Source organism: Bombyx mandarina, chromosome 06, assembly GCF_030267445.1.
Source record: "Bombyx mandarina strain Sakado chromosome 06, ASM3026744v2".
In the NCBI taxonomy this organism is placed as follows: Eukaryota; Metazoa; Arthropoda; class Insecta; order Lepidoptera; family Bombycidae; genus Bombyx; species Bombyx mandarina.
In genome coordinates this window covers 14,168,073-14,312,251 of record NC_143213.1, presented here as the reverse complement: position 1 = coordinate 14,312,251, position 144,179 = coordinate 14,168,073, and the positions used below count along the sequence as shown (strand labels likewise).

Sequence of the window (144,179 nt, the reverse complement as noted above, 5' to 3'; positions counted from 1 at the left end):
TATTTATAAACATTAACAAAAGCAAAACATTGTCCCATTCACACTCATAAGCTAGACCGCGCGAGAGAGAGATGGGCAGACTTTTCATGATGCGCATGCGGCGATGACGTCACGCCGCGCGCTTATTCACAAACACTACACAAGCATAACGAGTGAATGTGTTGAACGCGAGCTACATGGTAGGCGGGGTGGGTGTGTTAGGTTGCGTATTTTCGTTACGGAATTTCTTGATTCGGTCGCCGCGCTCAAAGCCCGCGATAAAAGCTATGCAATCTCTTCAAGTTTTCATCGAACAAATTAAAGTTTTTAAAATCGCCGAGAATATTAATCAAGTTATCGTAAAAGAAAGTCAAAGTTCCCGGCGGACCACTTCGAATGTAAACAGTTACGGAATTCAAATAAAGGAGTTGCACGGGGTCTTTTAGTGCAGAGCGACCTTTTTCAGCGAACCGCTAGCATAAATATCCTTTCATTACACCGTTTTGTATCGCTTATACATTCCAAAGAGTGGTTAGATTCAAAACGAATAAAGGTAAACATAAATGTGTATTTATGAGGCATCTAATTGAACTAGAGGTCCCGCAGTAGTCGAAATTCGACTATAATTAATTGGAATTGTAAGTTTGTACTCTATTATGATTGTATTTATACTTCTATAATCACAAATTTCGCCAAGGCTACACTATAAAAAAATATTAATAAAGACAAACAATATTTAATCTATTCTCAATTTGAGCACAGACGTCAAGAACAACAGTTTGACAGTAAATAGTATGCATGCGTGTGTGCGTCAAATACATGGTATGTAGTGTGTGTAATGTTTTCTTTATTGATTTAATGAATCTTTTATGCATTATTTAAAAAAAAATATTAGCATTGTGCAATTCTTCTCTATATTCTCTATAAGTGTGGAAAATTTCATATTCCTCCGTTCGCGCAATTTTCGTAAAAAGGGATACAAAGTTTTTGATTCACGTATTAATATATAGATCAATGAAAATATTATTGAAACATACACTATTATATTAAAACGAAGCTTAAAATAGGTACTGAAATGTTTAATTTATTATTGAAATAGATGTTATTTTCAGTCTGGAGAGTATTCAAAACGGCAGATTAATTACGAAACTTTAATTCAATTAGACCCTCCTTTATTTTGGAAAATAACGTTCAATTGTAAATTTACAGTGTTTTTTAAGTTAAAGAGCCGCTTACTTACTTTATGGTATTGATGCTCGAAGTCTAGGAGCTTAACATATCTCCTACTCTCAGTGTGGAAGATAGGAATTAGAGATATGAGTTAAGTAATTAAAATGGAAGAATAAAGTGAGTGTATCCACATGCGACTAAAAATGGACAGTTTTTCTAGTCATAGTTAGCAAACCAAAGTATGTATATTAAGGGAATGGATATCTTCTCATGATCACATTTCTTTTATTCTGCACTGGATTGATTAATTGAGAAAACGTATGGAGAGTAACCGTTTATTGCAAAGTACAATGATATAACCAATTTTATTAGACGACTCTATAGAACGAGTAGATAATGTGTACATGCGACATTTCTTATTTAATACAGAATACATCAAGGCAAAGATTAAATATTTGAGAGTTAAGTCATCGTGGCCTAAAGGATAACACGTCCGGTACATTCGTGTTGAGCGATGCACCGGTGTTCGAATCCCAGGTGGGTACCAATTTTTCTAATGAAATACGTACTCAAAAAATGTTCACGATTGACTTCCACGGTGAAGGAATAACATCGTGTAATAAAAATTAAACCCACAAATTTTAATTTGTGTATTTACTGGTGGTAGGTCTTCTTGTGATTTTGCATGGGTAGTTACCACTAGCATGCCTTTTTCTACCGTGAAGCAGTAATGCGTTTCGGTTTGAAGGGTGGGCAGCCGTTGTAACTATACTTGAGACCCTAGAACTTATATCTCAAGGTGGGTGGCGCATTTACGTCGTAGGTGTCTAAGGGGTCCATTAACCACTCAACACCAGGTGGGCTGTGAGCTCGTCCACCCATCTAAGCAATAAAAAAAGTGCGCTACACTTATAGCACCACTATTCTTTTCGGTGTGAGGTGCATTGGATTTTTCGTTCGGCAGTTCCGGGCCGTCTTGATCACGTAAGTTCCCAACTCGGCAACTCGCTGAGAACTATTCCAGCCTCTGTTCACTCGACGGTGTTCATATAAAAACTAAGTCATAATATTCTCTCTATTAAATTTAACATTTCAGTAGCCGCGTTTTTCTATGAAAATGAGTTTTCTTTTGAGAGTGCTTAATGCTGACTTTTGTGTTGGTTGTATGTTTGTCTAGCCCACTGAGTTACGCGCCGGGTCTTCTCGGGGGGTCGGGATTCCGATCCGGTGGTAGATTCTGCGATACACTTGTCTTGCAAGGGCTATTAGCAAATTCTCTCAAGTTAATATTATGAGCTCACCTCTACCAGTAAATAGGTAGGGGAAAAATAGTTTGGGTGAAATTATTTGCGACTCTGTCAGCTGAATTTTTGAATTATTTTTGCTGTTAGTGTACAGATAACACCTCGGATGCCATGGGAACTTATACAGATCGCAACGTTGATGCTTCTATCTTCCTTAAATCATCAGTCTGAAGGGTTACTGTTACATTTACAATTATCCCAATTGGACTGTATCTGGTGGTGGCAGAAGGATACGCGAGCACGGACTATGCTGAGAACAAAACGTTGTTAGCACGAACTATTTCTGATAAAACGAATCCACTGTTTAATTTTACAATAACGTAGAGACGAGTTTGAAGACCTTTGTGGCGTTTAAAATAAATTATAACGCCTCTGTTAAGTATCCCATAAATTGTTATGCCTGTCGTGGGTGTTAACAATGCGGTAATGTCTGGCAACAGGAGACACTCACAAAGATAATAGATTTTACTGTTCGTTTTTTGGTTGTGACATCTGGTTTATATATTTTTAGGGCATTATTTATTGCCAGACGAACGGCTTGAAGGTAGATGAGTCCATATACATCACCAAGCGATTCTCGGTGCTTGCTTCGATTTGCTAACGTAGAATACGATAGTCAACTTTGACAAAACGGCTACACAGCTCAATGGTCAGTCCGACAGAAGCACCCGCCGCCTGCGGACGTGCTCATCGACCACTCAATCGCCCGGCCATTGTTCGCCTGGTTTTATTGTTAGCCCGGCCTTTGTTCACCCGGCTTTTGTTCGTGGCACATCTACCGACAAAGTGTGTTCCTGGAAGTGTTTGTTTTGTTTTGGTTTATTTTTGTTGTTTCCTTTTTTTTTGTTGTTCTTTCTTTTTCCTGCAGTAATTGTGCCGCATCGCCACCTGTGTTCAATCGAACCGCTAAGTACCGAGAAGTTGGGGCCTCGCCGCTAGGCGAGTGTGTTTAAGACCCGGGACAGCCCCACCTGGGTCAGACATCATGGAAGCTTTATTTACAGAATTCCTCCGACTTCGCCACCCAAAGCTCACTTCTGAGTTTCTGGCTTTCAAGGCCGATCACGCCGTGAGCCCTCTCGCGGATTCCGCCGTGCTCGTCGCTCCCGCGTCGTACACCGCAGCGTCCGCCATGCCTGCCGCTCCCGCGTCGCCTATACTAGTGGGTAAAACTGCTGCGTCGTCCGCCGTGGCCGCCGCTCCCCTGGCGCGATCATCCGCGGGTTCCGTAGGGTCCGACGGACGTCCTGCATCTGCCCGTAGGTCGCCTGCTCCCGAGCCTGCTGCCTCCTCGTCCTCCGACTCTGACTCGGACATGGAGGTCGACCTCGCCGCCGCCTCATCGACGGATGGATTCACCCTGGTACAAAAGGGTAAGAAGCGCGCTGCGGAGTCCCGAGCTCCCGCGGCCGCTAAAATTAGTAAAGCCGCGAACGCGTCGCGCCCTCGCCCTCCGACTCCCGTCGCTCCCCCTGCCCGTGCCACACCGTCGCCGCGTCCAGTGGCACAAAATAAAACTCAGACCCCTCCCCCGGTAATCCTTCAAGAGAAGGCAGCTTGGGACCGAGTTTCCCTGGCCCTTCAGGCCAAAAAAATTAATTTTATCAGCGCCCGTAACCTCGCGAACGGGATTCAAATTAAGTTAACGACACCCGACGACCATAGGGCCCTCTCAAGCTACCTCCGAAAGGAGCGTATAAGTTTCCACACTTATACGCTTCAGGAGGAGCGTGAACTTCGCGCAGTCATACGCGGCATCCCAAAGGAATTAGATGCCGATCTCGTCAAGGCCGACCTTCTAGAACAAGGTCTGCCGGTCAATTCCGTGCACCGCATGCACACAGGACGCGGGAGGGAGCCATACAATATGGTTCTCGTCGCTCTCCAGCCTACCCCCGAGGGCAAGCAAATTTTCAACGTACGAACAGTCTGTAGGCTTTCCGGAATAACCGTCGAAACCCCCCATAAAAAAGGCACTCCGAGCCAGTGCCATAACTGTCAGTTGTACGGGCACTCTTCCCGTAATTGTCACGCGCGCTCCCGATGCGTCAAGTGTTTGGGCGATCACGCCACGAGCCTTTGCACTCGCGATCAAAAAACCGCTACGGAACCGCCTAGCTGCGTCCTGTGCCAAACACAGGGTCACCCCGCGAACTACCGTGGTTGCCCCCGAGCCCCTAAAATAAATCGCCGCGTCGCCCGCCAAAACCGCCTCCGAGCTTTCGGCCCAGACATCAAAGCCACGGCACCCTCTGTGCCGAAGGCTAAGCCTGCTTTTGTGCCGGCGTCGGTGCCCAGCGTCTCGGCCTGGGCTAAACCGTTGCCGTACACGAACACGGCTACAACTCTCTCCCTTGCGACTCGTCCCACCCCCGCGATACGTCCCTCCCCCGCGACTCGTCCCTCCCCCGCGACCTGCCCTCCGACCGCGTCCGACAATCTCGCTCTAGCGATTGACTTTTTTCAGTCGATCAACTTTGATCGCGTTAATGCTTTGGGCGACGCCATTCGCACCGCCTCCACTGCACAACACTTCATCGCCGTTGTGCAAGAATACGCTGACGTATACGCGTCGTTAAATACGTATGTCCTCCCCTCACTCCGCCGGTAATCAATGGCGTACATAAGTAGAATCAAGCCCCTATCCGTAACGATAGGATTTTTTAACGCTTACGGTCTCGCAAATCAACGTGATCAGGTTTGTGATTTTTTGCGTGACCATCAAATTGACATCTTTTTGGTGCAGGAGACCCTGCTTAAGCCCGCGCGCCGCGACCCTAAAATCGCGAACTACAACATGGTTAGGAACGACAGGCTCACTGCTCGTGGTGGTGGTACCGTCATTTACTATAGAAGAGCCCTGCATTGCGTCCCACTCGACCCCCCCGCGCTTTCTAACATCGAAGCATCAGTATGCCGAATCTCACTGACTGGACACGCGCCGATCGTTATCGCGTCCGTTTATCTTCCACCGGATAAAATTGTTCTAAGTAGTGATATTGAGGCGCTGCTCGGCATGGGAAGCTCTGTCATTCTGGCGGGTGACCTAAACTGTAAACACGTCAGGTGGAACTCTCACACCTCAACCCCTAATGGCAGGCGCCTCGACGCGTTAGTCGATGATCTCGCCTTCGATATCGTCGCTCCGCTGACCCCGACTCACTACCCGCTAAATATCGCGCATCGCCCGGATATACTCGACATAGCGTTATTAAAAAACGTAACTCTGCGCTTACATTCGATTGAAGTAGTTTCAGAGTTAGATTCAGACCATCGTCCCGTCATTATGAAGCTCGGTCGCGCTCCCGATTCCGTTCCCGTCACGAGGACTGTGGTGGATTGGCACACGCTGGGCATCAGCCTGGCTGAATCTGATCCACCATCGCTTCCGTTTAGTCCGGACTCTATCCCGTCTCCTCAGGATACCACTGAAGCTATAGACATCGTAACGTCACACATCACCTCGACATTAGATAGGTCATCGAAGCAAGTTGTAGCGGAGGACTTCCTTCACCGCTTCAAATTGTCCGACGATATTAGGGAACTCCTTAGAGCTAAGAACGCCTCGATCCGTGCGTACGATAGGTATCCTACCGCGGAAAATCGTATTCGAATGCGTGCCCTACAACGCGACGTAAAGTCTCGCATCACCGAAGTCCGAGATGCCAGATGGTCTGATTTCTTAGAAGGACTCGCGCCCTCTCAAAGGTCTTACTACCGCTTAGCTCGTACTCTCAAATCGGATACGGTAGTAACTATGCCCCCCCTCGTAGGCCCCTCAGGCCGACTCGCGGCGTTCGATGATGACGAAAAAGCAGAGCTGCTGGCCGATACATTGCAAGCCCAGTGCATGCCCAGCATTCAATCCGCGGACCCCGTTCATGTAGAATTAGTAGACAGTGAGGTAGAACGCAGAGCCTCCTTGCCACCCTTGGACGCGTTACCGCCCGTCACCTCAATGGAAGTTAAAGACCTGATCAAAGACCTACGTCCTCGCAAGGCTCCCGGTTCCGACGGTATATCTAACCGCGTTATTAAACTTTTACCCGTCCAACTCATCGTGATGTTGGCATCTATTTTCAATGCCGCTATGGCTAACTGTATCTTTCCCACGGTGTGGAAAGAAGCGGACGTTATCGGCATACACAAACCCGGTAAACCAAAAAATAATCCGACGAGTTACCGCCCGATTAGCCTCCTCATGTCTCTAGGCAAACTGTATGAGCGTCTGCTCTACAAACGCCTCAGAGACTTCGTCTCATCCAAGGGCATTCTCATCGATGAACAATTCGGATTCCGTGCAAATCACTCATGCGTACAACAGGTGCACCGCCTCACGGAGCACATTCTTGTGGGACTTAATCGACCAAAACCGTTATACACGGGAGCTCTCTTCTTCGACGTCGCAAAAGCGTTCGACAAAGTCTGGCACAACGGTTTGATTTTCAAACTATTTAACATGGGCGTGCCGGATAGTCTCGTGCTCATCATACGGGACTTCTTGTCGAACCGCTCTTTTCGATATCGAGTAGAGGGAACCCGCTCCTCCCCGCGACCACTCACGGCTGGAGTGCCGCAAGGCTCCGTTCTCTCACCGCTCCTATTTAGTTTATTTATTAATGATATTCCCCGGTCGCCGCTGACCCAGCTAGCCTTATTCGCTGACGACACAACCGTTTACTACTCAAGTAGAAACAAGTCCCTAATCGCGAGTAAACTCCAGAGCGCAGCGTTAGCCCTCGGACAGTGGTTCCGAAAATGGCGCATAGACATCAACCCGGCGAAAAGCACAGCAGTGTTATTTCAAAGGGGAAACTCACCGCTTATTTCCTCCCGCATTAGGAGGAGAAATATCACTCCCCCGATCACCCTCTTCGGCCAACCTATACCCTGGGTCAGGAAGGTTAAGTACCTGGGAGTCACCCTGGATGCATCCATGACATTCCGCCCACACATAAAAACAGTCCGCGACCGTGCCGCATTCATTCTCGGCAGACTCTATCCCATGATCTGTAAGCGGAGTAAAATGTCCCTTCGGAACAAGGTGACACTTTACAAAACTTGCATAAGGCCCGTCATGACTTACGCGAGTGTGGTATTCGCTCACGCGGCCCGCACACACATAGACACCCTCCAATCCCTACAATCCCGCTTTTGCAGATTAGCCGTCGGGGCTCCGTGGTTCGTGAGGAACATTGACCTACACGACGACCTGGGCCTTGAATCAATCCAGAAATACATGAAGTCAGCGTCGGAACGGTACTTCGATAAGGCTATGCGTCATGATAATCGCCTTATCGTTGCCGCCGCTGACTACTCACCGAATCCTGATCATGCAGGAGCCAGTCACCGTCGACGCCCTAGACACGTCCTTACGGATCCATCAGATCCAATAACCTTTGCATTAGATGCCTTCAGCTCTAATACTAGGAGCAGGCTTAGGGACCCCCGTAACCGTACTCGTCGAACTCGACAAAGAGGTCGACGTGCAACCTAGCCCATGCATCAGCCCGCTGAGTTTCTCGCCGGATCTTCTCAGCGGGTCGCGATTCCGATCCGGTAGTAGATTCATTCGCGAAGCAATTGCTCTTGAGTTGTTAGGTCTCCTTCGGAGGCGCTCGGGCAGCTGTTAGCAAATCCCACCCCTCCTGGCTGAGCCTTTGCTCGCCCACCTGTCCTGGTGAAACTGGAAAGGCCTTCGGGCCACCAGTAATCTCTCAACCATAAAAAAAAAAAAAAAAAAAAGCTCAATGGTGGTCATTCCTGATAATATTATATTACTCGCCCACCTGTTCTGGTCGCCCACCTGTCCTGGTGAAACTAGAAAGGCCTTCAATCTTTAAAAAAAATACTATTTTATTTATTAAGTCTGTTCAACATATCAATGTGGCTATAATATCATTAAAACACCAACACGGAAATAAACGTGTTACATACGCCCACGGGGTCCAGGAAAATTGTCAAGTTTTTTTAATTTATTTATTGCTTAGATGGGTGGACGAGCTCACAGCCCACCTGGTGTTAAGTGGTTACTGGAGCCCATACATATCTACGACGTAAATGCGCCACCCACCTTGAGACATAAGTTCTAAGGTTCTCTAGTTTTAAAGTTCTCAGTATAGCTACGACGGCTGCCCCACCCTTCAAACCGAAACGCATTACTGCTTCACGGCAGAAGTAGGTAGGGTGGTGGTACCTACCCGTGCGGACTCATAAGAGGTCCTCCAAGAGAGAGATCGATAGGCAACGGTTTGATGGTGCCTCTAGTATTGCTGACATCCATGAGTGACGGTAGCTTAGCACTTATCATAAGGTAAGTATACCCTATATAAACAATAATAATAATTGGGAACAAATCACACACGGTCATCCGGTCCCAATTTAGGATTCTATGTATTATAGGTACCAGAGACTGATAAACATACTTATATACATCTAAATTTATACATATATAGATAGTAAACACCCAGATAAACAGTAAACAAACCTTTTTATCGTACAAATGTATGCCCGATGTGGGAATCGAGACCACGACCCTCAGCGCAAAAGTCAGGGGCGCTACATACTGCACCACTGACTCAGTCTAATAAAGATGTGTGGTGTAGTGGGACACCGGATAGGAACGAAGTTCCTTATTATAAAAATATTAGGAGGCTTCGCAAGAACCCACGGTCATTCGATAACGTGCGAACTTATTGTGGTACACTTCATTCACGGTTGTTTGCATAAGAGTTAGTGTACTGCGCAAACGAACGCTCTGAGATCGTGGTCAATGCATGAAAAAAAAAAAAATTTTTTTTTACGTCATTACAAAGTTAAGTCGTACACTGTGTTCATTACTAATAAAAATCTTACGTTACGGACGTTTTTTCCCGGTTAGGGTACCCCTCTGCATCGTCCCATAAGGAAGTTCGTTCCATTATACCACAACTCGTCTTGTAGATAAGACGAGTTGTGGTATAATTGAACGAAGAAGAAGCGTAAGAATGATGCGTTTATGCAACATGTGAAATCATGAGTATATGCTTCAAAAATTATATATTAATACGTGAAGCAAAAACTTTGTATCCCTTTTTACAAAAATTGCGCGGACGGAGGAGTATGAAATTTTCCACACTTATAGAGAATATAGAGAAGAAGTGCTCAATGCTAATATTTTTTTAAATAATGCATAACAGATACACATTAAATCAATAAAGAAAACATTACACACACTACATACCATGTATTTGACGCACACACGCATGCTTACTATTTATTGTCAAACTTTTGTTCTTACGTCTGTTGTCAAATTGAGAATAGATTAAATATTGTTTGTCTTTGTTAATATTTTTTATAGTGTAGTCTTGGCGAAATTTGTGATTATAGAGGTATAAAATACAATCATAATAGTGTACAAACTTACAATTCCAATTAATTATAGTCGAATTTCGACTACTGCGGGACCACTAGTCCTAGTAATTACTTGATTGATTACATTTTGAGGGATACCGTCCATAGCAAATTTCAACGAATGCCATTGGAAGAGGATTAAAAAGATTACGCGGGGACGAAGCGAATGCAATTCACTGCAGTTGCGCCGTAAATTACATTGTCGTGGTAAAACCGGGCCAGTTCGTAATGTTGCCTACAAAAAGTGAGTTCACGAATCAGAAAGTTTCATTATTTAACGAATTTCATTGTTTAGTTTGTTGTATTGAAAAATTGTTTTTGGTGATAGGTAAGCTTCAATGATGATTTTAGAGAATAATAATAATTCATTTATTTGTATAGAATGCAGGTACAAGTATGGTCTTAGTATAAAATATATTGAATTCCACTACATTCTGCCTGTTGGCACACAAATTTGAAGGAGAAACTTACAGCTAATTTAAACTAGTTATTAAGATAATTTTAAGAATGAGATCACAAAAAGTTTATTATAAAAATTTTGATCTTAATAGGGAGAGTGTTACAATTTATTATTTAGGAAATCAATAACAGAGTAATAACACTTATTTAATAACAGCGAAGACAGGAGTTGTTTAAGTTTCCATAAGGGCTAATCCTTTCGGCAATTTGTTGAATATAATAGGAGCCATACCAATAACGTTTTTTTTCAGCAATGCAGTGTTAAATTGACCTGTACACAATAAATTCTTATATTTTGATCTCATTGCAGTGAAACGTGTCCTTGTGTCATTCAATGTAAGAAATTAATGTATATTAGTTTTAACAAAAATTGCTATTTCTAAAATATAAATGCTAGGAAAAGTAAGTATATTGTATGTCTTGAAGATATGGATACAACTGTCTGTGACCTTAAGACTAAAGATGGCCCTTAAGCACTGTTTTTGGGCTTTAAATACTTATATAGTCCCTCTTTCGGAGCAATTGCCCCAGAATATTACACCAAACCTAAGAATGAAAACCACCAAGCCAGAAAGATTAAAACGTAAAAATAAAATTGAATTTTGTGTATTCGTTAGTCCAACAGTAATCGAAAGTCGTGCCTAATATTATTTGACATGCTCTGACATGTCCTTGACACCACTATTGTCCACGTGCGTCAGTGATCGCACAACATCACGAGTAGTGAAATATAAGACAGCATAGAATAATTGTAAATATATTTTGATACCCGCACTCACAAACATTAGTATTACCTATACAATCTATATCTATACTAATATATAAATCTACAGTGGTTTTTACGGATGTTCCGTTATAACTACTGAACCGTGCATCCGATTGACTTGAAACTTGGTATCCATGTAGAAAATGCATGTACTTAATATATAGGCTAATACTTATATGAGTGTTGGACTCCCTACAATAGTTGCGGGGGCGTTAATGATGAGAATCTTTGTGGGGGTGAGAAATAATAATGTAATTTTAAATGCCCAGCGAAGCGGACGGGTACAGGTAGTTTTGTATATTACTGGTTAGTCTAATATTTCAAAAAATTGAGTCAATATCATATTTGCAGGAGGCGTAACTGATTTTATATGCCCATGTAATCTGAGTCTAGACTCTACTGTAATAGCAGCTTTTCATTTTACACAATTCGTCCTAAAATCAATAATAATGAAGTCTGCGTTCAATCATATAACCAGTAATCTATATATTAATACGCGAAGCAAAAACTTTGTATCCCTTTTTACGAAAATTGCGCAGAAGGAGGAGTATGAAATTTTCCACACTTATAGAGAATATAGAGAAGAAGTGCACAATGCTAATATTTTTTTAAAATAATGCATAAAAGATACATTAAATCAATAAAGAAAACATTACACACACTACATACCACGTATTGGACGCACACACGCATGCGTTCTATTTACTGTCAAACTTTTGTTCTTGACGTCTGCTGTCAAATTGAGAATAGATTAAATATTGTTTGTCTTTATTAATATTTTTTTATTGTGTAGCCTTGGCGAAATTTGTGATTATAGAAGTATAAAATACAATCATAGTACTGTAAAAACTTACAATTCCAATTAATTATAGTCGAATTTCGACTACTGCGGGACCTCTAGTATATATTATTATATAAGTATTTAAGTCTTACGTGATACTTCAGTGCGTCAAGCGTTCAATATTCCTGGCCTGTCGCGCCATCCTTCAAAGAAACAAAGTGGTCCGGATGAAGTGAGAATTGGATATGGTTCGCTGTGATATTGGTTTCGCGACAATGGAACTTTTCCCGCAATAAGTTCTGAGGGGCCCAATTATTGTTGGGACGTTACGGAACGAACGAATTTAACGTACGTATTTATTTTGTTCGAGAACAATGTTCGAGAGTAATTTCAATGACCGTGGTATTTGGATAATGAAATCAAAAAGATTTTCCAGTTTTTAATTGGGTATCGAATTTAATTTAAAAAAGGTTGAGAGTTTATTTAAAAATGAATGAAAGGAAATAACGTTTTATTACTATGTGATAGGCGAACGAGCTATTTTTTTTTTTTTTTTTTTTCCCTACCTATGCTGATAGCCTTGAGAGGCTATATCAGTTTCGCCCTAACGCATAGGTGAGCTCACGGGGCTCAAACCGAAGTGGTGCTAATACTGGCCCTAGCAAGAGCAGTGCTTCGCAGAATCTGCCACCGGATTGGAAACGCGACCCACTGAAAAGATCCGGCGAGAAACTCAGTGGGCTGTGTCTGTGGGTTAAGCGAACGAGCTAACGGCCCGCCTGATGTAAAGTAGTTGCAGAAATCCTTAGCCAATTCTTGTTAGATCGAAAATTCTCAATATAATACTTATTATTATTATTTTTTTTTATTGCTTAGATAGGTGTACGAGCTCACAGCATACCTGGTGTTATGTGGTTACTGCAGCCCATAGACATCTACAAAGTAATTGCGCCACCCACCTTGAGATATAAGTTCTAAGCTCTCAAGTATAGTTACACAACGGCTGCCCCACCTTTCAAACCGAAACGCATTACTGCTTCGCGGCAGAAATAGCCAGGGGGATGGTACCTAACCGCGCGGACTCTCAAGAGGTCCTACCACCAGTAATATCTAAAAGCTATCACCTGTATTATCTAGTAGCACTGACTTAGAATAGCAGTGACTCGCTTTTTTTAAGTATGATGAAGCGTAATTACTTGATCTAGTGGATTGCTAAATCGAACCATGGGTACACATAATACCTAACATATCATTGATATCAAAGGATGAAATTAGCTATTAAAACTGAATTTACGACCAGGTGATCTGCGTATTCATAATTGAAAAGCCAATCAAATTGTTAATTTAAGCCTTCCAAGAACCGCCAATTTATGCAGTGTTCACTTAAAATCAGAAAGTCAGAAAATTCATCACTCGTCTCAATTATTTGAAATATTACTTTTGCAGCAAAAAAGCAAAATATTATTTGGCTTATTTGTAGACTTGTCATGGTTGTGTAGTTTTCATTGCCATATTTACCTCTGTCTGGTTTTTTTTTAAAGAAGAAATCGGTATGGACCATTAACGGTACTTTATTCTTTTACAGCGCTAAATTATCAATATTACAATAATAACACTATTTTGGGATCATCAATGACTTGTTTATAACCTCGTGATTGCGAAGGGTGTACATATTCTCAGTGGTATAGAAAATCATCTATGTATTAATTCCTTGTTTTTTATACATAAACAAAATTTGTGTAGTCGCCTTTGAAAATCGAACCGATTTAATAACTATACTTGAGTCATACCAAATTAATAAACGATACCCTAAAGCCATAGCACCCCAGTTACAGCTCGACGAATCCAAGAAAATATCCTTCCGTCTCCAACGAATTGGAATTCGAATCAACTTTCACAAAGGATCACAGTATTAAGTACCAATAAAGCCATAATAATAAAACTTTTATTCAAACCTAATATTTACGAAAGTACCGTCTCCGCAGGGGCTTAGAACTTACCAACCGACAGGTTTAATTAGGGAAGGAAGCTAATTCCCAAGTTTTGATGAATGCGATTTCACGGATACCCCTCCGCCGTATCATTCGTAAACCGTACAATTTGAAATTTTGATTTAAAGCCATGTTTGGTTAATTGATGTTAATACTCGGGTTGATTGGGTTAGGTGCAGTTAACGCGGCTATACGGTGCGATTTGTTTGTGTTGTTCCCATAGTTTAATTGAGGAGATTTGGTATAGTTAATTACGCTGGTACTATCGTTTCCTGTGTTCCAACACGTATTTGAAGTCGCCGTGGCCTAAAGGATAACACGTCCGGTGCATACCTGTTGAGCGATGTACCGACGTTCGAATCTCAGGCGGGTACCAATTTTTCTGATGAAATATGTACTCAACAAACGTCCATGTTACTTCCACAGTGAAGGAATAACATTGTGTAATAAAAATCAAACCCGCAAAATTATAACTTGCTTCATTACTAGTGGTAGGACCTTTTGTGAGTCCGCGCGGGTAGATACCACCACCCTGTCTATTTCTGTCGTGAAGCAGTAATGCGTTTCGGTTTGGGTGGGGCAGCCGTTGTAACTATACTTGAGAGTTTAGAACTTATATCTCAAGGTGGGTGGCGCATTTACGTTGTAGATGTCTATGGGCTCCAGTAACCACTTAACACCAGGTGGGCTGTGAGCTCGTCCACCCATCTAAGCAATAATATATATATATATATTGGCTACCATCATGCCTTTTTCAGTCGTGAAGCAGTCATGCGTTCTGGTTTAAAGCTTAAGGAGATGTTACATAATAGAACTGAGATTATGTAATATACTGGTGGTAGGGCTTATTATGACACCTGCACGGAACCATTGCCCTGCCTACTTTTGCAGTGAAGCACTAATACGCTTTAATTTGAAAGTTGGGGCAGCCGTTGTATTATAAAACTGAGGCTTAGCAGTTAGCACTCATGTCTGAAGATGTGTGGCGGGGTACTGACGTCGTCTACGGGCTCTGGAATATATTTAGGCCCAGGCAGGCCGTGAACTCGTCCACCCACCTAAAGAATAAAAATAAATTATATTAATGAAACTGAGATTTAAAGAACATGCCAAATATATGTACAAAGACGAGTTTAATCCATTTATGATTTTTCTTTTAGCAAATTGTCTCTATAAATAGAATGTGTATTAGAGAAATGTGTACAACATAAAAATGATTTGAGTACATAATTTTAACTTTTAACAAATCAACTTAGAAGATATTATTATTTGTCTGTTATAAAGACTACAACCCCAAGTTATGCCAAGGTGGGTCGTGCCATTCATTTTGTGACCCCCATGGGATTTGATAACTTTGCATAAAGTAGGTCGTGGATTCACTTCCCATTAAGACTTTTTTTTTCCTAGATCCATTACTTGAATCGGAGATCACAGATTACATTCAAAATGAAGAAACTACAAGGTACTAATTACATGACACCGATATGACGTTACCTCTTCTTTCTATTTTTATGTCCATTGCAAAGTTAATAAATACATTGTCTGAGCCATTTTTCCCCTATCTAAGGTTTACAATGAAACCGATGGGTGCTATTTTTAATTTCGTTTGATAGGTTAAACGGGCCGACACTTCGCCGAATTTGATGCAAATTATATTTTCGCGCCGAACAATATTTTCTTGATCCAATTTACTGGGTAACTGGTTGTTGCGCGAAAGGGAAAATGTTCAACCTTGTTCTTAAAATTTAATCATGTTTTGGAAATATCTGACTTTATAGACTTCTAAACATTGGCATCGACATACAACATTATCTGTTACTTTGCGTGAATCAACATTTTGTAAATCATACAGTATATAAATAGATATTGTAGATACATAAATAATATTATTTAAAATGAATAGTCTTCTGCTTTCTTAATTGGTGATAATTTTCTTTAATATAATAAAATAACAATAAAATAAAAATATTTTATTTCGAGACATCACAGGCTCATATTGTGCTTTTTTTATTGCTTAGATGGGTGGATGAGCTCACAGCCCACCTGGTGTTAAGTGGTTACTAGAACCCATAGACATCCACAACGTAAATGCACCACCCACCTTGAAATATAAGTTCTAAGGTCTCAAGTATAGCCACAACGGCTGCCCCACCCTTCAAACCGAAACGCATTGCTGTTTACGGCAGAAATAGGCAGGGCGATGGTACCGCGCCAGTAAAGTGTGTAGTGTTAGTATTACAAATAACTGAAGGACTAATGACAGTGATGAGTTGGTAGTGTTTACAAAAACAAAAGCTTTAAGCATAAAAGTGGTACATTAGGTATTATTTCAAAAAGTCAGGTATCATGAAAATGCGATTCTTTGACTCCTTGGCAACAGCTCTTCCGTGAAATTAAGTTAAGGCTAGGATCATATGGCCGCGCGTTGGAAATATTCACATGACAGAATATGTACGCGCGACAGTCCGACATCAACATTGGAGAATGGTCGTGGAAGAAGCAATTTGCTTATGGATTTTATACCGAAAGCTGAGACATCGGAGAAGAAGACAAAAGATACTGGGTGATGGGTGCATCCTATTCTAAATGAAAGACTTTCTTTTTTTGTAACTTTATATCCCGATCTGAGACTACACGAAGAAATTTTTTTTTAACTTCTTTAGGATATCAGTTGCATCTTTTGACTTTTTATATGATAACATTGAAAACTAAAAAGGTAGATACAGTTTTGTAGAAATTGTAGCCCACAGTGGCACGCGTTTATGTGAACTTAGCCTAAGGCAGGAATATTACATATTATCTTGCCTTATAGGAGATAAGTAAACATTTTTGAAACACAAGTCTATAGAAATATATTATGTTAAAATAATGACTCATGAATAAATTTCTATTGTATGTTTATCTATATTTGGCTCTATCGGTTAACAAGTAGCCGACCGCTGTTATTGCCCATGTTATGGGTGATAATTTAATCATTGACGATGTTAATAACTTCAAAACTTAACGGGTTCTTCCAACTATTTTCACATTTAAGGACTTCCCAATGTGTCGGCGCCGTTGGAAGTCCATGATCACGGGTAGACTCAAAGCTGCGGGTGAAATGTTAGGAGTAAACAAATTTGTCTACACTTTTTCTATTCCGTTTTATTGCTGTCACCCTTGGAACTAACTAGATGACTCGCCCCGGCAATATGAATTTTCTAGAGAGTTCTGAGAACGCTTAGCTATTTACCAAGTCTAACATTATATTCAGTAAGGATTCGTTAACTAATAATTCGCACAGAAAACGTATCCACGTTTCTTAGTCTTACGGATATGGCTTAGATCAATATAATCAAAACCAAAATATGTATTTTCAAATAGACTTACAACAACAAGCAAAAACACTTTTAGCAAATCAAACTCACGAACAATTAGATTAGATAGTCGTTTGGAACTAGATTAGAGATATTAAAAAACGTTCATGAGAAACTTTGTCGATTAGCTGCAAACGAAATACTAATGGTATAAACTGAAAAGTATTCACTGGCGGTGCAAGTATGAGAAGTCAGCAGTAATAAATCGACAGCGTGTCTTGTCGCTGACACAATTTCTGAATCAGCTGCTTCCACCGCATTCGCACCGACGAACTGTGTTACACGTAAGACATCGGCAGTTTTTGCATCACTATTAAATTTGTAAAATTTTATTCAAAATCCAGATGACATGCTGATATTTGAGACGGAATTTTCCGAAATGATTAAAAAATCTAATAAAGATCCAAAATCCAAAAAAGATAGATGCACTAACCGTGTTGTAGTTATCAAAAAGATTCAAGATCAGCAAGAGAACTCTCTTCAACTAAATTGGATACAGGAACTGCTTAGCAACGAACGCAGAGTGTAGATTAGTTATGGATAAAGGACAGTGGATTATTCTTGCGGACTTAAAAGTACTACCGCCATGGCTTAAGATAGGAATTAGAGGGTGTTGAATTAGAGAGTTGGGTTTGAAAACTGCTACAAAAAATGATAGTGGACAAGTAACAATCTGTGTTCAGAATGAAATATTTTAAAACCATAGCGTCTCCACGCCTCCACGATCAAGTCGTTGAAACCCTTCATAAGACAGGGGCCTTAGTAGTGAAGATATAGCGTAATCTCTTCTATTTTAAACTGTTTATTTAAGAGAGGTAATCAAAAGATAGTGTTATTTTCTATACCGAGATAACGAGAATACTCTTAAGGTATCTTACTAGCTGATGGTATAAAATGTATCTGGAAATAAATGTATGAGAATATCTGCACATTTCCAGTTGTTTTCCCCACGAAAATTTTAAAGCATGCGAAGCTTCAGAAATACAAAATAATAATTATACTGTAAAAGTATTTTCGAACGGTAACAGTATTTATAATATACTATCTGACCCGGCAGACTTCGTAGTGCCTCAATCGATAAATAAAAGACACATCAAGGTGACACATTAAAGGAAAAACAAAATTGTTTGTTTTTACATCATTCACAGTTTTTTTTAAATATTTTCTCACCTTTTAAGCCTTCCCTGGACTTTCACGAATAATTCAAGACCAAAATTAGCCAAATCGGTCCAGCCGTTCTCGAGTTTTAGCGAGACTAACGAACGGCAATTCATTTTTATATAAAGAGATATATAAAGTATACAGATTTATGTTAGTTTAATTTCCATTACATAATACTGTAAAAAATATGAGATCAAATTATTTATTGGAATATTATAAAATTTGCAGAATTCTCCCTTTTTCTGTCGTTTGTCGCGATTCCTCAGCACAATAGTCAAATTCTTTCCGCTTACTGTCGATGGAGGTTTTATCTTATCTTTTATGTACCAAAGGATCGTTAGAGAGAACTATTAAAGCAAAATGTCACCGTTTAAAATAGGGAAATAAAGAACGGAAAAGTGGAATGTTCATAAATGTTTTGGCTTTCAAGACCTTAATCCTATGCAAAGTGCAAGAGAAATTCCGTGGAAGGCTTAGTAAGCGTATGGCAATGACGGCCCATTGATCTTCCTGAAAGAATTTACGATAGTAATCTTTTTATCGATTGAGCAAAATTTGCTTTTAAATTTTAATCTCATGCGAAATTTGCATTATTTTAAAGTGGTATCTCATTTTAATAAAATTGGTGGAATATATTAGACTTTTGTTGGGTTGGTCTGAGTTTTTTTTCATGTATAGTGCACAACAATTACGAGCATAAATCCAGTACTACCCACATTTTACGGTAGGTCCTACCACCAGTAAAAAATATACACATTATCTACTCGTTCTATAGAGTCGTCTAATAAAATTGGTTATATCATTGTACTTTGCAATGAACGGTTAAATCTCCATGGGTTTTCTCAATTAATTAAGCCAGTGTAGAGCATAAGAAATGTGATAATGAGAAGATATCCATTCGCTTAATATGCATGCTTTGGTTTGCTAACTATGACTAGAAAAACTGTCCATTTTTAGTCGCATGTGGATACACTTGCGATGCCGGTAGGCAGCGGCTTGGCTCTGCCCCTGGCATTGCTGAAGTCCATAGGCGACGGTAACCACTCACTATCAGGTGGGCTGTATACTCGACTGCCTACAAGGGAAATAAAAAATATATGTTGGAAATTCAAAATCTCTGTGACAAACACAATGACTTTAATATCGGAACAGATGACTTGTGACAAAGATAGATACAATAGTTCTAGGTACCGGGTTAAAGTGTAAACAAAATGTCAAATACCATTTTTAATCCTGCGATTGGCGACTGGCATAAAAGGGACCGTGCGCGCTAACAAGACGCAAATTAGAAAATTTATAAGTACCCTCAAAGGCTATCACGACTATAACTACATCCTGGGATTAGCCGTTCACCCGTGCAACTGCAAAACCATTGCGTGTTCAGTGTAGCGTGATGAACCCTCGTTTGTGGGATCCAGCGTAATTAGAACCCTTCATTCATTTGGATTTATATTCTGAAGCTCTCGTGAACTTGCACGATATAATGTGATTTGATTTGAATTACAAACTAAACGGTCCACTGTAATCTTCTTTGGGCTTCGATAGTATATTTGTAGGATGAAATTGAATTGGGAGTACCTGATAACATAGTATTTACTTATTATTATGAAAATGGTTTTGTTACATTTTACATTTTTAGGCAATTACTTTTAATTTCGCCTAAAATGATAGACTTTACTGAACATCGAATTTTTAAGCAAAGTTGTGAATTTCTCAAACGAAATCGTAAGAATGGAACTATGCGATTTTTGATTGTAAAATATTAATGCTACTAAAAAGCCATTCTTAACAACCCATAAGTATTAGTTACTGTTGACAGATACTATGATGATAACTTGAAACAACCAAAAATACACTGCACAATATATCATTTTTAATCGCAATTTTAATTCCGTAAAAAGACTAGGTTTGCGAGCTTCTCCATCATTGTGTCCAGTTCCTCACAGTACACATCCGTAGTAATACTGGAGCCATTTGATAAGAAACTGTGGTGAATACCGGTACTTGACCACCAAACAGTAAACATCACTTTTCAGGGGTGAATTTTCATTTGGTGTATTACCTAGGGGTCGGGGTCTAACTAACATGATGACTGCTTATCGCAAGAATCCGTTTTTCATCGCAAGTAATAATGCGGTTCAAAATCCCTTTGTTTCTGTGTGTTTTTAGCAACGCAAGGCATATCTTAACGCGTTCGTCGCGCCTACGACCGTTCAGGTTGTACGGTACCAATTTTGTAAATTCTTTTACCATAATGTTAATTTTACCATTGTCCTGTCTAACGATGTGTGTGAGTCCAATACTTTAAATAGCTTCATTAATAGAATATTTCTTTTACTTATTCTTAATCGGCCACTTTGAAGAATCAATTATCTCCGAGACATCCCCGGCTTTAGGTCTACTTAAGCGTCGGTCTTATTAGTGATTAGTTTTTGTTTTGTGTTTTCATTCTTGCATTGGGAGATTTCTCTGAAACCCTTTGGAATTCTGATTTCAATAAATAACATTATATTTATAGTACTTGTGCCATACATTTTCTTTACCTTTACGTTACATCTATTTAAAGTTAACATGTGAGGGACACAAATTAAAATTATAAATATAATATCTGAAATCATAGCGAATGATCTTCCTTAATATCTATAAAAGAAAAGCTACGAGTTATTACACAAAAAAAAAATCGAACAAAAATAAAAATTCCTTAATAATTATATTCCGTGAATATTAAGAATATCTAAAAGTTTTTGGAGAGCTGCGGGAAACAAAAAACAATAAAAAAGTTTTTGTTACGTTTCAAAACTGTTTAAATATTCACGAATAAAAACTCGAGCTTAACACTAGTGTAAGCTGTTTGCAGTATTCTTACACAGTATAATCCATACTAATATTATAAAGCTGAAGAGTTTGTTTGTTTGAACGCGCTAATCTCAGGAACTACTAGTCCGATATTTTTTTTATTGCTTAGATGGGTGGACGAGCTCACAGCCCACCTGGTGTTAAGTGGTTACTGGAGCCCATGGACATCTACAACGTAAATACGCCACCCACCTTGAGATATAAGTTCTAAAATCTCAGTATAGTTACAACGGCTGCCCCACCCTTCAAACCGAAACGCATTACTGCTTCACGGCAGAAATAGGCACGGCGGTGGTACCTACCCGCGCGGACTCACAAGAGGTCCTACCACCAGTACATTGATTTGAAATTTGATTTGAAAAATTCTTTCAGTGTTAGATAGCCCATTTATTGAGAAAGACTATAAGCTATATCACGCTAAGACCAATAAAAGCGGAGCACCAATAAATAATGTTTCAAAATCGGGCTTTTTCCGAGAAATTCCGCTGCGTGCACTGCAGAAACGGTTAAAGTTTCGCTAAATAATGTATGACAGAATTGTTCTCCTTAAAAAAAACCTAAAAAACAGTCCGCGACAGCATATGTCTATATGTTAAGGTTGGCTCTATAACATTTTTTATAACATTTTTTATGCTAACCAAATGTGTTCTAAAATAAAGCATTATTTGTGAACTATTATTCCACGCGGACAAAGTCGCGGGCAAAAGCTAGTTCAACCATATGCCGATTTTATAGACGCTTTGGAGGTCCCAATTTTCATAAAGCAATATGATCAAACTTAATAAAACACGACCATAGCTTGCGGCTCTAGTCATTTAGCTTGGCTTTTAAAAAGTCGATATGTCTAAGAGTGAAGTGAGCGAAGAAATTGTATATGATAGAGGAATATGGAAGGAGAAAACATGTTGCGCCGACCCCAGGCTACTGAGAGAAGGGCAGGAGAATGATGATGTTGGTTTAAAAAGCAAAATACATTTATGATATATACTGAATACATTTACATTTACTGGTCTATTTCAGCTGCTTCATACATTATTTCTTAATTCTCATAATGTGATTTTGTGTTTGCCTTACTAATGCAAAAAGGCTTTATATATAAATTTTAAAATCGAGAAAAAATTTCTATAAATACATTTTTCTCTTGACTGACTGTATTAAGTATGTACTATAACAAAAAGTCCGGGATTACAAATGCAGTACGTGTACAGAGTGCGTGTTTCAATTAAATTGTTGCTGAAATAAAACGTAGCACTTAGCACGATGCGACGAGGTTATTTGACATGAGAAGCCGTGGAAAGGTGTTTTCCAAACACGATTTGTGTGGAAAAATTACGATGAGATCTATGTGATCAATGTTTGTATACACCATAATTAATAGAGGAAGATTTTTGATGTCTATAGATACCGTATATTCTTATGGAATTTAGTTACCCAAAGCCAAATCCTCGCTTTGATTTCCACACACACATTCACGCTCGACAAATTTGCATAATACTTCGGTTTAGCCCCAACGGTTGCATGTAGTATTTATTGTTGATCGAAAGATTTATCTGTAGTTTCCACTGTGATATTTTTAGTGTCCTTCCTTTTCATTTATTTCTTTTTTTAGATTTTGGATTTAATTACTGGGAGCAATCACAATTTTTTGGGCCGTTAATAATATAGTTCTTCACTAATATAGTTTTCATCTGTCAATTTTTCAAGCATATATTGTAATTAGTCTCAATTATAAATTATTTCTGCTTTAGTAATCTTATTTAGATATTGTGTTATTCCCTCCCATAGTGTATTTTACTAGGCATTTAAAATTGAAGAAAGGTGCAATTTTATTTTTAATCTAAAAGCCACATTCATTAGATAAGTGAAAATATTCGATAAAATACATGTCGATAGTCATTCACATAATCAACATGAGTACTTAAATTAGCTAGTTCGAGAATCTAACCGGGATGGAGACTGAAGTTGCCTCTCAATATCGCATTTTATAGGACTTGGGTGTTGGAGACATTTTACCACTTGTGTTTATGACTCTGGTAGCTATTGATATTGTTACCTAAGACGTGTAGGATGCTACTTCAAGTTCCGCGAATTGTGTTGTAAGAAGACATCTTCTGATGCAATCTCATCGCATATCATCACCATCATCGATGCGTACTTTACGACGCTTATTTCTGTATACTTTGTTTGATTCTGTCGAGAAGCCATTAAAGGTTCAGACTAAAAGATAATGACAATAGTTGTATCAAACGAATTAACTGATTTAAATTTTAAAATTTTCTCTGGTCGTTGACATATATGTTTATACATAGGGTAAATTAAGAGAAACGTATCGGTCAGAGTTAAAGAGCACATTGCAGACGTCAGAGAAAACCAGGCGAACAAGCCTGCAGTTTGTCAACGTGTTCTGGATAGTGGTGCCAGCATTTTATAAGATTTGAAAAAATTCAAGTACTCACTAAAGAAAAGAAATGAAATCCACGTGCGCGAAGTCATAGAAATAAAATATATAATAACACCTTACTTTAATCGAAAAGATGATTGCCGCTTATCAAACACCTGGTATCCTCTTATCGTGAAAATGAAAACCCAAGTTAAACAAAATGTCAGACCTAAAGATACTATATTAGTTCGTTCTGTTTGAAATGAAACCTAAAGTCTATATTTTTTTAGATTATAGAATAATATACGGTAGTTAGCTCAATATTCAAATGTCGCCTTAGTCGTCCATAATCACGAAATTATAGTATTCGGAACATCAGAATTAATATAATGACGGTAAAAAATCTTGGGAAAGTTTCGAAGCTGTTAGAATTTAAACTGTCTTGTCTTTTTGGTTGCTGCTTATCGACGTGTTTATTTTTTGTGTAGTCGAAACGCTTAGTTGAGTTGAGTTTCAAGAAGCCTTTAGAAGCCACAAAATATATGCAGTGGTTTATGTAACACCGTGACTGCTACACTAGATTTTAAAAGCCCTCATTCATTTAGCTGTTATTTTTGCACTACTAGATCAGTTTTCATACTAATGAGTGTGACCAGGTTTAAGGTACCTGCTACATACTATTGAGGATTATCTCAATGGGCCTAAGCCATCTGGCTACGCACAGTTTGAAAGTACGTGAAAACGGACCTTGCAGCTAACGTGGTAATTTGATACACGACTGGTTTGCAGCTAAGCTAGGCACATTATGTATACGTACAAATTTAAAATTGCATAAAATCTGCTAGGCCACAGGAGTGATAACAAAATACGTCTTTCAAAACAGGTCACAATATCAGGCGAGAAATGGAGTTGTTTCGAATATCTGAGACTAGAAACTCATTAATATTCCTCAAATGTCAAGTCCAAAAGTATAGTGATTGATGTTAAATTTAGCTTCGAAACTAGGCAAGACGCTTTCTCAGTCTTATTATTGTGTATGCACAGAGTGTAATAATGAGTTTTTACAGTTGGCACGTTTTTGACGATCCATTAATCTGATTCGTATGGACCTAATTTTTATGTGAAATGGTTGCTGATGCTAGAATTCGCTGCTGGTAATTTAAGCTGCAATATCGAAGTGCCTAGCGCCAGTCATGTTGAAGTGTTTATTTATGTCAGCTTAATAGCAGATGGACCAAGCGTTATCCAAATTAATTAGAAATCAAATACCTTGCATGTTCACGTTATGTTTTTTGTAAAGTGATTGTTAATATTATATTATGTCGATCGTTGGTGATTTGATTCATAGATGCTCATATAGTTACGAATCAAAAAATGTTTCAGAATATCAAAATAATTGTATTGAAACTTGGTTTTAAGACATACTAGTTCTATCGTAACGCGTATCCATCACTATTTTAACATCACGAAACTGTCCTGTGCCATATAAACAAAACCACACAATAGAAGAGCTAGGATTAAGCCCAGTATAAAGCAACCCATCCAACAAAGCCTTACATCCCGAAAGCCCTCATTAATTATGTTAATAGAATGCACATACGCAAGCTCATTGCGGGATTCCCTTTGTGAGTCAATGTGCTCACGCTCAAATTCTATACAGCACTATGTGAGGACGAAAAAAATCAAAGATAGGGCATTCCGTTGTCATCGGGTTCCGTATCAAGATACTTTAACCAGCAAATATCGATCTATAGTTAAGTTTATCAGCAGTCATATCTTAAGAAAAGAATTTACACGTACTTTTATTTTGAATTTTAGCATTTTAGATCAATATAAGTGCTCGCAGTGAACTCAGTTTAACTGTTTACTTCAACCTATAGGTAGTAAAATGTGGATACTGACAACTATTTTAAGGTATGAGGTTAAAGTTTCATGTACTCATAGATTTGTACTTCCGTAGGGAGTGTGTTTTCTGAGAGCATTACTCCACACGTTCTTAGACCGAAAATTATCCACGCTACCAAGAGCCGCTGCTATAATTCTACTCACTTGTGGTAGGACCTCTTGTGAGTCCGTGCGGGTGGGTACCACCACCCCGTCTATTTCTGCCGTGAAGCAGTAATGCGTTTCGGTTTGAAGGGTGGGGTAGCCGTTGTAACTATACTTGAGACCTTAGAACTTATATCTCAAGGTGGGTGGCGCATTTACGTTGTGGATGTCTATGGGCTCCAGTAACCAGTTAACACTAAGTGGGCTGTGACCTTGTTCAGCCATCTAAGCAATAAAAAATATATACATATTTACGATTCAAGAAAAAAAAACTGTACATTCGACTCGAATCAACTTTCCTTTAGTGTTTTCTACACAAATATGGGTATGCATTTGCATACAAAGTTTTACAATAATCATTAGAGGCTCGCTTGTGTCTTTTGTGTTTTTCAAATCAATGAACGTCGATCGTTCACCGTTAGCTATGTCGTTTGCTTGTTTACCGACTTCGGGGACGCCCTATAGATTTTTCATTGAAATTGGGACCTCATTAGCTTGATAAAAGGTCTCTTTCACAAGCTGTAAACAACATGTTTTCATAACGTACGTCTTAATAGCACTAAAAATTTAATGCGTAGGATGGAATGCATCAGCATCATGGACAAACAACTTATACCACCACTTAACGCTATCAACAGAATTGCGATATCAAAATTAATTTTCCTGGATCAAATATGCATTAAATGTTCTTTGGAAAAGCAGATAATTAATTATAGATACATGGAATAATCAAATAAATTAGCCACTTTTTTTTTGCTTAGATGAGTGGACGAGCTCACAGCCCACATGTTATTAAGTGGTTACTAGAGCCCATAGACATCTACAACGTAGACGCGCCACCCACCTTGAGGTACAGGTTCTAAAGTCTCAGTATAGTTACAACGGCTGCCCCACCCTTCAAACCGAAACGCATTACTGCTTGACGGCAGAAATAGACAGGGCGGTGGTACCTATCCGCGCGGACTCACAAGTGGTTCTACCGCACTTAAATATATTTTCAGAAACTGGTTTTTGTTTAAAAATTTTGTTGATTTCGCCAAAGGCTATTAAAATTATCTATGTAAAGTACACAATTTTATAACAAATTACTTTATAATTTTATGGCTTGTTTTGCAATTATCAGAAAATTGAGTATTATCATGTAAATATTGTTAATACGGAGTGTTTTAATGAACAAATAATTTCCACTTCGTTCGAAGTGGTTTAATTTTAATGGAATTCATTTTATCCTTAGCTTATCGAAGGGCTTAGAGATATTCCAACACATTATTTGATTTTTTGTTAGTTAGTACTTCGAACTTTTATGCGTAGTATTTGCTGTTAATTAGTCTGGTAGACGTGAAATACGTGTGTGTTTGAGGGAATTAAAAATTATTGACTTCATCATGTATCAATCTTTCAGGACCATTTTTATAAGAGGGCGGTCGTTAATTTGTAAGATTGTGTAGTAGTAAGCATAGAAAATAATATTTTAGGCTTGTAAGCGCATTGCTTTCATAATCTTCATTCTTTTAATCAAAAAGTATACTTTCAGGACAGTTGCTGATTTGCAAGAAGAAAACTCCGTTTACATCTGCGGCATTCCACTGTGGAAAGTTGCTAACATCAAAGAACAAAAGGCTCCAAATGTTGTCATATGGAACCCTAACAAATTTGAACAGAGCCAGATTAAAACAGCGCTCAACAGTTTTCTTTGTAGAGTTTTTATTAGTGGTTTTTATTTATTTTTGTTGGCGTTTGTTTAAAGGCTCTTTCTCTTGCGTAGTTGCTAATTATTTTCGGAGTGTATATGAAATGTGTCGTTATTTTAAAATGTGAAGGAATATTGTTGTTCAAAAAAAGAGTTCACTTATTATCCACTCATTCCGCAGATTTTGGTCAACGCTGGATTAGACATTCTCACGTATTACGTGTCCAGAGATAATAAATTAATTAAAGAGCTCAGAGAAGTAAGGATAAAAAATGATTGACAGTTTTGGCCCTCGTTAAAGGTTCGTCTGATGTACTAACAAAGCACATTTTCTTTTTTAAGATACTTTCTACACATAGCTAAAATATCAGGACCTACAAATATTTTCCAGTGCGCTAACTTGCAGAAATGTACTTTATGCTAGCTCTATCATATAACTTTTATCTAGTTTGTAACTCAACTAAAAATATTATTTTTCTTTTTTTTGGGTTTTTTTAGGGTTTTGTATAAGCTACATGATCATATTAGTTCACAGAAAAGATGATATAGGAAAATTTCAAAGCCTACGCTTAGTTCATTTTATCATTAGAGCGCGTCTAAACCATCGGAATTGGAAAGCCGCCAATCAAATTGGAAACGTAAGATCGGATTCTCAGCTCAATTACGCCAATATGTTTCACCCTTCATACCAACACCGATCCATAAATAGCTTACTTATATAGTAAATACCAAGTACCATACGAAATTAGTTATAATGAAATATAAAAAAGTGGCTTTTCATTTTTTTAAGGAAAATGGATAGGAGACTTTGAATACTGTCCGTTTGATATTAGAATCTTAATTGTAAATGCGAATTATTCTTATCCTCTATTTTAAGCCAGAATGAATATTTGCTTTGCCGAGTATTGAATCGAATACTGCGGATATATTCATTTATCTATATATTAATATGTGAATCAAAAACTTTGTACCCATTTTTACGAAAATTGCGTGGACGGAGGAGTATGAAATTTCCCATTTTGTTATTCTTTAAAGTCTGTGGTCAAATTGAGAATAGATTAATACTGTTTGTCTTTAATATGATTTATCTATAGTGTAGAGAGAGAGAGAGAGAGAATACACTTTATTGCACACCAACACAATTTAAAAAAAAATGTATAAATATGATTATAAATAAATAAAAGTGTAGTCTTGGCGAAATGTGTATTATATATAATAGAATATATTAATATCTGTATTATTATAAAAGTATAATAGTGTTTGACAATAGAACCATAATAATGTTTAAACTTTTAATTTCAATTAATTATAGTCGAATTTCGACTACTGCGGTGGTGAGTGGTTACCGTCGCTCATGGACGTCAGCAATGCCAGGGGCAGAGACAAGTCGTTGCCTACCGTTTAATACTCTCCACAAGCCTCGTTTGAAGAAGGACATGTCATAGCGCTCGAGAAACACCGTGGAGCTCATTCCAAAGCCGGATGGTACGTGGGAAAAATATCTCTGGAAATGCACTGTGGATGAACGTAGTGGCTCCAGGTAGTATGGTTTTTTTTTTTTTTTTTTTTTTTTTTTCGGGTAGAGGGCCGAACCTCCTACGAGGTCCCCGCGCAAAAAGGGCGCGCGGGGTATGTGAGACTCTACGATCTGCATGGTGTTATGAGCAGACCGCGGGACCAAGGATTTTAGGGCCCACCCACTAAACGACTCCCCTGCACTCTTACACCCGACGTCCGATCCCCTCCGAGGTCAGAACCCGGATGAGGTAGGGGGGTTACCGCGGTCAACACTACAACCAGACGGCGCGGCTCACCCCAAGGACGCCCAGCCGACGGAGCCTTCGAGGCGAATCGAAGGCTCTGAAACGTCGGCCGTCTCGGTACGGCAGCCCGTCGGGCCGCCCAGACGGTGCCGCTGGTGTCCCGGAAAAAAAAAAAAAAAAAAAAAAAGGTAGTATGGATGAACTCAAACATTTATCTAACATTTTAAGAGCATTTTACTATGGCACTTCTCAGATTATAGAATTTTAGCGAAATAAAGTTATTACCCAGAAACACGTTCAGCAGTTATCAGCAACCAAACAGCTCGTTAGCTTATCTCCCAAAAAAAGGTATTTTAAAAACAGAATAAAACATTATATTTATTTTTAAAAGCACACAGAGGCACAGGGCGTGATTCAGAAAACACATTGTTTGCTGTAAGCGCCCATTTGCGGCTGGGAATGGATCGTAAAATGGCTATTATGAGTGGCCAGGTTTTGCGCCACTTCGTCCATTATTCGGCCGTTTTGTGACGCGAAATTTAATTAATCGTTAGCTATTGGACAAAATGTTGTATTTAGTTACATTACAAAATAGTAATGGCCTAAACGTTTACGTTTAATATATAAAAAAAAGAGAGAGAGAGAGACTTTTTACTGGTGGTAGGACCTCTTGTGAGTCCGCACGGGTAGGTACCACCACCCTGCCTATTTCTACCGTGAAGCAGTAATGCATTTCGGTTCGAAGAGTGGGGTAGCCGTTGTAACTATATTGAGAACTTAGAACTTATATCTCAAGGTGGGTGGCGCATTTACGTTGTAGATGTCTATGGGCTTCAGTAACCACTTAACACCAGGTGGGCTGTGAGCTCGTCCAACCAACAAGCAATAAAAAAAAAAAGAGAGAGTATTCTTTATTGTACACCAAAAAACAAATAACAACGATACATTAAACACAAAAAAGTACAATTGGCGGTATTATCGCTATATAAAAAGGAAAATAAAGGAATTTAATAATCATGGTCATTTTTATTTCAATAAGCATAGTATTTCGTTTTAACTATTAAACCAGATCGTCCTTATAAATAACATTTTATAAGATAATATTTAAGGTAAAAGTCAATAAACGTTCTATAGAAAAATCTTGTTTATCAAAAGTCCTTAAATTATTTTAAAATACAAGGAAATAAAAGGAAAGGAAATAGGCAGTCCAGGTTGCTAGGTACTTGTTGTAAGGATTTATGTTTATTAGATTTTTGCTAAAAGACACATTCCTGCTATGTGTGCTCACTTATTTCATTACGATAGCTCGTATATCATTTTAATTGTCATAAACTGTTCACTAATATAATCAATTATCACTTTACTAATGTCAGGTACCATCAACTACAAAATGGCAAAGATGATCTACTTCCTTACATTCTCGCTTAAAGAGCAATATACAACATAAATAAAACTAAACATTACGTAAAATTCGAGAAAGCAAAATAAAAAATCAGCACAGATAAAAAGACATTTATTCAAATTCACCCCAAGAAATAAAATAAAGGACAAATCGCGAGATAAAAGTGACAGATTGGACCTTAAACACCTCAGCGACAATTACGAGATGAACTTTTAATTCGATCAGCACGCCTTAATTACGATTCCAGTTAATTTATTCCTTACGTTCAGTTCCCCGTAGATAATTGCGGCGAGGCGAGGCTCTAATTGCGTCTTTGTAATAATGAGAATACATTTTCTATGAATCGATAGATAAACGAAAAAACAAATATAAGGGAGACCTTTACTGGTGGTAGGACCTCTTGTGAGTCCGCACGGGCAGGTACCACTACCTCGCCTATTTCAGCCGTGAAGCAGTAATGCGTTTCGGTTTGAAGGGTGGGGCAGTCGTTGTAACTATTGAGACCTTAGAACTTATATCTCAAGGTGGGTGGCGCATTTACGTTGTAGATGTCTATGGGCTCCAGTAACCAATTAACACCAGGTGGGCTTGTGAGCTCGTACATCCATCTATGCAATAAACATTTTTTTTAACGAATACTTTTTTGGGTTAGAAAAGATAATCTCCGGGTACACAAATCCGGTTCGGGAACACGGAAGTCGAGTTCACGCTTCGCATCATTACCCATGCGTCATGATCAGCTTCGGGATAGTAACAGAGCATTTTAAGTAGAATGAGCATAATATTTTTCGGAATGCAATAAAAAACTGTAGCAATTGATTATAAGTAACAGATTATAAGTAATGGAAATGGACTGGACATTTAATTCGAGATAAAATAGAAAAATGGGCCAAAGGAGTGACAGAATGGTCTCCAAGATATAAAAAGCGAAATAGTGGAAGAAAGCAACGTAGATGGGAAGATGACATCAAAAAAGTGGCAGGAGCGACTTGGATGAGAAAAACGCAGGATAGAATATTATGGAGAGCCCTTGGGGAGGCCTATGCTGTACAGCAAGACGATCAAGAAACCGGTGTCTAATAATAAAACTCGATAATAAGTGTATTAAAAATGTAACTTAAATTAGATTGTTAATAAAGGCTTATCTTATCTTATCTTATCTTAACAGAAACAGACAGTTATTTGTAGACTAAGACTTTTCAATCTGTACTAATATTATTATTATTATTATTATATATTATATATATATATTAATTATAAAGAGGAAAGATTTGTTTGTTTCGAATAGGCTCCGAAACTACTGGACCGATTTGAAAAATTATTTTTCCTTTAGAAGCCGACATTGTCCCTGATGAACATAGGCTACTTTTTTTAGGCTGTTGAACGGATTTTTTTTTTTTTTTTAAAAACCCCTGTTTTGCTAACGGTATCACAGTTTTTATTAAAACGTTTGATGTGGCATTATCTCTTAAAACGATTATAAAATACATATTCACAGCGTTTTTCAACCGCACATTTGGGTACTAATTAATTTATTAAAATAGTAAGCAGCCTTTTGTTTGTCTATGAATTTGACAAAGCTTACACAGTTTGCGTATTCAGTTTCTACAATCTTGTCTAATAGTAATCTCACTGTTCTGTATAAATTACTTGACAAATAATAGTAAATACTAAATATCATAAATATGTCAACTGTATCATGTCCATTAGTGAACGGGCTGATGATGATGACGTAAATTTTAAATGCATAAAAATGCCACACGAATATGGCTAAATATGTTTTTGGACCTTTTTTCTTACAAGTAAAATTATGAACGGCTGCTTCGCGACAAAACTGGGCAGAATGGCGGTACCTACCCACGCAGGCTAATAATAGACTCTACCATGAGTAAATGTCGGTTGGTAATTACAAAACCAGCGCGTGATACTCAGAAATTCTCACATTCTCTTTAGACGCCTTTTACGACATCCTTGAAAAGACATAGGGTATATTCTAAATCGAAAACACATAGCCAATTCGCTCCCTATGATGTGATGATTTTCAATCTGAAGGGTGTGGCGGATAGTCATTACATAACACAAGGTATTTGACAGATGCCTCAATCTTGCTTACGACATTTTCAAGATAAGCTTGCATATATACAGATTTCAAACAACAAAATTCGGACCCTCGGTCTACCGATCAATATCATTCGTTCGGTGGAAGATCTTTCCTATATCATATACCTCCCAAAAGGGTATGCCAATCATTAGTCCAGTCTGTTTAGGGAAATCATAAACATGACATTTTATAATAATCGTTTCTAGTGTGGCAACACTTTGTGTCTTTTTAGTTGTACAAAATGTCTGGTTATAGTTAGCATGTGTGTTGCATTGTGTACCAAGAGAAATAAAAGGCCTTCTTTCTAAATCAGGCTTCATTGAAGCTAGTCAGTGACCCAACATAAAATACAGTCTGCTGCCCGAACCAAGGTCCAACGAAGATTTTGACCGAATGACTCAAGGTAATTTTGTCGGTGTATCTAATTGTTTATTTTATTGCTTTGATGGTTAGACGAGTTCACAGCCCACCTGGTGTTAAGTGGTTACTGGATCCTATAGACATCTACGACGTAAGTGTGCCACCCACCTTGAGATGTAAATTCTAAGGTCTCAAGCATAGTTACTTCGGCTGCCCCACCCTTCAAACCGAAACGCACTACTGCTTCACGACAGAAATAGGCAGGGCGATGGTCCCTACCCGCGTGAATTCACAAGAGGTCCTACTACCAGTAATTACGAAAATTATAATTTTGCGGGTTTGATATTTATTACACGATGCTACTCATTCACCGTCAAATCAAATCAAATCTAAATTCTAAATATTAAATCTAATCTAAATATTAAATTAGCGAATGTTAATTCAGATGGCTGGTTGCGCATGAATGCAATATATCCGTAAACCATCTTGTTTGATAATTATGCTGCGTGATTAACCTGAAATTGGATACGATTCGATAACACAGCTTCTCAATGGATCATGTATTAGTAATAATGTCCATTAGATTGACGCCATTTCAATTTGGTCAACACGTTGACTGCCCTCTTCGATCCTTTTACTGAGTCGCTGGAATATCTAGTAAGCTAGGAAAGACGAATCCCAAGATATTGTAAATAAATCTATTTCTATTCATGTTTGCTATGTGATTGAAAATCACAAAGAAATCGATGACTTACCAAATATCCGAACTTGATAATTTTTAAAATAGTTGACGATTACAAATCATATGCAGGGTGATACAAAAATAGATTGTATTATATAAACTGGTCTAGTTTTTCTCGTGTACCGGTTAGAATATTTTTATTTTGGTGACATAAAATACTCCTGCATATGTACGATCAAAGAGCACTAATTATTATTTTTTACTGGTGGTAGGACGTCTTGTGAGTCCGCACGAGTAGGTACCATAACCCTGCTTATTTTTACTGTGAAGCAGTGTTGCGTCTTGAAGGGTGGGGCAGCCGTCGCACTGAAACCTTCGAACTCATATCTCAAGGTAGGTGTCGGCATTTACGTTGTAGATGTCTATGGGCTCCGGTAACCACGTAACACCAGGTGTGCTGTGAGGTCGTACGCCCATCTAAGCTACAAAAAAAAACAGACATTTCTCTATTCGTAATATTGCAGTCATAAGTTTTCAAACGCAAACACTTTTACCGAAATAAGCATAGCATAGAGTAGCAATCCCGAAATTCAGATTTTAGAAAAAGAATATCTCGAAAATTTGCCCGAAACTTATTTTTCCTTTCAACACATCACGCATGAGTGATCTCGTTTGTCTGACGTCATAACCGTTATCCGCAGACCCGCAGATACACAGAAATAGAACGCCGAAACGGGAACAACACCAAAAGTGGCAAGGAGGCGTAATTAAAAACTTCGTTTGCGTGGTCTGGCTTCGTTGCTTCAATACAAGTTCGCGTTGAAACAACAACGTATGAAGGAAACTCTCGTACCAAATTCGTATCGAAACTATGTTTTTAAAATAGAATTTTTAACACGATTTTGGTAGATTTTATGTAGGTTTATTTACACTAGATGATGACGCCATCTTGTTGTATCTTTAAAGCGGTTAGTTGCCTAGTTGCCCTCAATTAAGAAAAATAGTATTATTATTCGCCCATAGATGTCGGGAAGAGTTGATTATTGAAAACACGAATAAAACAACATTTTCTGAAAATAAATCGTAGCTAGATCGATTTATCGCCCCCGAAATCCCCTCTATACTAAATTATATGAAAATCGTTGGAGCCGTTTCCGAGATTCATACATATATACAAGAATCTCGTTTAAAGGTATAAGATAAAACCTCACCGACTTCAAAACCTCGGATTTACTTCATAATTTGCATTAGCATTAGAATGAGTAGTATTCCATAATACCGAAAGTAGATTCATCAGGATGTGTTCAGGTCATGGTCGCTGGCTGGCTGCTGCGAAATCCTGGTGAGGGTTGTAATTTGCGGCGTCCTCAATATGGGGTTATCCTGACATGTGGTCTTTATGGAGAAATCTTGCCTGTTATTATCTTCGTCTCTTTATAGTAATGGGGTAGATTAGTACAATTGATGTTAATTGTCTATTTTTTATTTTTTATTGCTTACATGAGTGGAAGAGCTCACAGTCCACCTGGTGTTGAGTGGTTATTGGAGCCCATAGACATCTACAAAGTAAATGCGCCATCCACCTTGAGATATAAGTTCTAAGGCCTCAGTATAGTTACAACGGCTGCCCCATCCTTTAAACCGAAACGCATTACAGCTTCACGGCAGAAATAGGCGGGGTGGTGGTACCTACCCGTGCGGACTCACAAGAGGTCCTCCCAACAGTAAAAAGTCTATTGAGTTCAGGGTCCACCTAGTCTTAAGTTTTCACCGGAGCTCATATGCATCAACAGCGTAAGTGTTCCCACCTACCTTGAGACATGAGTTCTAAGTCTCGGTTCTATAGTACAACGGCTAACCTACCCCTCAAGTCAGAACGCATTACTGCTTCATGGCAGAAATAGGCGGGGTGATGGCTCCTACCCCAGCATGCTCCCAAGACGCTCTCGCCCTACTAAAAATACTTGTCTACTTGGAATATAAGGATAAACTAAATCCACATATTATTATGACTTGAAGATTGCTATTTTACCTTTCAGCAAAATAAGTCATGGATGCTTCGTGATTAAAATAGGTGGGGTGCTTTTATCCATTTTTGCGAGCTTATAGGTTCCACCAGATGTACGTCTTATGCACATGCATGCGATCTCCGAACGAAATTTGAATTTGGCACTTCATTCGCAGAATAAGTAAGTCATTATTATCACAGTAAATAAAAGAAAATCATTGTTCGACATATATATTTGTATTAAATCAACAATATACTTAAGTCTTTACAATTCTTTGGCGTAACTCAGCTCGATTCGGTAGGATAAACTATTTTTTTTTTGTTAAATTCACAATCTTTAACCGTCCGCTGAATCGGTTATAACTAATCATTATATTATTTATACACAGTATACGTAGAGTCTATGAGACGTTCGTCCACACGATGATGAGGATCAGCGCTAGGACTTGGCACAGGTGCTGTTTCGAACCGGAGCCCGGTGACGTCACTGGAAAGAGGTAATAGCATTAGTAAGTTCTGCTAGTGCAGCTAGTCTTAGTAGACTAGAGAAAGCCGGTCGTGCTCGGCAGCTTTTTTTTCCTACCTAATCTGATAGCCTTGAGAGGCTACTTCAGCGTAACCTTAACTGGTAGGTGAGCTACGGGACTCAAACCTAACGAGGTTGCTAACACGAATCCTAGCAAGAGCCGTGCTTCGTAGAATCTACCACCGCGACCCACTGAGAAGATCCGACGAGAAACTCAGTGGACTGTATCTGTGGGTTAATTTACTCGTCGAGTCTTTTAATTTTATTTTATTATTCCTTAGGTCAGTAGACGAGCTCACGGCTCACCTGGTGTGAGGGGTTACCGGAGTCCATAGACTTTTACGACTTAAATGCCAACACCAACCTTGAAACATGATTTCTAGGTTCAGCGTAGAAATAGGCAGGGTAGTGGTACCTACCCGTGCGGACTCACAAGTCGTCCTACCACCATACCTGCACCCAACGTGACCCAACGATTTTCCCATTATTCAATAAGCCCTAATTCCAGCTGGTGATATTTCGGTATTAGTGCTCAGAGAACATTGTCTCCCATTCTGCGGTGACTCCATGGTAGTATGGTAGTAAATCAAAAACCGCGCTATTTTAGACCATAAAGATTTTGTTTATACCACAACGCTATAACATGCTTATACAAATAACAGCGAGGGGTAATTAAAAATTTCGTACCTTTAAGCCCAAACCTAGCTACAGGTAAAACGACTGTTTACTCAACACGTGAATTATACGGTATTCACCCTCACTTTGAAACGTCCCTATTCCGCAATGAAAGGCTTAAGTAATTTAATTTGCGCCACCTTAAGGCGAAGCTGATTGACTGTAAATAAATATACACAAATGTATGTTGGTAGCGGACTTGGAAAATGTTACTTCGGTTCGGTGACTGTCAAAGTTTCTTTTTTGTTAGCTTAGGCATCTCGTCAGACTTGATCTGTCATAAGCAGTTAGTGAAGACCATAGACACCATAATGATGACGACGTCCAGCTTACCACTTATATCTCATGGCTCAAGACGTATTTTTCCAAATCAGGAGTTTAAGATTATAGACAGAGATAGTGAGGTACCCAAATTTGCGGACTGAAAATACGAATGTAAGTACCATAGTGCCTTTGAGTGTGTGTTTGTAAAAAATAGCACCACTTTTTTCATGGGTGCCCTTAAAAGCGTTTAGAGATTCACCGAAGAACGGAAAACAGCGCTTTCAGAGTTATACCAGAGTACATCAAACGCCATTTGTTAATTATAAAGATTTAATGCAATCTCGCACGGGTAGGTATCATCATTCTACTTTTTTGCCACGAAGTAGTCACGCGTTTTGGTTCGAAACTCAACCTCAAATACAGAGGGATGAGATAGTCATTGAACTTGGAGACTTCGACCTTATTCATGTCTCAAAGTCTCAAGGATTTTTATAGGCTCCTGTTATCCTTTAACAAGACGTGGAACATCAGCATTTAAACATGAGATACAAAAAATAAAATAAGATAAGTCTCGTATACCAACAAACAAAAAAAAAACAGTTGCAAAACAAATAACAGTTAAATCTTAAATATATTTAAGACTCATAGAAACTAAACATCACAAGCACTGGTTGTTTAAAACAAGCAATAACCAACATTTCTAGGGAACCGAAACATGGCGTTCAAATGGTTCAAAGGTAAAATTTATTATCTCTTAACAAACACTGCACTGTTCGTGTTCTGTATAGAGGAAATTGTCTGCGCGAATGGTACAGGGGAAGCTATAACTCAGCCGAGCTCTCAATGCCCTCTTTGGTTTGGCAAACGTAATCTCATTAGCGAAACTTCCCGTCTGCTAATGTAATGGCCGATGTACCGGGAATTAAATGATTTCGAGATTAGTTTGACCATTTTTTTATGTAAATGCGTGAATGTAAAATTATTCAACATTCGCTCTGTGTCTGGGTGCTTGATACTTATTTATGCTTATACTCAAATGTATATGAGTTTAGTAGTATTTCATACTACAAGAAATTGTTTGATTGTTTTGGATCCAGATGACTGTGTGTGATTGCTTTTTTAACATCAATTAATTATTTGTTTAGATACTCTTAAAAGTTTGACCATTTATCTGAAAATATTTAAGATTTTTTTTGCTGCATATGGTTAGATAGCCTCACGGCGTCTCTGGTGTTACGAGCTTATCGGTCTAGTGCCCATATATATAACAACACGAATAGCTTGCCATAGGAGGTCCAAGTCTCAATAGCATAACGACCGCCCTACAAACTAGAACGCATTATTGCTTTGAGGTAAAGAGTGGCACCACACGTGCGAACTCATATGAAACTATAAGAAAATCTCGCATGGTGATCACAGTATGCTGAAATAATACTCAGTGAAAGATTTACGTCGTAGACTTCCTAGGGTCAGGTAGCTTCTTAAATTATATTTGGATAATGGAGTTGGTTGGATCATGGAGTTCACCTCTCTATTATATCATAAAAAAATGACAAAGCCGTTAATAAAACATAGCGGTTCCATTTTGCCTTTGAAAGCTGACGCTCCATACGACGGAATGCGCTCACACAGGCTTCCAGGATCATAAGCCCATCGCCAACTACTTAACTGTCTTTAAAAATCATTAGACTACAGACATATTTGATTTAATATAATTGCAATACCTCAAAAGAAACTTGTTAAGCATTCCTTAGCACATTACTTCTGAGAATTTTAAAAGCAAGATGCTATAACCCATACATCTTCATAATGCGTTCCTTATTTCAATTCTCATAATTGCATCAGCTGCGTTTCCTGCCCGAGAACGCTGTACTTAGAAATTGATTACGATTACGGATTAGTGGTAAATTGCGTGAACGAGAATCGGATGCTGGGTCATGTTGAGGTGATAAATCTAATATGAAAATGGTAATATAGACTTTCCGTTGTCTGTTATATGGAAATAATGTGAATAAGAACAACTCATGATATTCTATTTGTATAAAACTAATTGCTTGGTGCTTTCCTTAACTCCAATACAAACTAAAGGATAAATGTGAGTAAGCATTCAGGTTAAGTTGGTTACTTATTACTGGAAATTTAATGGAAACAATTGAAATAGGCAAAAACAAAAGTTGAGAGCCATTATATGCTCTGTGTTTGTCAAGCGATTTTCTTTTTGTATTTATCTAGCTGCTATTAACTAGTATATTTATAAAAATTGATAAATCAATTTTTTTTTTCATATATCTATACAAAAATCAATCAATATCGTATCAATCTAGATCTATTAATTTTGATCAGTCTTGGCGTTAGCGTTCACGATAGAGTTTTTTACCATGGGGTGATCACTAGTGCAATGCAACCTGACATGACCATCCTAATTATATTAGGCAACAAACAGTCCTGTTCTCCCAGATCGTTTGAAACTTCTGGGTCTACGGAGGGACTTCGGTTCTCTCTGTATTCTAGACCGTATCCTCCCATGAGGAGTGCTCCGAGAAAATATTTGAGATGATAATGAGATCTCGTTATCTCATTATTGCCATCACACCAACGCACCGTTTCATTTCAGACTCACTCAACTTGTATCCATAAATGGAACCGGGTACTTTGATTTGAAATGGGAAACTTTCGTAAATACATTACCCAGTTTCTCAATGTACCTAGCTACTAACATAAAATAAAATAGAAATTAAATAAGTCAGAATAACAAAACTTTTACTTTACCATTCATATCTGAGTTGATATGGATCAAGCACTTCGTATTTATATCTTGACTTAATATAAAATTGTCTACCTATAATATCCAAGTGGTATGTTTTAACCTGAATAAAGTTTTCATTGAAGTAAACTCTTAAAATTTAATAATGTTCGAATCTCTTAGAAAATCTTCGAAACAAATAATTAGTTTTAATGAACCTTATAATAAAGTTGTGAACGGGGAATTTCGAAGTTACTCGTTAAGAATTTTAATGATGCTGTCCTTTTGTTACCCATGAAAGTTCCACACGATGAAAAAAGCCCTTGAACATCGATAGAATAAGAGGACCTTCTTTATTGTATAATTTATTAGGCTGTGAGTAGACGAGGCTATAATCCTCTGAATCCTCATTACCATCATCAGCCAAAGCAGTCCACTGCTAACCATAGGCCTCTTCAATTCGACGCCACTGAGAATGATTCTTGGCTTCTCTAATCCAGCTCTTGCCAGCCACTTTGCATAAATCGTCTATCTGTCAAGCCTGAAGGCATCCTGCACTTCGTTTGCCAATTCCCGGTCTCCACTCAAGAACAGCTTTACTCCAACGGTTATCGGTTCTCCAGCTAATACGGTCAGTCCATTAACACTTTAGCTTACTAATTCGCTATGACATGTAGAAAAATTTGGTTAATACCACTCTGAATAATCGTTTCCAAAGCTCATAAATGTCACAATGCGAACATACACTTTGAATTTGTATTTTGATACCTACTGTAAGTTCAATATAAAGCCAGTTAAAAAGTGTTCATTTTTTTATGAAAAGAAAATTGTCAAAATTTGAATTTACTGGAATTTATATGATCAGCACTTTTGGACAATGCGGTATAATGTTTCATCATCACCGAGTGGGCTTACTTCTATCTTTATTTTTCGACTCTGGCACGGTTTGTGCATTAGCCAATGGGCTTACTTATAAATCAACATTGTAAAACGGCTTTACAAAATTATTTATGTATATATTCTGAGAGCAGCAACGAAACACTCTAAATAGTAAATTTTTTTTTTTAATTAAATTTCATAACGAATTAAAACTTAACAAATTTGTCTGCGTTATGTGGTTATGTTCACACAAAAGAGGATGAAGCCAATTAATTTAAAGTGAATGTAAACATACATTTTTAATTACGCACCGCCCTCGAAGAACTTAACGAATTTGTATTTGTCAAAACCAAAATATCTAAAAAGAAACACGACGCATAAAATAATGAAGACAAAGCTATGCAAAAAGCCTTTGGCGAGTAAATTTTTCAAACGGAATTCCGGGAATCGACATCAGAATCACATAATAACGTTCATGTCTACATTTTATGAGTATTTGTGCTACTGGATATAACCACATGTTATGCATCATGAAATAAGACATCGTGGTCACAATTACATACGTATAGTCGCTGCTAACAAACTCTCAGTCACTTTCGCCACTCTAACTTTTTTTTTTTTTTATTGCTCCTCCGTCCCACGACTCAGTCTGGAGTACACCCGAAAAAGGTTCTGATCGATGAGGCTAGAAAACCTATCGAAGGCCAATTTGTCTTGTATCCCGCAAAGAACTTCATCAAAATACAATAGGAAGCCTAGAAATGTATATCTCGGCTTCCTTCTACTCAAAATAAGGGACAAATCAAAGCTTAAATGATGTTTAGTCTTAAACTGATAAGAGCTGATGCAGCCAAGAAATACCTCAATTACCATGCATCAGAAACCATATAATATGACGAATAGGGCGATTTTGTAGGATTAGGTACAACGAGAGATGTACATACATGTCAGTCAGTTTTTTTTTTAAAACTGATGGTAGATTAATTTCCGTATATTTAGCAAATATTATTATTATTACAGTAGAGCGTGCCCGCCCTTAGTATGGTAACATTATAATTTTTTTTTAATTAGAAACTATTTTATCAATGTTTTATTTTATTTTGTAGCATAGTAGAAAGGTACGTAGGAGATTTTTCTAGACTACTTGATTGATCAAGATGGAAAGTCACACTAACCTGTTTCAGTAATTAGGACCCAAATCATATTATTCAATTTTGAACTCACCCCTCTCAATCTTAGGATCGCTATTCGCTGAATACAGCGCCACAGCTGAATCATCTCTGTACAGGTCGGCTACTTTGGCTTCGCAGCGCAGGATGGGGGCCCCTCGCTCATAGTGCGCTGGCCATAGCTGAATTTGGACGTAAAGCTCCGCGAGGAGGAGCCCTTCGTGAGCTTGGTGAACTTGGTATGTACCTGGTGTTACCTGATGGAAAAATATATAATTCATATCGTCATCATCATCACCATCATAGTCGGTTACTCTTGGCATCCTTGTTTATTGAAGCCTTGACAGCTGTTCTCCATGGTTCGCATGGTTCTTTTACTATTGACCCTACCCTGAGCAACAAGTTCCTCGATAGACTCTGCGATAATTCATATACTAGTTTCTTAATAACTTTGATAGTGTTGTGATAACCCGTCTGATGTTAACTAGTTAACGAAGCCCATACACATTATAACATGAATTCGGGCACTGACCTTGAGACATAGGTATTACTTGTCCCACCCTTCAAACCGGAATGCATTACTGCTTTGAGGCGAAATAGGAAGGGCAGTGGTTCCTACCCGCGCAGACACATAATGCGCTTTTCCACCAGCAAATCAAGCGGTCAACTCTAAGCTCAATAATTACTTTTGAGTTACTATACTTTTTGAGTACCCAAATAACTTTAATGAAACATTTGATCAAGCCACTGACCCGTAACTAACGCTACTTCAAGAGCTCATATTGTTTGTGTTTGATACATACTCAACTTAGGTATTCAAAATAGTGAACTGTACTAAAACTACATTTTAGGAACGTTAGCGTACGGATAAATTCATAGCTTATATTAAAATTTAGTAGTTCAAATGAAAAAGATATTTGAAAGCCACTTGGTATACCCTAAATTGACGAAATGATTTGTCAAATATATTTCTTAGTTTTCCAGAAAGATGAGCTGACGCAACAATTTATGGAAGTAGATACATAAGAGGAGATGGTGCTACATAACTAGACTTGTGTCTTATTTACACGCTTTATATTAGCTTCACTTGTATGTATGTTTGTAACTGACTCCTTTAGACGCGATTTTGACCCACTTTAAACGGCCAGATTTCATTCAAACTTCCTTTTTTCCTTTATTCAATTTGCAAAATAAAATTTTTTTTTGGTCAATTTATATAATTTTTATCTAAGGAAGGAATTGATGTTAAAGTACTTAATAGTTTTAAAAATACGCTTTTATAGAAAAATGAACTAAAAAATGAAAAATAAATAATAGTTAAAAAAAACTAAAAAAACACGCTTTATATAAAATTCATATAAAAAAGGAAATAAATTTTAATAAATTTAAATTGAAAATAGTGTAAAATATATTTTATTTAAAAAAAAAGCGTGGGGTGCTTTTTAAGATATTATTGAAATAATAATTCTTCTACTCATATCTGTCAGAAACATATTTATAACTAATAACACCATGCATCCCACGCTTTTTTTTGCAATAAAACATTTTTACACTATTTTCACTTTAAATTTATTAAAATTTATTTTCTATTTTTTAGTTGAATTTTATATGAAGCGTGTTTTTTAGTTTTTTTTTAAACTATTATTTATTTTATTACTCAGATGGGGGATGAGCTCACGGCTAGTTTTCTGTTAAGCGGTTACCGGAGTCCGTAGCACCCACGTTCCTACATGAGTTTTCGGTTTTTAATGTAGAAGGATGGATTAATCTAGGATACATTATATAGTTAAATATTGATGAAGTCATAACTCATTAGTTATGAATGTCCTAAATCCACCCTAGAAGAATACTGGTAATAATACATATTGGGCAGCATTCCCACAGTTTTCCTGGTTTTATTTTATTATACTGCTTAGATACGTGGACGAGCTCACGGCCCACCTGATGTTAGGTAGTTACCGGAGCTCATAGACATCTACAACGTAAATATCGCCGCCACTCACAATGATGATTGTATTGTTTGATTACCAGATAAATAAATTTATTTGAGATTAGTGTGGTATGGACATGTGATGCGTAGACAAGAGATGCATGTGACTAGGAGATCTATGGAAATGGTAGTGCAAGGTAGAGGGGAAAGGGCTCGACTGAAGAATACATGGATAGAGTGTGAAGAATGACGATTTGAAAGAGAGAGAGAGAGAGGAGTGAGTGTTGAGACGACGGCTGATAGAAGAGAATGGAATAGGAAAATTCGCCGTGCCGACCCCACCTAGTGGAATTAGTTGAAGCAGAAGAAGAAATTTATTTTAGATCGAAGCTGGTTCTCATTATTATATACAAAAACATTTGCCACTACTATTTCGGCTAAGGAATCGAGAGTTTTGCACCGAAAATTCCAATTTCATTAAAGCACTATAACCGTTCGAAAATAATTTCAACGTTAATTTAAAATCCGAAAGCTCAAACTGCTCAAAGGAACGGAGCAGAGAAACTTTTCCAAGAATAACTTGAACAATACAGGTGTAATTAAATCGCGAATACTCACCGACTCGGACCGAGGTCTGAGGTCGGCAGTTGCTAATATAAACAGAACAACAACGCTGCCAACATTGTCGCTCGAACCGCTGCTATGAATCTAAGCGACCACTTCCAAATGCATATGCGGTTGTGTAAAATGTATTAAAACGCAGCTTCATTTTTTTTTTTATTACATATTTTCATCTTTGACGTACTGTATAATAGCACTATTGCATGACCAAATAACTGGTGGTAAGACATCATGTCAGTCCACACGGGTATGTACCATAACCCTGCCTATTTCTGTCGTAAAGCAGTAATGCGTTTCGGTTTGAAGGGCGGGGTAGCCATTGTACTGTAAATACTGAGACCTAAGAACTCGTCTCGAGGTGGATGACAGCACTTACGTCGTAGGTGTCTATGGGCTCCGGTTACTAATAAGAAAAAAAAAAAACCTTTCACCTCTCTTGTTGGTAACGTAGCCCGCAGAAAGGTGAAATGATATAAAACGAATAAAGTATACAATTTAAAAAGACACGACGAGTGAAAACACATTATAGAACCGTGTGTTTTCAAGATAACACGAATTCATAATAATAACCGCACATGAGATAAGCAAATATTTTGTCTTAATAGTATTATATAACATGATAATTATAAAGCAAAGTTCTAATTTACTAACCACTAATTACTAACTAGATACGAATATTTTCATATTGTGTACAGTAATTAATTAAATTATAATCGATAACTGTTAGCATAGTAGTAACTACTATACTATTGTAATAGAGAATAATAATAGACGTATTCATTTTTAGTTAAAATTATGACGTAAGATTTTCAGGATAGAGATATTTTGTGAAAATTTAAAATAGAAGTTTTTTTGCATACCAAAAGTAGTAATTTATATACAAAAAGAACAAGAGGCTTTCTTATCCCGAATCTATGGTAAGAAGGTCAGGAATGTGACATAGACCATATTTTATCCCGAAAAAACTTCTCATTGCCATAGAAAATTATGGCACATTTCTTTGACCGCGCTGGTCAAACAGTGGATAACAGCTAGTATTTTTATTTATCGATCTTATTTATAAAATATATCAATGTGAATGTACAAAATATAGGTTTGAGCTTAAAGATAACGAAATTCGAAAAGCACGAAACTTAAAGTCTGGCAGGCATTAAAACTTAGCACTATAGAATTGAGTACGGAATAATATTGCTTAGCCCAAGTTGTACCGCGAGTTTATTCAACGCGTTCAAGTTAGTTGCAGCTTTGAGAAAATGAAACGTAAGCTACTTTTCACTGTCACTTCGTGTTTTTATTCCATTTAAGCTTTTAAGCTTCATTTCAAGACATATTTGACAGAATACTTAAGCTGTTAAATTAAAGCGTTTCCTTAAGAAATCGCATATTTTATTATTCATGTTCTGTCGTACAAATCAGCTCGAAGGATCAAACGTTTAATTTGGAAATTCCTACATAAAGATCTACCAGCCAGAAAGTAAGATGTACTTCTTATTCATCATTTTCTATGGATTTAACATTCGAAGCCACCGTCAAGTATACAAGCATAAAGCCGGTGGTTACCAGTGGTTTTACGGGTGGTAGGACCTCTTGTGAGTCCGCACGGGTAGGTACCACCACCCTGCCTATTTCTGCCGTGAAGCAGTAATGCGTTTCAGTTTGAAGGGTGGGGCAGCCGTTGTAACTACACTGAGACCTAAGAACTTATATCTCAAGGTGGGTGGCGCATTTACGCTGTAGATGTCTATGGGATCCAGCAACCACTTAACACCAGGTGGGCTGTGAGCTCGTCCACCCATCTAAGCATTAAAAAAAAACCTAAAATCTCCTATCAAGTACAGCTTGAACTTACAGGCATATCATTGATGAAGAATGTAAGCTCAGGTGGCGGGCGACTCGGTCCCGACGTGCAGTTCGCTCTGAGGATATCCCCAGGCGTGTAGTAGTGCTGACTCGTCTGAACCTTCGGAGACGATGGTGGAAGAACTGAAAAAAATAATTGTCTCAATATTGCTTCTTGACAGGAAAGGTAGATGGCAAACGTCCCAGAGGACGCAGTCCCACGAGATGGTCGGACCAAATACGATCTTCTTTAAACATCAACTTCCACAATGCCCTTCATGAAGCTAAGGATCGCAGCAGATGGAGGGAAATCGTACGGGAGAAACTGATGCAGCGCGGGAGTCACGACCCTCAGTAATGAGGAAAACGACGCGAGGAGGGGAGGAGGATTGCTTCTTACTGGTTTCTACAAACAATCCGTTCCGTAATGTTATTTTCGATCATCAAGAAATATCATTTACCAACACGTACCATTAAACTCTGAAATAATTGAATTCGTGACATTGACATTGACACTTAAATGAAGTTAAAAATAATATTACTGCAGCTCCATTGTTCTGACGTTCGTGGACATGATAAACGATGCTAAAAAGATTTCACGCTTAAATCGACAAATCTGAATACATAGATTAAATTTAAACAAAATAATTCGAAAACGAAATATTTTTAAGAATAGATTAAATTTAAAACAAAAGCTTAGGTAATGAAAAAATACCCGTAAAGTGATGAATCGTCGTTGAATTGTATGCTAACGAAAAAGCAGGTTTTATTTTGTCACTTCACTCGGCTTTAGTCTTGTATGAAATAAATCACCAAATAAATTAGAATTTCGGCTTTATTCTCTTTACTCGCAAAATAGGTCGCCGTGTCACAGAATAATGTTAAATTTCGTTTTTAAATTTTGTAGGCAGAATTTCGTTTGAGGCTTGCCTTCTTGGAACGTTGTCGTAACATCATTCAAATGTTTTTGTCTCATGATTCGCGCGAAATCGTTAATCTGATCTAAATTTATAATTAGAACCAAATTCGTCCATAATTGATAATTTAGAAAATGATTATTCTGTACGTTTTTATTTATTTAAATTATAAACTATTCTGTACGTGTGTAACATGAGCCTGGTATTTAATATGAGAAATTATGTGTCGATAACCATACATGCTTTTTAAAAACAAGTATACAACCAGACCCCATTTGGCGCTATACCACACAAAGTATCTTTGACAAAAACACTGGTTCTGACAGCGAACGGAACCCAAGCCCCGTGGTGGTCAGGACATAATATCTTTAGAGGTCACCGATCAGAAACATTATACTCCTTACCTACAACCTCCATGGTGTTGGAAACGATGGACGTTGCAAACGAAGGTGCGTCTGCGGTCACTTCACAACTGAAGTTGCCGGATAGACCAAAACTCACCCTGGTCAGTACTACTTGGCTCTGGTTTGATCTGGCCAGCTGTTGGAGAAAAATAATTCGTTAGGTACCTTAAAATTCGACGAGAATGTGACTCTGTGGACCACGATTTATTATTTAGTGTTGTCCCGACACTTCCGATTTGGTAAATTCAGGGCGAAAAACATGGGATTAACTGGTCGTAAAATTTTAACCAAGTTAAGCACTCTTATCAATATAAAGGGCCGCTGTAATGATATTCAATTCAGTCTACGACTTTGGCTGGGGTTTGTAACGGCACTTTCTGATGTATATGGGCTCCAGAGCCTATGTGGGCTGTGAACTCGTGCACTTATCAATACAATAAAAAACAGAACTGGACCCCTTAGTATAAAACTGTAAAGGACATAGTTTGTCCAGGGTATTGACAACTTCTTGTCACTAATACTGAGTAGTATCTGCGCTTTTTTTTTTCTACCTACGCTACTGGTCTCGAGAGACCATTTTAGCGTAACCACCCAAGTAGGTGAGCTTATTTGGCTCAAACCTGACGACGTTGCTAAAACTAACCCTAGGAAGAGCAGTGCTTCGCAGAATCTACCACCGAATCGGAAACGCGACCCACTGAGAAGATCCGGCGAGAAACTCAGTGGGCTGTGTCTGTGAGTGAATTTACTCGCCGAGCCCTTCGTCGCAAGTGACGGGTTCGACGAGAACGATGACTGGTCAATCTGCGCGTCACTTAATCTGACTGACTCGATGATGCAGTAGTTAGCGACTCAGTCTGCTAGACCGAAGGTCGTGATTCGTTTCCACATCGAGCGAACACTCGTGTGATGAAGAGGCATGTTTGCTCTTTCTCTGGGTGCTTCATATTTTCATATATACATATATATTTACACGTATTTATAAAAATGTATATCAGTCTCTCTCCATAACTTAGGGAATCCTAGTTTTGGGGCCTGATGACCGTGTGTAGCTTGTTTCTGATTAAACGCAAAATGCACTAGAAAAAGTTGAGTTTCTCAACTATTTTTAAGTTCCATAGTGCTATGTATTAAATTATAGGTCTAACTGTATGTTAAACATTCATTACTTCAATATAATACTCAAAGTAAAATAAGTTCACACGGATCTCTTATGGTGTTTTGTAGCAAATAAAAAAAATATCAAATTGCGCATCGGGTTATTATCGCCGCGTTCTAGCGAAATAAGAGGCAGTGATAAAGGGTTGAATTTATGAACATATGCTTCAGTCGAGACGGGAAGCGATGAGAATGTTCTTTAGGAAAAATGTTGCAGGCGAAAAAGAAAATACGGGATAAGTATTCGCTACATTTAGAAAAAAACCCTCGTTTGCACGCATTGATATTTTTTTTGTGTTATTTTCTTTTAATTAGAACTATTGGTCCAGTTAAGTTAAACGTTGTTTTAGTTAGCATGTCTCGTAAAGTAGGGACTCATGTTTTGATGTTGTTGGACTGCGGTAGGCACTTAACACTAGGTTGGACGTGAGCCTGTTAAGAAAGCGTTTTTTTTTTTTATTGCTTAGATGGGTGGACGAGCTCACATCCCACCTGATGTTAAGTGGTTACTGGAGCCCATAGACATCCCAACGTAAATACGCCACCCACCTTGAGATATGAGTTCTAAGGTCTCAAGTTTAGTTACAACGGCCGCCCCACCCTTCAAACCGAAACTCTGCGTTAGGTGATATCGAGCATGTAATCCAATGGAATGTACTTCGTACTATAAAAATAAGTTCAGCTAGACAATTACTGTTTTTCTTTACATAACCTAAAAAATATATGTCTCGAATATACATACATAAAAGTTTTTGCTTGAATGTTATTTCTCGAATACATTACGTTACATATTAAAAAAACGAGGCACATCCGAATATTTTTCCAAGGACATAAATCTGAATATCTTTTATTGGATGGCTAGAATTCGGTTTTAGGGTTTTGTTAGTATAGATATGATTTTTATTGCCTACTAAGTCAGACGAGGGGTCGGGTGGTGCTCAAAATCGCTTATGGACATCTGTGATGCCGATGGATAGCTAAGCTGCTGCCTATAGCATAATTATAAATTGCTATCTAGACGGATCATAATATTAAAAAACAAACAGTACGTAACAGCAGCGATAAGAATATATTGTATTTGCGGCCCGCTCCGCCTCCGCTCGGGTTTTTAACAAAAATTTCAACGATATTTGACTTGACTAAACTAACGCCTTTTTTTTTATTACTTAGATGGGTGGACGAGCTCACAGCCCTGCTGGTGTTAAGTTGTTACTCGAGCCCATAGACATCTGCAACGTAAATGCGCCACCCACCTTGAGATATAAGTTCTAGGGTCTCAGTATAGTTACAACGGGTACCCCACCTTTCACACCGAAACGCGTTACTGCTTCACGACAGAAATAGGCGGGGTGGTGGTACCTACCCGTGCGGACTCACAAAACGTCCTAACACCAAGAAAAACCGTTTCAGTAATATCCGGTGTATTGGTATCGAATTATTCGATCGTGCCAGTGAACAAATCTGCATTGGCTTCCACGACGAACATCGTGTAATAAATATAATAGGTGATCGGTGTTATAGGTCTACACGGGTAAATAAATTCACCCAGAACCCTCCAAATGATTGTTGAGTTCTCGTCTGCACAAGAAAAGACAAAAATCTTAAAAGTTTCGTGTTTCATTAGCAGCCACACAAAAGCAGTTTTATTTTCACGGAAAATTTTTGACGTGACAACGTCTTATAATTCGATGGAGCCGGCTGCACGCACGAAAAAACATGACTCATTGAGGCGTTCCATTTAAGGCTTGAAGTGCAAGCGAGAGCGCGCAACGAGCGACAAAGAGACACAATCGGCCTCCGCATTCGGCAGCGTTCGACATCTGTCTCTCTCCTACTTGAGTGAGCGATGCATCCGCGTGGACAGCTGCTATACAATAATACATTTACATGTTTTCGTCAAGTATGAAGTTCAGTGAGAAGTGAATGTGGTGTCAATTGTCCATACAAAATATCTATCAAACAAATAAAATTAAAATTTTCTTTTGAAAAATGAAACCATTCCATCAGTATTTTCTTATGACGTTGTCACGTTCAACTATCGTCACTAAACCGACTTTACAGAAAACCGTTTTTTTTTTTTATTGCTTTGATGAAGACGGAGGAATCATTCGGTTTCATAGATTGTTGGTTTTTAATTACGAATTCTTGTGGGGTTGATTTAATTTGTCCGGAGGGAAACGATCGTGACGGACAGAAAAGTTCTAAAAGAAAATAGATACAGTTTTTCTTTTGGCACAAAATAAGCTGACAGTTCACTTTGTGTCAACATGAAAATGTCCTAGCTATTTTTGTCGTGAAGCAGTAATGCGTTTCGGTTTAAAGGGTGGGGCAGCCGTTGTAACTATACTGAGACCTTAGAACTCATATATCGAGGTGGGTGGTGGCATTTACGCTGTACATGTCTATGGTCTATGGTCTCTGGTAACCACTTAACATCAAGTGGGCCGTGACCCAATAAAATCTATTAAAACTACAAACGGTTTCCTATCGATATGTTTACATGTTCGTGTCGTTTGGATGCCGCTTTTTGCCCACTAGGTTTCTCGCCGGATCTTCTCAGTGGGTCGCGATTCCGATCGGGTGGTAGATTCTGCGAAGCACTGCTCTTGCTAGGCCCAGTGTTAGCAAATAATGTCAGGTTGAGCCCGTGAGCTCACCTACTCGCTCGGGCATAGCTGGAATAGCGTAGATTACTTAGACATAGCTTAGACTGCTAGCGAATAAGTACGGGAAAGAAACTTGCTTTTTCGTTTCCTTTAGTTTCAAATCACAACAGCCAACGAAGTTTTCACGTCAAAAAGGTATTAATTTAACGAGAATAATCTATACATCTATACATATAAATAAAATTGGAGTGTCTGTTTGTAACATTGAATTAACCGCTTTACTACATGCATATGAATATAGATACGGTACATGCACCAAAATAACATTTTTTACAATTTTTGTCTGTCTGTCTCTCTGTCTGTTTGTTCCGGCTAATCTCTGGAACGGCTGGACCGATTTTGACGGGACTTTCACTGTCAGGTAGCTGATGATATAAGGAGTAACTTAGGCTACTTTTTTTAAACCAGCTTCGCCTCGCGGCGTCACCCGCGGCACCACAATAACCGCGGGTAACATCACGGGACTCAACTATCATTCAATAATAAAATTTAATGTTTCCGAAGCGAAGCGAGGGCGGGTCGCTAGTTACGAACACAAACAATTATACCACACAGAGATTCTTTCGCTAACCGCCGCGTCCTTTGCCCCAACAAAACATACACGACGCTAAATAAGGCACATCACGTTTTGTAGTCTGGTGAATCGCGCGGGAATATTACCTGAATTCCAACTTGTGAAATACGTCATCTCAACAGTTCAACAGGTAAAAGTAATTGTTCCGAGCTTTGAGCTTTCGTTTGGAAAATTTGATAAGACGGGGTTTCTCGGTGGCGATTTTATAATTGTTTTTTGACGCTCGCCGAGACATTAGATGGATGGACGAGCTCACAGCCCACCTGGTTGGTTAAGTGGTTACTGGAGCCCATAGGCATCTACAGCGTAAATGCGCCACCCACCTTGAGATATAAGTTCTAGGGCCTCAGTATAGTTACAACGGCTGCCCAACCCTTCAAACCGAAACGCATACTGCTTCACGGCAGAAATAGGCAGGGTGGTGGTACCTACCAATTAATTATATAACAACTATACTTGTACAGTTTAATTACGCTTTTGTTATTGTCATTATATCGAGCGGTCAAGGGCTCTTGCTTAAGCGACATTTCGTTTTATTACGCGAGATTTATCTTCGTAATTAAACGCCCGTTCTATTTGGTATTCATCAACAGATCGATGTTTTTAATTGAACTTCAGTTATGCTTACCACATTCAAATAACTGAAGAAGGATGATGTCATAATTATTTTTTGAAGGGCTCGACGAGCGAATTAACCCATAGACACAGCCCACTGAGTTTCTCGCCGGATCTTCTCAGTGGATCGCGTTTCCGATCCGGTGGTAGATTCTGCGAAGCACTGCTCTTGCTAGGGTGAGTGTTAGCATCACTCTGGTTTGAGCCCCGTGAGCTCACCTACTAGTTAAGGTTACGCTGAAATAGCATCTCAAGGCTTAAAAAAAAACCAAACCTTTTACAATTGACCCTAACCTGAACAATAAGTTTCTTGATAGACTCTGCTTGCCGTCGCGATACGTGTCCACACATATAGTGATAAAAAATGCTTTCTAATACATTGAAGAACTAGTCAAAAGTTAGTCCATCATAATCTAAAATTTGACGGCCGAAATTATATTTTTCTTTGAAAATATTTCATCACCCTGTATCTACGCTGTTACCAAACCGATGTTTCATTCTGAAGATTTCACTCAAACGCGGAGATTCTCATATTTTCCGCAACATGGGTTTTTTACGTACATTAGCAATAAGAAATGCGTGTTCTGGAATGTAATAAGTTTTGTTTTCCAGTGCTAGCGATGTTGGAGATGTTATTGCAAAAGCGGCCCTGATGTAATTTTCAGTTCTTCTATATTATATCTCTGGAATGTGGAATTGGAACCGTGGCACATAAAATTAACCATTTCACTGTTACACTGTAATTGTTCGATTACAAAATCTTCTCTGTTATTCAAATTAAAATTTAACTGACATTTCTTTTTTTTTCCTATATAAGCTGATAGCCTTGAGGGGCTATTTCAGCTATACTCTAGCGTGTAGGTGAGCTCTCGGGGCTCAAACTGGAGGCGTTGCTAACACTGGCCCTAGCAAAAGCAGTGCTTCGCAGAATCTACCACCGGATCGGAAACGCGACCCACTGAGAAGATCCGGCGAGAAACTCAATGGGCTGTGTCTATGGGTTAATTCATTCGCCGAGCCCTTCGTCGCGGGGTAGTCCGGACGGGGTAGAGGACGATGCCCGGTGCTTGAAGTACTTAAAAGCACCGTTAATGGATCGGGAGGATCGGTAATGACGTGTTTAGGGAGACGTCGACTGTTTACCATTCGGTCCACAGGATCGGGTATGTAATTTTGACATCTTTGCCTCTGACAACGCCTTGCTCGTTAAATCATCGTCGCCATCTTATTTTTCGCTGCCATTCGTTTTCTCCCTTTCTAACCGTTTCTCTCACTCATATCTTAACGTTCCGTTCCACGCTCCTTTCATACGTTCCGTTCTCACCAATTCTACAAAAATATCTCTAAAATGAGTAATTTAATATTTACGGTTCATCTACTGTTAGGAGTATATCAAAGTCTATAGACGCCACAACTTTCATACTCCACATTGATACATACAGTAGAAAACAACATTATAATTCGAACCAGAATTGAAATTGTTAGTTGATTGCTAATAGAAGTCCCGAATGCATTGAACAACGAATGTCCTCTCTTTCAAATCGAACCTCATAAACCCAAAATAAATTAACAGAATAATGTTATTTATTTATTTATTTATTGCATAGATGGATGAACGAGCTCACAGCCCACCTGGTGTTAAGTAATTACCGGAGCCCATAGACATCTACAACGTAAAAGCCGCCACCCACTATGAGATATGAGCTCTGAGGTCTGAGTATAGTTACAACGGCTGCCACACCATGTTAAATAAACTTATCTTGAAATATTACACTAATATCGCATTTAGTGTACAGCCGGCCTACGTGATATGCATTTACATGACGCGGGCATTCGTCTGTGACAGTAACGGGAAGACAAATCGTCTCAAGTCGTATACAAGCCTCATGATGTGCCGCTGTAATTCATTGCGAACGAATGTTACGTCATTCGACCATAAGCTTTATTTTTAAACGAATGATATATAGTCTCAGTGTTACAAGCGGTAAGGCTTATTTTTCGTTTATTATTTTTGTTTTAGATTTTAATTTTAATGTTTATAAATCTTATACCAAAACAGTACATAATAATATTGTATTGTGTAAAATACGGGAGAAGATCACGCGGACGCTCACTTACCCGCTGGTCTGATCTGGTTAAGACGCTCACCGGCCTGCCAATAGCCGAGGCTATAAAGACCGCCGAGGACAGAAAGACGTGGGGAAGCATTGTGCATCGAGTGGTCCACATTTTAGATTAGACACGACCTTCAGTAATGAAGAGACTCAGAAGAAGAAGAAGAAGTGTAAAATAATGAAACTTTATTTTTGATGCCCTTGTAGGCAGATGAGCTTACGGCCCAATTTTTGGTGAGTGATTTCCGTCACTAATGGACATCAGCAAAGCCAAGGATATAGCAAAGCCGCTGCCTACCGTTAAATTCTCAGATCTAGTCCCAACAAATAATCACTAATCCTAATTATTCTAGTAAGGATAACCGATCTAAATTTCTAAAATACTGAATTGTCATCGGTGCTTGATAAGTATGGGAAATTTCGAGTTAATCCGACGTTTTGAAGGGGGTCAAAATCATGTTCAAGATTTTCGTTACATATGAAGCTAATAAGAGTGTTTTAAAAATACCTATTGACTAGATAAACTTATCAAAACTTCGAGTTGTCAATGATGTCGGACAAATTACGACGACTCGGTGAAAAATAGTTATTTAAAAAAATGAAAATTAGTTCTACTCACGTCAACGTTGATCCCAGCAAAGGGAAATATCTTGGTAGCGGGCACTTCGGTCGGTGAGTACCGATAGAACTCGTGTCTCCCTCTGTACCACTTCACGGAGTACAGGGGAGCTTCGGTCAGCTCGTATAGACAAGCCAGGGTCGCATCTGAGCCCCGCTGAACCACTGGCGGTGAGATTCTTAGATCTGTAGCTCGAAGACCACCGATACCTGATGACGAGATAATAACAGATTAACGCGGCATCGATATTTATGAATAATGAAATAGTGGAAGTAGGCTAGAAGATGAAGTCGTCGTGGCCTAAGGGATAAGACGTCCGGTGCATTCGTGTTGAGCGATGCACCCGGTGTTCGAATCTCAGGCGGGTACCATTTTTTCTAATGAAATACGTACTCAACAAATGTTCACGATTGATTTCCACGGTGATGGAATAACATCGTGTAATAAAAATCAAAACCCGCAAAAATTATAATTTGCGTAATTACTGGTGGTAGGACCTCTTGTGAGTCCGCGCGGGTGGGTACCACCACCCTGCCTTTTTCTGCCGTGAAGCAGTAATGCGTTTCGGTTTGAAGGGTGGGGCAGCCGTTGTAACTTACTTGAGACCTTAGAACTTATATCTCAAGGTGGGTGGCGCATTCACGTTGTGAATGCTTATGGGCTCCAGTAACCACTTAACACCAGGTGGGCTGTGAGCTCGTCCACCCATCTAAGCAATAAATAAAAATAAAAATAAAAAACAATCTCAATGTTTTTTTTATTGCGTCAATTGGTGGAGGACCATCATAAGACCCCCTGGGGCTAAGTGGTATTATTAAATAATTAATCGGTACTGAGGCAAATCGGTACTTGTGTGGGCAAATTTTAAAATTAATCGCACGGCTTGAAGTTAGTGTCAATTACGTTGAAATTTTCCATTATGTATCTGCCTATCTAACCACTAGAATAGCTCGTAGGTAATCATCGAAAACCCGTAATGAAAACCCAACATTGGCTCTTCCAGTTCTTAGAGAAAATTGTAAAATAACCCTTACAAGCGTCGGAAAACGTTTCACAGCTATTAAACAAACTCTCAATCATCAAAATCGTTTACGAAGAATAGCTGTTCTATCTGATAAATTCATTGACAAAATCAAAAACATATATGTGGTTTTTACTGTTCAATTAAAAAAAATCAAATTCATTGTAACTTAATATATTCCTACTTATTCCCTGAAAATCGTATGTTTTTATTTTTTCTTTGATGGGTGGACGAGCTCACAACCCACCTGGTGTTAAGTGGTTACTTAAGCCCATAGACATCTACAACGTAAATGCGCCACACAACTTGAGATATAAGTTCTAAGGACTCAGTATAGTTACAACGGCTGCCAAACCAAAACGCATTACTGCTTCACTGCAGAATAGGCAGGGTGGTGGTACCAACCCGTGTGGACTCACAAGGTCCTACCACCAGTAATTACGCAAATTGTAATTTTGCGGGTTTGATTTTTATTACACGACTAGCGACCCGCCCTCACTTCGCTTCGGAAACATTAAAACACACATGAAACCAAAAAATAAAAATTTAAAAAAATAATAAAAAAAAGTAGCCTATGTTCATCGGGGACAATGTCGGCTTCTAATGGAAAAATAATTTTTCAAATCGGTCCAGTAGTTTCGGAGCCTATTCGAAACAAACAAACAAACAAATCTTTCCTCTTTATAATATTAGTATAGATATAGATGTTATTCCTTCACCGTGGAAGTCAATCGTGAACTTTTGTTAAGTACGTATTTCATTAGAAAAATTGGTACCCGCCTAGGATTCGAACACTAGTGCATCGCTCGATACGAATGCACCGGACGTCTTATCCTTTAGGCCACGACGACTATAAAATCGTATTTCGGTTTATGGTTTCGGTTGGTATACCATGAATGTACTGATTTACTAATATGTATAAATTATTAACAATGGATAATTTATAGTATATATAGCATATTATATAACTTGAAATAACACGGAAGCATAACATACTCAAATATTCAACCGTCATTCCTCTCAAAAGATCAACGTTAACCTTGTTTGAAAAAAAAAAACTACGGTATTCGTATTATTAAAGTGTTTGTCTGCGCAGAGAACCCACAAAGCGGGCATCATAAAAATGTGAGGTCAGATTCGGGACAGCAGTGAAATAAAAGAGACATTTGCATTGACACCTGTGACCCCGTTGGTCGGCTAAAAAACAGAAACTTTTTTACGGTACAGTAAATTTTTTTTTTTATTGCTTAGATGGGTGGACGAGCTCACAGCCCACCTGATGTAAAGTGGTTACTGGAGCCCATGGACATTACAACGGCTGCCCCACCCTTCAAACCGAAACGCATTACTGCTTCACGGCAGAAATAGGCAGGGTGGTGGTACCTACCCGCACGGACTCACAAGAGGTCCTACCACCAGTAAGATAGTAATAGAAGCCTTAGCGTATTATACCCAGTCCTTAGCCTTTTAATGATGACTCATATAGTCTATACTTCAACTATACTACTTCAAGTCTATACTTCCTTCGTGGTCATGAAATCATTAATTTGAACACTTAACAATATTTACGAAACCAAGTTTTTAGTTTAACAAGTAGTGAGGCATGAAATTTAATAATCCAGTAAAAATCGTGGGCGCTTACTCAGACTTAAAAGGGCTTTTTAGTTATCCGTGAAACCACGTCAGAGGCTTTTTTTATTGCATATTTGGGTGGACGAGCTCATAGCCCACCTGGTTTTAAGTGTTTACTGGAGCTCATAGACATCTACAACGTAAATGCGCCACCCACCTTGAGACATAAGTTCTAAGGTCTCAAGTATAGTTACAACGGCTGCCCCACCCTTCAAACCGAATCGCATTACAGATAAACGGCAGAAATAGCAAGGTGGTGGTACTGACGTCCTACCAGTAAAACTGGTTCATAAGTCACCATAATTACTTGTTTAAAAGCGAAGAAAAAATTAAATTAACTAAACAAAATAATTCAATTAACTTCACGCCTCTTGTTTCTACCAAAGAGCCTCGCCACTCGCCACTTGTTGTTCGTGCTATTTAATAAATGCGTAATGTAATGCAAAGTAGAGAGTGTAAGAGGAAATGCAACCTGCCCTCTCTTGAAACCGGTTGCACGCAAGTATTTTATGATATAAATTTTCGATCGTGTTCTTTGGTGTCATCTTAGAACGCATGGTTTTATTTAGAACTTGGACTAAATTAGCTTTGGCTTTGTCTACCTACTGTAAGCCTTAGACACCAATAACTTCATTTTAAATTAAGATATTGGTATATATTATTCGATATCGACCAAGTAAGTAAGTACCTACCAGGTAGGATCTCTTGCGAGTCCGCACGGGTAGGTACCACCGCCCTGCCTATTTCTGCCGTGAAGCAGTAATGCGTTTCGGTTTAAAGGATGGGGCAGCCGTTGTAAAATTATACTCGAGACCTTAGAACTCATATCTCAAGGTGGATGACGCATTTACGTTGTAGATGTCTATGGGCTCCAGTAACCACTTAACACCAGGTGGACCTTGAGAAATAAAACTGTAAAATTGTTTCGAATAAAATCGAAATGTTTTTTTGTGTCATACCCGCTCAGCGGAAAACTTCTCTAATTTTATTTACATCAAAGATATGATAACCGAGCAATGGCTTAGTTCGATCACTACGTAACTAATCAAGAAGTTTATCTGTCTTCTCCTAAAGCTACGATTAAATGAGGATAAACAGTCTGGTTAGTTACTGCCATCTTCATTTAACTCAACGTTTGGTAAACAATTCTATTGACGTATCCATGTTAAGACAACTTATGATCGCTTTAAAATGATCCATGTTTAGTTTAAGTCTACAGATTTGTTCAGATTGACCTTATTCTTTTTTTTTTATTGCCTAGCTGGGTGTACTAGCTCACAGCCCATCTGGTATTAAGTAAGTTGTTAATGGAGCACATAAACATCTACAACGTAAATGCGCTAACATCTCAAGTATAGTTACAACGACTGCCCTCCTTCAAACCGAAACGCATTACTGCTTCACGGTAGAAATAGGCAGGGTGTTGGTACCTACCCGCGCAGACCCACAAGAAGTCCTACCACCAGTAATTGATTTTTAATTGATTGAATTGATTTTTATTACACGATGTTACTCCTTCACCATGAAAGTCAATCGTGAGCATTTGTTGAAAACGTATTCTTCCAAAGTTTTAGCGTTTCCTATGTCCGGAGGGTGAGATGGCCGTAACTCCAATGGAATCAAAATTCCGACTTATTGGCCCATAGTGGGCTATGTCACATCTACCAACCGTCGAGAAGTGGTATCGATGGCACTACTAACGCATTACTGGCATTAAACTAAATCAGAACGCGTAAAGCTGTACAGAAATAAAAAAGACGACCACAGTCGTAGTGAAACCAATGAAAATTTTACCAACATGAGTTACCAATTAGTGTCGGAAATGTATTTTTTAAACCGTACGTACACACTACGAATCCAGTTTCAAATTTCATATTTAGTTCGTTCGAAATAGGTTTTCGTTTTTCCTGTTATATTTGAGCACTCAATGCTAGTTGTAGTAATTCGATACATGAAAACTTTAATAAGTCAGCTTGAAATGTTTTTTTTTTTTGTATTTTGCGTTAACAACAAATATCTATTAAAGTATTTGATATAAAGTACTTCTTCACAACTAATTTTACGCCCAAATCGTTTTTAAATATTATAATGGCCGGAGTCCAATTCAACAAATTAATTCCACGTTCATTGTAAACCTTGAAAAGACGAAGATAAATTTTAAACAAACGTGGATATGGCTTACATTGTGTACATAGCATTACTAAAACAATTTTTTGCGGTAGGCAGCGGCTTGGCTCTGCCCCTGCGATTGCTGAAGGCCATGGGCGACGGTAATCGCTCACCATAAGGTGGGCCAAGGGAATTAAAAAAAAAAAAAAGCTATTCGTTTATTAAATAAAATGGGGTACTTTAGGACCCCGCATCTTGTATTAGGTTGTATCACCACTCTGCCTGTTTCTTCTGGAAAACAACCTTTATCTCAGGTTTAAAATTACACTTATAAACAGAATATTAAAAATCACATTCTCAAAGCTATCCAAAGCATCTCAATTGAAGGGAATTGAAAAATATTCGAAAAATGAATTATGACTGTCAGATTTTCGCAACATTGTTTTTGTATCCAGAAAATAATCGCTGTCTAGTAAATGGAATTTCTCACAATATAATGGCCGTAATACCTTTTTTTGGACATAAAACGAAAGGAAATTATTGTCTTTACGTAATATTATCTGATCCATGATCTCGTTAAGAGAAATAATACGGGAAGCAGGTCGATTATATTATATTTTTTGGGGAATTTTCCTGTTACAACCTACGACCGTGGGGTCATGACTTTATAAGAAGTCCTCTTAATGTGTTTATAAGAAAACATACTTTATTAAATGAATTAGTTCCCGTCAAAAATATTTGGTTGACAAGGAAAACGCAAGCCGTGACTTCGAGTGGGTAACCAAGTCCAATGTAGAATACATAATTTCGAATTATATCAGATATCAAAATCCGAAATTAATATACGTAATATTAAATCTATACTAATATATAAATCTATAGTGGTTTTTACGGATGTTCCGTTTTAACTACTAAACCATGCATCCGGTTGACTTAAAACTTGGTATCCATGTAGAAAATACATGTAGTTAATGGATAGGCTAACATTTATATGAGTCTTGGACTCCCTACACCAGTTGCGGGGGCGTTAATGAAGATAATCTTTGTGAGGATGAGAAATAATAATGTTAATTTTAAATGCCCAGGGAAGCGGACGAGTACGGCTAGTTAGTACATATAGTCTTAGACAAGTACCGAATAACGTAGTGTGGATAGGCCTCCCACAGTGTACTGACGACCTATTGAGGTTCGCGGGGATCCGCTAGATGCAAGCAGCGCAGAACGTATCTTTGTGACGAGGCTTGGGGGAGACCTATGTCCAACAGTTGACGTCTGTGGGCTTATAGTAGTAGCTGTACAAATAATAAACACAAATTTTACGGCTTCTTCTAATCTTGCTAGCCTGAACAAATCATGGTAAATTTTAAGTTTATTGACCACAAGGGGGCTCGTTGTATTTGGATATTTTGATATTCAATTTTGTTCATTGTATATTTCTATCGAGTATGTAATTAATATAACATTATTGAATAACATAAATAACATTATTAAGGACAAAGTTCCACTTTGCCCTTGGTGGGCGGGCGGTGGTGGTGAATTTTATTTGAGCGTCGTCAATATACTATGGCGTTAGCTGTAAAATTTAATTGCACTCAGTAAATTAGTATAACCAATATCGACGAATAGCATCTTAGTCGTACGTGACTATGGAAATTGGAAACTGTACAGTATTTGGAACGTCGATAATAATATAACGACATTAAAAGCGCTATTAAGCCGTAAATGCAGTTTTAATCCTAACAAATCGAAACATAATCTTTGGGGTTTTTGGAACTAAGTTGTGGAGGGGTACCCTAACTGGGAAAAACGTCCGTAACGTAAGATTTTTATTATTTATGTATAGTCTTAGTATGATAGCTATACAGTGTCTAATTTATAGTCAAAAAATGTATACCCGAATAATTATTTTCTTTATACCTCGAATAGAACTTAAAATTAATATTTTTATAATAAGGAACTTTGTTCCTATCCGGTGTCCCACGAAACCACACATATTTTTTTATTTTTTTGGATAGTAACGAGAGGTAGATCTCACGGCAAGCATGGTTGTGGAGTCCGTCGATATTAGAACGCACATATGATACGATATTACGATATCATATTACATACCTCTCTTAAAATATAAGCTTGAAGATTCATTGGTATTATTTATAGTATTATAGTTAAGTTATACCACAGTTAGAACTTTATGGTTTTTATTTCCTACCTATTTGCTGGCAGCCTAAGGGGCTATTCTAGCTACGTGCGAACATATAGGTAACCTCACGGGCTCAACCTGAGAGAATTTGCTAACACTAGTCCTAGCAGTGTTTCACAGAATCTATCAACGGATCGGAATCGAGACCTACTGAGAAGATCCGGCGAGAAACTCAGTGGGCATCTGCTATAAATACTAGTATAACTCTCAAAATATGTTAGCATGTATTGAATTGTTTGCGCGCCTTGCGGAAGAGCAGTCGGAAGATGATAAGCGGCACTTCCGAATCCGGATTTGACCAAACTCGGTTACATGTGACGTCATATATACTAGTTTCAGATGGCGAGCCAATCGATATACTAGACGCTGACTATCGCTTGTCTGGAGTTACGTAGCTTATAAGTTAAGCCCATGGACATAAAATTAAAGCTAAATCGTCAATGTAGATTTTACAGTTTCAAATCCTAGTTTTTTTTTATTTATTGCTTATGTGAGTGGACGAGCTCACAGCCCACCTGGTGTTAAGTGGTTACTGGAGCCCATGGACATCTACAACGTAAATGCGCCACCCACCTTGAGATATAAGTTCTAAGATCTCAGTATAGTTACAACGGCTGCCCCACCCTTCGAACCGAAATGCATTACTGCTTCACGGCGGAAATAGGCGGGGCGATGGTACCTACCCGCGCGGACTCACAAGAGGTCCTACCACCAGTAAACGACATACGTACATATATCGCTATTGTAGGTTTACCATGCTCATATTCCTTTAATGAAATATATGTACATATTTAGCAGCTGACGTCTTTCTGCTGGAAAGCAAAGTTGTTAAGACGACCCATCATATTCAAAGCCCAAGAACGTTGTAGTGCCTCTTTATCTTTTCGCCGACTCCTATCGTAAGGATGTCCAAACTATAAATAGTCCTTATCTCCACAACTTAGGCAGATACGGCTGAACTTGGCACAGCGTGGAGGACGCAAAACACAATCGTAAAGAACTTTTCACAGCAACCCCACGTGTAAGTTCTGCCTTTTATAGTCACATTCTCGTATTTCGGATAACTGTTATGAGTTTTTTTTGGCGGCTCACTTTTTTTTATCTATTTTATTTATTTTTATGTCATTTTTTTATTGCTAGATCGGTGGACGAGCTCACAGCCCACCTGGTGTTAAGTGGTTACTGGAGCCCATAGACATCTACGACGTAAATGCGCCACCCACCTTGAGATATAAGTTCTAAGGTCTCAAGTATAGTTACAACGGCTGCCCCACCTTTCAAACCGAAACGCATTACTGCTTCACGGCAGAAATAGGCAGGGCGGTGGTACCTACCCGCGCGGACTCACAATAGGTCCCACCACCAGTAAGATATCTTGAAGAAAAGAACAAAGCAAATACCTATAGTGTTTTGAAAATCATCAGACTCCTAATTTCACATATGCCTAGATTCTTAATTTTATCGTCTTAAATTCTTAATACATATATGAAAAAGGGAATTATTCCAGAGATACTAGAAGTCTCTCAATTCTCATATTATTCTAACTATAAAATAAAGTTTTTTAAAAAGAAAAAAAAACGAAAGTTTTGACCTTTTTAAAATTAATTAGTCTTATAATTAAAAACTGCCTAAGAACGTCTAGAGGTCATTTAATTCAAACTTAACTGTGACTGAAAAATTCTGACATCTGGATAGAATTTTTCTTAACGCATTTTGATATAGTTGAATATTTAAATTAAAAGAGCTTTAAGCGTATCAACTATTTCTATCTATCAACATTCACTATATCTATACTAATATTATAAAGAGGAAAGATTTGTTTGTTTGTTTGTTTCGAATAGGCTCCGAAACTACTGGACCGATTTGAAAAATTCTTTTTCCATTAGAAGCCGACATTGTCCCTGATGAACATAGGCTACTTTTTTTATTTTTTTTTTATTTTTTTTTTTTTATTTCATGTATGTTTTAATGTTTCCGAAGCGAAGCGAGGGCGGGTCGCTAGTAAAATATACTTTCGAAAATGCAAAATTAAACGCGGCTGTGACGAGAAAGTTGAGGTTTTGTAAGGCCCAAGTAGTTATAGGAGGTAACTGGAGGTCAGATATATCACAAACTAAATACCGACCCATGTTAATGTCGAAGTCACAATTTTTTTTTTATCGCCCTTGTAGGCAGACGATCAGACGGCCCACCTGGTGATGAGTGGTTACCGTCGCCCATGGACTTCAGCAATGCCAGGGGCAGAACCGAGCCGCTGCCTACTGCCGCCGTCTACCACACACCTCAAATCGGAACACATAGATGCTTCGCAGCTGCAATCGCACTAGTAACAATAAGCTCTACCATTAGTAAAAGCTAATTAATGATCAATTAACTATCAATTATCATCAAGCCCAGAGAAATCCTTAGTTAATTTTTACAAAACTCAAACGAAGACACGGGGCAGTGTCACATAACTCATCTAGATCAACACTACACAGCTAACTTCATTCACTGTTCACAACATTATAGTAACGGCCGTCTGGTGTAGTGGTAAGTGACATGGTCACTACACAAGGGGGTCGCGGGTTCGAATCCCGCCAAGGGAAGATATTTGTATGATAAATATAAATGTCTTTCCAGGGTTATGGGTGTATATTAAATATATGTATGTGTATAATAAAAATATTATATTTATTTCCGTTATCTGGTACTTGTAACACAAGTTCTTTACGAACTTAGCACGGGATCAGTTAACGTTTCGTGATTGTTAGTAAATATTTATATTTATTTATTTATATTATATTTATCATAACTGTTGAATTGCTAACTCACCTACTACATCCAGCCTTCCTGAGGCCATGTAGTGTGGAAATGATGGCGCATTCAGTATGACCTCGCAGCTATAGTTACCGCTAAGTATTGGCATCACTCGTAGTAGCACCACGTGTGTTTCATTAGACCTTAACCTCTGTAAATAAAATTCCAATTCGTATGCATTATTATAGCTTAAACTGAACAATTGTTCTTGTCTTATTTAAACATTTTCCTTTATTAATTAAAATGATTATTACAGCGGTATATTAAGGGAATTTTTCAATTTTGATTAATTTAGGTATCAAATTTAATTTAAAAGTAACACTCACATCAACTTTAATACCATTTACAGGCACTACTCTAGTGGTGGGACTCTCTAAGGGCGAATACTTGTAAAACTCCTGCATTCCTTTGTACCACTTCACCGAGTACACTCCGTAGTCGTTCAGATCGTAGAGACAGGCCATCGTGACGTTCTTCCCTTTCTGGACGACTCGGGGCGTGATACGGAGCTCCGTTGTACTGATGCCACCCGCTTCTGTGGACAAAAAATGAATAAATTTAAGAAATTGATTTCCATTGTATCTGGCGGATTGAGACTGATTCCGTGGTGTGTTGAATATGATGACGTCAGCGTTGGTGACGCCATTCTCTTCGTCATTATCATTGCCTTCCATAGTGACAGTAATTTCTGTGCAGTGGGGTGCGAAATATTGTCCGTGAACTGCGGTGCCAACTTTGAGTAAAACGAAAAAGAATAAATAATTAATTCCACTTAAGGCACGTGATATAGAGTTTGGCCATTGAAATAGAAAAAAAATAATACCCTAACCGTATTGTTAAAATCTTATCAACAACCTGGGATCCCTTTGTCGTGAAAATGAAAAACCCCATCAAAGAAACTGTTAACCGTATATATTCATTCTATATTTTTGTGTGCAAAGAATAGTATTTATAAATTAGACAGTATCTATTGCAATAGAAAATAGATCTAGATAGATGTGAAAAATCGAAGTCATGAAAATTCTAATAAATAATTATAATTTAATTAAATAATTAATGTAAGCTTCTTTGCTGACTACAAACAAACAAGCCTGGTCTAAGCTAGACGTAAACAGTGTTTTAGGACACATATTTTCGGAAGAAGATGAAATTTAATTCTAAATCGAAAGAGATATTGAGAGCACTCCAGTTAAATCTAATACCAGCAGAAGTATCAGCAAATTGCCCAATAAAACCGAAACCATAACACAAGCACAACGAAAATCGCTATTTTCTCTAAACTTCATAATTTCAATACCTCAATAAACTTTTCAATTCCACCCGAGCCATTACCGTTAGTTCGCATAGAATTGAATGGTCCAACTTTAATGCATGCTGAAATCTTGGCAACCTCTCCCCCATATATCTGCAGAGCGAACTCAACTACGGACCATTAATAACGAGAGAAAAGCTAACAAACAATGCCACTTAGTTGCGATACAGTCAGAGCGATTCGTCTCATTAAGATTTCTTCTCTTTAAATTTATTTGGGTTAGAGTTGATCGTTTTTTTTATTAGAATAATACTTTGATCGAAAGATCTTTGGGATCTTTTAGATCGAGCGACTGTTGGACAAGCTGGAACCAAGACTTAGAACAAGTGAACATAACCTCTAATTAAATTGCAGTGAATAGTTGGATAATCGGTTCTATTTAAGTTATCATTAGGTTCGTCATTAGGTTCTGTTCTATCAACAGCTAGCATTTGATTTGGAAATGTAACCTTAAGCTCTAACAGCTAATTTATAACCGGTTTAGATAGGCTTTTTAATCTAATTTGGGTAGCAGACTACAATGTTGTCGTCCACATTAGAATAAGACTAAGACTTCATTCTAGTAATGAGTTCTCTATGGTTCAAAATTAATTCTAGTTCTTGGTCCAACAAACTAGGAAGAGAGTTGGGTAGAAAGTAAGGTAACATAGTTAAGTAGGACAGACTAAGAGATATTTTGGTAAGAGTTGGACATTGCGGGTGTAAAAAAATTACCGAACACGCACATTTACAGTTTCTCAGCATGCTGTAGATCGGTGCTTAACAAATACCTGAGATTCTATTAACACTATGACAATATCTTAATTCAAACCACTCACACACTTTTCAGACATATATTTTTTTTAGTTGACGAAATGTCTACGAACACCATGTCTATGACCACAAAATCTGCTAAGTATTTAAAGCACGGAAACTAATAAACGCGAGATTAAAGAAAAAAGTGCTTTAAAAGAAATGAAGTGCAGTATTAGAGAACTCAATTAGTTAGGCCCGAAACTTCATTCTTAAACATCAGCTTAAAACTTAAAAACGGTATTTTGGCCTAAACGCTTGCAGAAATAAAAGAAAGATAGATTCGACTTTACGTTTATACCAGATTTCTTATCAGTTTATCAGATCGTAGTGCCTCAGTTGATAAATAAAAGACTTAAACTTTTGATTAAAATAAACTTAAAACAAACAAAAAGAATCCGTCCGACGGGGGACACATCAAAGGAAAAACAAAATTGTTATTTTTATTTAATTCCGAGTATTTTCATATTTATCTACCTTTTAAACCTTCTCTGGACTTTCACAAATAATTCAAGACCAAAATTAGCCAAATCCGTCCAGCCGTTCTCGAGTTTTAACGAGACTAACGAACAGCAATTCATTTTTATATATTATTATATAGATATATCCAAGTGACCGAAAGATACTTTAACTTCCGCGATCCTATCAATGGCTGTAATCTCTTTTAGACTTATAGCCTTTTTTTTTTTTTCGGGTAGAGGGCCGAACCTCCTACGAGATCCCCGCGCAAAAGGGGCGCGCGGGGTATGTGAGACTCAACGATCTGCATGGTGTTGTGAGCAGACCGCGGGCCCAAGGCTTTTAGGACCCACCCACTAAACGACTCCCCTGCACTCTTACACCCGACGTCCGATCCCCTCCGAGGTCAGAACCCGGAACAGGTAGGGGGGCTACCGCGGTCAACACTACAACCAGACGGCGCGGCTCACCCCAAGGACGCCCGGCCGACGGAGCCTTCGAGGCGAATCGAAGGCTCTGAAACGTCAGCCGTCTCGGTACGGCAGCCCGTCGGGCCGCCCAGACGGTGCCGCTGGTGTCCCGGAATACCCCGCTGGACCAGAACCAGCCTGCCGGGTCGGGACGCCGGATACACCGTTGACCGGTCGCTCTATTCACTCCACGGCAGCGCGCTAGAGTGCTGGTAGCGCGCCGCGCAGCCTCACCCCCTCAGGTCGCCCCTTGACCTTTACCGGGGGGAGGCCGCTACCTACAGTAGACTTATAGCCTGCAGATATTTTTTTTTTGTTTATTGGATTTCATCAAAGATTTTCAAAAGTTATTTTGGGATTTTCAATTTTATTTTCATACAAAAGTTAAAACGAAATCGACCTTCCAGTGTAACGCAAGTATTTTTCCTACTAGAATAGAACTTACATTAGCCGAAACATTCTTCAGAGAATTCCGCCGCAAAACAGACCCCTAATAAAACACTAGCCCGGAGATCTTTTTTCATCAGGATACACGACGCGCGTTTCCCTTTCCTTGAACTAAAAAGTAAATTTCCAAAACAATTCCCTTCAACGACAACCAAGTACACCGCCGAGATTTTATTTAACAAAACCATATTCATTCAATTCACTTTACGCAATGGATTCGTAGGGATCGTCGCATGCACAAGAGCTGTACGCGAAATTCCTAACAAGAATCTGAGATTTCTATTATATTTTCAACTCCAATGCATCGCGATGAGTTTTTTCCTTCGTTATCATAACCTGAATACGCCCTCGGGTGTTTACAAAAACGAAACAATGAATACAAAAAGAGTTTCCCTTTTTTCTTCCGTTTCTGAATGGCATCGGATAAAGGTGAGCTTCCCGAGAGCTACGGAAGCATTTGTACAAATACTCGTGCAAATTCTTTAGTACGTAATATTCGTTTTTCGAATTTCGTACTTGGACGGAATTGTTTTCCGGACGAGTTGAAATAAATCTTGCGGCATCTAAATTAATAACAGCCAACGAAGTGAGTATACATTTTGAAATTAATTTATTTATTACTAGCGACCCGCCCTCGCTTCGCTTCGGAAACAATAAAACACACATGAAACCAAAAAAATAAATTAAAAAAAGTAGCCTATGTTCATCAGGGACAATGTCGGCTTCTAATGGAAAAAGAATTTTTCAAATCGGTCCAGTAGTTTCGGAACCTATTCGAAACAAACAAACAAACAAATATTTCCTCTTTATAATATTAGTATAGATGTATTCCAAGGAAAGCTTTTTTACTGGTGGTAGGACCTCTTGTGTGCCCGCGCACCATGCCTATTTCAGCCGTGAAGCAGTAATGCGTTTCGGCTTAAAGGGTGGGGCAGCCGTTGTAGCTATACTTGAGACCTTAGAACTTATATCTCAAGATGGGTGGCGCATTTACGTTGTAGATGTCTATGGGCTCCGGTAATTACATAACACCAAGAGGGCTGAGAGTTCGTCCACCCATCTAAGCATTAAAGCTATCAAACGCTTACAGAGAAAACATAACGCTAAAAGTAAAACTTTGAAATATCTAATAGCTAATCTAATAGCTTCGAAGATTAAGTTAAAAGCTGTATGAGTCTAAGTTCCTTGGAAGGAATGACCACGTAAATTGAATAAATAGTTCGAGCCGTTGAAACTAAAAATCAAAATTCCCTAAGAATTTTTCGAATCTTTAAAATATTAGAAATAAATAAAATAAAATAAAGAATATTCGATATTAGAAATCTAATCCTATATGGCATCTAATAACGACACCTAATGTTTATGAGATTCATAATTAAATTGAAAATTGGTCTTTAGCTTGGTTGCATTAACATTGATTATCATTTTCCCCTTTTTTATTAACCTTTTTTTTTTAGTTACCACCGGGATTGATTATCCAAAATTTTTTTTGGAAACTATTTTTTTTTTTCAAATCAATAAGAACAAATAAGATAAAAAGAATCTAAGTTTTAAAGCGTCAGTGACTATAGTCGAAAACCAAAATCATTATACAATTTTCAAATTACATTTCGAACACTTTTAATATGTGAACTATTATGACAATGCATGAATAGCTAAAAGAAATATTATTTCATCGCGTGTTTGATTTTAATATCATTACTATACGCGAAACTTGAATCTTGATGCTTTATGTTTGTTTTGTTTTGTTAAGCACTTTTCCAACTTTGTAATCTTCTTAGCTTCGATCGTGGGTTTCAGGAAAGTCTACGTTTGAATAAAGTTCAATTTTTGTACATCATTTAAATCGTTCTTTTTCAGAATATATTTGTACGGTGTACAATAAATATATCGGAAAAACTTTGTGAAGTTTATGAATCTCTGACACAGCGAGTACAAAATATAATATATCCCAGTAATGTATTACAAAAACAAGCAGCAACAAAATTAAGACCCTTAGTTTATCTTTTAAAACCGACGCGCAATCAATTGCTCTGTAATATAAAGACGTTGTATTAAATAGGGTTTTCCTGTATCTGCCTTCACTGGTGATATTTTAAACTCAATTGGTTTGTGTGAGGCTGTAAGGATATTACCAATGAGAATTTACATATAATATGTCCTTGCGCATTTCGTTTTCTTAATGTATAACTTCTTGTTCCTTCATTATAGAAGCCAGTTTAGACAAGGCTCATGTTTTATAACGCACAAGATTAAGCCCAAATGGATTAATATTCCCATCTCTGAATCGGGGCTCCCAAACACCTGCTACTTTCATTTGATTCCACAAAGAAGAGGGCCGTTAAGATTATCGATAATTCCTATCTCACGGATCGTTTGATGAGTTCGGAGCTCGGTGGGGGATTCCTCCTCGGAGGTACTTCGCTTCGCTCTGTGTTTCATACCGTATGTTCCACGGAGAGTGCTTTGAGTAATTATTTGATGATCTCAAAAAAATCTCATTGTCTCTATTTTTCTATAGAACCACCAGCCACGGAAGCAGAGTTTATACAATTTTCAGATATGCTTCTTGGAATACACAATCTAGCTCAAGAATGAGCTCCTTTCCACGGTGTTTCTTAAGCTCTATGGCACGGTCTTCTTAAAATTAAGTTCGAAAAGCATCATGAATGATTAACGAATTAGCGCTTAGCCGCAGCACTGCAATTTCTTTGTCTGTACATTTATTTTTCTATGAGCATAGCTGAGCACTCACATCTACATGGACCGTAACGTTGTCTACCTATAAGACTATTATAAGTTGTGAACACCTTAAGTGTACATTCGTAGTTGAATTCACAGAATTCATTTAAATAATATTATTATGATAATAAACCTATTAACACTTCAAGAACACATACCAAGACGTGCATTTTTTTTTTTTACTTATCAATCACGTCACGTCAACTGGTCCCGTGATAAGCTCGTAAAGAACTTGTCTTAGAAAACGGAAATAAATGTAAGATTTTTATTATACACATACATAATATATTTAATATACATCCGTAACCCTGGAAAGTATATTTTATATTTATCATACAAATATCTTCCCTTGACGGGATTCGAACCCGAGACCCCCTTGTGTAGTGACCATGTCACTTACCACTACACCAGAAGGGCATTGAATTTATTATGTTCATATAAATATCGGGTGCTCGGCACCTGTACCTGTCAGTATATCAATAGCTCGCTATCTTATTATAAACGTTGCTGTCTTGGAAATGCACAGCTATTATTTTGAATGAGACGTTTAAAAAAGACGAATATGTAACAACCTTAGCTTTTATTTTATTTTATTGCTTAGATGCTTGGACGAGCTCACAGCCCACCCGGTGTTAGGTGGTTACTGGAGACATCCACAAAGTAAATGCGCCACCCACCTTGAGATATAAGTTCTAAGGTCTCAAGTATAGTTACAACGGCTGCCTCACCCTTCAAACCGAAACGTATTACTGCTTCACAGCAGATATAGGCGGGGTGGTGGTACCTACCCGCGCGGACTCACAAGAGGTTCCACCACCAGTATAAAGGTGTATAATTGGTAAGAACGGAAAGTATAAAAACAGTGTGGAACGGAGCGTTAAGAGGGGAATGAGAGAAAACGGTAATAAAGGGAAAAAATAATGACAAAGAAAAGGAAGATGGCGAAGACGAATGAATGAGCAAGACGTGAAAAAGACGTCAGTTCATTTTTAGTTAGAATAACAGAAGATTTTGGAAGAGAACAATAAAAGTGCAACAGTGGAATAGTTTAATTTTATGCGCCCAAGTACGGATGTGAAGACTTTTCTTGTCTTACTTACAAACCTACAAACCTTAGGGTCAAGCTGAAATAGCCTCTCAAGGCTATCAGCATAGGTAGGAAAAAAAATATTGTCCTTGTAGGCTGACGAGCATACGGCCCACCTGATGGTGAATAGTTACCGTCGCCCATGGACTTCAGCAATACCAGGGGCAGAGCCAAGCCGAAAGCCGGATGGTACGTGGCAAAAAAAAACTCTGGAAACGCACTGTGTATGAACGCAGTGGCTCCAGGTAGTATGGATGAACTCTACTTCAGTGGCGGGCGGTGCGATGATAAAAACGAGATGATGATATCATCTCAAACAATTCCTCAGAGCACTCCCCATGGAACATACGGTACAAAATACAGAGGGAACCGAAGTCCCTCCGCAGACCCAGAGGTTATAAACGAGTTAAAAAATTAACACGTTAAAAAAGTAAAAAAATTACGTATCCGAATCTTGTTCTTCTTATCCTTATTCCACATTTCCATTCAGGCCTATCATACGTCATATCTGTCCTCACACCCTTTTCTCTTATATCCTCTTTCACACAATCCAACCAAGTCTTTTTAGGACGTCCCCTCCTCACAAATCCTTCTCAAACAATGCTTATCATAATATTGTTTAAAAATTTTTCAAAATTGAATTTCGAATCCTGCTGCACCTCGTTATTAAGTAAACAAAAGCACTCGTAAGCGGACCAATAATCCAAGCGATTTGCAGCTTAATACGTTTTGAACCGAATAATTTCTTTGAATTCGTTTCGCGCACGTGCCTGTTTATTTTTTCGCTCCCCCTATGAGGACACGAGTTCGGAATTTCGCAATTTATTTTCTGGAACTGTAAACAATTAAAGTCTAATATATTATTAGGTACCAATATTGGAAGAGAATATTCAGAACGTGTTTATCAAAGCTAATGTAATAAACCAGTTTTGCCAAACGAAAACCAGTGTCATCTGTTTCTCGTCTTGGCTATCGCAAGTTTGATGGAGCTCAGTTCTTGTGAAAACTTCATGGCTGGTTAAGATGGCCGGTGTATCGAAGGATGAAACTAAAGAGGGGATCAATACCTCTGTCAAAAGAACTACATATATCCACAATAAAGGAATGATGTTTGGACAGAGGTAGCCGATAGCCAAAAAATTGTGTTTTTATGTGTCCTGTTGACACTGTATATTGTGAGCCAGCTATTGTCGTCCTAAATATTTCTGCTACAGAACTGTCATACATTCCACTTCGAAATATAGAACATCAATTACAAATGAGATTACAACTTGATCTCGTTAGCTGTTTGACATAGAATATAATAATATTTGTTCAGCTACATAATAATATCGTCTTCTTGCATTAAAACTGTATAATCTCAAAACTTACTAATTTTACAGGAGATTGTTTTAAAGGTTTAAAATGTAATAGTTTTAATATTAATCATCTTTGTAACATTTATTTTTTATTTATTACCAGTTACATTATCTGTCTTTTAAAGTAAGTTAAAATTATGTATTAATTTTGTTAATAGTAGTCAAAACATAAGTAAACTAAAAAAAAACTAAGATTAAGCTACGCTCTCTTGATAGTTTTTTTAAAATTTTTATTGCTTAGATGGGTGGACGAGCTCACAGCCCACCTGGTGTTAAGTTTATGAGAAAAATACTGGTGATACCAAATGTTTACGCATATTAACTCAATTTCGAATATTTTTGGAAATTGTACACTTTTCATGCGAAAAGGCGATATATCGTCATCATCATAATCAGACGTCACAGCCGGACATATGGTAGATCTTCTCCAAGTTATCCCGCCACAATGACAGGCTATATTCAGATATGTACAAAGTAACAAAACAATTCAATTGTAATAAACCGATCCTTTTCGGACAACCCCGTACTAAGGTTTATATTGTGGTTTAATGTAATACAAATATAACAAAGAATTTCAAATTAAAGCAATACTAGCAGCCGGTATTATTGTAACACGGGGAGGAAAATGTGAGCAATAAGAGAATAATATTCCGCTTGACTAACAGGAAGGATGACGTAGAATACATTCCCAATTGTAAATGCCGATTGATTGTTGACGTATCATTTTAAAAGGCTTCTCTTTTGTACGGTACTTTGACTTATACACGAATTTCTTATTGCTAAGATAGGTGGGCGAGCTCGAGGCCCACATGATGTTAAGTGGTTATCGGAGCCCAGACATATATCGTAAATGCCGCCATCTATCCGAGTTTTAAGATCTTAGTTTTTCCACTACAACGGCTACCCCATCCTTAAAAAAATCGCATTACTTCACGGCGGAAATAGCAGGATGGTGTTTTTTTAATGCTTAGTTGGGTAGATGACCTCACAGCACACCTGGTGTTAAGTGGTTACCGGAGCCCATAAACATCTACAACGTAAATGCCGCCACCCACCTTGAGATATGAGTTCTGAGGTCTCACTATAGTTACAACAGCTACCCCATTACATCATTCAAACCGAAACGCACTACTGCTTCACGACAGAAATAGGTAAGTTGGTGGTACTTACCCGTGCGGACTCACTAGAGGTCCTACCACCAGTTAACTTATCCGCCCCGACTCATAGGACGTCCTACCACCAGTATTTGATAGTGTTGATTAATTCACGACAAATTAAATAAATAACATTGCCCATACACTTCCAAAGTCGCAACGTGAACATGGTCACCATTGTATTTCATAAATTGACAAGGAGCGCGATATAAAGACAGTAATGTGCCGATCACGTAGTCACCCTATGACTTCATTACCAGACGTTCTCCAACTAGCCTGGAGTCTCGAGACAGGCATAAGCAATATCTACCCTAGCTCACTGGATACATGGGAAATGAAAATTGCTGCTACAGTATTAGTCACAAAAGTTCACAAATTCCCAAAAATACAAGGTACAAAAAATACAAAAATGTTGTGATGACTTTTTTGATGTTCCTCCTCCTACGTAAACATCATTCCTTTGCATTGTTTCAGTATCGTCTAGTAAACGGATAATTGGAGAAATTGTGGATACGAGTGTAGAATAGTTTAGACACCTAGCCAAATAACAATCAAACAAAGGACGAAATGCATTCTGTTCGATTCAAACGATCCACAACAGCTCCGTATATTGAAAGATGTACAAATTAGCATCCTCTCAACGTGGCTCAATGGTCAAAGCGACGATCCTTTGAAAACGCACTAGTGTGGGCAACCCTACTCAGGAACGTGACACTGTTATATAGGGTTGTCAATTCGATTTGACAGTTACTGTTTGTGACATTACCTCGAAGGAAAAGTAGGTTAAAGGCAAAGCAGATAAAGGAATCTAACAAATTCTAATAAACAGCGAAACTCGAAATTTCTGTACGGCCAAACCCTAAGTCAATGAATATAAATAGAGATATGTTTTCTAGTGCAAACTATTTCTTGGACTGGACTTTTTTTTTTCTTCGAAATCAATTAGAGGACAGTAGCTGCCCAATTTTTCGCATAGTGATTGAAAGCGGCATAATTCTAATAAAATATTCAAAATAATTTCGAAACGTTGCCAACCCCGGCGAGAACCATTAAGCCGTAATAGTGACCGGCATTGGATGTTTCCGCTCTGTCACGCTCAAGATTGGACTCTAGCAAAATTAAACGGACGCGATAAACGCATTGTTATGTAAAATATAAGATCTTAAAAGGGTCATAGCGTCTTCGAATTAACATAATAGAAGTAATATTGGTCCTTATTTAAATCGAATATTCTCATAGATAAATTTTGGATAGATATTTAAAGATCAATGCAAATACCTATATATGTCTTTAAGTAAGAACTAGTTAATAATCGTAATAATTACATAGCCTTTACTTTAAGTGCTTATAGCCAGCTACTACTAGGTAACTACTAAAGACTACCTACCAATCTTAACTGCGTTACTGCTTCGAAGCAAAAATAGACAGAATGGTAATAATACCTACACTATTACCAGTGCTTAAAATACAACCTTTTACTACATGTAATTAACTGACATAAGCATTCAGCAGTTTCGAATTTTGAGGAATCCTAGCACCAGAAAAATCTAATATCGAATATCGGATACCATAATTTCGCTGTACAGTATTGCAGTCGAGATTTCGATTTGCGAAAAATGCTCAAAGAGCTTCGCACCTAACAAGAATGTAGCCGTTTGGAGGAGCATTTTGAATGGCGATCCGTTTTTCATAACTCCTCTTCGGAGCCGTTGGAGTGGAAAGACTTTTCAGCATCTCAAGTATATTGGAAACTTTCGTCGTTTGATACATGATGTAAAGAGTCTGTTAGCAGGGATCCTACGAGTGTGTGTTTGCTTACAACGAAGGGCTTTTGAGAGTATCGAGAAACATTGACCCATATTTCATGGATTCTTTAGACGTGTGTAAATAATCTGGATAAAGTGTGAAGGGTTTTGTTTTTGTTATATAGATAAAAATGCTCACGATCTGTCTGGTTCTAAATAGGCCATAGAAATCACAACGTGAAGGCTAACACTTGGAGGCATGAGGTCCATTCTTCCTCTTGTATTCCTTCGATATTTCAGTGATTGCCTAATTGGCGGGATAGTTAGTTGCTAAAAAACTATAAGGTTTGAAATCAATTCCTGATCGATGTATGTATTATTTGGTATTCTGTATTTGAGTGTATGTCGTTGCTCATTTATAATATATGTTTCCGGCAGAAATGACACAGAGGAAAATAGTACCTTGAGACCGTTAAAAGTGGATCAATGAAAATGTGAAATAAATACAAAAAGTAACAGACATTCCCAAATTATTTTCTTTTGTAAATATAATTTGATTGCTCTTTGCAAAAACAAAAAACTAATAACATCGAAAAGCATCAAACATTTCTATTTGTATCTGCTGATGTCATGCGAAATATGTCTTTGATGCTTCAAATAAGATTTCAGATGTCTAGAATATACGAGTAGTTTCGAGAATATTCCGCAAAAGATTCTTTTCTCGACTACTTTGTACAATATTTCCTTTTTGAACTTAAGGCTTAAAGTCTTAAGAGTTCTGCTGTCGACAGTTCCCGTCTTCAGTTTATTTAAGGGGCAACAATTTTATGCTTAACTTGCGAAGTTACCATGCGATGTGAAATTTTTATCAAAATGTTATCGAATTTTAAGATTGTTTTCGAACCCAGCCGGGGTTTGAGGTACCTAGAAGTTGGATTGAGTAGTTAAAATATTTATTAGATAGCATATAAAACAAGAATCAGGTTTTAGGACAGATATGCAAGGCATCACTATGTACACAGCTCTTTGAATGGCACATTAAAATAACTTACGTATTTGAGATTTCATAATTTGTAATTTAATATTGTCAATTTTGTGTCATTTTCTGAACAAGCCAAGACTCAATTTCGTTTTCTAATATAAATTAGAAATACTGTCATCCTGTCTATTCCAGTTATTACGGTTTGAAGGTTTAATGTCTATGCAATATAATTTGATCTTCAGTCAGACACGAGAGTGTCACAACGTTATGGTGTCAACGGGCTTGTGTAAGTACGAATCATACCCGATCCTGTGTACCGAATAGTAAACAGTCGATGTCGCCCTAAACGCATCATTAAGGATCCTCCCGATCCATTAACAGTGTTTTAGGTACCGGTCACCGTCCTCGCCGAACCCGTCGCTTACGACGAAGAGCTCGACGAGTAAATTAACCCATAGACACACAGCCCAGTGATTTTCTCGCCGGATCTTCTCAGTGGGTCGCGTTTCCGATCCGGCGATAGATTCTGCGAAGCACTGCTCTTGCTAGGGTCAGTGTTAGCAACACTTTCGGTTTGAGCCCCGTGAACTCATCTACACGTCAAGGTGAAGCATAGGTAGGAAAAAAAATGCACGAAGTTGTCTAAAGAATATAAAGCATTAACACTTTTACTGGTGGTAGGACCTCTTGTGAGTCCGCGCGGGTAGGTACCACCACCCTGCCTATTTCTGCCGTGAAGCAGTAGTGCGTTTCGGTTTGAATGGTGGGGCAGCCGCTGTAACTATATTTGAGACCTTAGAACTTATATCTCAAGGTGGGTGGCGCATTTACGTTGTGGATGTCTATGGGCTCCTGTAACCACTTAACACCAGGTGGGCTGTGAGCTCGTCCACACAACTAAGCAATAAAAAAAAAAAAAAAAACACTTATAAGAAGTTAGACTTGGATCACGACATCGAATAGTCTTTACCGCTACTAACTTACTCTCCTGCATTCATCTTTAGCAGCACCAATTTACTTGTCACCAATTTTTACGTACATACCATTCCTATTTTATCTGTATCGGTTTTGAAAGTCGCAGTTCACGAGTCTAGCAAAGGAACGGCAAATGGCGAAACATGGTGAGATAAACGATATCAGCCCCTAACATTACCTCATATTAAACACGACTGGTGTGAATGAGCGAAATGTCTGAGAATGATTCCTATGTTAAGTTCTAATGGAGGGGTGCTCTTTAACCATATCTTGGTACCGTCTTTAATTATGAGAAGCAGCGATGTGTTTCTTTATCGAGAAAGTAATAGCTATTATTATTATAATGTAACGCCAGACTTTGACCACTCTCTTGGGCTCAAAAGATATCGAAAGGAGAATATCTATAAGCTCTGATAAATGCTTGGTGGATCGTGAACTGACTGGACTTAATAGTGCTTTAAATTTATTCAAAATTATAAACTAATGGTATAAACTAATTCCGAATAAGAATTTTATTTTCAATTTTCCTAAAGAAAAATCTTTAGCATTTACGAAGCAATCGTAATTTTATTCGCTCGACAGATTCAAGTTTTTGCGTTAAAGCGAACGTGATCTGTTTTTGAATCAAGCGTTTCAATGACAATTAATTTAATTTTAATTTAAACATGATTAATTTAAAACAACAATGAATGTGGGCGTTATGCTGTTTAGAAATTGAATTTGTAATTGCATTACTGCATCGAAGCATTTCGTTGAGATGAAAATAAAATTTAATTAAGTTTAATACGATTTATCTAATTATTAATTCGTGAAACAATGAAAGTATACATTTTTTAGACAACGATTTGAAATCGCCATATAAATTCTCATATTTCTAAGTAAATTTCACGTAAAGGTAAATATTAATCAGAACGTATGAAGTCCCATGTGGCCATTCAGAGGATAAAATGAAAGGCACGGTGTGTGGAATCTAGAGAAGGAATCTTTTGTGTGATTATTTTTCGTCCCACATCAATTCGAATTTGGTGGGACCTAGATTTTTTTCGGTGAGGGCTTTAAGTGTCTCTTCGGGTGCCAATTATCATGCGGCGGCAGACTGCAGACGATACTGTAGTAAGGTGACAGATAATGCTTATATTACTTACCGCCGTAGACTTTTGCGCTGAAACGTGGACATTGACTGTAGGAAAGGCGTATACTCGGAGTTTCTTTGATGTATCGAGTCAGAAATGATGAAATCCGTCAAAGAACCAAAGTAACCGACGGCTCTAAAGATTAGTGAGCTGAAGTGGCAATAGGCCGGACATGTCGCAGAACCGATGACCGATGGAGCAGACGCGTTCTAGACTGGAGACCATGTACTGGTAAGCGCAGTGTTGGGCGTCCCTCTGCCCGGTGGACCGAAGACTTGTGGCGATATGCTGTAGAAGATTGGATGCGGAAGGCGGAGTATTGCTCATTGTGGCGAACTATGAGAGAGACCAACACCCAGCAGTGGAGAGATACAGGCTGATGATGATGTAGACTCTGAAGCTGACCGTACGCACCGCAGTTACATACGTCGCAGCATTACTAATTTGCCGTCGTATCTTAGGTATTATGAATAATTAAATGCGGCTAATTTTATATTTACTATTGTACGAGTATATTGTAAGATAAAACATGAATTAACTAAGTCATTTTATTCATAAAACTGTAATTTCCAATTTACATTGTCTTTAATCAAACGAACGAAGGCAGAGAAATCGAGCATAAAATAAAAATGGATTTCGTAATAAACGTACATACAATAAAATATCTGATACTATCACTATCGAATTTAACATTTAGTTGAATTATTCAACATCAAAATAATTGTATCGTCGATGGATCCAAATACATATTTCAAATCGAGGCTCGATTGAAACACGCTAACAGGTTTTCACCACTACAGCACTACGAATTTGTTTTCAAGAGAGATCCGCTTCGAAGTCATCTCCTAAGTAGAACTTAAACAGTATTTTCCTTACGTAATTGAAAGGCTAAAGAGGTTATAACTTCGCGATAAATAGCCCAGGGCCTCCGGGATTTCTTTCCGTTAACATTTGCCTTCTATTTCTGGAGTTCGTTGGAATGGCGCTTAGTTTTGTTTTAAAAGTTCATAGATCAGTTGTATAGTGTTCGTGGCTAACGAGTTTGAGATTGAATAAAAGTCACACTATGTCCTTTGTCCTTACCTAATTAGCCGGGCTATTCATCATTATAATTACTAATGAATTGAGCGTAAAGATTTCTTATTTAAAAATCACACTTAGTTTGGATTAGATGTAGGTGCTTATTTAAATACAATGTTTTTTTGATTGATTTATCTGAATTACTGTGTAAATCTTTCTCAATACTAGTGAATCTGAGTTTTACATATCCTCTGTCTTGTATGATAACACAAGTATTCACGTGGCGTCTTGCACGTTAGGCCATGGACATATAAAATTAAATAAAAGAAAATGATCAAAAACTCAGTAAAACATAATAATATTGCATTTAGAATTGAAAACTTTAGAAAGTAACAAATTTGAAAATCGGTACTAATGCTTTACCCAAATATCAGCGAAGCGAATAACATTGGAACCTAATTCAAACGCTTTTGGCGACAAATTGGTTCATTCAGAGGGGAATTCTTATCCTTTTATCGCTGCACCTCGATTTCCGGCTAATGGCAATTCAGAAAGCAATTAAATACCAAATTATATTCGCAATTTACAACAGCTTATCAAAATATATTTCTGTTTCTAAATAATATACTAAATTACATGTTATTAATATACTAAATTATGAAACAGAAATGTACTAAAACAACATTGATTCTATTAGTATATACACTGCAAAGAGTAGTATAGGCTCAGCTGCAGAATCAGAAGATAGTTCAGAATAGATTTCCAAAACTAGAATGCTAAAAATATGGCTATAGTTTAAAAAAACGCTTTGTCAGTGAGCCAAGTTAAAACTAATTTTCTTATGTAGTTTTAGTCTCAGTCAGTATATAAAGCTAAAGTAGTAATGGCACTGTAAAAATCATATTTTGAAGCTGTCGCGGCTTAAAGGATAAGACGTCCGGTACATCCGTGTTGAGCGATACAGCGGTGTTCGAATCCCGCAGGCGGGTACCAAATTTTCCTAATGAAATACATACTTAGCAATTGTTAATGATTGACTTCCACGGTGAAAGAAGAACATCATGTAATAAAAATCGGGTAATTTTTCGGGTTTCATTTTACACGATGTTATCCCTTCATCTTGGAAGATATTCGAGAAAATATGTTTGATTGGAAAAATTATTAGGTACCTGTCTGCGGGAGTTTAATATCGGCACAGTCGTATTTTTCGGTACTAATGCACCGAGCATCTTACCTTTTAATCTATGATGACTCTATGGCTCATTTGAGAAAAAACTGAAGTCTTAGAATAAACTAATAACCCGCGGAATTTAACACAATTATTATTATGAGTTTGTATGAATCGATACTGCTATATTGAAATCAGGGACCGATTTTCCAATATGACTATTTAGTACAGCTAATATTTTGAATTCAATACATTCGGACGATTATCTCTAAATATATTTGTCTCTGAGTGCATTCATCAAATGAAATGCTTTTGAACAGTTAATTTACTAATGCTTGGATGTTTGTAAATGACTATACTCTTGATTGTTAGAATTTATTGATTTTAAATCCAAAAACGGTTCTTTATTAAAAGCTTTATTTTTATGTGGATTATGGTTCAAAATTGAAAATAAAATGTATTTTTTATTAACCTGATTAGTGTCGGTTACGGACTTCAGTAATGCCAGGAGCACAGCCAAGCCGCTGCCCATAGCTGAGGACTTTCCGCGAATCTCGTTATGGAAAAAAGATTTGTTGTAGCACTCAGGAAACACCAAGAAGGGAAGTTAATTCCAAAGTTGGATGAATCGCGTTTGATTGACTAATCACCGACACTTTTTTCGCATTTATTAGCAGTAAAAGTTGAGTTACTAAGATGTTCTGATAACAACAAAACAAACCAAAAAAAATCTAAACATATTCCAAAAATACCAAATTAAATTAATGATTAATGACAGAATTATCAGTAAGTATTTGTGAGTTTTATACAAATCTCTCAAACGGTAAAAATGTGTTAGTAGACTGCACAACTTATATTTGATAATATATTAATTTGTGAAGCAAAAACTTTGTAACCCTTTTTACGAAAATTGCGCGGACGGAGGAGTATAAAATTTTCCACACTTATAGAGAATATAGAGAAGAAGTGCACAATGCTAATATTTTTTTTAAATAATGCATAATAGATACATTAAATCAGTAAAGAAAACATTACACACACTACATACCATGTATTTGACGCACACACGCATGCATACTATTTATTTTCAAACTTTTGTTCTTGACGTGTGTTGTCAAATTGAGAATAGATTAAATATTGTTTGTCTTTGTTAATATTTTTTATAGTGTAGTCTTGGCGAAATTTGTATAAAATACAATCATAATAGTGTACAAACTTACAATTCCAATTAATTATAGTCGAATTTCGACTACTGCGGGACCTCTAGTATTTGATAATTGAAGCAAATATTTGTTGAAAATGCTTAATTTTAATTTCAGCGTCTAACATGAATTTTTATCTAGCTAACACACACCCGTAAGGTTGACAGACCAGGTCAAGGCTGCAACAGGTTGCCCTCTACACGTAAGCACTAGAGCGCAGCTGAAAGCGAGGAGTGGCGGTGGACCATTGTGCCAAGAGTGTAGCGACGAAGATACACATTCCACACATAATTTTGGCCACTGAACTATTTACCTAGAATGAAAACCACTTCACATAAAAATTGCTGAGGGGTGATCTCAGTGTCTACCAGTGCGACCAATGGATGGTAATCGATTTTTTCTCTTCCTACTACCAAGCAGACAGCCTTTCCGATTGAAAGGCGAAATAAAATCGACCTTAACAAAACTAAATAATAATATCATCAATGTAAGAATTGATTTTATTATTTACGATTTTATTATTTAATACATTATTTATTATTCACGGTTGTTTGCCTAAGAGTCAGTGTATTGCGCATACGAACGCTCTGAGATCGTAGTCAATGAGTAATAAAAAAATATGTTATTTTTTGTACGTTATTACAAAGTTAAGTCATACAATGTGTGCATTACTAATAAAAATCTTAGACTACGAACGTTTTTTCCCGGTTAGAGTACCCCTCCGCATCATCCCATAAGGAACTTCATTCCAAAAAAATTCAGGACTATGTTCGTAAATATAAATCATCAAAATCATGTTCACCTTGAAAAGGTTCTGGGATAGTACACAAAAAAAAACACAGAGAAAAATTTAGACTAAGATCTCAAGTCACATGGTAACGGAATTAGCGTTGTTCATAGGCCCCGGTAACCACTTGACACCTACTGTGCACACGCACCGTGAGAGTACAAAAAAAACACCTAAATTTATCTTTCCCAATTCAAACAAAACCCGATCGTCTTCAATCATCCTTTAAAGAAACAAACAAAACTCTCCAGCGATCTTAGCTTGTGATCACAAAAGGAATGAACCTCAGCTGCGTGTATAATCCGACTGAATTCACAGTACTTCGGAGGGTAGCTCTGTAGAACAATTAAGTGGCTTCCTAGTTTGGTTGGATGCTGTTTGTTTGACAGTAGCAGTGAAACACACCACATTTGCCATTAGCGCACTCGCATTAATGCGTTTTTGTTTAGCTCCATTTTAAGAATGAAATCCTTCGAAAGTAAATTTCACTTAGTAGCATTTAGCAATAATTAAAGTTAGTTTGACGGCTTAATCTCGCGTTTTTTTTAAAAATATATTACATATATTTTTTTATTTAATTAGTAATACAATTATAAATTACGTAATTAGTGACGGCAGGACGTTTTATGACTAAATAGTCTAAATAGTCAGTTTCGCGGCAGAAATCTGCCGCGAAACACTAACACGTTACGGTTTGAAGGTCGGGACAGTTGTTATACTATACAAATGAGAGGTAAGCTTCATGTATCAAAGTGGCGGTATTGATCTTGCTATTTTTATTTTGCCCACCTATCCTAGTAGCCTCGACTAGCCTCAAGGGACTATACTCACCCCCGATTACTCTCTTTAGACAACCCATACCCTGGGCCAGGAAGGTCAAGTACCTGGGCGTTACCCTGGATGCATCGATGACATTCCGCCCGCATATAAAATCAGTCCGTGACCGTGCCGCGTTTATTCTCGGTAGACTCTACCCCATGATCTGTAAGCGGAGTAAAATGTCCCTTCGGAACAAGGTGACACTTTACAAAACTTGCATAAGGCCCGTCATGACTTACGCGAGTGTGGTGTTCGCTCACGCGGCCCGCACACACATAGACACCCTCCAATCCCTACAATCCCGCTTTTGCAGGTTAGCTGTCGGCGCTCCGTGGTTCGTGAGGAACGTTGACCTACACGACGACCTGGGCCTCGAATCAATTCGGAAATACATGAAATCAGCGTCGGAACGATACTTCGATAAGGCTATGCGTCATGATAATCGCCTTATCGTTGCCGCCGCTGACTACTCTCCAAATCCTGATCATGCAGGAGCCAGTCACCGTCGACGCCCTAGACACGTCCTTACGGATCCATCAGATCCAATAACCTTTGCATTAGATGCCTTCAGCTCTAATACTAGGGGCAGGCTTAGGGACCCCGGTAACCGTACTCGTCGAACTCGACAAAGAGGTCGACGTGCAACCTAACCCATGCATCAGCCCGCTGAGTTTCTCGCCGGATCTTCTCAGCGGGTCGCGATTCCGATCCGGTAGTAGATTCATTCGCGAAACAATTGCTCTTGAGTTGTTAGGTCTCCTTCGGAGGCGCTCGGGCAGTTGTTAGCAAATCCCACCCCTCTTGGCTGAGCCTTTGCTCGCCCACCTGTCCTGGTGAAACTGGAAAGGCCTTCGGGCCACCAGTAAACGTTCAATCATAAAAAAAAAAAGGGACTATACTAGTTTCACCGGACATGTAGGGGAGCTCACGGAGCTCAGTTTGGCGAAGTTGGTAACACTAGCCCTAGTAAGGGCAGTGCTTCGCAGAATCTACCGCTAGGAAGGTCCAGCGAGAAACCCAGTGGGCTGTATAAGTGGGTTAATTTTCACGCCGAACCCTTCATCGCATTCGAAGGGTTCGACGAGAACGGTGACTGGTGCTTGGAATACCTAAAAGTATCGACAGTGGATCGGGAAGACAAGTTGTGACAAACATACGTTGCACGTACACATTACCGGGATAGATTTGTGATCATTCATTCGCCTACAGAAAAACATAAGATAAAAAGTTCACAGTCTTGTTAATTGTTCTATGCTAAAAGTTAGGAGATTTACAGAAGATGGGTAAAAACGTGAGCCAATGATTTGAATCAGAAACCTCAAGATGTTATCATCACGTAAAACCGGATGCGTCTCCTATTTACATCGTAATAAAATGTAACATCTTCTTCTAATTTGTTAAGCTACGTTGGTGTAGTCATAGATTTGTTACTCACTCTAAAATATGTGTTTCTAGTACAATTACCTAGTACACAGGAGACTTTCTTAGTGGTGGTAGGACCTCTTGTGAGTCCGCGCGGATAGGTACCACCGCCCTGCCTATTTCTGCCGTGAAGCAGTAATGCGTTTCGGTTCAAAGGGTGGGGCAGCCGTTGTAAATATACTTGAGACTTTAGAACTTATATCTCAAGGTAGGTGGCGCATTTACGTTGTAGATGTCTATGGGTTCCAGTAACCATCTAACACCAGGAGGGCTGCGAACTCGTCCACCCATCTAAGCAATAAAAAAAAGGAGAAAGTCTTAAGATCGTTATGTATGGGATGTTTTAATGTAAAAGCGCTACTGACTAAGTAATGATGGGAATGATTAGAACCAAGAACCCTCATATTCATATTCTCAGATGAGTAACTATTTAAAATTTTTATTTTTAGTTCTATTTGTATCTAGACTTTTTCTAGACGTGTATGAATAATAAAGCAGCGTAATAGTAAGTAATTCGGCGTCAACACAACTCATATACCAGCCCTCGGCACATTCGTTATATTTCAAAACCACTTACTCGGAACACTCTACAAAAGAGAAATACAAAGTGCTCGAAATATTCGCGGTCACAAATCATCACGACGCCTCCCAAAGGCCATAAGACGTTTTTAAAACAGGCCACAAAAAGAAGAATCCGGCCAATCCTTACGAAGTGAGTCTGGTCTAAAGATCGAGAAGCAGCGATTGGCGATTTGAGGCGAGTTTCGTGTACTAAAATGAAGATTTTTTTCTTTCTTTTATTAGGTACTTGGTACAAAATGGTCAGTAGAGCTCATAGACATCAGAACTTAACTCCGCCACACACTTAAGACATAATGTCGAAGTCTCAATTGGAATGGCTGTCGCACCCTTTCAATCAGAAAGGCATGATTACTTAGCGGCAGAAATAGGCAGGATGGTGATGGTGATCTTAACTGTGCCTAGCTTCTACAAATCACCGGTGCACATCATAGCTTACTCAAATTGCGTCTTCCGGTGCTTGCTCACTACCGAAAAGCTTTTTGGTTCCCTCACTTAGTTGGGAAGTTTATCCTACATCAACAACTCGAATCAAAGGTCTTCTCGTAGTTATAAATAATAAACAATGAGGTAGAATATGTCTCAAGTAGGTCTGGAACAGATAATTCTTGACCTCAGAACTTAGTATAGATAGTACGTTGTCTGTCTAACATGAAATTATAACGCTTTTTTTTTAAGATAAATATATAAATATTTTCCTAACAATCACGCCACGTTAACTGGTCCCTTGATAAGTTCGTAAAGAACTTGTGTTACAGGTACCAGATATCGGAAATAAATGTAAGATTTTTATTATACACATACATATATTTAATATACATCCATAACCCTGGAAAAGACATTTATATTTATCAAACAAACATCTTCCCTTGGCGGGATTCGAACCCGCGACCCCCTAGTGTAGTGACCATGTCACTTACCACTACACCAGACGGACGTTGAAAATGTGTGGTTGCTGGAACAACATTCCTCAGACCACAAAATCTGACCGGCTAAGTAAGCCGTTCTCTTACAACTTATCCCAAGCAGCATAAAAAGGAAGCATCCGAAATACGCCACTGAATCACAGTGGGAAGTGGAATGCGTTAATAAGTCTCCCGAGGTATGTCTGGCTTCCGATTCAGTGCACGACCTTTGTATAAACAGTGAGATCGCGTCCGTGCGTTTTAAATAGAATTTTATGATTTGTCGCTTCAAATACGATTAATGTCACAAAGACGTATATTTTGTTTTATAATGTATATATTTATACTGTCGAACGAATAAAGTTCATGAACTCCAGCCACTTCAGACACGACTCTTGTTCGATAGGTTGCGTGTCTGAGTTATAAATTAGTTTTAGAATTGCAATTTTGTAGTTTTATTCTATTTTGTGTGTGTATTTGAAAAAAAACCCAAGGCCTGAATTTTTTGGCATTCATTCTCAATGAATTTTTAATCGGTCATTATTGTTTGAAAGTTCTTTAAAAAGTACAAAATGGACCTAAATTACTTTCGTACACAGATTATGGTGTAAATAAACATTTTTAAATAATTATTATAATAAATCGCTGAGTTACAGAAATTCAGAAATTTATGGAATAGCCTTTATACTTATCTAAGGACTGGTTAAAGAAGACAATGTAAGGCATATCAAAATTAAATGGGCCAATATTGTATTATATTGTTTTTTGAAATCCAAATTGTACAATGAGAACCATTTCAATAATTAAGTAGGTAATACCATTTTTCAACTATCTCTATAGGTAAATAAGAATTTGGCCATTAGTAGCTGTTTACTTTTCCTAGATATCAAAAACAACAGACAGGCACAGAACGTTTTGTTTAGAGTAGCTAATTCTAGGGCTTTGAATATAGAGGGCAAAACTTTATTTTCTGATATAATTTTAGGTGTTCAATGCAGATAAATAGTGATAAATAGCCACCGTTTGTTTTCCACTATAGATGGTATCTGTATAATCGAATTGTTTTCTGGAAACGTGCCAAAAGATAATAATGATAGATATGTAAGCGAAATAGACGATTTCACGTCCTAGTTTCGGGAATTTTCCCACGAAAACGTAGAAGAATTGTTAATTTATTGATGCTTATATGTATGTGATATGTAAATTTTGCGTGTTAGGTGCCGAGAATCCGGTACGGGGTGAATAAAAATATGTGAATATTTTGCTAGACGCTCGTTTCTGAAGCAAATTGAGGTACATTTTGTCTGTTTTTGAAGAATAAATATCGCGTTATAATAACATTTTTAACTGATCATAATAATAAAACACGTGTGGCACTCGGAGACTGCCGCGGTAAAGCTATTGCATAGCATTTTTTATGAACTTATGCAATTATAATTAGACAATAATAATTTAAAATTAAAAAAATAATATAATAAGACCACGCTATATTTATAAACATTAACTATCCCCTTCACACGCACAAACTAGACCGCGCGAGAGAGAGATTGGCAGATTTTTCATGATGCGCATGCAGTGTGACGTCACACCGCGCGCTTATTCACAAACACTACACAAGCACAACGTGTGCATGTGTTGAACGCGAGCTACATGGTAGGTGGAGTGGGAAGAATTAGGTTTTATTTTCGTTACGGAATTTCTTGATTCTGTCGCCGCGCTCAAAGCCCGCGATAAAAGCTTAATAAAAAATGAAAAATTTAGGGACTAATGGCGCCGACTTAGGATTCGCTATACTTTGGAAAATGGGAACCGAACCTTCGACTCTTGGTTTAGCAGTGAATAGAATTACTTACTACACCATCAAATCTTAAAAAAAAGAAATTTACACAAGTTGAACTTAGCTTTTTTATACGTAATTCAATTTTAATTAGCTAATTTGGATATTTACCGTGATCAGGTCTTTGTTGGTTACGGAAACTAAATACATGCACAAAAAAAATCGGTTAATGTATCTATGTATTCATTATTATTGGTTTTTATCCTACCTAAGCTTGAGAGGCTATTTCAGCGTAACCTTAACTAGTAGGTGGGGTCACGGGGCTCCAACCTGACGACGTTGCTAACACAAACCCTAGCAAGAGTTGTGCTTCGCATAATCTACCACCGGATCGGAAACGCGACCCAATGAAAAGATCCGGCGAGAAACTCAGTGGGCTGTATCTGAGGGCTAATTATTATTGGTAGGTCTTAGCATATACACTGTGATGTCTAAGCAATAAAAGTAAGCAATAAAAAGAACTTCTTAAGAAATACAACCCTTAACATATATGACACTACTATCGCTTTATCGCACCTTAAAACAAAAACAATTTTGACTAAATTTCATTTTCATATTATGATTTTTGACATTTTATCTATACTAATATTATAAAGAGGAAAGATTTGTTTGTTTGTTTGTTTCGAATAGGCTCCGAAACTACTGGACCGATTTGAAAAATTATTTTTCCATTAGAAGCCGACATTGTCCCTGATGAACATAGGCTACTTTTTTTATTTTTTTTTAAATATTTTTTTTTGGTTTCATGTGTGTTTTAATGTTTCCGAAGCGAAGCGAGGGCGGGTCGCTAGTTTTAGATAAAATGAAATACGAGCAATATTCTCTAATTCTCGTGACTTGTGCTTATCTTAATACAATCCAACTAAAAATCGAGGGAAGATTTTGGCTAAAATTTTTAACAAATATGACTCGCCACTTTTCGACAAGTCAAAATTTAAAATTCGACAAGCTTTATGAATAGCAATATTAGCAGTATATATACAATTACATGACAATGTGAATGCAGTCACCTTTAGACATGAACTAGTAAAACACACAAAACTACTTTCACAATTTAATCTTGCAGTAATTACTTCCGTTTTATGATTTCCGAAGTTTCGAATTGTTTTTATATTTTGTGCTGACTTACGATAAGTGTTATTAAATATCTGAATATTGTGATTACTGCGAATTCCTTTTTTTATACACATTTTTTACAGCTTAGATGGGTGGACTAGTTTACGCCGATCAGCTCTTAAGTACCAGGGCTTACAGACTTTAAAAACGTAAATGCTACCACCAACATTGAGAAGTAAGTTTGACGCTTATAACACAACGGCTGCCCCACCTTAGATACCGAAACGCATTAGTGGTTCACGGCAGAATTGGTCAGGTTGGTTGCACTTAGCCGTGTGGCCAGAGAGATTTAGCTTGTCTTGGGTTTTCATTATTTATAGCAGTAATGTGTTAAGGTTTAACAAATAGGGTCGTAGTACAATAAAATCAAGGTTTGACTTCATTTCTCAAGGTGCTGCGTGATTTTCATGGCATCCGGTCCATTTAAAAGCAACAACAAATAAATCCAAGTACAGTTGTCTGCTATAACCCTGCCTGCCAAACTAAAAAAAAAGTTATTTGTAATTTAGGATACTGTAAAAATAAAACAACTAATAAAAGTAAGTTTAGAATTTCTAAATAGATAATTACTTCTTTAAAATGTAGACGAAGAAGTTTTAGGTTTATTGGAAGCTAATATTTCAATTATAATTAAAATAACGAATTACTTGGAAGCTTTAAAACATGTTGGAAATTTCCCAGGAAACCTCAAATGTTATCTAGCGACATTATTTAAGAGCTATTTCCTGGAACATAGCTACAAATCAGTGTTAACTCCAACTAGTATTTCAAAGCGAAGCACTTTGCTGATATCTCGGGATCTCCAAATCGTAATATAAAGGGGGTAATATATCCATAAAGCCGGGATGTTGCCATTCATTTATCTAGATAGCTGAAATCTCCTTGCTTTAGACTAGGTAATAACGAAGCCAGACATAAATTCAGGTAATAGAAATGTAGATTCGAATTTTCGGCATCCCAGAAATGTATTTTCAATATGAAAGGTAATCTTGGATGATCACGGCCTATAAGCTCATGTAATACGCGTGAAAATTGTATGATAACTAGGTTGTTAAAGGCTAACCCATTTCTAATGTCAGTTAGTTTTCTCAGGAACCTATAGTCCAACGCATTTGTCCACTTGTATTGCAACTCCATATCATGTCAGGATTGTCAAGACGGGTTTTATGTCTTCGTCTATTTTGGCCACATTACCAGGAAATATAGCGATAACCTTGAAAACTGGATCATGACAAAAGTCCACTAGGATACTCTGATTCATAGTTATTGGAATCATTGAAAATTACGGAGAGTTGTTCAAGTTGGATTGGTATGCCTGATAGGCTGTTTTAAACTGAGGTTATTGCTTCGCAGCAGAAACATATAGAGCGATAGCTATAGAGAAACGAAGAGGGTGCCAAGTTAGAAACTATAATGGTGATCAATAAGTAACTCACTAAAACCTACTTTTTTATTATTATTCTTTGTTTACTTTATTTTGTTTTCTATTGTAATTTAGTTTTAATTTAAATGTGTATGTGAATTGATAGATTATTGTTTTCGGATAAATAAAAGAATTGAATTGATATTAAATAAGGACGAAAACAATAGCTCAGTGAGACTGTGGCGGAAAATCGTCTTCTGTTTAATAATAGGATAAAACATCATCTTGCAATTTCCTCTGGTCATTAAATAATTATTTCCTTACTATAATAGAAAATATACATCGTATCACCCAATATCTATATAAAACAAATAAAGCGTAACCAACGAAGCGTATCTGCATTCATAAATCATCCTCATTTATTATTACTTCGAATCTAATCTTCTGATTCGTATAGAAACGAGAGCAATATGATAATGCAAATAGACAGACGATGACTCATTTAATACAAATGTTATTTGTTTGATGGTTATTAGGATTCGATTCGTTTACATGTTATTGTGTGTGTTACAATATGTACCAAGGTTTTACCAAGTCGTGCACGTGTTTAATAAATAATTTCAGGATATGTGAAGTAAAAAATAAAAATTAGAAGAAATGGGAGAAAAAGTTTTCATTCTTTTTTCCATTGTTATAGTTTAGATGTTTTATGTCTAGTGTTCTATGTAACCGTAATAATAAAAATAATACGTGAAGCAAAAACTTTGTATCCCTTTTTACGAAGATTGCGCGGACGGAGGAGTATGAAATTTTCCACACTTATAGAGAATATAGAGAAGAAGTGCACAATGCTAATATATTTTTAAAATAATGCATAAAAGATACATTAAATCAATAAAGAAAACATTACACACACTACATACCATTTATTTGACGCACACACGCATGCATACTATTTATTGTCAAACTTTTGTTCTTGACGTCTGTTGTCAAATTGAGAATAGATTAAATATCGTTTGTCTTTGTTAATATTTTTTATAATTTAGTCTTGGCGAAATTTGTGATTATAGAAGTATAAAATACAATCATAATAGTGTACAAACTTACAATTCCAATTAATTATAGTCGAATTTCGCCTACTGCGGGACCTCTAGTAATAAAAATTTGGCCTTTGAAAATTTTTGCGATTAAACCTTTTTTCTAAATGGTTTCGTAGAAATTGAATAGTCCAGTTACAAATTCCACTTAATGTAACTAATCAATTTACTTTAGAATAGCACTGAAATTTAAAGTTTAAATATTACAATTCTTATAGTTGGACTTTAACATATCACTAGTTTTACATTACCAAAATAAATCAATAGCTATTTTATAGAAGATTTATATTACACAGTAAAAAATAAATTTTTTTATGTATAGTTTAGGATTTACCCTATCTTTGAAAACATTGCGACGCCACTTAAAGTTCTCAGAAAAAACAGTGTTCTCTCATGTTACCTCGTGGTTTATGAATAAATTGGCGATAATGTTTGAATATGCGTAAAAGTAGTAAAGATGAACATGCAGAATGAGACTATTTAGAAGACAATTGTTTTCCAGTCGTCGTTTCAGATATCTTGTTAGATAGCTCAGCTAGATAAAAACGAATACAGATGAATCAGGCGAGCCAAACCCACTTAAAATAAGATAAGGAAAAAAATAAGAAAAAAGGAATTTTAGATAATTTCTTTAAAATTGTAGAAAAATAGAAGTGAATTATAAAATGCGTGCATGTGAATAGGAGATGTATGGAAATGGTAGTGCAAGGTAGAGGGGAAAAGGTCGACCGAAAAAGACATGGATGGAATGTGTAAATGACTATATGAGAGAGAGAGGAGTGAGTGTTGAGATGATAGTGGGATAAGGTGGAGAAAAAGAAGAGAGAAGTGAATTACAAAACAATGCAGTTTATGTGAACATAGTCTGATTGAGTTACTGCTACTGTTTTCATTGTTCGCCTTATTTTTCTGCTCTACTTCCTCTGGTCCTCACCCATATTAAAATTCTGAGCATTGGTGAACCCGCTTCTGTTTTGCGCATCAAAGCCCTGTTTAATTTTTAACGGCCGTCTGGTGTATTGGTAATTGACATGGCCACTACACAAGGGGGTCGCGGGTTCGAATCCCGCCAAGGGAAGATATTTGTATTATAAATATAAAAATACTTTACCAAAAAAAAGGGTTATGTATAGGGTATATAAAAGGGTTAAATAGATGTATGTGCATAATAAAAATCTTACATTTATTTCCGTTATCTGTAACAAAGTTCTTTATGAACTTAGCACGGGACCAGGTAACATGGCGTGATTGTTAGTAAATATTTATTTATTTTTTATTAATTTCCCTGTGGCCAATAATCGATAAGACTATTTATTGTCCTCAAACATATCTCGGTGATAAGACAAATAGGCAAACGCAGATAAATGTATCAACAGTTTAAAAGGGTTCTTTCACATGCAAATCACTTCTAAAAGAAACAGACCACTCAATTCGCTAAGTACATTCAAACACAGAAGTACTTGATCTTTAAGATATCCAAACAGAACTCGAGTCGGCGTCAACCTTCAGTCACCTAGCGGCGGTAGAAGTTACCGAACTTCTTGTGACTTGTTGTAATTGCTTGTGATAGTTTTCCGACGGTAGCTATTACTTCTAATCTCTATATATAAAAATGAAATGCTGTTCGTTAGTCTCGCTAAAACTCGAGAACAGCTGAACTGATTTGGCTAATTTTGGTCTTGAATTATTTTTGGAAGTCCAGAGATGCTTTAAACGTAGATAAATATGAAAATGCTGGGAATTAAATAAAAATAACAATTTAGTTTTCTCTTTGATTTCCCCCCGTCGGACGGATTCCTTTTGTTTGTATATTTTATTTATCGATTGAGGCACTACGAAATCTGCCGGGTCAGCTAGTTTCTAATAATAGTGTTTACTGTTTCAATTATCGAGACATTTTTACATTTTAAGTGACTTATTTCTTCTTTCAAAGATAGATTTTCGTATAAACTACTGAATAGTAGTGGTTCCTGCTGCTAGATAAAGCGGCAGCAGTAACTACAAATAAAGTTCTTTGGGCCTCGTTTCAGAGGGTATGTGAAAGGAAATTTATTCTAGAGCTTACTATACAGTACGGGAAAGAAATTAATTTTCAAAAAGCATTATATGTTTTGCAAATGGTTCTGAATAGAAAATTAATTTCACGGCCGTGTATAGAGGTGCGATTTCGAAGACATCGGAAAGAAATATTATAACTGTGAGTAGACCTAGAATTGGGATTAGAACAACATGTGAGGCCAGAACTGAGCTTTATACGTATATACTAGGCTGCACTAAAAGTATCGGGAATGGAATATTTCCACTGTTCCTGTCATATTAAAATCTTTTTAATTGTAAACTCCTTGGTTTTAAAAATTGAATACCATTTATTTATTTAAAAAAAGATTCTCGGTCTTGTCACGAGGTTTTGTCAAAGTTGTTTAGTCGTTGAGAAAATGGAATTGACTCGAGAAAATTCAAGAGCGATGATTTATTATGACTTTCGAAGTGGTTTAACACAAAAACAGTGTGTTGACCGGATGATTTCTGCATTTGGTGATAAAGCCCCATCCACAACCACAATTTATAGCTGGTTTGCTGAGTTTCAACGTGGACGTGTCAAGCTCAGTGATGATCCCCGTCAAGGTCGTCCAAAAACTGCAGTCACCCAAGAAAACGTTGATGCTGTACGTAAGCTGATTGAGGAAGATCGACATGTGATATACCGCGAAATTCAGGCAACTTTAGACATTGGCATGAGTCAAATACAAATAATCTTGCATGAACAATTAGGTGTAAAAAAGTTGTTTCCCCGATGGATACCGCATTCGCTCTGTGAAGAGCAAAAAGCGGCTCGCGGTACTTGGTGCGTCAGAACTCTCGAAACATTCCACGCAGGATCCTCAAATGCTGTATACAACATTGTATCAGGTGACGAATCCTGGATATACGCGTACGAACCCGAAACAAAAAACTAGTCACGAGTTTGGGTGTTCGAAAATGAGTTAAAGCCAACAAAAATTGTTCGTTCACGGAGTGTTGCAAAAAAAATGGTGGCCACGTTTGTCTCCAAAATCGGCCATGTTACGACTATTCTTTTTGAGGGTCAAAGAACGGTTACTACAGAATGGTATGCTAGCATTTGTTTGCCACAGGTCGTTTCTGAACTCCGTAAAGAGAACTGCAACCGCCGCATCATCCTCCATCACGACAATGCGAGTTCTCACACCGCGCACAGAACAAAAGAGTTTTTAGAGCAAGAAAACATAGAATTATTAGACCATCCGCCGTACAGCCCCGACCTAAGCACTAATGATTTCTATACTTTCCCTAAAATAAAGAATAAATTGCGTGGACAGAGATTTTCATCACCTGAAGAAGCTGTGGACGCCTACAAAACGGCCATTTTGGAGACCCCAACTTCCGAATGGAATGGTTGCTTCAATGATTGGTTCCATCGTATGGAAAAATGTGTCAAATTTCGCGGAGAATACTTCGAAAAGCAATAAATACATTTTTAAATAGTAATGTTGTGTCACTTCGTTAATTCCCGAAATTTTCAGTGCCGCCCTCGTAGTAGTAATTTTATAGCCTTTGATCTGAAAGGTATTTTTTTATTGCCCTTGTAGGCAGACGTGCGTACGGCCTACCTGATGGTGAGTGGTTACCGTCGCCCATAGACCATAGCGTTTGGGAAATACCGTAGAGGGGAGCTAATTCCAAAGCCGGATAGTTGTGGTAAAAATGATCTCTGGAAGTACACTATGGATTAAAAGTTTCTAGGTAGTATGGATGAACTCTACTCTGGTTGCGGGCAGTAGTATTTCGTCATTCTGTTGAGGATCTCCAATTCTCAAGTTAAGTCGATTTGACTTTTATCTGTCAGTGATACCTTACCTCTTATTACTATGAGCAATTATAATAAATTCTTATAGTGCAGTAAGAAGAATTATGTCGATTATTTGTTGTAAATTTCAGTTCGGTATTATACAGTAGATTTAATAGCGACTTCACCAAAATTAAATGAAAGAAATTTCAACGAATGTCAAAGTACAATAAATCAGGTATGTATTTTTGCATTGTTCGGAATTCAATTATAAAATCTAAAATTAGAAGCAGCACGGAACAGATTCCGTAACGGTATAGATCCCAAATAGTAAATGACAGTATGACACGCAAAATGCCTGGCGGAAATTCCCTAGGCGCTGAACTACAATGACACGTAACACTAAATACCTACTTGTTCACATTATTCACAGTCACAAACAATTCATGGGCTTGCGAGTATAGTATTGAGAAATAAGATTCTATTATGTGAAAAGCATTTTCGATTTTTTTCAATCGTGTAATCGAAATTCATAATATTTTTGGTTTTGTTCTTGTTTGGGATATTGCAAAAATATCTACCTCGAAAATTAATATTAGTAAAAAGGTTATTTTTTTAAATGTAAAAAAAAAGAGTATGATACAAGACAACATGTTTATGAAGTCTGTAAATATGCTTCATGTACACTTGGATACATTTGGTATTATTGTTTTTGTAAAGACGGACCGCTGGGGACATTCTACTAACATAGAGGAAGAATTTAGGGTGTTTGTGTAGAAGACTGGTGTCTTTCTCTCCCTATCTCTTTCCGTAGATGTCTTAGAGGTGACGCAGGTAACTGAAGAATGATCAGTAGCCTTCTAGGTATGCAAATTATACCAGGGTACTAAGATCGCTAATTGTTATTTTTTTATTATTTTTGCATAGAGCACACGGCCCGCCTGATGTTAAGTGGCTACTGGAGCTCATAGATATCTACAACGTAAACGCTGCCACCCACCTTGGAATCTGAGTTCTAAGGTCTCAGCATAGTACAACGACTGCCCCACCCTTCAAGCCGAATAGTACAACTGGTGGTAGGGCGCAATGTAAGTTGCCACGTGTAGTTTCCAGCATCCTCTGTACTTCTGCGGCGAAGCAGTCAGTAATTTTTGCGTTGAAAGCTGGAACAGTCGTTAGACTATATAATTGAGACTTTGATCTCATGCCTTGAGAGGGGTTAAATCATTGGCATTGTGGTGTTTATGTATCCAGCACCTATTAGATGGGCCGTAAGATCTTTTTTTTATTGCTGAATAGGCAGACGAGCTTACGACCCACCTAATGGTGAGTGATTGTCGTCGCTTATGGACGTCAGCAATGTTAGGGGCAAAGCCAAGCCGCTGCCTACCGTTTAATACTCTCCACAAGCCTCGTTTGAAGAAAGACATGTCATAGCGCTCGAGAAACGCCGTGGAGGGGAGCTCGTTCCAAAGCCGGATGGTACGTGGCAAAAAAGATCACTGGAAACAGACTGTGGATGTCAGTACTCCGGTGGCGGGCGGTGCGATGGTAAAAACGAGATGATGGAATCATGTCAAACAGTTCCTCAGAGCACCTCTATCCAATAAAAACATTTATCAAAGTATACAAACGTAAAATTTAATTTATCATACACGCAATAATCGTGTTGAGGCAACAACAATCCTGTCAGTACACAGATTAGAATTACACATGGCTATCTCAGCCAATCTCTGTATCCTCAAGCCAATTTATCAGTATCTAAAGCAACCACAGCTTGTACTAATGTTTGCCTACAACTGACATAGAGACAAGCAAACAAGGATTGCGGCTGCTAATGAATGGGTGCTCGGGGAGAGATACAGTGTGATATTTTACGGTGAAATTTGAATTTTGTATCTGATAGTTATTTTGGTAGTTTTTAAGCCCTTAGTTAGGTAAACTTAGGATTTACCTGGTGTTTAAGTGCATACTGAAGACCGTGGACATGGACTTAGTTATGGCCAGTATTAATTTTGAAATATGAGGTCAAAACCTTAACTGTGTCGTAGAACGACGGTTTAATTTTAACTGGAACGACTGGCAACTCCTTCGTGGTAATATTAATTTATTAAAGGCGATCATCTACTTAGTTACTTTTGGGGCCAAAATCATACTGTTGGGAACGGTTAGCCTTGAAGTGGTCCAGGATCTGAACTGATGATCCAGTGGTTCAAACTACGGGCCAAATAGGATCCATCCAATAGCCTTGGGTTACTACGATATCTTAAAACGATACCAAGCTATCCCGCCTCGCTCACCTTGGAGTAGTAATAAATGCCGTAGACGAGCAGGCGTGATTTTTTTTTATTGGTTAGATGGGTGGACGAATTCACAGCCCACCTGGTGTTAAGTGGTTATGGAGCCCATAGACATCTACAACGTAAATGCGCCACCCACCTTGAGATGTAAGTTCTAAGGTCTCAATAGTTACAACGGCTGCCCCACCCTTCAAAATGAAACGCATTACTGCTTCACGGCAGAAATAGGCACGGTGGTGGTACCTTCCCGTGTGGACTCACAAGAGGTTCTACCACTAGTAATTAGGCAAATTATAATTTTGCGGCTTTGATTTTTATTACACGATGTTATTCCTTAATCATGGAAGTCAATCATGAGCAACTGTTGAGTACGTATTTCATTAGAAAAATTGGTACCCGCCTGAGATTCGAACACCGGTGCATCGCTCAACACGAATGCACTGGATGTCTTATCCTTTAAGCCACGACGATTTCAATCGAGCTTCCAATCTGCCTTTTGTTGCGATTCTACATCGGATCAAACGATTAGCTATTTGCCAAAAACGAATTTATTTACTTTCTGAAACAGAATAGCAGAACTCTAATTCAATTGTCATAATATCGAATATTAGTGAAGACTTTGGTTTTTGCGATTAATAGACTTAAATAAACTATTTTTACGGTTTATTCCGAATGAGTAATGAAACGGAGTGTAGCGTAAAAATCCAGAAATACATTTTATAGACGGAAGATAGTAAAATTTTCAAATGTCTATAAAATAACACCTTATGACCTTTTGTCTCAAGTTTTGTAAGGATATTTACATGGCTTATTTAAGACCACAGTTTTGATAGACACTTAACTACCGCTTAAATATCCACTATAAATATGTATAGAGGGTTAGAAGTAAGCACCATCTCAGTGTATTAAAAAGCGTCCGCTGAAAGATTATCAATCAAGGTGGTGCCATAGTAGCTAGTGGAAAAATTTCAAAAACAGCGCCATAAATTATCACACTTCACTTTAATCCAGCATACTACATACACCCTGTTTAAAACTGCTATATTCATATCATTTCCACTAGCGCTATTTCGATGAGTCTTCCAACAATAACTTGATGCTTATAGGTATCACTTTTGACGTGACAACGTCTTATAATTCAATGGAGCCGGCTGCACGCACGAAACAACATGACTCATACGGCGTTACCTCGCTCTGAGGCATTCCATTTAAGGCTTGAAGTGCAAGCGAGAGCGCGCATCGAGTGACAAAGAGACGCAATCGGCTCCGCGTTCGGCAGCGTTCGACATCTGTCTCTCTCCTACTTGAGTGCGCGATGCATCCGCGTGGACAGCTGCTACATAATATATACAATAATACATTTACATGTTTTCGTCAAGTATGAAGTTCAGTGAAAAGTGAATGTGGTGTCAATTTTGTCCATACAAAATATCTATCAAACAAATAAAATTAAAATTTTCTTTTGAAAAATGAAGCCATTCCATCAGTATTTTCTTATGACATTGTCACGTTCAACTATCGTCAGTAAACCTACTTTACAGACAACCGATTTTCTTTGCTTTATCCCCTAAACAAAATGTTGCTCCTTACCTCTACCCTCCTTATTAAATATGGTAAAAATTACCATATCAGAGAAATTTTGAAGGTAACTCGAATATAAGCTAAGTAATAATGTTTAAGTGGAACACGTCACACAATACGTTACAGTACAGCATTGAAACCCACACAATACTCGCAGGCCTTTCATACAATTTCATAAAGACATTCCGTAAATACAGAATTGTAAGTGAGGTAGGGAATTTTTTTTGCACATTCCTACATTACGAGTTTTGTAACTCCCTCCTATACAATTTTGTCGCTACATTAGGCTCATACAAACGGAAAAAAAAAAGCGAAGGCCGTCTGTGGCTACTGTTGAGTAAGCTTGATCTTATGTAAGCTAGCCGAACTATTTCTTTACATAACGAATACGACATAGATTCGTTAGAATGAATGAAGAATAATGATTTTAACATAGTATAAAACAAAGTCGCTTTCTCTGTCCCTATATATCTGTCTGTCCCTATGTATGTTTAAATCTTTAAAACTACGCAACGGTTTTTGATGCGGTTTTTTTTATTAGATAGACTGATTAAAGAGGAAGATTTATATCTATAATAACATCCATTAAATAGTGGAGTAATCAATAATAAATTACAGCTTCGGAAGCGAAGCGAGGGCGGGTCGCTAGTGATTTTATAAAAAAAATACTTTTACAAACTTTACATTTACGGTTTAATCTCGGATTTTTAAGTCATTATTTTTGAAATGCGGCCAATGATCGGAGGCGCTGGCGGGACATTACAAGGAGTAAAATCATGTCGAATTATAATGGTCACGACCGTCAGCAGTGAGGTAACGACGCGAGGAGGAGGAGGAGGATTTTTGAAATTTCGAATTCCCTACAATTTTTGCGAAACTCACGAACGACTGAATTGTGATTTGTCAATAATTGAACTGACTGACTGAATTGTACATAATAACTATATATCATCTATCCTTTTTATATAATTGTTTCTTAACTTGTTAACAAAGACCACTTCGAAAATAAATTAAGATGTAAATTCTGCCAAGACTAGCTGCACTGTTTTTAATTGCTTAGATAGGCGGTCGAGCTCACGGCCCACCTAGTGGTCAGAGGTTAGCGGACCCCATAGACATCAACAAGTTACATACCATCGCCCACTTTAGACATGAGTTCTAAGTTTCCGTTTTTTTTTATTGCTTAGATGGATGGACGAGCTCACAGCCCACCTGATATTAAGTGGTTACTGGAGCCCATAGACATCTACAACGTAAAAGCGCCACCTACCTTGAGATATAAGTTTTGAGGTTACAACGGCTATCCCACCCTTCGAACCGAAACGCATTACTGCTTCACGGCGGAAAATCGGCAGAGTGGTGGGACCTACCCGTGCGGACTCCCAAGAGGTCCTACCACCAGTGATTACGCAAATTATAATTTTGCGGGTTTGATTTTTATAACACGATGTTATTCCTTCACCGTGGAAGTCAATCGTGAACATTTGTTGAGTACGTATTCCATTAGAAAAATTGGTACCCGCCTGCGATATTCGAACACCGGTTCATCGCTACATACGAATACACCGGACGTTTTATCCTTTAGGCCACGACGACTTCGAACGTTTTATAGTAGAACGGCTGCGCGACCCTTCGAACCGAAATACATTACTGTTTTGCGGCAAAAACAGCGATATTTTTGTATACCGACCCGTGTAGTCTCACAGGATGATAAGAACAGGAGTACGTCAGAAATAATATAACGCTAATAAAAATGCGAGATTAAGTCGTAAATTTAATCTATATATTAATACGTGAAGCAAAAAATTTGTATCCCTTTTTACGAAAATTGCGCGGACGGAGGAGTATGATATTTTCCACACTTATAGAGAATATAGAGAAGAAGTGGACAATGCTAATATTTTTTAAAATAATGCATAAAAGATACATTAAAGCAATAAAGAAAACATTACACACACTACATATCATGTATTTGACGCACGCATGCATACTATTTATTGGCAAACTTTTGTCTGTGGTCAAATTGAGAATAGATTAAATAGTGTTTGTCTTTATTAATTTTTTTTATAGTGTAGCCTTGGCGAAATTTGTGATTATAGAAGTATAAAATACAATCATAATAGTGTCCAAACTTACAATTCCAATTAATTATAGTCGAATTTCGACTACTGCGGGACCTCTACTTTTAAATAAGTCTACGAATCGTAACCGAAGAAAATACTATAATGATAATGAAATTAAAACATTTCATCTCTCCCTTTTCTCTTTTAAATGTGAACTTGTGGATCTACATGAGTCAAAAGCTCAAAAAAAGTGGAACGGAAGAGCTATTTATCAATTAGTATGCAAAATCAAAATAAAGTCTTCAATTAGTCGAAAACCTTGACAGATAATGTACAAATCAACAACCACATCCCGATTGGCCTCTACCATTTAAAGGATCTGTTTTTGTGTTAAGAAATAATAATTAAAATCTTTTGTACGGTTATCTCACACAAGCGTGAATCCCAATTCCTTTGGAAAGTTATGACGCTAATTTACCAAATTAATGGAAAATTTAATCGAATATTGGTAGAGTATTAGCTAAATAAAATAATATTATAATAATCAGTATTCGACAAAAAATATCAAATCAACAAACCCAAAAATGAAGAAGCCTCCAAACATTTTCCACGAACTTCATAATAACACGCGCCCGATTCTTTGGCGTTTCAAATTTGATTTTGACATCATCCTTAAATTAAGAGTAAAAAAAAAACTTATCTAAACCTCGTGTCGGCTTCAAAAGGTGATTTAATGAATCTGCGTTGAAAGGACCCTGCGTAATTATGCCTTGGATATTCAGCGTTTCTCCGCTGTTTTTTTTGCTGTCTTTGCTCATTAAATGGCTGCTTGTTTGATTTACAACCTCTCCGAGATCTGAGTCGGATGTTTTTCGTGTAAAAATTATAGCAGAACTTTCGATTGAATCAAGCTTAATGATTGCGTACGAATTACTATGGTTCTTTTTACAGGCTTTATCATTTGGTGATTTAAATGTTTTTGGTCACGAAAATACTGAGATCGTGAATTATAGCAATCGATGAATTTGTCAAGAAAACTATACATAATAGTTTCATTTAAGTATCGTGCTGTTTTTTTTTATTGCTTATATGGGTGGACGAACTTACAGCCCTGGTGTTAAGTGGTTACTAGAGCCCACATACATCTACCACGTAAATGCGGCACCCACCTTGAGATACAAGTTCTAAGGTCTCAAGTATAGTTACAAAGGATGCCCCACCCTTCAAACCGAAACGCATTACTGCTTCAAGGCAGAAATAGGCAGGGTGGTGGTACCCAACCGGACTCACAAGAGGTCCTACCACCAGTAAAAATTTTTTGGAGTTGGTTCACTAATTTGGGATATTCGGACAAAGTTCACATTTGTTTAAGCTAATTTACGATTTAGACGCGTACTTTTTGAACCAGATATTCCAAAAATTTCAACAATTAATCCTTATTAGCTAGCTTCAATTTTGTACAGAGCTGAATAAAACAACATACCCTTAACCGAGCTAATTCATAGAACGCTAAGTCAAGCGAAGCTATTTATAGGGCTAGCTCGTTATTCATAGTTACAAGAGTAATAAAACGGGTATTATGTAATACCGTGAGGCTGATGAGAAGCGTTGGCGTAGGAAAAAAAAACGGTAATTAATAGTTAGTGAACAAAGGGATCTCTCATTTAATACGTGACTGAAGCACGGATTGTGAGGTTATTCGATACACTGATCTCTACTTCGATTGTGTAAAGTGGATAATTAGGCTCAAACACATCGCGGCATGAACGCTACCGTTGAAATGTGATCAAAGCTTCAATAGTACCAAACTAATTCACATCAAACCGGAAGGCCCGATTGAAATTTTAATAAATTGATGTAAAAAAGAAATGATTTAAAAAAAAAATGTTGAGAAAAAACAAAAAAAAAAGCCCGCTGAGTTTGTTTCGCCGGTTCTTCTCAGGACTGTGGCTTTTTTTGGAACCGGTGGTAGAGTTAATATTGTTATTTATATTTTGAAATTCAACAAGTGTGTCATACTGACATCTAAGTTGAAATAAGCGGTTTTGAATTTGAATTTGATTTGGGCATGAGGTCTTTTGTTTGCCCTTTTAAGAATTAAACTCATCTTTTACGTTTATTATTTCAGATGTGCTTTTTTTCTATTATTTCTGTGAAAAATTTATAATAAATAGCGACCCGCCTACGCTTCGCTTCGGAAACATTAAATTTATTATTGATAGTTGAGTCCCGCGATGTTGCTCGCGGCTATTGTCGTACCGCGGGTAAAGCCGCGGGGCGAAGCTAGTCTAAAAAAATAGCCTAAGCTACAACTTTTCACCCCGCGATATATATAGATAGATTTACTTTTGTCATACGTTTATTTATTTCATTAGTTGGATATCCATTTGTATTTTAGATCGTGTTACTTAAAGAAAACGCCGCGTCTATCCAAATTATAATAATTATAGTTATAATGTATTTTCGTTGCCTAAGTAAAATCAACGGACCAAAGAATAATCCAACGACAGATTAACCCACTTAATCTGACAAAACTTTTTTAATTACAGCACCAATTAAAACGAAATCAAAATTTAATTATAAAGTTATCGTATTTAATAGACTGAAACGGAATTTTTGTAATAAATCATTTTGGAAACCGACGAACTCAATTTCGCGGAAGGGAAAAAGGTCGCAAAAGGCATAATAAACATTGCAAATTTTGTTGAAGAGCCAAATTTTATTGATTTACACTTAAAGATCGGTAATTGATAATCGTTTTGTTTTTAAGTACTGGAATTAAGTACTTACCGCAGCCCATAGACATCACCACAAGAATAGGTAGGCAGCGGCTTGGCTCTACCCTGGGCATTGCTGAAGTCCATGGGCGACGGTAACCCTTAGGTGGGCCGCATGCTCGTCTGTCTACAAGAGCAATAAAAAAAAAGAATTCTGATAGGACATATTGTGAGTCCGCACGGGTTGGTACCTACCACCAGCCTGCCTATTTCGGTTTTGAAGCAGTAATGCGTGTCGGTTTGAAGGGTCTGGCAGCGTATGGGCCTCGCTAACTAGTCTAATTAATAAAAAAAACCATCTTGAGACATAGGGTCTAATTTTCAATTGCATAGAATAACGGCTCACTCTTCAAACCACGGCATTAAAAGACAGGATGATGGTACCTATCCGTGTGACAAATATAGACCAGTGGATTTGACCTGATAAAAATCGGTCCAATTATTACTTAGAAACCAAGATCTAAATGCCAACAAACGCGAAACAAAGCTTCTATCCAGTCGGCCGTGCATCAAAGCAAAGAACATAAATAAACAGGGTAATATATCCTAGTGCCCCACACTGGCAGGTACCACTATCCTGCCTATCTCTGCCACGAAGCACTAATGCGTTTTAGTCTGAAGAATGGGTCAACCTGTACATGGGTTTGTTAAAGCCAACTTGTTTCTTGTTCAAGTATTTATTGTACTTACGTACTGAATTCATAGTGTTTTATAGATTTAATGTTTTGTACATAAATTTGGAAAAGGCGTCAGTTTCATGGCGATTCTTATTATTGGTGAATCTGCAGTCGCTATTTGTGGCGAACTTTCAACTTAAAAGCGTCTGTGAAGCGAACTTGGATATAAATATTTTTGATTTGTAATTTGATTTACATCTTATATGTCGAAGTAGCCTTCAATTTGTGGCATTTGGGTGTACCGTTACCATTAAAAAGAAGACGGTCTTATTGATTCACAGTCGTAAATTGCTAATGATATGAAGAATATATAAGTTTTAAGCTCTATATTTGTTTGATATAATGAACGACAATAATATGGCGCAATTACCGTGGAATGTAAGTCGGAAACTTACGGTGCTGTTTCATTAGTCTCTACAATTAGTGCGCGCTGCACGATGAGACAATTTCCGCGACCAGTTAATTGTCTTTTGGACTTTTAGGGTTGACTCTTAGCTTCGGAATAATACTGTCATTTGTTTAAATTGTTAGTTAATTTGGTTTCCCTATTTTTTATGTCTATCCAAATGCAGAGCCCTGACTGCATTTTCATATCGACGGCTTAATAGTATCTATGGAAACAGACGAGGCTGTATGGGCTTAGATCCCTTTGCCTTTCCTGATAAGGAAAAATTGTACCAAAAAAAAATTCTATGGAAACTTCAATTAGTATCACTATCTATTCATACTTTGAACGCATCCAATTATTTTAGGAGGTTAGAGGCTTCTAAAACGTCGGGAGTCACAGATCGACTTACTGAACAGTAGTGATTTATGTGTTTTCCCATTCATAAACATTCCCAACGAATCAGTATTCAAGGTGAAGCCTCATACATTTGGTCCAAGTCAAAACATTTGCAAATAACGTGGTATAGTTTTATGTACGGCAAGTTAATGTTTTATTCATAATTCGCGATGTAACGTTTTTTTTTTGTTCTCTATTCGTTTACAAAGCGATGATTGGGATTTTTGACTAAAATTTGTCGTAAACAAAAAGAATCTCATGTTTTTCTTTATTTAAAGAAGAGATAAACCACAAAAATGCCTAGTATAGTGATTTTTTCAAGTGTGCTTTGAGTCCTAAATCTGATCTAGAGTCTTCATTAACGTAGAGTTAGTGCATTCGCAGATAGATTGAGCCTTTTTTAAATAGTCTTTTGGAATACGAGATATCGATATCGAGATATTTTTTATCAATTATTTAAAACATAAACCTTTTAATTCAGTTTTAGATCTTATTATTGAGCGATCCAGAGGAATTACAAGGAATTTTTTGAATGTTATATATAATTAAGTTGACGGGGTCGTAACCATCCTAATTTCCCATAGGCACTAAATACCTGGACAGCCAGCAAAAAATCAGTACCATTATTGTTCTAGAGAAATGAGGGTTGTCTGAAAGCCTCGCGCATGTCAAGAAAAATTTGGAGTTTTTTTTTTCATTACGTTTTTCATTTGTGTAAACTATTCGTGGATGTAAGTATCTGATTACTTGGGCAGATGCTGATCTAAAAACTTTATTTGATAGCTTCGCTGGCCTAGTGGTGATTGCTGCTAGCTTATTTACGTCGAGCTTAGAACCTGATTTCCAGTCATCTTCAAGATGTTTTGTTTGGGGTCTGGGTGTACATCTTCTTGTTTCGCACGTCTATTCTGGACACCGATAAGACATACCTTAGCTTTGTCTCTGTTAAATATCAGACATTGGCCCAATATTGTTTTTTTTTTATTGTTTAGATGGCTGGACGAGCTCACAGCCCACCTGGTATTAAGTGATTACTGGAGCCCATAGACATCTGCAACATAAATGCGCAACCCATCTTGAGATATAAGTTCTAAGATCTCAGTATAGTTACAACAGCTGTCCCAACCTTCAAACCGAAACGCATAACTGCTTCACGGCAAAAATAGGCAGGGCGGTGGTACATTCTCGTGCGGACTCACAAGAGATCCTACCACAAAATATCAAGAATAAATTAATATTTTAAATTCTTCCAGCCCTAGCAGCATTGTTTTTAATTGCTTAGACGTTTGGACGAGCTTACGGAGCACCTGGCCTTAAGAGATTACCGGAGCCCATAGACATCGACAACTTAAACGCCGCTATCTACTTTAAACAAGAGTTCTGAATCTCAGTTTTATAGAACGTATGCCCGAACCTTCGTACCGAAATACATTACTCCTCCCACCAGTAAAGTTAATCTTTAGCGGAAAACGAATTGTTTCAAAGAAACCACCCGTATTTGACACACGTAATCAGAAAAGAAAACAAAGAAGTCTTTTAACTCTCAACTCGCAAACTAAGCAGATTGATTACGTTCACTAAATTCCTTTTCGGATTGCGGCATCGAATCAAATACACAAACAAGAAAAGACTCCAAGGAACTCACTCTAGAACGAAATTCTAAGAACAAATAACAAAGTCAGATTGTCAGTGCCTGAGAGTTTGCGAGCTCTGTTCGCACTTCCGAACTTGTACCAGAGCTTAATACGTAAAGTGTCACGGGAATATTAGCTTTTATACGAAAGCTTTTAAATTGAGTACAATTTTAATACTTTACGTTACAGTATTTTTAAGTTATTGCATAGATTTTATCGCGGACCTTGAGCGCGGCTTGAGAGCGGAATCGTGAAATTCCGTAACGAAAAAAACCTTCCACCCCTCACTACGCCTACTATGTAGCTCGCGTTCAACACATTCACACGTTGCGCTTGTGTAGTGTTTAAAGTAAGAAGTCTAAACACCGATTTATGTACTATCAAAATATGTGATATAATTTCGTGGGTAACACAACGATAGCGCGATTCAGCTTTTGCGTCAAAGCCCATCTATCGACGACAAACGGAATTGTAAAATAGAAAATTATATTACATTACAATGCGTTGGGCGTGCCATTTTCTATCGCTTGGTCGAAGAATTTTATTACTACTCTTACTACTCATTCAGTGATTGGAGTGGCATTAAAAATAAACTAGCTAAACCGTTGATTCTGGGCGAACGAGAGTTAAAACTAGCATCCAAAGGCGTATCTCTATCCCATGTAGCGCCCTCTAGTGAGTGCGCGGTCAAAATGGAATACTCACAATGTAGCAGATTCATTGAAAGTTAGCCCACTGAGTTTCTTGCCGGATCTTATTTTATTGTTGTTTTAATATTAAATTATTATTGTCGATTTATAATTGTATAAGTTGATAAAAAATGCTATGCAATAGCTTACCGCGACAGTCTCCGAGTGCCACACGTCTTTTTTTGTACTTATGGAGTCTGGTGTTTGCCTGTTATTGTCACGGAAAAAATATTATGAACTAGACGGATTATTTAAAGTCACACACGCCATTTGTCACACCATGATGGTACCCCACAACATCAGGTGTGGCCTGTCTGGCATGGTAGGCAAAGAAAAACATAATTTAACATTGACGGTCAGAATGCAGTTGCTCCTAATTTGTACACAATTACGTATACTAGTGATCCCTCAGTAGTCGAAATTTGACTATAATTAATTGAAATTATAAGTTTGAACATTATTATGGTTCTATTGTCAATCACTATTACTTCTAATCACAGATTTCACCAAGACTACACTATAGACAAATAATATTAATTTATTCTCAATTTCACCACAGACTTTAAACAATAACAAAAGTTTGACAATAAACCAGAGTATGTATTTATGAGTACTATATATGTTGTGTCAAATATATGGTAGTGTGTGTGATGTTTTTTATTAATTTAATGTATTTTTTATGCGTAATTAATTCTGCACTCCTTCTCTATATTCTCTGTTAAAGTGGGAAATTTCGTAGTCCTCCATCTGCGCAACTTTCGTAAAAAGGGACTACAAAGTTTTTGCTTTTCGTATTAATATATAGATAACATGCAGAGTCACTTTGGTTACCAGGGCCTGAAAATATCAACATCTTAGATGCCGCCACCCACCACATACATTAGTTCTAAGTTTCAGTTCTTATGGTACAACTGCTGACCATTCAAACTGTAACGCATTACTGCTTCGCGGCAGAAATCGGTGGGGTAGTGGCACCTAGACGGGCCACCTCACGAGGCCCTTTAACAGCACATATAAAATACTAGCGACCCGCCCTCGCTTCGCTTCGGGAATATTTCATTTATGATTGATTATCTATACTAATATTATAAAGAGGAAAGATTTGTTTGTTTGTTTGTTTCGAATAGGCTCCGAAACTACTGGACCGATTTGAAAAATTCTTTTTCCATTAGAAGCCGACATTGTCCCTGATGAACATAGCCTACTTTTTTTTAATTTTTTTTAATTTTATTTTTTTGGTTTCATGTGTGTTTTAATGTTTCCGAAGCGAAGCGAGGGCGGGTCGCTAGTATACAAATAAGATGGGAGGTTTTTTTACTACTTACCGGTTATATTTTGGGTAATTCATATTATATATTTATAAATTATAGCCTATGTGTTATTCTGATGTATCAGCTATATTATAATACTTTTTGCGTGAAAGAGCAACAAATATACAGCCATATATTTTTACAAACTTTCGCGTTTATAATATTAGTAGGATTCTACATTAGCTGATACTATAGCATATTATACATATAACTTAGTCTAAGATAATCTGAATTAAAAGTTCGATGACCTCTGATGACTAGCTTAATACATTGCGAAGTATCATCGAAATCATTTACAATAGATATCGTTACCGAACTTACTCAAATGCTCTATAAACACACAATGTGTGGTGGCCGTCCTGTTTTTATACAAAGTTTTAGTACAAAGACGGCACAGATCAGTGACCCCGATCTTGTCCTATTGTTTGGGAGGAAGTGTTGCAACGGTCGATCGAGTCCGTAGGAATATACCTTCGTAGTATTATTTTAATGTCTTATCTCTGTGATGGTAATAATATACATTTTTCTAATGTTAATTGAATTTAAAAAAGATGCTTAACAATAAAACTGAGTAGTAGGAGCATATTAACTAATAATTTCCAAAGTATCATATAAGTTAGTAAAAATTTCTAAAATTTCGCTGGCTAAGACAAAGTTTGGGGCCCAGTTAATGGCTATCACGCCGCTCCTAGACAGCAGCAATGTCAGGAATAGTTATATTCGTTTTGAGTCTTCATAACCCCCTCTCGAGTATATTTTGCCGACAGAAACTTTTTTTTTATTGCTTAGATGGGTGGACGAGCTCACAGCCCACCTGGTGTTAAATGGTTACTGGAGCCCATAGATATCCACAACGTAAATGTGCCACCCACCTTGAGATATAAGTTCTAAGGTCTCAAGTATAGTTACAACGGCTGCCCCACCCTTCAAACCGAAACGCATTACTGCTTCACGGCAGAAATAGGTGGGGTGGTGGTACCCATCCGCGCCGACTCACAAGAGGTCCTACCACCAGTAATAACAGCTTAAGGCACCCAAAGAAACAAGAAGTAAACAAATATTTTCCAAACACGAAAGTTTTCCGGATTTAGGAATTGAATTCACGAAATCAGGACGCTAATTATTGAGTCACTCAATATGACTATACAATGTCGAAATCTCAATTCATTAATGAGTTATTTTATCTGTTAAGTATGGTTCAGTCTACTATATCTAACTTTAATGAAATCTTCGCTTAGATATTGAAAAAGAATAAAGACATGCCATTATCGAATAAACCTATGACTTATCTAAATTATGCAACTCATTACACTACTATCTAGGCTTCAGAGGATTATTCTGTACATGAAAATAAGCATTTAAAACCAGTGATAAACGTTAGAATAATTCTTAAGAGTTATATGTGTGTGGCGCTGATCCCAAACGCGGTTCGTAATTACAACAATTTATGAGCATCCTGTGACGGATTTTGTGACGTGATCACCTAAATGGTTATCTTGTATGGATATTTGAATAGATATAGTCAACAGGATTTTGAGAGGGCCATTTTAGTATTTGCCCATTAGTTTATTGGCTCATATGCATGTGTCAATAACATTATCAAATTGTAAAAGGTAATTGAGGAATTTAAATTTGAAAAATAATTGATCTATGAATTCATAGGTGAGTAAACATGTCTTTGCTTATCTACGGAATAACTGAAAGTCTTTTTTATTTTTTATTTTTATTGCTTAGGTGGGTTGACGAACTCACTGCCCACCTGGTGTTAAGTGGTTACTGGAGCCCATAGACATCTACAACGTAAATGCGCCAACCACCTTGAGATATAAGTTCTAAGATCTCAGTATAGTTACAACAGCTGCCCCACCCTTCAAGCCGAAACGCATTACTGCTTCACGGCAGAAGTAGGCCGGTTGGTGGTACCTACCCGTGCGGACCCACAAGAGGCTCTACTACCACCACCGATCTTGAGGAATGAGCTCGAAATCGCAATAGTATTGAGTAATGTCCCACCACTCAAAGGGGGACGCGCCTGTTTCGCGTCAGATTTAAAGCATGGAGTATAATATTTAGTAAACGGACAAAATATTTCGGAGTTCGATTTTCTTGACTTCCTCAATGAAAATCCAGGGTTAGGCACGAATCAAATGTCCCCGTATTAATCAGTGCCATAACTAAAGTTAGTGATGAAAAGAACATTTAGCATTGCGTCAGCGCCCTAATAGGCCACTACTGTATTAGATAATAGAGCTGGTAGGTACTAGTTTTCTTTAATTTATCACCTTTTTTTTATTGCTTAGATGGATGGACGAGCTTACAGTCCACCTGATGTTAAGTGGTTACTGGAGCCCATATACATCTACAACGTAAATGCGCCGCCAAGTTCTAAGGTCTCAGTATGGTTACAACGGTTACCCCACCCTTCGAACCGAAACGCATTACTGCTTCACGGCGGAAATAGGTGGGGTGGTGATACCTACCCGTGCGAACCCCTACCACCAGTAGGTAATAATAAAATATTAAAAAAATAATTCCAATACGTAATATGAAGTAAATAATGTTAGAACTGCAAAATTTACAAATTTGCATACCAACTGGAAACGCGTAAGACATTTAACTATCTTTCTACAAAAGCAGAGGGTAGTTTATTTATTACATAGATGGTTGATTGAGTTCACGATCCACCTGGTGTTAAGTGGATAGTGGAGTCCGCCACTCACCTTGAGATTTGAGGTACATGTCTCAATAGTTTTAAAATTATGCAAATTACAATTTTTGTGAATTTCATTTTTATTACACATTCATACGGGTTCGCTAAGTGCCTATATACCATTTAGATTGCTATCCAGATTAGATCTAGATACTACTTGTACGATTTAACTAATAGTTATGTACTGTAATAATTGTAATTTGTTTTGTGCATTAATAAATATTTGTTAAGGACTAATTTCATGAGAAAAAATGGTTGCCTGCTTGCGGGGTTTGAACACCGGCATAGTCGCATCATTCTATTAAAATATAGCCTAGTTCTAGCTAAAAAAAATTATTTTTAATTTTACAATGCAAATTGGAAAATATATGTTATTTAAAAGATCCAGAGTTCTAGCCGTCGGATCGAGATGAACTGGCTAACTTCTAAATGAAAGAAAAAAAATGCAAATTGCCAACTTGTAAGTTAGAATGTTTAGGTAAACGCCTAGCCTTAGCGCGCTTAGCTTACCAATTCCCTTCTATAACAGTCGACACGAGTACATTATTGATGATTGATAATCCAATTTGACATATCGCAACGTCGTATCTATGATTCGGCAACCACTTAACATCATAAAGAACTTTATTTAACTCATCCAAAAACAATATCACTATTTTTTTAATTTTTTATTCATTTATAACTTCTTATACTAGAAAGTATAAAGGCGGACTTAATGCCATAGGCATTCTCTAACAGTCTACCTTAGGGGAGTGCAGAGATGAACCTTGGTAGGTGTAGTGTGATAGTGATATTACTTAAACATATGTGAATATATAACATACATAATATTTATAGATACAAATACTCGTACTTAAATAAATACATATACATAAATATATAGATATACATAAATATATACATATAAAACATATATAAACAAATATTATCAATTAGATGACTCTGCTATTACTACTTTTTTTTTTTTTTTTTTTTTTTTTTTTTTTTTTTTTTTTTTTTTTTTTTTTTATGATTGAAGGATTACTGGTGGCCCGGAGGCCTTTCCAGTTTCACCGGGACAGAGAGACTGAGAGAATGAGAATGTTAAAGTAAAAAAAAAGTATTAAAATTCTTAAGCCATCTAATGAAATACGTTAAAGTATTAGTTAAGCTATAAACGTGCTTAAGCTTATGATGTCATAAACTAACAGATTATAAAACGCAAACATTATTCTAAAATTTCCATAATATAATCAACTTAAGACTCCCATGCTACGTAATGTACATTATATGGGAAAATCATCTTTATGCGGTTCAAAATTAAGTACAGTATGAATCACCAGGAAATATCTGGGCACCGTTTCAAACGTTTTCTTTTACATTACTGCTTCCATTTCGCATAGACTTTCAATAAGCTTCTGCTTTGAAATTGGCCTTTTTATAGGCTATATCCGCTATATTATCGATTTCGTATTAGGAAGGATATATTTGAATGATACACATATTATTTTAGGTCAATTACAGAATAATGTTTCACTAGGCAGCGGCTTGGCTCTGCCCCTGGCATTCAAATGAGCGACGATAACCACTTACCATCGGGTAGCTATAAAGACAAAAAAATAACTTATTGTCGAATTTAAAGATACACACATAGCCTACTGAGTTTCTCACCGGATATTCTCAGTGGGTCGCGTTTTCGATGCAGTGGTAGTTTCAGCGAAGCACTGTTTTTGTTAGGGTTAGTGTTAGCAACCTTGTCAGGCTTGAGCTCTCTGAACTCACTTACTAATTAGGTTAGGTACGCTGATATAGCCTCTCAAGGCTATCAGCATAGGTAGAAAAAAAAAAAACCGAAATCGAACCTGTCCACAATTCGAGAGTGCCTCTTAAACTACTTTTTATTCCAACCGTTCTTATTTACAATGTATCTTTAACTTTTCATTGGAAACTATTTAACATGTCACATCACTATTTCTTTTTAATAATTTTTCGTAAGGTACAAACTTGTCGTCCTAATAAATAATAATAATTATTATATAGGCACTTAAAGTGCAATGACGTAAGAAAAGGTTTCGTTCGACACAAACATGAAAATTACAGGAATCTCTACCCTACTTAATAAAAAGATTCCAATTTGAATCCATCGCGCTCTCACTATGTAGGAATAACTGCCGATTTTAATCAAGGAAAAGTCGGGGCACTGAAGGAAGGTCTGAGGGTCATAAAGTACCCTCCAGCTAAATGGAATAGCGGACAAAACCCTTTTCTCTGATTAGTAATTGAAAACCTCAAAAAACATAGCAAACACAGTTCTGTTAATACGGGAACTTTGTGAGACTCTGCTATTTTTTAACACGCTTTTGTTAGTTTGACCCGTATCTGTCTATTTGACGGAATGTTTCAGCGTAATTTTAACCATCTTCAAGGCGTCCTATTGTCTTGTTAATTTGCGCACGTAACAAAGCCGATATTAACACAACAGTTTTATTACTCTGGCCTCGTATTACAAGAATCAGCAGGATATTTAAAAAAAACATTATAATTTTCAGATCGCCCTTAATTTTTTTTGTTTTTTTTTAATGCTTATATGGTTGGACGAGCTCACAGCCCACCTGGTGTTAAGTGGTTACTGGAGCCCATAGACATCTACAACGTAAATGCGCCACCCATCTTGAGATATAAGTTCTAAGGTCTCAGTATAGTTACAGCGGCTACCCCACCCTTCAAACTGAAACGCATTACTGCTTCACGGCAGAAATAGGCAGGGCGGTGGTACCTACCCGTGCGGACTCACAAGAGGTCCTACCAACAGTGATTACGCAAATTATAATTTTGCGGGTTTTTTTTTGGACTTTTATTACACGATGTTATTCCTTCATCGTGGAAGTCAATCGTGAACATTTGTTAAGTACGTATTTCATTAGAAAATTGGTACCCGCCTGCGGGATTCGAACACCGGTGCATCGCAACAACGAATGCACCGGACGTCTTATCCTTTAGGCCACGACGACTTCAAAGACTTCATTTAGATGTGTTTTAATTGGTGTTGATGTTTTGAGGCGTTTTGTTAAAGCCACAATTGACGACAATAATGATAATGAACGCTCTCTTTACTTTCTATACCAGTCTTCATTTTTAACACTTTTAAATTACAGTCCACTTAATTTATTGTTAGAAGTGGGCCGTCCACACACAGTCCATCTGATGTTCAATTGTTACATTACTTGAATTTTCATCTCATCTTGAAGATGACTGTTTTATTTATTCTTATAGATAGATTGGTAAATGGGCTCTTATAAAGTGATTACCAAAATCCGTCAGCATCATAACCTAACTACAGCTACCGCCTTGGAACTACGGTAATGCCAAAATCTCAATTTTACTGTGCCCGACTGTCCAACCCTTTAAGCCGGCACGTATGATTGTTTTACCGCAGAAATTGGCAGGATAGTGTTATTTACACGTGTGAGGTTACATTACGTCCTGCAACCAGAAAATGCCGATTGGCGTACGTAGCTGCAGCTAATTCTCTGATAATTCTTTTTTACAACACTCACGGGAAGAAAAGTAGGGCTTTTATATAAGGCTGATACCGCACATAACATTATATTATTTAAGACTTCTTTGCGAAGGAAATTGTCTAGACTAAGAATAGCCCCTGCCACAGGTTTTCCTTTCGTCGATTTTTTTTTATTGTCTTTGTAGGCAGACGAGCGTACGGCCCACCTGATGTTAAGTGGTTACCGTCGCCCATGGACTTCAGCAATGCCAGGAGCAGAGCCAAGCCGCTGCCTACTGCTTAATACTCTCCATTCTTCCATTCCTTTTCTTCTCAATATACTCTAACAAACTAAGTGATTGTCCCGAAGAACCTCGTCAACATTCCTAGCCCGCACTTTCACACGATCCTAATGACGTTACACTTAATTTGAGCCATAATACACATTTAATCGAATGTAATCACAGGAGATCCCTCGGGACACATTCTGGAACCATTATTGTAATTGCTATCCGCAAACGAAAGTTTCTTCACAAAATTAATATGTATGCTATTCGAAAATCAAACGAACGATTTCACGATTGATGTGAGTGTAGTGTGAGGTATGCTCACGAGTGCTCATAGCGAGTCTGTGTATGACTTATATTTATTAGGTAAGAGCTGTGATTGAATCATTTTCATCTAAAGGGATTTGAAGTTAAGAAAGCCCATAGAAGCCACAACGTATACTAAATAATTGTCAACAGATTGTCTTCTCTATTTATTTATAAAATTGCCCTGAATTAAGTGCTAATATTATAGTCTATGAGACCAACAAATCTTAGCGTGATTTTGCTAAACAAATTATTGAAGATTTACATTGGGATATCACATAAAAATAGTGTCTAACGTGTAGGCACGAGCGAATACAACGCTTAAAAGGTATTGCTGCTTATTTCTGGTCTGCTTATTTCTATTGTGGAGCAGTCGAAAAACTGGGATATTTGCTCGGAAGTTTTCACAAAGAAATCCACAAAACGAACGTGTTAAGCTTTTGACAGGTCTATTGGATCAACTATGGATGAACCTACTCACAACTAACCTGGACGAGCCCACAGGCAACACAAGGTGAATGCCACCACCCACCTTAAGACTTGAGGTCTTAGTCGTAGTTTTTTCTTATTATTGCTTGGATCGATGGACGAGCTCACAGCCCACCTAGTGTTAAGTGGTTACTGGAGCCCATAAACATCTACAACGTAAATGCGCCACCCATCTTGAGATATAAGTTGTAAGGTCTCAAGTATAGTTACTCAAGTAGTGTAACGACTGCCCAAACCTTCAACTATAACGGAGTAGCTTGTAGAGATTAATATTGGAAGACTTATAGTTTATTCTGAGTAATTACTTGGTGACGTAATTAATAACGGCTTTGGCGCTGTCAACGAAATTCCAATCGTTATGTAATAAATTATTCTAGGAATCGTTTGGTCACCCTTCCTGAAGGCGTAATGTCATTTGGACACGCTTTTGAACTAGATTATGAACACCGCCTTACAGCATTGTAACAAATTGAATAGGGGAATTCATATTTCGACATTTATTACTTGAAGACAAACTGACGCCTATGTTAAGTTACCAGAGTAAAACTACGCAGAAGTTTTCGTCGTAAGATGTGGAAAATATTGTATATAGTAAAACTACAATCCTATTCTTCTTTTTTTTTATTGCTCTTGTAGGCAAAAGAGCATACGGCCCACCTGATGGTGAGTGGTTACCGTCGCCCATGGACTTACCGTCGCCCATGGACTTCAGCAATGCCAGGGGCAGAGCCAAGCCGCTGCCTACCGAACGATCCAAAAAGAACGCGTGAATATTTCGCAATTGAAATAAGCTTGGATAGCATATGGTTTTCGTGCGTCCGGCCAGGTAAGTTACGGGTTTACGAACTATTCAAAACTATAATTGACAGAAAATCTGTATAATATAGCTATTTAAGTTTATTGCTGATGAGTAGCCACTATCACTCATGGGCGTCAGCAATGTCAGGGACACAGGGTAGCTGCTGTTTTCGCTCAGTTTCTCGCCAGATCTTCTCAGTAAGTCGCGATTTTGATCCTGTGGTAGATACAGCAAATTAGACGGGTATAGAGGAGAATAACCTCACCTAGAAGGATGTCGAAGACCGGGCAAAGCGGAGGATTTTTAGGTTGTAAAACGGACCCTGGCACTAAACCAGGAAACAGGTAGGAAGAAGAAGAAGAAGAAGGTAGATTCAGCACAGTATTGCTCTTGCTAAGATAAATGTTATGAAATCCTGTCAGGCAAAGCCCCGTAATGTCCCTTGCAACCTAGGTGAAGCCAGAATAGCCTAAAAAACCTATTTCAAAAACAAACATCTATATGTTAAAAATCTATATTTCGACTTTGTTATGTTAAGAGATGAGCCATGGTAACTATATTTTATTATTTTAAATAATTTTAATAACAAGTTTAAATGTTATGTTTATACGCTTTTAATTAGCTTACCCCTATTTGTGTACATGTAAGGTATGAATTTATTTAGCCCAGTTTAAATATACTTTTGCACGTTTAGGTAATCGCAAACTTTTCAGACAGGTTCGGGACCGGTTAGAATATATTATTTACTGGATTATGACTAATAATTATGAGTGAAACTATTCCAAAACGATTTATAACCTTAACACAGAGCAAGTTGAGTGATTTCTCACTCTTTTCTTGTAAAAATTTGTTGGGGTGTATGTGTTGTTTTTAGTATCTTTTTGAATCTGATTTATAATATATCTGCTACTGGTCACTGTTATCAATACCTGGGGTAGAGCCAAGCCATTGCCTACTACCAAGTACTCAACATTAAACTCGTTTGAGGAGAAGATCATAGCACTCGGGAAGAATAGAGAAGTGAATTTATTTCTAAAATCGGACGGTAAGTGGCAAAAATATCTCTGGGAACGCATTGTAAACAATCACAAAAATATTATCATTATAGATTTCAAATGATTATTCAGAGCACTCGTGAGGTACAAAACACAGGGAGAACTGAAGTACCTTCGTATACCCGGAGGACCCAAGCGATCCGTCAGAATTGGACTGTCGACTATCCAAACGTCTAACTTTATGTAGTAGCTTTATGGACAAATTTTAATTTAGAAAATGTTGCTGCATACGTTAATAGTATATTGGAACACATTAAGCATTTTGTATGTTCCATTTGAGAAAGTAACACTCCAGATATGCGCCCTTAATTTTTATGCTCTTCATACTGATAATTTTAAAATAAATTTTTGATTTGTTTTGTTTATAATTCACACTTTTTCCATGCTCTATATATTTATTTGCTTCATAAGCACTAAAGTATCTCCGGCCAAGACTAAGTTTTTTTTTTATTATTCTTACAATTACTGTTGAAATATATGTAGTTATTGGCTGCATACAGATATCATGCTCGTTGGTTGAAATTTAAATGCATATTTTATGTATAGGAAGAACTAACAGTATCATTCGTATTTTGTCATCTTAACGATAAGGGATCCCGTGTGTTGAAAAGTACCTAGAATCTTCTCTATTGAAATATTACATAATAATATTGCGGTGAGAAAAAAATAATCGTGCAATAGCCATATTTAAGCAAACCCAAGTCTGACACAGAAAAAACCTATACTTATTTAACTAGGCATTAAAATTCCAATTAATCCAAGCTTACATCATAACATGATTGCAATTTAACTTTAAAAGAAATTACAAATATTATTAAAGACTACAATAACAATGTCAAAAGAGTTCAGGTTGTTAATTAACAAGTCACGTAGGCACTTACCATAAATCATTGTGATGAAAAGCAGAATTGCATTCATCAAGCAAGAATGCCTTTTAATCCTCTTCAAATTTTCAGCCATATTTTTTTCTGTTTCGTTTATATTTTTACGCTTAATTCGACACTCTCCGTCTTTTCATCGTCACTTGGCACATTCATTCATAATTTATTCAAAAATAAATTTTCCCTAATGACTCTAACATTGTAACACAATTTATATGCATCTACAAACTATACCTGCTTTCACTAAATCTGTCAACGTACACTCTACTATGTAATTAACACGTTGACAAATTATGACACCGGTTCCTTAAAGCAGATGTCACATCATACATTAAAAGCTCCCCAATCTATTTTGGAATTTAGCCGTTTTTAATTTGTTTGCTACAGGACACGATGCTTCTACGACCACGCGCACGTATTAGTTCCTTGTACATAGTGAAAATGTATCTAAAATTAACTCAGAAACTCCCCTTGTTCTCGAAGATAAATCTTTATTAATACGGGCGCGTAAATTTAAAAAGAAATTTCGCTTTGGCACGCCATTTCCGATGTATCCTGATTTACGATTACTTCAAGCGCTCGTAGACGGACGCGCACAGATCTATTTCTTGTTCATAAAAGTTTTTTAACACGCGGTACTGGGCCGGCACCGACTCCGGACGGCCGAGTTCGTAGGATCGTGGTATCGGGCCGATTTTGACGGAGCACGGCGCGCGTCTGACCGCGAGGCTCTTTGGTGAAGCACTGACTTACATAAGGGATCTCTCCGGTACTGTAAAACGGGGGAAAAGGACGGAAAATGATTTTCGTAAGGGTTGCGGCCCGTTCGGCCGCGAATCGAGAGGGATGGAAAACATTTTCACATTCAGTCTCTCAGGTCTGAATAGCGTTGAAATCCTGTGTGAAGACGCAACGCAATTAAAACGTACATAAATCAGCGAGATCATCGCCCAAGTTAATGGAAGGGTCTATTTTGTCTTTTATTGAGCAATTTGGTTTGTTTAATGTAATTAACATTCATAATCGACCCGTATGTGTCACTTTATTGATAACGAGAATGACGTGGGATGTATAAGGTCGTTAGCATGATAATAATGTTTTGTTAAATTAAAAAAGCTTTCTTTTGTATTTTAAGCTAAGTTTAAAGTGTATTTTTGTGATTATATATAAGTTGTGGAAATGTGGCACAGGAAAAAAATAGAGTCGGATGATACGTGGCAAAAATTATCTATCAAAAGTTTGAGATATTAAGATGATCGGTGGCTTGGTAACGAGTGGTAGGATAGTAAAGAGTTTTTTTTGTTGCTTAGATGAGTAGACCGCCTGGTGGTAAGTAGTTACTGAAGCTCATTGACATCAACAAGGTAAATGCAGCCACCCACATTGAGGCTTGAGTTCGAAGTCTCAACTTTACAGTACAACGGCTGACCCACCTTTCAAACAGCAACGAATTACTGCTTCATGGCAGAAATGGCATGGCATACATGTTCGGGTTTATAAGACGCGATACGACCAGTAAGAAGCTGGCGACATTATTTAGAAGAACCCCTCAGAAAAATCCCCATAAAATTAAAACCATGATACACACCAAAGAACCGATGCCTCAAACGGTTCGTGAATACTAATTAGAAAAATACTAATTACTAATGTTGCTTTTATAAAAAACAAAATTTCTTTTATTCTTCTTTTTTGCGGGAAAATATCCTACGAGTTTACAGTTTAATTAAATTTCATTCACCACATAATGAACAAGTTTTCTGAGAAAAAAAACATGTTAGTTTTTTTAATTTCCTGAATGCCCGTCAAAGGCGTGCAAAATACTCAGACACATATTTCATTGAAAATTAAAAAATAGTTATTTAATTTATGTTACATCTTCGTACAGCACTCGTCTTTTGTTATTAAAATTTGCTTTATTAATTACTAGCGACCCTCCCTCGCTTCGCTTCGGAAACTGTAATTTATTATTGATTTCTCCACTATTAAATGGATGTTATTATACATATAAACCTTTGTCTTCAATCACTCTATCTATTAAAAAAAACCGCATCAAAATCCGTTGCGTAGTTTTAAAGATTTAAGCATACATAAGGACAGACAGATATAGGGACAGAGAAAGCGACTTTGTTTTATACTATGTAGTGATTAGTTAGCTTTTTCACGAGAGTTATCTTGTGTTAATGTAGAAAAAATGTATTTATTTTGGGAATAGAACTTTTTTTCTACAGGAATGACTCTTTAGAAAAAGATCCTTATGTTTTTTTTCTGATCGGTTGAGAAGTTAAGACGTGAAATCATAACAAACAAGTAATCTATGCTAATACTAAAGATTTGCTTGTTTGTTTGTATTGAATAGGCTCCGGCACTACTGAACCGATTTTAAAAAATTCTTTCACTGTTTGGAAGCTACACTATTCCCGAGTGACATAGGCAATAATCTTTTTTGAAAAAAATTAGGGATCTTTAATAAAACTCCAATAATGTAACCCAAGATGTAAAAAAATTACCTAAAATATTCTTTACAACGCGTGCCATGCGAAAACTATTGATGATAGAATAAAATAATGTACTACGACTTTGTAGAACACATTATTATTTGCAAAAAGTGTCGCGACAGCATATGTCTAACTATTATAGTTATGCCGCAATAAGTGTTCTTTTATTTACAAAAAATAAAACAAAGTCAAATATCGTTGAAATTTTTGTTAAAGTCCCGAGCGGAGCCGGATCGGGCCGCTAGTAAATCATATAAAGCTTAATAGTGTTACTGAAATTACAAACATAATCATAAATATGTAGTATGGATATGGAACTCAATATAAAATCATTTATACGAAAATCTGTTTATTTGTTACATAAGTACAAGGACGAAGAAAATTCATGTTATTTTGTTATTAGCATAAAACAGTGGGATAGGTTTTCTCGAAGTTTGCATTAGCAAGTAGATGATAAGTTTTATAGTAATATAAGTTGATAAGTATTATTGTGAATATTGGATTATTTTTCGACAACTGGCTAGTTTCGTGTACTGACTCATGTGGTCTCACAAGACGTACCACAAAATGGGTGTCATAAAGGATTTTACCTTTTCCAGATCATGTCAGAATTTCGCAGCAACATTTCTCGATTTTATTCCAGACAGTACGATCAGTAACCGGTTTTTGCTGTTTAGGTGGTTAAGGCATGATGTGATAATATAGAGCAAGATATTTGACAGATGCCCGCATCTCGCTTACAACATTTTCAAAATAAGCTTGCATTTACGCAAGTTCCGAACAACAACATTCGGACCGTCGGTCTACCGAGCAAGATCACCCGCTCGGTGGAAGATCTTCCCTTCGTCGTTAACACTTCATTGAGCCTATTTTGTTTAATTCTGCGTAAAAATGTCGTGAATTTCAATTGGATCTGGGACACCCCTAATACAATATCACTGAGAACTCGACGCCGTGTCTCAAACTGGGTATCGTTCATGAACAGGAGTAAGGTAAGCCTTACATAGGTAAATTGGTACTTGTTAGCGAATTGAACCCTGTCAAAATCATATCACTTGATAGGAGTACAGCCGGCTCTATGCTCTTAACGCCTCGTCATGTACGGGGCCAGAAAATATACCAGCTAGCTTAATAAAGTCTCATTACGAAGAAATGTGTGTCAACCCTAAATAAAAAATCTATACTAATATTATAAAGAGGAAAGATTTGTTTGTTTGTTTGTTTCAAATAGGCTCCGAAACTACTGGACCGATTTGAAAAATTCTTTTTCATTAGAAGCCGACATTGTCCCTGATGAACATAGGCTACTTTTTTTAAAAAAAAAATTATTTTATTTTTTTGGTTTCGTGTTTGTTTTAATGTTTCCGTAGCGAAGCGAGGGCGGGTCGCTAGTGTACTATAATTTGATTCATTATTATAAGGAATTAAATTTATTGTATGTGTGCTGGACTATTCTGGCAGCGGTAGGTAGGGCTGACTATAATGAAATAAAATGAAACAAGGGGAAACTTGATTACTTTATGGATTGCAAAAACGAAATTAAAATTTAATTTTTATACAAAGGATAGTGTTTGTTTAATTACGCAGAGTGCTTTCAAAAATTCAACTCGACTTTTAAGTAAATAATCTTAGAGTTTAACAAGGCGTTTTTATTCTTTTGACTGTAGAGCTTTTTCAGAATATTTGAGTAGCTTTTGTTGATTGATTTGAAACAGACATTAATTTTCTTAGCTCAATTCTCTTTTATGATTTTCTTCTTATATAAATATAATGAAGAAATTTTGTAAAGTTAAATAGATAAGATTAAACTAAAATTAACCTTTGCTGTTGTCTGGAGCCTATGGACATCAAAAAACCAATACCACTGGCTACCACGGGCTTTGTGGTCGCAATCTTACTTGTATTAAGAAACATCCATCTTGAAAGAAAGACGACAAAAATCTCATTCATTGCTTAATGCCCCATGGGCTCTAACCACGTTCACCAATACAGTAGAAAAATGTATATAGGTATATATCATAAACTAGCTGACCCGGCAGACTTCGTAGTGCCTCAATCGATAAATAAAAGACACATCAAAGGAAAAACAAAATTGTTTGTTTTTATATAATTCCGAGCTTTTTTATATTTTCTTACCTTTTAAACCTTCCCTGGACTTCCACGAATAATTCAAGACCAAAATTAGCCAAATCGGTCGAGCCGTTGTCGAGTTTTAGCGAGACTAACGAACAGCAATTAATTTTTATAGAGATAAGAATATTACCATAAACCTAACCCGGTCGTATTATTTTAACTAGTCTCCCTTAGTAACTGCTGTTCTAAAGAATCTAGGTTTGATTTGCGGCCGGAGTAAGTATCTTGTTAGAGATGTTAATCGTTCTGGATATGTGTGTGTGTACTGTGTACTTATCTCATGTTTTTAGTACTAATTGACGATAAACGCCTAGGGTTCGTTACATTTGGCACCTACAAGAATTATGGAATTCCTTTGCCTACATCTTCGCTGGACTATACTTTATCGCGTAAATGAAGACTGGTTCTCAGCAGTGGTTTGAAAGATAGTATAAATGTTAATTAAATACTAGGCTGCACTAAAAGTATCATCAAGTATTGTATCAGGTGACGAATCCTGGATATACGCGTACGAACCCGAAACAAAAAACCAGTCACGAGTTTGGGTGTTCGAAAATGAGTTAAAGCCAACATAAATTGTTCGTTCACGGAGTGTTGCAAAAAAAATGGTCGCCACGTTTGTCTCCAAAACCGGCCATGTTACGACTATTCCTCTTGAGAGACACAGAACGGTTAATGCAGAGTGGTATGCTAGCATTTGTTTGCCACAGGTCGTTTCTAAACTCCGTAAAGAGAACTGCAATCGCCGCATCATTCTCCATCACGACAATGCGAGTACTCACACCGCGCACAGAACAAAAGAGTTTTTAGAGCAAGAAAACATAGAATTATTAGACCATCCGCCGTACAGCCCCGACCTAAGCCCTAATGATTTCTATACTTTCCCTAAAATAAAGAATAAATTGCGTGGACAGAGATTTTCATCACCTGAAGAAGCTGTGGACGCCTACAAAACGGCCATTTTGGAGACCCCAACTTCTGAATGGAATGGTTGCTTCAATGATTGGTTCCATCGTATGGAAAAATGTGTCAAATTTCGCGGAGAATACTTCGAAAAGCAATAAATACATTTTTAAATAGTAATGTTGTGTCACTTCTTTAATTCCCGAAATTTTCAGTGCCGCCCTCGTACCACGATACAATCTTTTTTCCATACCTTATTTCATCAAAACTAGTTGTGTCGTTTACTCGTGATAATACACTGGTGGTAGGACCTCTTATGAGTCCGCACGGGTAGGTACCACCACCCTGCCTATTTCTACCGTGAAGCAGTAATGCGTTTCGGTTTGAAGGGTGGGGCAGCCGTTGTAACTATACTGAGACCTTAGAACTTATATCTCAAGGTGGGTGCCGCATTTGCGTTGTAAATGTCTATGGGCTCCAGTAACCACTTAACACCAGGTGGACTGTGAGCTCGTCCACCCATCTAAAAATAATAAAAAAATTAAAAAAACATAGAAAATTACTTCTGAACAGACAACCTTATTTGATATGTTACTTTGAGCAGTATAAAAAAAAAACTAAAAACAAAATGACTATAACTGTAATTAAACCCATATTCTGCTCCAAATAAATATTTATAAATTTGCAAAAACTGCACGAAAGTACATTTATTAATTGTGTAAATGTATGCGAACAAACAAACAGACTTAAAATATTTCGAAGAATCGCTAAATTATGTTCTTATTGCTCTATAGTACTACTTTCTATTTATATATTTCTATAATATACAGACTAATCGAATTCTCCTGTTTTGTTTTAAGTATTAGTATGATCTCATTTTATTATGTTAGTAAAATTATCATTATATTGTTCATATCTATATAAATCATATCATGTCTAAAACGGCCGTCTGGAGCAGTAGTAAGTGACATGGTCACTACACAAGAGGGTCGCAGGTTCGAATCCTGCCAAGGGAAGATATTTGTATGATAAAAATAAAGTCTTTTCCAGGGCTATGGATGTATATTAAATATATGTATGTGTATAATAAAAATCTTACATTTATTTCCGTTATCTGGTACCTGTAACACAAGTTCCTTACGAACTTAGCACGGGACCAGTTAACGTGGCGTGATTGTTAGTCAATATTTATTTATTATTTATTATTCATCAATATATATTTTAAACAACCTTTTTTCAACCAATAAGTACTTAATTTTTTTCCGCAGTTAATTTATTTCGTGAAGTGATTCTTGTGCATTGTACATTTTTGATTTCCATGCTTAACATTTTTTTTTTGGTGTACAATAAAGTATAAGCCCTCTCTCTCTCTCTCTCTCTCTCTCTTTCTCTTTTTCTCTCTCTCTTTCTCTCTCTCTCTCTCTCTCTTTCTCTCTCTCTCTCATTGTCTCCCATTTTATTCTACTTGCCTATTAATTCCTCGAAGCCGTTCTTAAAACACTGTCATTACCACATCCAATCTACATTACAATATGGGCCTGAATCAATATTGTTAGGTGTGACCTTTGAAACCTTTCCATTCAAATGTTTGCTTTTAATTTTAATACGATCTTCTCACAAAGGTGGAGCTTAATTAATTTTATGTGATATATTAGCTACTGGGATCGCCTCTTTTAATGACTTGCGCCGTATTTTTACCTTCGATTTCTCGTTTTGATACTTTTAATTACTTTGTCATTTCATACGTTTGATCTTTTGGGACGCCTTTTATTTAATTAGATCAGTAGCCTAAATGTGAATAATGCTGTTGTTGATTGAATTGCCATCGACAATGGCGGCAATTCCCTCAAAAAATAGTAATAAGTTGATAAAACCATTTCATGAGTAAGGTAAATAAGTGCTCCAAAACAAATTTACTACGGAAAGGATTAAAACCTCCTAGTGAAGATACACGGTTAGGTATAGCCAAGTAATACGTTCTGAGAAGTGTGATATGCGTTATACTATACAATTGAAACTTAGACCTCAAGTTTCAAGCTGGGTGACAGCGCTCATACTGTGATTTATATAGGCACCGATAGCCACTCAATACAATTTGGGCTGTGAATTTGATGACCTATATATGCCCTCTAAAAATACTAAAGATTTTCGGAATGAAATGAGTACACACAAAACTGTTTTAGAAGTGAACTTAGACATTCACTTAGTGCTCTTATAGACATTTTGGCAGTGGAGACGATCGACTTAAGATTAATCTAGCTTAGGAGCCTATGTGTTTTTTTTATTGCTTAGATAGATGGCGAGCTCACAGCCCACCTGGTATAAGCTGGTTACTGGAGCCCATATACATCTACAACGTAAATGCCGCCACCCACCTTGTTACAACGGCTGCCCTGCCCTTCAAACGGAAACGCATTACTGCTTCACGGCAGAAATAGGCGGGATGGTGGTTCGGACTCACAAGAGGTCCTATCTCCAGCGATTACGCAAATTATAATTTTACGGGTTTTGATTTTTATTACACGGTGTTATTCGTTCACCGTGGAAGTCAATCGTGAGCATTGGTAAGTACGTAATTCATTAGAAAAATTGGTCCCCTTCTGCGGGATTCTAATATCGGTGCTTCGCTAGATACGAATGCACCGGACGTCTTATCCTTTAGGCCACGACGACTTCAATATTTCAGTGTCACGGTGTGTCAGCGTATTATGGTATAAAAGCATCACATACCTTGTGACTAGTAAAGACAAAAAAATATATCCTAGGCAATGTACAGAGAATTTGAAACGGTTAAACTACTTCAATCCCGCAAAGCTTTTTACCACTGCGTGAATTATCCACACAGATATCCGAATTTCAAAACTTACCCAAAAAGTATAAGACATGAAAATATTTCAAAGCAAAACTCATACGGTAGAAACGTTACGATACAAACAAAATGGATTGTTTCGGTTCATTGATAAGAACAAACAAAGAATTTTTGTTTGGCGGAAGTAATACCATCAAAGCGAAGTTATGAGTGATTTTAAACTTTGTGTTTCAAGGGATAAGGGTTCCGTTTTTTTTTTAATATATATAGCTGCAACAATAAGAGGGTGACTGATTTATAATTAACTGCAATCAACGCTGACGTATTGAATTTCGAGCTCGCGGTACAGTCGGGCATAAAAGCGTTACTGAGGGTCAATTCCATTTTAAATTGTCATTAGATAATAATAGAACGGAGAACGCTCAACGCCTGTCTACCACCTGTCTACAATGCATAATGCGCTACTTTGGTCATGTTGCCCGTAGAGGTGTAGACAACTTGGAAGGTCTGATGGTCACTGGAAAAGTAGAAGGAAAACGTCCTAGAGACCGGAGCCTCAAAGGTTGGCCCGACCAGATCTCCGAGCCAACCAGCGGACCACTTAGCGCTGCACTACACCAGGCAACTGACCGGAACCGATGGAGGCTGGCAGTCGACAAGCTGAAACGGAGTCACGATCCTCAGTAATAAGAGAGCGATGGAGAAGAAGAAGAAGATGATAATAATAATGACTGGAAACAAATCACGCACGGTCATCCGGCCCCAAATTGGGATTTCCTGTGTTATGGGTACCAAAGACTGACATACATACAAATATACATTTTTTTTTTATTGCTTAGTTCTCTGGACGAGCTCACAGCCCACCTGGTGTTAAGTAGTTACTGGAGCCCATAGACATCTACAACGTAAATACGCCACCCACCTTGAGATATAAGTTCTAAGGGTCTCAGTAACGAAACCGAAACGCATTACTGCTTCACGGCAGAAACGGGCAGGGTGGTGGTACCTATCCGCGCGGACTCACAAGAGGTCCTGCCACCAGTATATAGATAATAAACATCTAGATAAAGAGCAAACAAACCTGTTCATCACACGAATGTTTGCCCGATGTGGGAATTGAACCCGCGACCCTGGGCGCAACACACAGGGCCGTTAACTACTGCACCAATGAGTCAGATAGGTATTATGTATACTCGTAAATGTGGCCGGTATGTACATAAGTATAGACTCATTTGTATCCTATTGCATCTACAGCGTAAATGCGCCACCCACCTTGAGACATAAGTTCTAAGCTCTCAGTGTAGTTACAACGGCTGTCCCATCCTTCAATCGGAAACGCATTACTGCTTTACGGCAGAAATAGGCGGGGTGGTGGTACCTACCCGTACGGACTCACAAGAGGTCCTACCATCAGTAATTATGCAAATTATGATATTGCTGGTTTTTATTTTTATTATACGATTTTATTCCTTCACCGTGGAAGTCAATCGTAAACATTTGTTAAGTACGTACTTCATTATAAAAATTGGTACCCGCCCGCGGGACGGAATACCGTTGCATAGCTAGATACGAATGCACCGGAGCTGTTATCCTTTAACCACGAGTGGGTTGGTGGCGCATTTAAGTTGTAGATGTCTATGGGCTCCAGTAACCACTTAACACCAGGTGGGCTGTGAGCTCGTCCACCCATCTAAGCAATAAAATAAAAAAACAATATTTTTTTATCTCTATGTTTGTGATGGCATTCACTCTTTATGATATGTATAAGCTCCTGTGTACTGAGCGGGTCGTGAGATAATTTAATTTTACCCATAAACACAAAAAAAAAACTAAAAACACGACGAAGCTACAGTTTTAATAGATGCATCCACTAAACGAGATTTTTCCGACATATTTCCATCTGTAGAAATGTTGCTGCCACTCTGCTTGTTTTGCTGCAAAACATTTGTGCCTTTCGATTCAAAGGTAGGTAGTATAGCCGTTATTCCTATATGAGTTCCTATGTGAGTCCTAAGAGTTCAACATATATTATGACTTCACAAAAATGAAGATTTGTATTAAGTTGTTTCATTGAGGGCTTTTTTAAAGCCACAATACTTGGTTCAACTGATGTTGACGTTCGACGATAACTGAAGCTTAAAAAAGATATACCGTGAGTGGAATTGTCCAGCATGTTAATCAGAGAACTATTTATACAATTTTTATAATTGGTTCACGACAATAATAAGTAATAAGTATAGCCTATCCGGTTTGTTAAAAACTAGGCCGTAAGAAGAAGGCTGGTAGGTATCAAATGGATGACGATGTTGGGATAAATGATTGATATTAGAGAAATAACTATACTATTTAATAATTTTATTCTATCTCTACGAGACCCCTCTGACCTAACCCAAATATTGCATTGCATCATCAACTTTACAGCTGTCATCCCTCAAGAATTTCCACGAAAAATTAAACCCTATTATACTCTCAGCGCCCGCAATCCCGTGACATTAAAAGCTCTTGAAAAATGTGACAGCAAAACAAAATTTATATGAACGTTCGTATGACTTTAGCTCTCGTCTGTACACGTTCGTGCCGCGACAGATGTTAACACACGTTGTTTGTTTTCTTACTCTGAGAGATATGTCTGTTGTTTTTTTCCCTCATATCCCTCCCCTTCATTTCCTTTTTATTTATGTCGCGTGTCCTCGACTATTTAAGCGATTGGAGTATTTCATACGTCAAAATTGAAGCTGATTTTTCGAGTTTAATTCTGTGTAAATTTACAATTAGCATTATGATTGTTAATGCAACCATTTTCGATGGTCTTCTTAACTACGAATTGTGGTTGTGAAAATTGTAGACATTTTTATGGTACGTTTTGTTTTTTTTCTAATGCGATCCATAAATATGGTAGTAGGGTTGCGAGAAATTTATTGTCGAATTCGGATGGCGCTCTCTGAAGATAAAATTTCTTAATAACCGTGGTTATTAGGTTTCTTCTTTATTGAACTAAAATTTGATTTATTAGTTGATGGACGCCTCGTGTCAGCCCTAATTTGGTTAACATATATTTGAGGTACGTTTTCCATCATTTTACATTATTTTTTACATCTTTGAAATACGGTTAATCTTGGAATACTTTAATTATTTTCGATACAATTTTTGTATTTGACAGATAAATGTCTCAGAATATTGGCTTTTGAAATTGGCTTTGTGATTAGTTAATTTGATTTTGTAGCAAATGGATATTCGATAACATTAATAACACAAATAATTGAATTTGAAATATGTATTATATTTGCAAGTTTATACATTTTCAAAATGTGCTAAGTTCACTCACCGGCTTAGCTACCAGGATCTATGAGCATCACACTGGGAATGCTATCACTAGCTTTCAACCGCTTCGAACCCGTGGAAGATTCAATCGCATCACACAGCTGATTCTGCACTATCGCATACTTAATATCGCAAAAGCCTTCGTTGAGGTGTGGCATCAGGCACATCAATCGAGGTTGCCAGCTTACGGAGTCCCCAAAGGCCTCCGCAAGTTCGCTTTTTTATTTTGAGTCAAACTCAATTAAAATGCCCTTATTTCTGTACCATGATTACTGTTAAATCCCCTTTTGAAGTACAATATACTGCCGGAGCTAAAATTACCAGAAATCACTTTGCATTCATAAGAAAATAAAAACTATTAGGTAAATCTTGACAAATACGCCGCCCCGGGCATTACTTTGATTTAACAAGGAGGGGAACTTTTAAAAATGACTTCAATTCGAAATGACAAGACGGATATCGTGTGTTTATTTCTGGCATTCGACGGATTAGGCACGTTCTTCACAGTTTAAAAATAACGCAGTTAGTTCGAATGTCTTTCTTAGTCCATTTGTCTTCAAGCACACTTCAAGTCGCGAATGGATGCTGTTTACAAAAACTAGCATTAAAACTAGAACCCTTGGCACGGCCTGTTTGAACTTCAGTCCAAGAACAACCAATAATTTTGTTTCTATTTTTTATCATTGCAACACAAATATAAACTTATCATGTATATTATGTATACTAATGAAGAATTTTTGCCTTGCCAATAAAAAAATTAAAGATGAAGTGACTCACAGAATTAAAATCTACGCTAAAAGACTTAACTGTGCAATATACCGCATGTGACAGTTATATATTAGTGTATATTTGAATTAGTTTGGTGTATTACTTCTTTTGTTTATGTTGTTTCTTGATTGCTGATTGTTTTTTTTTTTTTTTTTTGTTTCTCTGTTTTTGTTTCTGTAGTGTTTTAACTTGTTTATATTGGAGAGGACATTCAATTTGCTTTTTGTTTCTATAGTTTATTATATAATTATATTATAATGAGTTGGCTATTGGTTCTCCAACAGCCAAATCATTAGAGAACTTTGTAATAAAAAAAAAAATTAGAATACGAAGACTGAAAGGAGAGGTCCTTAAGATCTATTGTAAATTAATTATTGAAGACATATCACTGGATGCTGAGCCTAGAAAGACTATGAAAATTCGAAAATTACTGTCTAACTAGCGGACTCTATCAACTTTGCGTTGTATGCCTTAAATTAAAAAAAATCAAACTTTTCAAAATGAACCTTCTGAAGTTGAAAGTGAAAAAATGAACATGCTTACGGGATTTGGGCACCAACATAGCCGCATCGCCTGATGCGAGTATCCCAGACGTCTTATATATTAGGCGACGACAACTTCAATTAAATTTGTCCATTTTAAAATTATACAGTCAGTAGATATTTCTAGGCGGGGAAATCTGAGAAAGCGTCATTAGTGTCAGAAACAGTTTTGAGTAGCTCTGATTTCGCGCGCAACCAAGTTTTACACCAAAAATCTAGAAGGAGAATTTAATAATATACCAATATCGTTGTTACATCCACTTCCAAAATTATGTGCCATACTTTATTTATTTGGACTGAACTGTCTGAATGTAAATTACTCTGTGCTTTTTTCCGTCACAGCACCGGGTGTATTTATAAGTAAATTTAGTGAGAAATTCTCTTTATCTCGAGGTACGTGCTTTTAAATTTCATTGCGCCCGGCTGTTTAGTTACACGTGACTACTTTTGTTTACGACATCTCTTATCTAGTTTCTTTATTACTTTTAAAATGGATTTTTTTCGTAGCGTTTTAATTATTTAATTACTCTTTGAGATTTATGAACTTTTGAACGTAGAATCTTTTTGTTTGATACGATTCTCTCTCGTTTGGTACTTGTTGTTTTGATGCGTGAGGTGTGATTGAAATCAGATAGGCACACTGCCTATGGGCTGATAAACGGTGTGAAAAAGCTCATACTGAAACGTCAATTTAAAATTATTAATAATTAATTTATAATGTGTAGTATGGTTGCAGATTATTTAAGTTTTGTAGTTTTATGAGAGGACTTAACGTGTTAGAACCGTTAGTCTAGGCGGTGGTCTCTTTTGCTCATATTGGAAGACGAACATCAATGAAAAGGATAACAATATCTAAGTGTTGTGTTTTTTTTGTTTTTTTTTTTATTTATTGCTCCTGTAGGCAGACGAGCAAAAGCCCACCTGATTGTGAGTGGCTGGCGTTGCTGACGTCCATTGCTCATGGACGTCAGCAATGCCAGGGGCAGAGCTAAGCCGCTGTCTACCGTTTAATACTCTCCAAGAGCCTTTTTTGAAGAAGGACATGTCATAGCGCTCGGGAAACACCGTGGAGGGGAGCTCATTCCAAAGCCGGATGATACGTGGCAAAAAAGATCTCTGGAAACGCACTGTGGATGACCGCAGTGGCTCCAGGTAGTATGGATGGCGGGCGGTGCGATGGTATAAACGATGATAATGATGGTATCGTCTCATTCAAATCCTCGGAGCACTCGATGCTTACAAAATTATCCTAAGCAAATTAAACCAGTTATCTTTATTTAGTTCTCAGATTACGATTAGAAAACCTTCTAAATTATATACGCCAAAAATATGATTCTTAAGTGTCGAATCGATTTTCTTTCTTTCTCGGTATATCGATATATTGTGTGTATCCTCTCATCCACTGACATCTGTAATCATGATTGGTCTTCCAAAATGTGAGATCGAACACGGAGTACCCAAATTTTATCAGCGTGATCAAGATTTACGGCTCACTGTTGAAATCCTACTAAAAATACATACAATTGAACATTCCTCGGACCAGACTACACTTAACGACGCTATAATCATTTATTGACGAAAACAAATACACTATGTATTCACTTTACAGCTGTTTGATTTGTGTTTCAAGTAAACATTGTTTGTTTAAGGAAATTTAGACGTTATCGGGGCGGCTGAAGCGTGAGATTCGCTCGGAGGCAAAGTTGTTCAGTGTTGCAAGCGTGGCAAGTTTGGATTTGATTTAATTATGGTAATTTTAGAATTACTTACGGCGCTGCGGGAAATGTTTGCGGTAAAATACTGGTGAGCTAGGTTGTTGTGTTGAAGATAAGTAGTGTGATAGTGGTCATGTAGAACAGAGTATCGTTTCGATATAATTATTTGTCCTGAGCTTTTTGAAGGCTGCAATATGTAAAGTAGGCAGCGGCTTGGCTCTGCCCCTGGCATTGCTGAAGTCCATGGGCGACGGTAACCACACACCATCAGGTGGGCCGTATGCTCGTCTGCCTACAAAGGCAATAAAAATATATATATATATATATATTAAAACTGTTTTCCTTTAGGCTTAATAAAGCTTTCTACAATTTCCGGTTTACAATTCAAATTGTTTGCGGATCGTATTATAGATATAATTAAAACTACTTTTACGATTTAGTCCCGCATTTTTACTGTCATTAGATTATTTTCAACGCTTCGAATAAGTTACAGCTTTCGTAATCACTGACGACTCTATTTGTAGTCTGTTGTAAGCTTTGTAGGCAAGGCTGGCACAGAATAGTCCAGGAGAGTGTTATCAAGGGAGGCCACGATCCTCAGCTTTGAGGATTATGGACGCAAGGAGGAGCAATAAACTTTTATTTATTTATTGCTTAGATGGGTGGACGAGCTCACAGCCCACCCGGTGTTAAGTGGTTACTGGAGCCCATAGACATCTATGACGTAAATGCGCCACCCATCTTGAGATATAAGTTCTAAGGTCTCAGTATAGTTACAACGGCTGCCCCACTCTTCAAACCGAAACGCATTACTGCTTTACGGGAAACAGGCAGTGTGGTAATACCTACCTATGCGGACTCACAAGAGGTCCTACGACCAGTAGCCATGAAAAATTCTTACCTGATTATCAGTGGTTACAGTCGTTTACCGATATTGTCAAGACCAGGAGGCATATCTATGACGTTGCCGCTCTTTTCAAACCATTTTTTACTGAAACAAATGTCCAACCATTTCGATAAGCATTGTAAAAAGTCATTAGAAAGAAGTTAGGGAGGCCAAACAGAAGTAATATAGAATATGCACATGAGATAGCTTGGAAAAAAATATCTATAGGCCCGCAACGCTTGGAGATGAGTAGCAGAGGAAATTACATATTCGGGATATTTGTCCAGTCCTGATAAATCTATATCTATACTAATATTATAAAGAGGAAAGATTTGTTTGTTTGTTTGTTTCGAATAGGCTCCGAAACTACTGGACCGATTTGAAAAAATCTTTTTCCATTAGAAGCCGACATTGTCCCTGATGAACATAGGCTACTTTTTTTTTTTTTTTTGTTTCATGTGTGTTTTAATGTTTCCGAAGCGAAGCGAGGGCGGGTCGCTAGTATTAGATAAAATAACACATGGGACTAGGCTTGTGCTTCATAAAGTAAGGTATAAACCCAGCATTTTGTTGAAGACTCTGAACTGTACTTATGAGTATACAGAGATAGCATCATTGTGAATATCGCTAGAACTATTACTAATACGGAATGGTCCTGCGTTCCACTTTAAAGGGTGGTATCACACAATATAATGTATGTATGTATATATGTGATTGTGTATATATTTATGTATATACTTTTTTGTGCATGTATTTGTAACTTAATATAAATTTCATTGCACCTACCACTATTTACTCTGCACTACCTTTGGTTGATTGGTAGCGAGTGCCTTAGGCTATTAAGTCCGCCAATGTAAATTTTACATGAAGTGTAATAAATAAATAAATAAATATAATTTAGATTTCAGTCTCATCATAATATGCTGATGGGCGGCATCGATGTTACTAAGTCCACGATAAACACTCAATAATAAGTGGTTCTTGAGCTTCCCGAGTGACTTAAAGCAATTTAAAACAGGGTTTTCACTAATATTTCTGTATAAATATACCAAGAGAGCAACAAATACTGTTAAAGTGCTGACAGAGCTTTGCTAAATCAATACTTTTCACCCACTTAATACTCTGATAAAAGCCTACTAAATAGTTCGCTTTTAAACTTCGGTTGAAGACAGTAAAAATAAATTGAAAAAGTTCGAGGCTGCAGTTTCAAAGAGCTTTCGGTTCAAGATCTTACATTTTAGGTTCTCTTCGTATGAGCTTTTTTATGAGTCGTGAACTTTAGCTCCGGATGGTTACTATTGGCCGTCGAGAACGGAACCTCCTATTTGTTTGTTTTAGTTACATGTACTATGTCGTGGACACTGGTATATATATATGTATGAGATTAGAGATGGATTCTGACCTGTAATATCTTCAATAAGGATTCTCAGTATAAACGGGAATCGATATTAAAATATTTCTTATTTCTTTCTTTTTCTCAACCTTATCCTCCTACTAGGTGGGGTCGGAACAGCTAATTTTTCTCTTCCATTCTCTTCTATCAGCCGTCATCTTAACACTCACTCCTCTCTCTCTCATATCGTCATTCACACACTCCATCCATGTCTTCTTCGGTCGACCTCTTCCCCCTCTACCTTTACTAAAAATATTAAAATATTTAGTATCGATACATATTTAAGGCTATTTGGTACTTTAGATCTTCGATTTCAAGGTTAGGACGAAAACCTGACCCGTTGGAAACGGTAGTTGAATAGCAACTATCTCTGACACCATTAATTTCAGACTGAACCGGTGGTGCAGTATTTAGCGTCCCCGACTGTTGCGCCAAAGGTTGTGAGTTCGATTCCCACATCTACCAAACATTCGAGTGATGAACAGATTTTAGAGACTAAGGCGTACAATTACCTGACAAAACTGTTTTGTAATAGATTAAAGTTGTCAGTTGTCAGTAGTCAGTTCAATCTGTCGTGTCATAAGTCTTTGAGAGTACAATTTCAACTCTAACTGTACGATATTGAATCGATAGTCGACCAACTTCTCACGTTTACTGGTAGGTGGCCTAGACATACGTGTATTTAACGAGTCCTTAATCTATGCACGTACATGTGTATAGATTACATATCCACTTAGGGACCATTATGCTTTTTACTTAATAACAAACTAATTAGATAAATTAAATGAAGTTCTTCAGATGGGTGGAGGCAGTCATTTTGTGATGTTTTCCCTGATCACTTATTATCAGATTTTTTTTTTCTATTGCCCTTGTAGACAGACGAACATACAGCTCACTTAATGGTGAGTGGTTACCGTCGCCCGTGGACTTCAGCAATGCCAGGGGCAGAGCCGAGCCGCTGCCTAACAAGAATACGAACTTGTCTACTCTTTTCCAGCAATGAATAGTTAAAAAAACACGACACGTGATCTATTTTGTGTACTAGACACCAAAATATTTAACATCTTGATAATTTATAGTTCTGAGGGTACGGAAGGGCTCGCTTCGTAAACCTGTGAAGAGGTAATCCATATACATCCCTTCAAGTTTTTATTATGTTAAATAGTTAGGAGCCCTCTCTTGGGCCATTTCCTGTGGCTATCGTGTTTTATGGACGAATGGGTTTTTATTAATCTGTACAAAAAGGGATTCCTGTACTGTAAGAAGAACGAATAGAATAGAAAAAAAATAATGTTTCTAATTTTTATCTCTCTTCTAAGCTTATCAATTGAAGTAAAGGAGATATTAATATAATAAAAAGTGCAGTCGCTTTCTAACACAAAAAGATGTGTGGTGTCGTGGGACACCGGATAGGAACGAAGTTCCTTATTATAAAAATATTAATTTTAAGTTCTATTCGAGGTATAAAGAGTTCATAAAGAGTAAGTAATTCGGGTATACATTTTGTTATGATTTTTTATTGATAAAAATAAAAATAATCGCAAGGGTCAAACCACTCCGCAGTGCAATGGCAGCAGCCTCGCCCTGGGGGAACCGGCTGCATGATCACAGTTTCCCCTACGCCAGGTAAGTATGAATTAGCAAGAGAAATACGAGAAAGTCTATCAACTCTGTAACATCTCGTCACCGCGATTCAGGAATTGTTAATATACGTGCAGCGACATCTGTTATTAACAAACTAAATAGAAAAAATCTTACGTTACGAACGTTTTTCCCGGTTAGGGTACCCCTCCGCATCGTCCCATAAGGAACTTCGTTAAAAAAAAATTGGTAACGTAATAAAGTAGAGATTAAAAAATTAAAAACTTTACTCTAATGAGACAAAATGGTGACAGTTTGTTTTATTATCCTACCTTTCATCCTATCAAGGCTGCCACATAAATAATTTACACAGATGTGGGTTTGACGATATTCTAAGTATATATTTTATATGTCTGTTTTCATTATTGCTACTATGCTTATAATCCACTTGAAATTATTGCGATGGCTCCAGTGACTATTAGATATAGTTTTCCGTGTACAAAACAACAGAAGTCTGACCGCTTTCCGGAGATAAAATCTTCACCTTCCCGGGGCACTGAATGTGCTCTCCAAGGAAAAGTATTTGCCTAAGGCGCAACAGCTCTACAGTATTTGTTTGTGTAGCTAATTCTTCCCCTAATTCCACAATCGAGAGTATTTTGAGTTCAAGTGGTAGAGTGTGTTGTGAAGCGTCCTTATCGTGAGTACTTTGCTACTCTACTACTAAATAAATCACTATAACACAATTGAGTCAAAGAGCTCTAGTCTCAAAGAGGACCACGACTCATACCGTATAATACCAAAAAATAAAAATTAAAAACAAAAACGTTAGTTTAAATCGTAAGTAGCAGCAATAAATTAGCTAAATTAAGTTTAATACATGTTTTGATTTAAGGAAAGAGACAGATCTCATAATTTGTAAATTTGTTGAGAGATTGTACATTTCAATAGAAAAGTTTGTAGTAAGAATCGTTCAATATTAAAAATAGAACCAATTTACTAACAGCGGATACGCATATACGGTCCGGGTATTTATTTATCCGCGGAAGCGCAAGTCCACGCGACTGTACCCAGAGTGGCCGACCGACAGATGTTAACATATGCCCGTGTTTTCTTTATTTAAGAGATCTGTTTGTTACTTTTTGTAAGGATCCGAGGCGCCTCCGGTCTCTCGCTTATTATTTATAGCGGCGAATGTACTAATGTCGTGGATGTCAGAGTTTTAGGATGTGGCATTGTTTGATTTGAAAATTGTGAATTTAGAAGAAAGGTTTCACCTCAATGTTTTTAGCTAATTAAATTCGTTCATTGAAATATTGAATAGATTGTAAATAAGACAAATGTTTTGTAATTAACGAATATCTAAAAAAAACTTAGGACAAATTTGATGTAAAAATCCCTTTGACAATGCCCAGTGATTGCTTGAAAGTTATTAGGTAAGATTTTACTCACAGCAAGTTTTCTTTCAGAACACTTAGATAGGTACCTCAGATAATTAAATCTAACTACTCTTTTATACAAAAAAAAAGTTTAAATATTCCTTAAAACAGAGCTTTTAATTTAATTTTAAGGATTTTATATTTATTCTTTGTAAGAAGACATTAGTGTTGATATTCTAATCATCTTGGTCTTGCAATTCGATTTCAATACTACTTTCATAAATATTTGGTCTTCGCTATAGACTGACGCATTAATGAGGATACGATCTACCTTGCGTAGAGGGATCAGTGATATCATAGACACTCTGAATGCCGTCTGGAGACATGAGTTCAAAGTCTTAAGTGCCCGGAACTTGCAGCTAACTCCACCGTTGAAAGAGCTTACAAATTTGTACAACGTTGTTTACATTGCTATTTGCTACATGTTTTTCATACTACTTTGTGCTTATTTTCCACACATTTGGTATCAGTTCTCGAAATACTTTTCTTCCGTACTGCTCTTATTTAAATAGGCAGTTGGTTTTTAGAATAAGTAACTTTTGAGCGTTTTTAGAGATCTTTAACTCTTTCGTTACTAATATGATTAAAGATGATTTCCATCTATGCATCAATACGTCTATATATAACCTAGATAAATAAAATGATTTATACAATTTTTTAAGCATTTCTTGTATCTCTATATCTCCGGTATCCGCGCATTCGGCCAACTTTCCACATAACTCAGACCACTCGATTTGGTTCGGTTTATTATTCGTGCGCCGATACGCGGGTACTCTACGTATATCGTATTTTATTGTACACAGTATGTAGTCTTGTACCAGAATATGATATGGTTCCTTTGTTTCGAAGGTTTTTGTTGCGGAAAGTTAAGTTTTTTTAAATTTATTTTAGCATACGACCCACCTAATGGTAAGTGGCTACTGATGCTCATGGACGTTAACAACGCCAGAGGCACAGACAAGTCGCTGTCTACCAATATGTAGAAATTAAAAAGTATTGTAATACGATTGGTGGGACTTGGGTTTAATCAAAGCGTTTTAACAGATACGTTGAGCGTATTGTGAGCACGGGTTGTTACCACAACATTATCTGTTCATGTATTGAGATTTTTTTTGATTGCTCTTATTTTCTATCTTTTGAATGTTAGTGCAAACGTTAATGCAATTACTACTGAGATTTCAACGTGGTGTCTTTAAATAGGTGGCGATTTTCATCAAAATATTCAATAGATGAACATTTAAAGATTTCTCAAACCACACGAGAGAGCACCACTCAGCACGTTTGCTGATTATTTTAACAAAATATTGTTCGGGGCTGTATCTCAGTATCAAATATTTACAACAAAGAGTAAATTGATTAAAGATTGATAAAGAAATCGTTTAAGGAAATTAGCATAGTATATTACTATATACTATACTGTTGTTTTTATTAATTTCGCTATGGCATCATTTTTATTTTTATTTTTAATGAGTTATAGAATGTTCACGACTTTGATTGCTTATCCGAGCTTAGAGTCTCTAATTTTCAAAGTTTACTCCGGACAAACTAAATTAATGAATTAAATTAGACAACATTGAGCTAGGGTGTTAAAAAAAAAGGGTGTTAGCGCGACCGGCTGTGTGCAGCTTTTTTTCGCCAACACACAAAACGTTCACAAATTCTGTATTTTGATTTAAAAGCTTCTAGCACCTTTATTGCAGCATGATATAGTTACTGATATATTATTTTATTTATCATATTACATTTTTTTATTGCTTAAATGGATGAACGAGTTCACGGGCCACCTGGTCTTACCGGAGCCCATAGACATTTACAAAGTAAATGCCACTACCTACTTGAGTTCTAAAGCCTCAACTTCTACAATACAACGGCCGCCCCACCCTTCAAACTGAAACTGCTTCACGGCAGAAATAGGCAGGGTGGTGGTATCTACCTGAGCGGACTCACAAGACGTCCTACCTATGCCATTTTCCTTCATTGTGAAAATCATACGATAAGTACGTACTTCATTAGAGCAGTCAATACCTGCCTACGCGATTTGAACACCAGCGTCACAGACGGGCAAGTACCCCGGGCATTTTATCCTTTTGACTTAATTTCACTTCAGTAAGAAATAAATAGGATTATGCTCTGAATCAGTGACGATTGGCACAAAGAATATGACGTAATCGTCTCAAGGAGTTCCACGGTACACTACCCATAGACCATACCTTATAGCACCCAGTGCTAAACAAAGTTCCATTCTCCGTAATACCAGAAATTTCAAAAAGTTGTGGAAATAGGATTTCCATTATTACGAATCTGTCATATGTTATAGGTTTAAATCGAAGAAAAGAATATTATGGTAGTTATGCTTTTTGATATAATTTTTTTGGTTTTTTATTTCTTTTTTTTTTATTGCTTGGATGGATGGACGAGCTCACAGCCCACCTGATGTTAAGTGGTTACTGGAGCCCATAGACATCTACAACGTAAATGCGTAATGCGTTTTCATGGATTTACTGAGTAATAGAGTTAAATTTCTGTCAAGTTGTGCCCGCGACGCAAATTTAAAAGGACTAAGACCCACTAATACTCAAGAAAGTCAGGAATTAAAGTGAAGCTAAAATTGCTACGGACCTACTAGGGTAATCTTATTGTTGTTATCACCTAAATGGATTTGATAAGTAGTCCGAACCGAATTTGAAAAGTCGTGGGTTTCGATCTTTGTGAAGTAGTTTGGGATATAGATCAGACCGAAACAAGCTATAAGCTATAATTGACCAGGGTCTGATGTTTAGCTACAGTTATCATAATTATCAACGAATAGTTTTCTATGAATGTGATTATATCGAAAACCAAAAAAAAAAGAGTTTACCAAAAATAGAAAACTTATAAACCACGCAGAGAGCGATAAAGCCAGTCGCAGGGCCCCGTAAAGGGACGAAACCACTTCATTTTAATATACATTTGCAAGATTTATAGTCTTACAAAGTACTTCGGAGGCTAGAACGATCTCTGGAAATGAAATATTTTTTTTTGTATATATCGAAAAATACGGTTCGGTCTGCGAAATTCTGAATGAACACATTTACTTTTCTGTAGATTTATAGTATAGACAAAATGTGTCTCAATATTGCTTTACGTAAGATAACGTAACTCGAAAAGTAAATGCGGTGGAGATAGATTTACCTTCACTGCGGAATAGGCTCATATCGGCCTGCCACGGTTCTTTCACCTTGTGCGGACGAAGAAACTATGTCCCTCTCGCTGGTGCGGACCTATTATTTCAGGTGTTTGTAAGAGTTTGACATCGACAACTATATACTATAAATTGTGTGTACAGTATGTTTTCCCAAAGTTATAGCATTTTAATCTACCGTAGCGCTGGTGCATCAAGAAAGACCTGCCACGCACTGGTGACAATATCTTTAGGGGCGCATTTTGATCCGCTGCCACATCAGATTAAGATTAAGATTTTACTTGCAGCAGCCAAGG

At 37.5% G+C, this 144,179-nt stretch overlaps 2 protein-coding genes across 2 annotated transcripts; one reads left to right on the top strand and one right to left on the bottom strand.

Moving 5' to 3' along the window:
* Positions 1-3,106: 3,106 nt before the first annotated feature.
* LOC149502858 (uncharacterized) lies at positions 3,107-5,064 on the top strand. The gene has a single exon (XM_089728411.1). The coding sequence runs from the start codon at positions 3,439-3,441 to the stop codon at positions 5,062-5,064; it is 1,626 nt and encodes a 541-aa protein (XP_089584537.1). The 5' UTR covers positions 3,107-3,438.
* Positions 5,065-35,867: 30,803 nt separating this feature from the next.
* On the bottom strand, positions 35,868-121,457 carry LOC114253576 (uncharacterized). Its single transcript, XM_028188503.2, has 8 exons — positions 120,718-121,457; positions 65,448-65,656; positions 65,137-65,272; positions 55,364-55,572; positions 47,618-47,753; positions 46,307-46,440; positions 41,962-42,163; positions 35,868-36,137 (listed from the first exon to the last, which is right to left on the bottom strand). The coding sequence occupies exons 1-8, from the start codon at positions 120,794-120,796 to the stop codon at positions 36,052-36,054; spliced, it is 1,191 nt and encodes a 396-aa protein (XP_028044304.2). The 5' UTR covers positions 120,797-121,457; the 3' UTR covers positions 35,868-36,051.
* Positions 121,458-144,179: the final 22,722 nt, after the last annotated feature.

Excerpts from the sequence above, each read along its gene's own strand:
- LOC149502858 (XM_089728411.1), top strand. The coding sequence starts at position 3,439 with ATGGAAGCTTTATTTACAGAATTCCTCCGACTTCGCCACCCAAAGCTC.
- LOC114253576 (XM_028188503.2), bottom strand. The coding sequence starts at position 120,796 with ATGGCTGAAAATTTGAAGAGGATTAAAAGGCATTCTTGCTTGATGAAT. Across the intron at positions 65,273-65,447 it reads TAAATGGTATTAAAGTTGAT|AGGTTAAGGTCTAATGAAAC; the intron begins GTGAGTGTTACT and ends TTTTATTTACAG. Across the intron at positions 47,754-55,363 it reads TTGCTGGGATCAACGTTGAC|CTGGCCAGATCAAACCAGAG; the intron begins GTGAGTAGAACT and ends TTTCTCCAACAG.